Source organism: Pelobates fuscus, chromosome 5 (genome assembly GCF_036172605.1).
Source record: "Pelobates fuscus isolate aPelFus1 chromosome 5, aPelFus1.pri, whole genome shotgun sequence".
Lineage (NCBI taxonomy): Eukaryota > Metazoa > Chordata > Amphibia > Anura > Pelobatidae > Pelobates > Pelobates fuscus.
Window position 1 is genome coordinate 274,601,635 of NC_086321.1, and position 144,179 is coordinate 274,745,813.

Genomic DNA, 144,179 nt, shown 5'->3' on the forward strand with positions numbered 1-144,179 from the left:
CTAAAGATAATTGTGTGTTGGAAAAACCATTGTGTCTGTGATTATTAGTTTTGTAGTTTTGTTCTATTTTTTTGAAAAAAAAAATGTACTTTTCACATTAAGATTTTGGAGCCTTTGAAAAAATAGCCCTTCAGACATGCTTAATCTACTGCTACTTCTGACATCACCCATTGGCTTTGCATTCGGTCATGAGATACTGTATGCCCTTAAAGGGGCACTCTATCCCATAACATCCTCATGTCATTGAAGTCATCATAGGGGCTATCTGCCTTTTTCCCTTGTGTTCCCAAATGCACTGTCTCTTCTGTCTTCCACCCAGCTGCTGTACTGATCTGGAAGGTTTGTCTTTAGCAGACATTCTCAGCATATGAATGGACAACCATTATTAGTAAAAGTACGTACTGTGACTTGCAATGAGTGACCAGTGGTAGGTTTAATCCTGTAAGGTAAGAAGGTTCCCAGACGTTCTAAAAAATGTTCATAGGAGACCGCACCTAACGCCATGGGTAGGCCTTTTGAAAAGATCTTTAGATGGGTGGGCTGGGATGGAACAAAAACTGATCTATAGGGTCACCTTAGCGACCAGGTAGGCTGTAGCCAAAGCTTGGCTGCACACTGATGTTCCCCATGTCTGTCACATTATTGACAAAATTAGATAACTATTTGATGGATAAAATGACGGCGCAGGTGAGGAACACGCTAAATACCGTAAGTATGAAAAAATCTGGGAACCCTGGGCTACAAGCGACTTTATAGACTGTAGAGCAACATTCATGACGTTTTGAAGAGACAGCTTACAGAAGCCTCATTTTGTCCCCTCCCTCCCCATCTGCCCCTAATTAGGCGTGACACCTCCCGGTGATATTTTGCCCGGGTGCGGGCCCCGCCAGCAGCGACCTTTTACTTTACTATGCCGCTCTTTTCAGTCTTTTTTACTATATTTCTTTCTCAATTTTTTTTTGGAACTTTCTGTCCCTTGATATAGTCACGTACAGTACGTGTACTTTTCATTTAGATACCCAGGATGAAGTAAATATCTATCATTTTTGCATGAAGGGCATTTTCACAGAGCGCTATAATATATATTGTCAGAGTTAAGGGACTCTCTAAACCTCTAATCTTTCCTACTTCTTAAAAAACAAAAAACATTTTTCGTCATGTAAATGTTTAACACAGTGGATGAAACAGCGTACATAGAGGAATTCCTGGATAAAACTACTATGTGTATTACGCCAGAAGTTGTTATTGGTATTATGTAAAATAACCTAATCACTATTGTTAACACAAATTATTGGAATTCTGTATTTTGTACCACTTTGTTATGCTATTTCTCAACTAAAAATAAAGAATTGAAAAATAAAAAATAAAAAAATAGAAAAAATAAGGTGCCCAGAGCTCTAGCCTCTCTATGCAAACTTCACTGATATTAAATTGTTCTGGGTGCTGGAATCCTGTTGGAGAATCTCTTTACAGACAGGACTGTGCATTGTCCTGCATTGGATAACAGTATCATCGGATGGAGTCAGACTTCTTTTAAGTGTATCTTGTTTTTTATGTCAATGTGACCATAGGCTTATGGTAGTACACATGGCATGACCTCTCATTGGGACACGTTTTGATTACAGGGGGTTACGTTGGCACATCAACCACTTTACACAATACTGCAAGCAACTTTCACAAATAGGGCCTTCATCACACAGACGTGGAAACCCTATTTCAAAGCAAAATACTGCACATGCAGACTCGAAGAACCATGACAACTTAAAATTAGTGCTTGGAATAATCTTTCAAATTTGTCTTAGCTTTATTGAATCAACAATCTCCCCTAAAGACAATGTGTTTATCACATCCCCAAGTTAGTATGTCATGGTAGTGTATTCATATATTGAGTTACCTAGATTGGTATAGATTTGAGGCTTAATGTAAGATGCCTAATAGAAAATCTTGATAGTGGCAAGGGATTTGTGATGTAGGTAAAATGTGGGGGTTAAATTGAACAGACAGTAGAATGAGTTAACAAGCAATTAAGTGAGCTGAGTGAGCAGATGATGATGCTTAATGATATTAACCCTTGTTCCCAATTTAATTGCCCTGTTCGTAAGACTAAGTAGTGTTACATTATTTTCCAACACAGCCATTTCTGCCATATATCAGTCAGAGCGTATATAATTTGGGAAGTCTGTGTGTCGTTCATTATGTATGAATCTACTTCATTTTGAAGGCAACATGCTGCGTATTATTATTATTATTAATATTATTATTTATAAAACTCCATCATATGCTTTATAACAAGTACACACACCTCTGGAACAGGGGTGCCCAAAAAGTAGATCCCCAGATGTTTTTAAACTACAATTTCCATGATGCTCTGCCATTTTAAAGGCATTCCAAATGTATGCAAAGCATCATGGGAGTTGTAGTTTAAAAAAATCTGCGATCTACCTTTTGGGAACCCCTGCTAGATGAACATTTCAACATGTGTGTCTCAGAGGACTCCTTCTGTGAATGATGATTTACATGTAACTCCGGGCACATTAATATTCTTTCTATGGTAATAGCTGACATTTGATGGCTGGCAAGAGTTTAATAAAACAAAACAAAAAGCTTTCTGGTATTTTTGGCTATCGTCCAATAGAGCAAGACATTGTTATGTTATTTGTAAGGACATCTGCACCAGCATAGTATGGGCTGTCTTATGTTCTGTAATTACAGGTCGACCACTTGAGTTTTCCTCTGCCATGTGTTTGTAAAGATTAAATTGTAAACAATGTAGCTAGGGCATACATCCATACACCAACGTACTGCAAACAATAGCCATAAACAGTCTGATGGACATTTTTTAACAATGAATAACAAGACAATTACATTTTACATATGTAAAAGGCGAGTATTCTGGGATACATGTTTTTTTGTTGCATCATTACAATAACTTCATCCTAGGTGCAGTGCGGCATCTTACTTTTTCACACATTGAAATCTCACTTTAAAATGACAAAACAATAGCTTCCAGAACAAGCAGGTGTTAGTGGAATTATGGGAGCAAGTGGGAAAAGTGCTAATCTTTAACCCCTTAACGACAAGTGACGGGGGAAACCCTTAATGACGAGTGACGGACCTTGTCCGTCACCCGTTAAAATTAACCCCAGATCGCCGCAATCGCGGTGATCGCGGGGTTAATGGTGCTCCGGTCTGCCTCTGTATTAGAGGCAGACCGGGAGCACGACTTGCGCTGTCCCAGCACATGTGCCCGCTCTGACAGCATGTCAGAGCGAGCACATGTGCTCAGTATACTCACCTTCCGCCTCCCTGCACTTCTGGGTTCACTGTGAAGTGCAGGGAGACGGATCTTCACTGATCCTGCCCCCTGTCAAAAAAAAACTAAAGTTAAATTAAAATCCCACCCCCCTTTACCCAGTTTAATAAAAAAAAATAACCCCTTCCCAGCCAATTGATCACTGACTACAGTGATCAATTGGCAGGGATTACATTTTACTATGATCTGATTATTTTTTTTAACGCCTGAGGGTTAATTCTTTTTTTTTTTTTAACCCTCAGGGGTTAAATTTATTTTATTAATTAATTTAAATATTTTAAAATGATAAATTTAGCTAGCTGGGGAGGGTGGAAGTTAGTGGGGAATTGGGGGATTTAGTGTTAGGCTAACTAGGGGTTCACGTTAAAAAAGTTTTAAAATGTTAAAAAATTAAGTTAAAAAAAGTTTTAATAACGTTTAAGTAAAAAATGTAAAAAAAAAAACCCTTTACCCAGTCCAAATAAAAATTAACCCCTTCCCTGCCAGTCGATCACTGCCTACAGTGATCAAAATACAGATCACAGTATTATACTGCAATCTAATTTTTTTTAACCCCTGACGATTAACTTTTATTTATTTTTTAACCCTCAGGGGTTCAATTTATTTAATTAACTAATTTAAATATTGTATAATTAAATATTTTCCTAGCTGGGGTGGGTGGGAGTTATGGGAAAATGGGGAATTTACTGTTAGTGCTGCTTACTGCTAGTTAGGGGTTAGCGGTAAAAAAAAAGCTTAGAGTTTAGAAAGTTTTAAGAAAGTTTAGGAAACTTTAAAAAAATTAATAAGCAAAACAAAAGTTTAAAAAGTTAAAAAATACATTTCAAAACGCTCATTACTACTACACCTGGAACAAACTAGAGAAAAATTATCCCACGCCAAGGTTCAAAATATGCCTTTTGAATTACCCCAGGGTGTATTCTTCAATAAATGGTATGTGTTTGTGGGGAAGTTTCAATAACCAACCATCTAAACTACTCCAAATTGGAACATGGACACAGCGTAAAACTTCAAAGTTAGAAAAAAATTGAATGGCTGTGTCTCAAATGTGCCCCTTCAACATCCACATATACCTGGCAAAGGTACATGCGGGGGTATTGCTGTACTCAGACCACATAGCTGAGCAACATATGAAGTATTATACAGTGGTAGCACACATAAGGTTTGCAAAATATACTGTGCAAACTCACTTTGTGTGTCAAAAAGGCAGAAAAAACGCTTATTACCACTACACCTGGTACAAGCTAGCGGAAAAATGATCCCATGCTAAGGTTCAAAATATGCCTTTTGAAAAACCCTGGGATGTCTTCTTTAAGAAATGGTATGGCTTTATGGGGTATTTGGATTATATAGCCTGGTAAAATACTCTAAAATGGGACATGGGCACAGCGTAAAAATTTAAAGTTTGAAAACAAATGGAATGGCTGTGTCCCAAATGTGCCCCTCCGATGTCCACATATACCTGGCAAAGGTACATACGGGAGTATTTTTGTACTCAGCAGACATAGCTGAGCAACATATGAAGTATTATACAGTGGTAGTACACATAAGGTTTGCAAAATATACTGTGCAAACTCACTTTGTGTGTCTAAAAGGCAGAAAAAACGCTTATTACCACTACACTTGGTACAAGCTAGCGGAAAAATAATCCCACGCTAAGGTTCAAAATATGCCTTTTGAAATACCCTGGGGTGTCTACTTTAAGAAATGGTAGGCCTTTGTGGGGTAGTTTGAATTTAAAACCTGCGAAGATGCTTGGAAATTGCACATAGGCCCAGCGTCAAAATTCAAAGTTCTGTAAAAACTGATATGGCATGGTCTCCTATATGGCAATGTAGCTTCACAAAATAGTGCCAAAGACATTCATTGGGGATGTCTTTTTACTCAGAAGACTTAGCTGAGCATAATTTGGAGGTTTTGAACTTAGTTGCACATACAAAATATACAAAATGCCCAGCAAAAATGCAATCCGTATGTAAAAAAATGCCCAAAATTAGTTTTTACCACATACTTTGGCATATATTGGTGAAAAAATGGGGGCATGTTAAGGCACAATATGCACCTTATGAGATACCCTGGAGTGTCTACTTTTACAAATGGTAGGCCTTTGTGGGGGTTTTTTGAACAGTCAAACTACTATAATACCCCAAATGGAAGCATAGGCTCATTAAATCCGTCTCTCAAAATTCGACTGTAAATACTGAAAAGGACAGGTCTCCTATATGGCACTGTAGCTTCACAAAATAGTACCAAAGACATACAATGGGGGTGTCATTTTACTCAGCAGATGTAACTGAACACAAAATAAAACTTTGTACAGGAATAGCACACACCAACTTTACAAAATACACATCAGAAGTTCTTTGTTATAAGTTTGTGTGCCAAAACCCCCAAAAAACACAATTTTACTCCAATATTTAGCAGAGGTTGGCGGTGAAATGGCTATGTAGAAAGTGTCAAACAACCTTAGGTAAATAGCCTGTGGTGTCTACTATATATAAATATATACTTTTGTGTGGCAATTCTGTTTTCTTTTATGGCTATTAACCCCTTGAGGACGCAGGACGGTTCAGGACCGTCATCGGCATTTTTGCGTTGCCGACCGACGATGGTCCTGAACCGTCCTAAATTTAAAATGTACTTACCCGATCGCCGTCGTTCCCCCGGCGGCGATCGGCGGTGCTCCCGGTGTGGGGAGACTGCCTGCAGCCCAGACAGTCTCCCCATGGCGGTTTAGGACCCCTGGGGCCATGTGATCGCCCAACAGGGCGACCACATGGTCACAATAGGTGTCCAAGTATCTGCCTGCAGGGGGACTGTCTGTGCTGACAGGCAGTCTCCCTGCATGTGTAAAATCATAAAAAAAAATAAAGTTATAGTTAATAAAAAAAATATATATTATTATATATGTGTATATATATGATATATAGACATATATTATACCTATATAATATATGTCTATATATCATATATATAATGTCATGCTAAGTGTATTTTTATATTAATATGTACATATATTAATATAAAAATACACTTATAATTAATTTGCACACGTATATATATAATATATATAATAACTATATATATTGTATATATATATTATTATAAAATACGAATAATAAATAATTTAAATTAAATTAAAAAAATTAAAAATAATAAAAAATTGCAAAAAAATTATATATCTATACGAAATTTTATTCTAACTGTATTTTGATATTAATATATATATATTTATATCAAAATACACTTAGAATGAAATTGTATATATATCTATGTATATTTAAATAAATAAAAAGAATGCGAACTATTCATATGTCGATATACAAAATTACATAAATAATTATATAAATATACACGTAGACTTCAAATATATAAATATGCATATATATTTAAATTCTACGTGCATATTTAGGTAATATTTTTACATAATTAAGTTATTTTATTGATTGCAATTTAAGGGACCTGCCTGCCAACCCAGGCCGAAAGACCAGAGAATTTAATTTGCTATCACTGTATTTTACCCTGTAACGTTCTACGACACCCTAAAACATGTACATGGGGGGTACTGTTTTACTCGGGAGACTTCGCTGAACACAAATATTAGTGATTCAAAACAGTAAAACATATCACAGCGATGATATTGTCAGTGAAAGTGACTTTTTTTGCATTTTTCACACACAAACAGCACTTTTACTGATGATATAATTGTTGTGATACATTTTCCAGTTTTGAAACACTAATATTTGTGTTCAGCAAAGTCTCCTGAGTAGAACAGGACCCCCCATGTACAGGTTTTATAGCGTTTTTGAAAGTTACAGGGTCAAATATATAGGTCAAATATTTTTACATTGAAAATGGCCAGGTTGGTTACGTTGCCTTTGAGAGCGTATGGTAGCCCAGGAATGAGAATTACCCCCATGATGGCATACCATTTGCAAAAGAAGACAACCCAAGGTATTGCAAATGGGGTAAGTCCAGTCGTTTTTAGTAACCACTTAGTCACAAACACTGGCCAAAATTAGCGTTCAATTTAGTTTTTTACTTTTTTCACACACAAACAAATATGAACGCTAACTTTGGCCAGTGTTTGCGACTAAGTGGCTACTAAAAAAGTCTGGACATACCCCATATTGAATACCCTGGGTTGTCTACTTTTAAAAAAATATGTACATGTGGGGTGTTATTTAGCAATTTATGACAGATAACAGTGTTACAATGTCACTATTGATACATTTTAAAAATGTATGTTTTGAAACCGCAATATCCTACTTGTACTTATAGCCCTATAACATGCAAAAAAAAAGCAAAAAGCATGTAAACACTGGGTATTTTTGAACTCAGGACAACATTTTGAATCTATTTAGCAGTTTTTTTCATTCGCTTTTGTAGATGAGTAAAAGATTTTTCACATAAAATTCAAAAAAATTTTTCAATTTTTCATCATATTTTTTCATTTTTTTTAAATTAAATTAGATGAGGTTATATAAATAATGGTATGTAAAGAAAGCCCCTTTTGTCCTGAAAAAAACAATATATAATTTGTATGGGAACAGTAAATGAGAGAGCGGAAAATTACAGCTAAACAGAAACACCACAAAAGTGTAAAAAAATGCCTGGTCGCAAATGTACAACATCGCAAAAAAAGTCCAGTCCTTAAGGGGTTAAGCTTACAAGACAAACATACCAAATTCTAAAATCGCTCCACATTTAAAGTTTATTTTACTCCTTGTGCTTTGTGACCTGTAACTACCAAAACAAAACTTAAAATCCCAGACACATTATATATTCTGTAAATCAGAACAACTAAATTAATTTATTTTTAATTACTTTCCTTAACCTGCACTAATTGTGCACACATTATTATTGCAAAAACTGTAAAAACAAAATGAAATGTTTTCATTTTTTTTTGCATTTTTCTGTATTTTTTTATAATAAATAGGCATTTCTGTAGATATATGTTACATCAAATTAAAGCCCTTTCTGTCCTTTAAAAAAGGGTATATAATATGCGTCGGTGCAATAAATTAGTAAAATGTAAATTGCAGTTGAACGCAAACAGCAAAAAATGCCGTTGTCATTAAGTGAAAGACAATCTTCTGAAGCTCTGTCCTTAAGGGGTTAAAAGCACCAAGGCATGAGTTATGAATGGAACGTTAAGTTACATATCTTAAAGTGATACTATAATGTTTGGAATACAACCTATATTCCTTGCACTATAGTTCCCTCTGCCTTCCCCCTGCCTCGCGCCCCCGGCCAATCAAGGGTTAAACCCCTTTATTTACTTACCCGATCCCAGCGCCTATGTCAATTGGGTCAGTGTTCCACCACCTCCGAAGACGTCATCCAATGGGGAGAGGGCTAATGTGCATTAGGCCCTCCCCATAGGAAAGCATTGAATCAGTGTTTTCCTACGGGTTTTCACTGACGTTGTATGTCCTCATGCAGAGCGTGAGGATGTCCAGGGACAGTTCGGTGAGCCCCTAGAGGCTTTCTTAGCGCTACAATGTAAACAGGCTTAAGGTGAACAAGGACACTGTACCTAGACCACTTCAATGAGATGAAGTTGTCTGGGTGCCTATAGTTACATAGCTGAAAAAAAACTTGCATCCATCAAGTTCAGCCTTCCTCACATATGTTTTTGCTATTGACCCAAAAGAAGGCAAAAACCCCAGTCTGAAGCACTTCCAATTTTGCAACAAACTAGGAAAAAATTCCTTCTTGACCCCAAAATAGCAGTCAGATATGTCTGTGGATCAAGCAGCTATTACCCCAATAATTAGAAATTATATCCCTGTATGTTATGTTTTTGCAAGTATTTATACAATTACAGTTTAAACATCTGTATGGACTCTGATAAAACCATCTATTCAGGCAGAAAATTCCACATCCTTATGGCTCTTACTGTAAAAAAAAAACTTTTCTTTGTCTTATATGAAATCTCCTTTCTTCCAGCCTAAATGCATGACCTTGTGTCCTATGTATAGCCCTGTTTATGAAAAGATTTCCAGATAATGGTTTGTACTTGCCCCGAATATATTTGTATAATTTTATCATATCCCCTCTGAGGCGCTGTTTTTCCAAACTAAAGAGATTTCAATTTTTTAACCTTTTTTTCGTAATTAAAATGCTACATTCCTTTTATGAATTTTGTAGCTCGTCTCTGCACTTTTTCTAGTTCCATGATATCCTTCTTTAGAACAGGTGCCCAAAATTGCACAGCATATTCAAGGTGTGTTCTTACCAGTGATTTATAAAGAGGCAAAATTATACATTCATCCTGAGAATTTATGCCCCTATTTATAGATGACAAAACCTTACTGGCCTTAGCAACTGCAGATTGAAATTGCATATTGCTGCCTAATTTGTTGTCTATAACAATTCCCATTCCTTCTTGTGTGTGGTTATCCCTAGTTCACTACCATTTAGGGCAGTGGTAGTCAACCTTTTTCTACCTACGGCCCACTAATGCATCTTTTTGGTTGAAAATTTTTTCTTACCGCCCACCAGTTTTCGCGCAAATGCGGAATATTTTTTAGAAAGGAGGGTGTTTTAAAAAAAATAAATGTACGTACATTTATCTTTTTATTTGTACTTAATGCAGGTTTATAAGGTTTTAACTTTATAAAGTTTAATGAGAAAACAATAAAGTAAATTGAAATTACCTTTACTAGTGATTAATGAGATCCTTGAGGTTGATGCTGCGAGACTAAATATTTGATATCTGGTTTGATTTTCGTAAGGAACAAACAAAGGTTTCTTTCAGTGATATTCAGACAACTTCTCTGTTTGCTCATAATATGATTTCTCATTTGTTCGTCAGCTCATCTCCTCTCCCTCCTCAATTCCCCTCCCCACCTTTTTTTCCCTTTTTTCTATTTTTTAACCTTCCTTGTAGCAAGGCCCAGTAGGAAGGCTGAGCTAGGTAGCCCACTTACTATAGTCCACTATAACAGACAGGCACACATACAGACACACACACACACACACGACACATACAGACACACACACACATACAGACACACACATACGACACACATACATACACACACACACGGCACACATACATACACACAAGACACATACATACACACAAAGACATACAGGAACACAGACAGACACACATACACACAAGACACATACATACAGACACACATACATACATACACACACATAAGACATACATAGACACACACACACGACACATACATATACACACGACACATACACACAAAGACACATACAGGAACACAGCCAGACACAAATACACACAAGACACATACATACACACACAAGACACACATACCAACAGACAGTCACACATACATACAGACACACACATAAGACATACATAGACACACACACGACACACATATATACAGACACACACACACACACACACACAAGACATACATACAAAGACACACACACATTATATTTAAGTCACCCTCCTGTTTCCTACCTTTTAGATGCAGGAGGGTGACTTTCCCTGGGGTCTAGTGGTGGCTCAGGTGGATGGGAGTCAGAGTTCCCACTCTGACTCCCTGGTCTTCCTCCCACGCGGCTCTCAGTGTTAGCTGGGAGGAGTGACGTGCAGTCACTTCCTCCCAGCTCTGTGATGTCATCACAGGGGGCCCGGTTGCGCTGTTAAAGCGCCCAGCGCTGACCGGGCCCCCTCACAATCCACATCCATCGGGTGGCCCTGACAGCATAGGCCACCCGATGGACCCCCTCCATATGCGGCCCCGGCGGTTTGCCGCGTGGGCCGGGGCCGCAAATGGTCACGGCGGTACCCAGTCGCAGGGGTACCGCTGGCTCGCACCCACCCGCCTGGTCGTCAAAACCCGGAAATCTCTACCGCCCACCTGGAATCCTAAAACGCCCACTAGTGGGCGGTAGGGACCAGGTTGACGACCCATGATTTAGGGTGTAAGTTGCTTGTGCATTCTTTTTTTTTTTAATTCTTTATTTTTATTGTGCAGGTGTTTACAGGTTATCACATTCGCCACAACAGCGTGTTTCAAAGGTTCACAAGAGTTAGGTAGTGGCATGAGCGTTTGCACATTTTTATATTTATAACAAGTTTAGTAAACATTTGTAATCCAGAGTTAAGCATGGTGATTAATAGTTAAGCATGGTGATTAATAGTTAAGCATGGTGATTAATAGTTAAGCATGGTGTTTAATAGTTAAGCATGGTGATTAATAGTTAAGCATGGTGATTAATAGTTAAGCATGGTGTTTAATAGTTAAGCATGGTGATTAATAGTTAAGCATGGTGTTTAATAGTTAAGCATGGTGATTAATAGTTAAGCATGGTGATTAATAGTTAAGCATGGTGATTAATAGTTAAGCATGGTGTTTAATAGTTAAGCATGGTGATTAATAGTTAAGCATGGTGATTAATAGTTAAGCATGGTGATTAAGAGTTAAGCATGGTGTTTAATAGTTAAACATGCTAGGTTGCATGTGTAAATAACAAAACTAGTTGCGCTGGAGTTTAGACATATATTGCGTTACATTAATTTGCAGGACAGTTTTTACGTTTAAGTGCTGGTTGCATGTTGTTAACTTGCAGGAATAGGTTTCAGCATTTGCAATACATAGATAAGGTATGGATATACTTTGCACATTTTTAGAAGATAGAGTAAGGCATTGCCTAGTGATGTTAATTGAGCGTGGTGAGATACATGTATATGCAGATAATAGAAAACAAATGTGGTATACCTTAATCATGCATATATGTGCAGGTGGACAAATACAAATGCAAAGACAAATGCAAAGACCTGGTGAGTTTTAAACGTTAGGTGAAAGTCACTTGTATTGAAGTAGGTACTCGGCAGGCGTTGGAGCTATAGGCGCCAGGCAGGCATCCTGCCACACTGCCACAGACGAAGTCCCATGTACCTTTTCTCTGTTGCCATGCATGGGCAGAACAAGGTTTCCCGGTTGGTGGGCTCTTTATGAGGTTGGTAGGATACCTGGGTTCAGTGTGTGTTGCTGGTAAAAGGTAGCTGGCTTGGGGGCTGCTCCGTCGAGGTTGGTGCTCGGATTGCGCCGTCTGCCTGTGTCTGCACCTCGGCGGTATCACCTGAGGGACACACAGTTGGGGCTGCTCCAGGCACCGTTCTCCGGGGGGTTGGCACTGGTGGGTAGAAGCCTGTCCGCTTTATTGCCGCTTTGATCGCAGTTGCGTGTATGACTTTTCGGTCTGATGCAGGTGAGTCCGCCATGTGAGTAGGCTGTAAGTAGAGGAAGCGGGTTCAGGTCTGGCGGCCATCTTGTTTTGGGCCTCGAGCTCCCGTGTCAGCGTGGCACAGCCTCCTAGCGCTGTTGCTGTGGGGCAAGGACCGGGATATCCCCCCGGTCCAGAGGGGGGGGGGGATCAGGACCGGGACCGCGATGGTCAGCTACGTTGTTGGGCTCCGTAGGGCAGGATAGTGGAGCGGCGGCCGTCCACTCCACTCACCGCCAGGTAGGTCCCGCATGGTGCGGCGGAGATCTCTCCCCCGAGGGACTAAAACTCCGCGAGCTAGCCTCTCCCCGGCTCCAGTGGCCCGCAATCACCGAGGGTCGCAGTTGTGGGCCCCTTAAACGATCAGAAGTCCCGTTTTTTATGCTTAATTTTGCATGGTTCGCAGGAGCAGATCCTTCCTGCGACCGTTAGGCTTGGCGGCCGGCCCCGCCCCCCTGCTTGTGCATTCTTGACCCCGAAGTGCATAACTTTGCCTTTCTATGCATTAAATTTCATCTGCCATTTTAGTGCCCAGTGCCCCAATCTATCCAAATCCCTCTGCAATATCCTGCTCACATTTTATTACTTTACAGAGTTTTGTGTCATCTGCAAACACTGAAACATGACTTTCAATTTCCTTTAGTTTGAAGACTAACCTATTGTAAGGAACCATATCAAATGCCTTGGCAAAATCCAAGTAAATCACATCCACTGCAACACCCTGATCTATACTTTTACTTACTTATTCGTAGAATGCAATTAGGTTAGTTTGACACGACCTCTGTTTCATAAAACCATGCTGATTATTGCTAATAACAAAGTTCTTCCCAATGAATTCCTGAATATTATCCCTTAATAGCCCTTCAAATATTTTCCCAGTCACAGGAGTTAAGCTCACAGGTCTATAATTTCCAGGCAAGGATTTTAAGCCCTTTTTAAATATAGGAACGACATCTGCCTTCTGCCAATCCTCCGGTATAACACCTGAACCAATGAATCTTGAAAGATTAAACACAGAGGTTCACTTATTTCCCCACTTAGCTCCGTAAGTACTCGTGGGTGAATACTGCCAGTCCCTGGAGCTTTATTTACAGTAATTTTCTTTAACTGCTGTAGCACCTTGTCTCGAGTCATCCAATCACAAGCTATCTACAGGTTTTTTGCAGCAATCATTTGCATATCTCTTGCCATAGGATCCTCATTAATATATACTGAAGAAAATTGTTTTTTTTTTTTAATTTCTGCCTTTTCCTAGTCTTCATTAATGAACAGACCCATCTCTGTTTCCAGTGTACCTACACTTTCATTTTTTGTTTTTTTTAGAATTAATGTACTTGAAAAAACTTTTTGGGTTGGTTTTGCATTCTTTGGGAGGGGGGCTAAGTGACAAGCGGACAATTGGACATTTCAAGCAAAACTAAGGAATGTTTAAAATGAGGTTAGAGAAACCCTTTAAATGCTAGCATTCCAAGTTAGAAATAAACTACTTATATTTTGTGTGATCATTTTGTTTTTCTTATGTTGTCCATACATTACTGTAAGTGGCATCTGGTCTCACTAACATTTAATAAGGGCTAATAATTGCATTGCTTCTCTTGTATAACTGCACTTGTAGCTTAGTTCTACAAAGGCCATGTTATGTGACCACTGACCTCTTTGGCAGAATGTAGCTGTATTTTCATATTCAGACTTTGAACCAGTCAGTCCCTTTCTAAAATGTTCATCTAACTGGGGAAATGCATCATGATAAATGCTGTACTTACATCAGCAAATAGTAAAGTACATTTTGTTAAAAAAAATATCCAACATTTCAAACTTTGCATTTGCAAAGTTTTGAATCTATGCATTAAATTACAATGTGATGCATATAGTTACAAAAACAATTTACATGTATTGTATTTATAGAAGACATTGATTAGGAGTATTCACTTTTATTATATTTTATCAATGTCTTCTACCACTTAATCAAAAGTAGACATCTCACAAGGAATTAATACTGTAACTAGAAACTCAAAATTGGTGATGAGTTATAGTACATTTATTATCTGGTTTTGTTTATGTAAAAAAAAGTTAAAACAAGGCAAGCTTTGAAATTTAAAGTGTGACGGTAGTCACTATCACCAGGGGCTTAAGATGAACACTTCATGTGGGTCCATGGACTATTTTTATGTTTTAGTCACCTAATGCTCATTATGGGTGCAGGTTGTGTATAATGTAATTGTTTTTTTTGTGTGTGCTCTCCTGACCTGCTGAAGCTTTTAACCAACTAGGCTAGATGGATTTGGTTGTGGAGCCTGTACATTGCCCTATGTTGGTTGTAAGGATCTTAAAACCACTACCGGTATGTTCACTACCTTAATAGCAAGGCTTGTTTATTTGCATATTTGGGTAGATTTGCAATGCATATTATGAATTCTGCATTCAGGGGAAATATTTCTTGTTAGTTATTGTTTTACCATCCCCTTTATAAATATGTTACCATATGATTTGGTTATTCGTATTAGATTGAGGTTGTCACAGTAAGTTTAGTGTTATGTTATTTTTTATATAGCGGCAACAAACTCTGCAGTGCTTTACAGTGGGTGGACGAACAAACATGTAGTTGTAACCAGACAAGTTGGACACACAGGAACAGAGGGGTTGAGGGTCCTGCTCAATGAACTTACATGCTAGCGGGAGTGGGGTAAAGTGACACAACAAGTAAGGATAGTATTAGACTAATATAATGTGCAAATGGGCTAGTCCGGAGTATAAATAAAGCTGTGTACGTTAGTTCCATCTGAAACTGTGTCTCCTGGTTTGTTTATTCAGGATCCCAGTAACAGAGTCTTTGGACTTGTTGGCTGCTTCCTTGGTCACGGGACAAGTTAAAAAGTTATGCCTGAGAGACACAAATGCCTTTGTAAAGGCAGTAGGCTGGTCACAGTGCAGGCAGAGGTGTGGATTCCTACCTGGGAAAGGAGCTAAAGAGGTAAAGGCAGCAATAGCTTACAGTTAGGAGAGAGCTGCAGTCTTGTCCACGGTGGAAGAAGTTCTCAGCAACCCCAGTCCAGATCAGCGACTGGGGCTGAAGCTTTCCAGGGTCCCTGAAAGCAGCTAGGGAGCAGACCTGGTGAAGGTACTCAGTCGGAGTACACACACTTTTCTCTACTATTCTTTCTCATTTTCCTTCCCCCTTTCTCCTTCTCGGGAGTCTCTTCAGATTACTCCCACACTTGGTGTACGTCCAAAAAAAATTTAAGTGGTTCCAGCTCCTGTCAAATAAACAAGGCTAAATGGGCATGGCTAGACAGCAACAGTCTGCAAATCCACTGAGATAAGGATACAACTTTGCCTACAGGCAGACCCATTTTACACTTTAGCCTACTTATGGCTGGGTCCAAGCTATAAGGCCTGCTTTATTACTTGACTAGTTATTTACATTTGATGATATCACCACTTATTAATGTAATTGGTTTTCTCTGTTTAAAAACAACAAAAAAATACATCCAAATACCTTTCTATTGGGATACCTAATGTAACAGACGTAGGATATCACTATGGCATATGTGTGCACAGCTATAAAAAGTAAATTAAAGGAACACCCCATGAACCATAACCGCTTAGTGTAGTGGATGTGGTGCCGGGAGAGGTCACGAAAAGTAGATAAAGTGTTGAGTGTTGTATTACAGTTTGACAACTTACTTGGGTCCTGCGGGATGCCCTTGGCCACAGCCCCTGCATCTAGTCTTCTGCAGGAGAATCGGTTTAGTTATACATCGCTAAAGCAGTGCCATGCAGAACCACACTCATTGGCTGAGATTATCATCCAGGCTTTACTCCATAGTGTCATTAAGCTTCTCCTGGAGAAGACTGGATTTGGTATGGGCACTTCAGTAACCTGTTACTCATCAAACAAGAAAAGAGATTGACACTATGGAGCCACTCTGATAAGGGAGGCTACAAATCCTTCGTAATGTTTCAGAATGGAGCATAAACATCCGGGCACACATAGGCTCTATCTTTATTTGCCAGGAGCTTCGTCAGTGCTGTACTTTGGAGCGAGTGCAACAGTACATCACTGAGGTCTACAGAGGATCCTGCAAGATCCCAGGAGTCTCCATAGATCATGCCTTATGATTAACAAGATAATACCTAAATCCCACAGCCATCATTTTGGATAACTGCTGGGATTGGACTAAAGTTAATGGCAGAGCCATGCCTTTTGTCAACCTAAGGCTTGTCCATGAGACAAAATAATCCCTACTTTGTTTTATGGAATCTTTGGATTGCATTGGCATTTTTAAAGTACTTCATAAAGTAATGGAACCACTTTAAAAAGGTGACAATTCCAGGTACTTACATTGATGATTTTTGTTCAAAAGATGTAAAGAGTATATGTAATCATTGTGGTTTCTATGCAGTTGGTCATTTTAAAGTAGATATTAGTACTTTACATAACAATATTACGTACATGCTATTTTCTACTAAAACATAAAAAAATGAAGGAAACATCTGAAGCTTTTATATCTAGGCATTTTCTGAAACACTGTACAGTATATCTACTATTAACCAAATTACTGTTTTATTCCCACACAAATAGGGGCTCATCCAGAACATTTTAAAATTGGAAAATTTAAATGTATGATTGTATTTTACACAATAAATAAGTTCCGACACACAAATGTTGTTTATGACCACTTTGTTGGATTATTATAAATAATATGTATACGTCATGGAGAAACAATAAGATATTGCATACAAATTTGGTATATAAAGTAAGCCACAGTTGTTGTTATCAATTATTACCTCCTTCAAATAAGGGGCATGACTCAATTAAAAAAAAAAATTAAAAAAAAATCATTTAAAATTGGTTCAACATCTTTTTAAATAAAAGCAAAGCAAAACGATAAGAACACATGTACAATCATCTTAGACATTTAAAAAAAACAAAGGGAACATTGCTAGGCAGTACCATTTATAGCAGGTATCTCTGTTTAAAGTGTATGAAGTGAATATTTACAATTAAAACATTACAAATCTTTATCAGGGATTTCTTGAAGACTAAAATTATTTATAAAAAAAAAAATACAAATAAAAAAAACATTTTCCTTGTGATGAATTTTAAAACACCGATGGACATTATGCTATAAATGGTTCTAATTGTAGTTCCAACAGGACTATATCAGTGCAGAAATTATAATAGGGGGATTGTAGTTCAGTTTTCTTTTTTTTGGGAAACTTGCTAAAAGGGAAATTTATTTGGAAATGACACCAATAATAAAATGAAGCGCTAAATACCTATAAAGTTGTGTTAACTTTTCTATGTGATGCCTTGCTTTAATGACACATATTATAGATGTAGTAATTACATCACAATCCAGTTTGGTTCTGGCACAGGCAGGGCACATATTGCACTGAAAGAGGAGGAAGAGAAGACATTGCCTTTCATCCTACACTTGCTACTGACAAAACGTAGAGCTTCTAACAATGGAGATACTTAGTTCCTGGATAAAGATGAACACAGCAGTGTTGATTTCTAAATTTACTTTATTTTTCAGACCTTAGAAACACATGCTTGTTAAATATAGAGGATTAGTAAGCTTAATAAAAATCCTTTGAAGTTACAGGTCTTCCTTAAGAAGTGCAAGGACCAGCATCAGAACATTTTAAAGACACTGAGATTTAGCTAAATTCATTTGCATTTGGCCAAATTTATTATGAGGGTTTAGTAATTATTACGATGCTGCAAGACATACTATTTTTGATCAAGACATATGATTTGATAATACCATACAGTGTAGACAACTGTAGATGAATTGTAATATTGCTCATTTGTACGGTTACTTACCCTATTAAAAAAGCTTACACACCAAAAAACAATGTTGCTTATTTTTCTTTTAATTTACAGTTTTCTGTGTTTGAGGCCACACTATTGTTCTGTGTGTAGAATGTCTGAATTCAGTGGAGATTCTGTGGTGGTATATTTAGGTTGTATGAGGAAAAGGTTAAAAATAGAATAATTTTGAATCAATAAAGAGAACCTATCAGGCACCTACCTGACTCCCCCCGCTCCCCCTTTTGCCATGCTTTGATCTCCTAACAGATATGGGTGTTGCACCTCTAACACCCACTGCCAGTCTGCCCCCACCCTCCTCCTGCGGTGTTCACTTATTTGCCCTGCATGCGGATGCTTCATCAAGCAGGGCAAACCTCCACAATGCTGACATGGTGCCTTTCTATTCTCCAACAGCGGCGGCTAGGGAGTTACCATAACAACTACAGTGCATAAGCTAATTGTGGACAGCAAAAAGACCGCCTGTGGTAGGTCCCTTATGTTCTCTATGTATATCAATTCTTTAGCACAAGAAGAAGAATTGAATTGATGGACAGGTGGGAGAAAAATCTATTTTTAAATGAAATAGCCTTCACAGAATACAAAACTTACACATACAGACAGTGCAAAATACAGGATGCAACATTATCATTTAATTAGAATATTATCTAAATTTCTAAGGATAGGGCAGACTTCTGATTTGAAAACCAGCCAGCAACAAATGAAAATAAAATTTAAAAAAACCCTGAAACACAGTTCTTAAAAATTATTCAACCGGAGGGAACCAAAATAAGGAAAATATACCTGACCTCATAAATATTGTATGATTTAAAGGGTGTAATGTATGTAGCATTTGACATTACTGGAATCCTTTTTGCAAATACCGAAAAAAATATACATAGTGTTGCCGATGAGCCTATTTCATACAATACAGATTGATACACCAGAATCAGAGTATCAAATCACTGATATATACAAACATATTAAAACCGCAGTCACGCAAAGACTTTGCCCTCTACATGGGATATCCATTTAATTCCAGTGACTGAACCCTGAATTTTAGCCTTCTGAACTTTTGCTGGGTGATCTTTAGTCTTCTTTTCACGCTGTGAAGGTTGCTTAGGGCTTCATCAAGCCTCTTTTTCAGCACCTTAGGACTGTCTGTAATACAGTAATCATGTTCTTTTGTAACACGTTTCTCAGCTGACACTTGGATAAGGTACTGCTCTTCAGGTGTTAGCTTAGGTAGGCATTGAGGCTTCTCATCAACAGCTTCAAAATGTGATGCAGGATTGTACAATTTCCTGTCCTGGAAGTAAGATTAAGCACAATGTCGATATATATAGCACTCAAAAATGTATCACGATTTTCAAATAGTCACACGAACCCTTAATTCTGAATGGTTTGAATTTGGCCCCAACATTTTAGCTCATCTTAATACAAAACATTACACTAAATAATAATTTATTCATAGATATATATAGAAAAACAAACAAACAAAAAAACGTGAAATTTAGGTACCCATGTCAAAGGCAGCAAAGTAGATATGTAGATCTCTGCAAAAGAGTAAATGCAGAGATCTGCTGGGCTGGACATAATCACATTTCAACAAAGGAAATCACAGAGCAAGACTGGGATTTGGAGCTGTTTAAAAGGGACACACCTAACTGCCCAAATAAATAGAAATCACTGTTTAGTATAAATACCCCCAATGAAAACATTTATGCATTTTTTTCTTTGGGGGTATATATATATATATATAAAGACAACCTGCAAAAGCTGCAGTTCTCTTTTCTGAAGCCTTTGCAAGCCCTCCACTTCTAACCCCACCCAGTTTCTCTGAGGCGGTCCAATCACAGACTTACCCATGCAGCTCAATAATAAGTCTTTGCTAAACAGTTGCTCAGAGCAATTCCTAAATGGAATGATGATTTGAAAATAGATATAACTATGAAAGAATGGAATAACTCTCTTAAGACATTATATAAAACCTGCCACTGTTTAAATATAGAAAAACAAAGAAGTCCTGTAAAACAGGAACAGAGTAGTGTGTCCTGAGAATATCCAATATTAGGGGGTAACCCTATGTATATGGACTAACAAAAAAGAGAAAGAGAACCCTAGGACAAAATGTCCAGGGTACACAGGTAGGATATTACAGCAATTACAAATAAAGTTTATATTAGGAATGCCCTGGTATAGGATCTTATATAAATAGATAAAGACCTAAAGGGACCTCGACCTTCTATAAGAATATAGTAATAGAAGCCTAAAATCCCATAAAGGAACCTAGTTCAAAGAATAGCAAAGTATACATGCCAATATGCAGCTATAAAGGGAACAAGTCTCTCTGGCTCAATAGTTTTGTGAGTCAGTATGCTTTAGCTATAGTATACTATATATATATATATATATATATATATATATATATATATATATATATATATATATATATATATATATATATATATATATTATTCCCTATAGCTTTAATGTCTCAATTTTCCAAAGCTAACTAATGCTGGTCCTAGATCTTACTAGGAAATATTGGAACAGGTCCCAAGCCCTTCCTAGCTAACATAGAAAAAAATTATACAAAATTCCCCATCGAAACTCAAACACCCCAAATAAAGTGCTAAGAAATAAACAGTGAAGTGGTTTAAAAAATCATCTTAAGGCGGGGCCTGACCAGCATGGCGACTAGACGTGTTTCTGGGGAGCTCCCTGGAACACATAATACAAACTAAACTTCTGAACTAATTCAGCAACTATTCGTACGCCTGATACCCCTTCTAAGCCCTACGACATGACAGGGAGACCGGGGAACACACCCTGCAGTCCTCTCAAGCAATATGGTAGCCAAGATGCAATGGGGCCTAGCGGGCGCTTTGGAGGGGAGAGGCGGCCGCTCTCCCGGACGGACGCTTGCAGAGCCCCAAGCGTGTCACTGATGTCCTGCTGCCCCCCCCCCCCCTTTGGACCGGTGGGGGTTATCCCGGTCCCCACCTGGCAGGCTCTCGTGACCCACCAAGGAGCCACGGCAAAACCCCAGAAGCCGACATTACCGTCAAAGGTTCCCCTAAGATGGCGGACGCTGCGGTGGCCCCCACCCAAGGAGAAGTGGTGTCCACTCTCCAGCGCCTGGATGCCCTATTCGAAGCATTTTGGGAGAAGCTAAGGGCCAAGCAGCCACTACCTGAGACCGTGATGACTCCTACACGACCAGCCTGTCACACACCAAGCAGCCCGACAGCACTCACCAGAGGCCCGCTACGCCTGAGACGGCGGAGGAAGCGCCCACGTGCCGCAAAACAAGCCACTCAACGAAAGGCAATGAGCAGACAAGCAGGGAATCGTGGAGCTCCACAGCTATACAACTCCTTGAAACGACAAGCGGAGGAGAAGGAAGGAAGGCACCTACACATGCAAGATCAGCTGCTGACACCTCCAGCTTTGGATTTGCAAGCCCATGCTATGTGGGACAGTAAATTCCCTATGAGGGGGATAGGCTGACAATCAAGTCAAGCACTATGCTGCCTGTTATAACTGTAGCTGAATGTTAGTTTAACATGCTCTTTAGTAATCCCCTGTTCGGGAATACATCCAGGCTAATCACTTACACCCCACTCTGTTATACCTGTCTTTGTCCTAACCTGATTCTAATCGCAATTTTAATTTGCATTTTATGTGCCCCCTCACTGGCAACCAACCTAGAGGTTCAAAATGTACACTCAATCTCTGCATAGCCTAGTGGTCTTATTCTCTCCGCATACACTGGCATTGTTCACTAGCAAGTACACAGGGGCGAGGGCCCTTTCTTTAACCCATGTTATGCAAATAGTGATCAACCTCCAGTTTCCCCCTGTTAATCTACAAGCCAGCAGTAGCACCCAGTGAATAATTAACATAAAAATGCAGACTGTTGTGGCACCCCAAGCGTTGGTGTAACGCAATAATGCATATACCATTACTGTACTCCATCTTGTTTTACCCTATCTATGCTTTTTCTTGTTTTTTCATATTATAAAACGTGCAAGTTATTCCTGAATGCCACGATGCAAAAACGCTGCCTATAAATACCAAGCATGTTCAAGTCATAGCAGTATACCTAAGCATATTTAGACTGTTTATTCTCATAACACAATGTTCCGACTTCTAAACGACTATTTCATTAAGTGTATTTAACATGCTTGCTAATGCTATTGGGGCACGGCGAGTTATTCTGTTATGTCATACATTGCACAACAAAATAAAGAATTATAAACCCCCCCCCCAAAAAAAAAAAAAAAAAAAAAAAAATCATCTTAAGCCTAACGCGTTTCGGAACTCAAACTAGCGCCTTTCTCAAAGGCTATCAACGAGGAAACTCACCTGCGCGCGTCTTTATACCCCATAAACTGGAATCTAAAGCCAATCCAATCGTGGGTAGGGGGCGTTTACATTACACGCCCCCATCCGATTTGATTGGAAAGTGCCTACTGTCGATCATCTGCCGGACGGCCTATCAGTAGAGAATGGGCGGGGCTTAATGCCGAGACCGCAAAGACAGTGTTATTATATTGCCATCGGCAAATTCACACTATGTCAATGCGTCCTAGTACAGTATGTACAACCAGAAGGTATTGAGGACAAAAGAGCTTATAGTAAATATAGTTCTTTGTCTACGATTAGTGTGTGCATAGAAACATGTAAAAAGACACATTTATCTTACATAAAGACCCAATGTAAGCCCCTTAGTATCAGTCTTAGACTATGTTCTTAGTCAAAGGTAATTAAGAATGACTAGAAAGGCTTTACTCTGGGTAATAAATATCTTCAAGTATACAAGATAGATGAATGCCCACCTTAGACTGATTCTAGTCATTCACAAGTAGACAGATAAAGAAAGACAGAGGCTGGCAATAAAGTTCAATGTCTCTTAAATCTCATAGATATAAAGAAATAATAAATAGACCAGTATATGGGTATATTATAGAATTGGTCAGGTCCCATCATGAGTAGTTATCCTCAGGCGTTTATGACTAGGATGTAGTATTTAAAGGTATATACATGGTAACAGCATATTGCACAAGTACATACTCATAGGTTTAGAATCTAGGATTCAATAAAGGGGGTAAATGTAAAACCTTCATTTAGGCCATTTGGAGAAAGAGTATTCAGTTTGTGAATCCATAGACATTATCTTCTTTTTAGGATTAAATCCAGGTCTCCACCCCTTTTTCCCATCTGTACCTTTTCAACAACAACAAACTTAAAGCATCTTGGTGAATCGATATGATGTAGTCTAGCGTGCCTGGCAACAGGAGTATCTCTTGCAGATGTAACTGAATGGATGTGCTCCATTATGCGTCTTTTTAAGGGGCGTATTGTTTTCCCTACATATTTTAATCCGCATTTACAGGTAAGAAGGTAGACAACGCCTGTAGAATTACAGTTAAAAAACTGTTTGATAGGGAACCTCAGTGTACCAGAGGAGTCGGTTATAACTTTAGAGTCTCTGTCTATGTAGCGACATGCTACACATCGCCCGCATTGATAGGTCCCGTGCACATTAATCCAACTCTTTTTGTTAGTATTAGGTTTGGAGAAATGACTCGGCACCAGCAGGTCTTTCTTTCAAGTTTTTGCCTCTTTAAGCCGTTATAGAGACATGTGGGGGGAATACATCTCTTAAATGGCGATCTTGGGTAAGTAGTGGCCAGAATCTGGCCAAGATCTTTTTGCAGTGTCCCATCCTGCATCGTAGTTAGTTACACATCTGATTGTTTTTTTGGAGGCATACTTTCGGTTTATCCTCAAGGAGGATCTCACGTTCACTCAGAAGTGCTCTTTGATAAAACCTGTTTGAGGCATCTATTAGGGTACCCTCTGGCTTTAAATCTGGCTCTTAGTAAGGCAGCTTTCTGTACAAAGTCTTCAGAAGAGGAACAGTTCCTCTTCAATCTCAGGTACTGCCCCACTGGGATGCCTCTCTTAAGTGAAGTGGGGTGGTAGCTTCTCCAACTCAACATATTGTTGGTGGATGTGGGCTTACGGTATAAGTGGTATAGATCTGTAGTCCCTCCGTAATGGTGAATGTACAGTCAAGAAAGTTTAATGAAGATGTGCCTATCTCCATGGTCAAGCGTAGGTTCAAATCATTTACATTTATAATTTCCACAAACTCAGTAAAGAGTTCTTTTGTGCCAGTCCATATTATAAGGATATCGTCTATGAAACGTTTCCATAAAAAGACGTTATCCATGAAGTGTTTCAAATGTTCTGCATGTACAATATGGTTCTCCCACCATCCCAGGTGCAGGTTAGCGTATGATGTACCCCGCACCTGGTGGTAGAACCGATTATTAAAAATAAAAAAATTATGAGTAAGTATTAACTGTAATAGGTCAAGAACAAAGGTCGTGTGTCGTGAGTGTTGTGGGCCTCTTGTTTCGAGAAAGTAACCCACGTGTTCAATGCCATTTTGGTGAGGTATGGAAGAATACAATGCCTCAACATCAAGACTACAGAGAATGGCTCCCTGTGGAACTTTCAAGGACTTTAGACACTTCAAGGTGTCCTTAGTGTCCTTTAAATAGGAAGGTAACTTTTCTACATGAGGCCGTAGAATTATATCCACATATACACTCCCTTTGCATATGAAATTGTTTGAACCTGATACAATTGGTCTGGCTGTTAATGTCTCGTATTGTTTGTGGATTTTCGGAAGGCAATAAAAGGTTGCGATCACTGGGTTTTTAACAAAAATACTGTTGTATTCGTCCTTGGTAAGCACCCCCTGATCAAACGCGTTGTCCAGTAGAGTTTTATACTCCAACATAAACTTAGGTGCAGGGTTAGATGTAAGTACTTTATAGGTGCTTTCATCGTTCAGTATGTTTTCAGCGATTTGGACATAGTGGGGTCATTGATAATATGTTAATTTTCCCTTAGTTCACATAATGCTTTCCATTCTTTATTTGTAAGATTTTCCCTGGGTTTAACCATTAGAGTATCAACATTGAGATTCTTGATTATGTTGGTGGTAGATTCCACAAACATGTCGATGTTTTTAAAGTCACGGAAATTAGGAGTGAACTTGCTCTTTGGGTGCAGATCTGTATATGGTAGGGGAGGAGCATTGTCATTGGATTCAAGAAGCGATACCAGGGATAATGACGACTATTGATCAGGTAGAGTCTACAGACATTTTAAAAAGAACACAAGGGTAGACTCCGATTATTGCACTACATCCGAATATGAAACCTCTGACACTGACAACGAACTTCTGTGACTCAAACAAGTTATTTAAAGGACACTAAGGACACCTTGAAGTGTCTAAAGTCCTTGAAAGTTCCACAGGGAGCCATTCTCTGTAGTCTTGATGTTGAGGCATTGTATTCTTCCATACCTCACCAAAATGGCATTGAACACTTGGGTTACTTTCTCGAAACAAGAGGCCCACAACACTCACGACACACGACCTTTGTTCTTGCCCTATTACAGTTTATACTTACTCATAATTTTTTTCTTTTTTAACAATCGGTTCTACCACCAGGTGCGGGGTACATCATACGATAACCTGCACCTGGGATGGTGGGAGAACCATATTGTACATGCAGAACATTTGAAACACTTCATGGATAACGTCTTTTTATGGAAACGTTTCATAGACGATATCCTTATAATATGGACTGGCACAAAAGAACTCTTTACTGAGTTTGTGGAAATTATAAATGTAAATGATTTGAACCTACGCTTGACCATGGAGATAGGCACATCTTCATTAAACTTTCTTGACTGTACATTCACCATTACGGAGGGACTACAGATCTATACCACTCTATACCGTAAGCCCACATCCACCAACAATATGTTGAGTTGGAGAAGCTACCACCCCACTTCACTTAAGAGAGGCATCCCAGTGCGGCAGTACCTGAGATTGAAGAGGAACTGTTCCTCTTCTGAAGACTTTGTACAGAAAGCTGCCTTACTAAGAGCCAGATTTAAAGCCAGAGGGTACCCTAATAGATGCCTCAAACAGGCTTATCAAAGAGCACTTCTGAGTGAACGCGAGATCCTCCTTGAGGATAAACCGAAAGTATGCCTCCAAAAAAACAATCAGATGTGTAGCTAACTACGATGCAGGATAGGACACTGCAAAAAAGATCTTGGCCAGATTCTGGCCACTACTTACCCAAGATCGCCATTTAAGAGATGTAGTCCCCCCACATGTCTCTATAACGGCTTAAAGAGGCAAAAACTTGAAAGAAAGACCTGCTGGTGCCGAGTCATTTCTCCAAACCTAATACTAACAAAAAGAGTTGGATTAATGTGCACGGGACCTATCAATGCGGGCGATGTGTAGCATGTCGCTACATAGACAGAGACTCTAAAGTTATAACCGACTCCTCTGGTACACTGAGGTTCCCTATCAAACAGTTTTTTAACTGTAATTCTACAGGCGTTGTCTACCTTCTTACCTGTAAATGCGGATTAAAATATGTAGGGAAAACAATACGCCCCTTAAAAAGACGCATAATGGAGCACATCCATTCAGTTACATCTGCAAGAGATACTCCTGTTGCCAGGCACGCTAGACTACATCATATCGATTCACCAAGATGCTTTAAGTTTGTCGTTGTTGAAAAGGTACAGATGGGAAAAAGGGGTGGAGACCTGGATTTAATCCTAAAAAGAAGATAATGTCTATGGATTCACAAACTGAATACTCTTTCTCCAAATGGCCTAAATGAAGGTTTTACATTTACCCCCTTTATTGAATCCTAGATTCTAAACCTATGAGTATGTACTTGTGCAATATGCTGTTACCATGTATATACCTTTAAATACTACATCCTAGTCATAAACGCCTGAGGATAACTACTCATGATGGGACCTGACCAATTCTATAATATACCCATATACTGGTCTATTTATTATTTCTTTATATCTATGAGATTTAAGAGACATTGAACTTTATTGCCAGCCTCTGTCTTTCTTTATCTGTCTACTTGTGAATGACTAGAATCAGTCTAAGGTGGGCATTCATCTATCTTGTATACTTGAAGATATTTATTACCCAGAGTAAAGCCTTTCTAGTCATTCTTAATTACCTTTGACTAAGAACATAGTCTAAGACTGATACTAAGGGGCTTACATTGGGTCTTTATGTAAGATAAATGTGTCTTTTTACATGTTTCGATGCACACACTAATAGTAGACAAAGAACTATATTTACTATAAGCTCTTTTGTCCTCAATACCTTCTGGTTGTACATACTGTACTAGGACGCATTGACATAGTGTGAATTTGCCTATAGCAATATAATAAACACTGTCTTTGCGGTCTCGGCATTAAGCCCCGCCCATTCTCTACTGATAGGCCGTCCGGCAGATGATCAACAGTAGGCACTTTCCAATCAAATCGGATGGGGGCGTGCAATGTAAACGCCCCCTACCCACGATCGGATTGGCTTTAGATTCCAGTTTATGGGGTATAAAGACGCGCGCAGGTGAGTTTCCTCGTTGATAGCCTTTGAGAAAGGCGCTAGTTTGAGCGCCGAAACGCGTTAGGCTTAAGATGATTTTTTAAACCACTTTACTGTTTATTTCTTAGCACTTTATTTGGGGTGTTTGAGTTTCGATGGGGAATTTTGTATAATTTTTTTCTATGTTAGCTAGGAAGGGCTTGGGACCTGTTCCAATATTTCCTAGTAAGATCTAGGACCAGCATTAGTTAGCTTTGGCAAATTGAGACATTAAAGCTATAGGGCATACTGACTCACAAAACTATTGAGCCAGAGAGACTTGTTCCCTTTATAGCTGCATATTGGCATGTATACTTTGCTATTCTTTGAACTAGGTTCATTTATGGGATTTTAGGCTTCTATTAATATATTCTTATTTGAGGTAGATATTAGACTTGGGCATTTCAGAACTTTTCGTTTCGTACGAATGTATTCGTACGAAAAATAAAGTAGTTTAGTCAGAACCGAAATTCGTCAATTCTTTCATTCGTTTTCGTACGATATTCGTTAGTATTTTCGTTTCGGATAAACTCGTTCGTTCATTCGGCTTGTTCATTTAATTGAACCAAATGAATTCATTCATATTCATAACACTATGTTCCCTAATCCCTAAATACCGAATAGCTTCAACCGAACTCAGTAAAACCATTCGTTTCAAATGTTGAACATTTCTCTAACAACATGGCATTGAATGCTGTATTTCGTAATTTCGTTTAATTTACGCCTAAAACTCCCGAATGTTCAAATGTACGAACGCTGCCATTCGCATGAAAATGAATTGGCTCTATTAGTAAACTACCGAACACCACTTACTATAGTCATTCGCATGGCGAATGACATTGCAAATGCAATGCATTGCTTTGCTTTTGCTTAGTTTTTCTTTTCAACGTGTATTTTATTGAGATTTTCAGTAGGGGGGTACAGAAGGGAAGAAGGAGGAAAAAAGGGGAACATACATTTCTCTAACAACATGGCATTGAATGCTGTAGTGTATTTCGTAATTTCGTTTAATTTACGCCTAAAACTCCCGAATGTTCAAATGTACGAACGCTGCCATTCGCATGAAAATGAATTGGCTCTATTAGTAAACTACCGAACACCACTTACTATAGTCATTCGCATGGCGAATGACATTGCAAATGCAATGCATTGCTTTGCTTTTGCTTATTTTTTTTTTTCAACTTGTATTTTATCTAGATTTTCAGTAGGGGGGTACAGAAGGGAAGAAGGAGGAAAAAAGGGGAACATACATCAAATATATAATCCAGTACAGCATATACATCCAGTGTGATTGCGCAAGGAAACATATTCACAAAAACATAAGTTTACGGCTTTAGGTTCACAAGATCCTACCCTGTCAACTTTGTAATGGTTACAGATTATAGATTAGTTACACAACATGAGTGACTGACTACATATATATACCATGGAGGACACCATAGACATTTAGATGATCAGAGGATTATGTGGTTAGGTGGTGAGATGGGTGGACGAAGATTAGTAAAATTTTTGGAAGCGTTATGCGTTCAGGAAATAGAGACCGGTAACGGCCGGGGATGATATTCTGGTGTTTGCCGTCATCAACACTACGGCATATACTGAGTTAAGTTACTGAATTAAGCTCTACTAACTCTGTGTCGTTGGTTATATTATATTCTTTCAATATTGATTGTTAATGATTGTTAATAACCTGCATCAGTAATGCTTCATTGCTTAGCATAGGGATACCTACATCTTACTGTGTCAATAGGTCATCTAGTTCAACTATAGGGGTGTACTGTCTAGTGTCTAGGTTTTTTTTGGCTTCAGACATGAGTCATGCTTCCCTGACAGGTGGTACTGGCAACACAGTATCATTTTAGCAGAGAGTGGGAAAGTAGGAGCCAATTAAATGGGCTTTTACATACTGCCAGACAAAACTGTAAAAAATAAAAGTATCAACTTCAATGCAAAATCTATCCAGATTTTCTATAGGCCAGCCATTCAGCCATTTTGGAGCTCAGCCAGCCCACTACCCTGTGTCAGCCATTTTAGTCATTTTTATTGGGACCTTGCCAGAAGTGGTCATGTCCTCCTCCAGCTCCTCTAGTGATTCAGCTATGGATATAGTGGAGGGGGGCATTGGCCCTTCTGGCCAAGATCAAGGAGAAGCAAGTGGGAGAAGCAAGAAGAAGCAGAGAGAGCCAAGGATTTTAAAAGTAGCATGTCCTGGGAGGAAGAGTAAATATGCTCACAGCTTTGGTGCAGAGGAGAATAAAGTACTGGTAAACAAGCTTTGCCAGTACTACCAATGTATATTTGGGGGAGCAGCCAAAAATACTTCTAGAGCAAGAAAAAACAAAATGTGGAGGAAGATTGCGGCAGCGGTGAACACTGTTGGAGGGAACAACCGCACTGAATACGTGGTGAAGAAACGGTAAGTGCACTTATATTCCTAAAAATAATTTTCTTTATGCCATGTTTTTTAAAACTTTTTTTTTCCTCCATGTGCTTTTGCTACACCCCCACCCCCACCAGTGGCAGCTATGCTTTTAAGTCTTTTAAAAGTGAGGGTTGGGTCACTTAAGCACATAGAGGGAAAAAAACATGAAAATGTTAGTACTCAGTCAGTGCAGGGATAATGGGAATGGTAGTACTTAGTCAGTGCAGGGATAATGGGAATGGTAGTACTTAAGTCAGTGCAGGGATAATGAGAATGACAGCACACAAAGTACTACCATTCTCATTATCCCTGCACTGACAGTCAGACTCAGCATACATCAAACATAAACCCTTCCAAAAATCAGCCAAATCCCCCCAGTGGATCAAAAGTTAGCTGGAAGTCCTTTATGACCGACCGCAAGCACAATTTCCTGCCCAAAACAGTTCCATAGATTTGGGCTGTGCGGTCGGTCAATTTCATGCGAAAAAACGACTAAGTCCCATTTCGAACGGGACTTAGTCTCTGGAGCTGCAAGTTCCGTATGGGAGAAGGTAAGGGTCAGCGGTGTTCGGCAGAATGTGTAGCCGATTTTAGTTCCACAGAATCTTTAGCATACACCGCTGACCGCATTTGAGGAAACCAAGATGGCCGCCGCCACGTGCAATTAACCTGCAGTAACCTCACAGCCTGGGAGGTAAATTGCCTGCACACTTTAGCTTCTGGGTGGTCCGCCTGTGTGGTACTTGGTTCAGTAAGCCCTATTTACTGAACCAAGTGGGAGAAAGCCAGGGGCAAGTTATTTTACAGGTCTGGGGACATAGTCTTAAAGGGACATTGTTCAGCAAAGTCACAATATGTCCCCCAGACGGTTCTTAAAGGGCCATACACACCCAATAAAAGTCCATAAGTTTTCAGGGGCACAATCTTCCAGGGGCCATAGTCATGAGGAAGGAGGCTGGCAAATAGGCTTCTACACAATCCAGGGAAGCAGGGCAATTTATCATTTAAAGGGCCAGTTACAAATAGCAATTTGTAACAGTATGACTTAGTGCAGGGATAATGAGAATGACAGCACACAAAGTACTAACATTCTCATTATCCCTGCACTGACTGAGTACTACCATCGTCAATATCCCTGCACTGACTGAGTACTACCATCCTCATTATCCCTGCACTGACAGTCAGTGCAGGAATAAATGAGAATGACAGAACGCAGTCAGTGCAGGGATAATGAGAATGACAGCACACAAAGTACTACCATTCTCATTATCTGACTGTCAGTGCAGGGATAATGAAAATGGTAGTACTCACTCAGTCAGTGCAGGGATAATGGGAATGGTAGTACTTAGTCAGTGCAGGGATAATGAGAATTACAGCACACAAAGTACTACCATTCTCATTATCCCTGCACTGACTGCGTTCTGTCATTCTCATTTATTCCTGCACTGACTGTCAGTGCAGGGATAATGAGGATGGTAGTACTCAGTCAGTGCAGGGATAATGAGGATGGTAGTACTCAGTCAGTGCAGGGATAATGAGAATGGTAGTACTCAGTCAGTGTAGGGATAATGAGAATGGTAGTACTCAGTCAGTGTAGGGATAATGAGAATGGTAGTACTTTGTGTGCTGCCATTCTCATTATCCCTGCACTGACTAAGTACTACCATTCCCATTATCCCTGCACTGACTGAGTACTACCATTTTCATTATCCATGCACTGACTGTCAGTGCAGGGATAATGAGAATGATAGTACTTTGTGTTCCTTCATTCTCATTATCCATGCACTGACTGTCAGTGCAGGGATAATGAGAATGGTAGTACTTTGTGTGCTGTCATTCTCATTATCCCTGCACTGACTTAAGTACTACCATTCTCATTATCCCTGCACTGACTGCGTTCTGTCATTCTCATTTATTCCTGCACTGACTGTCAGTGCAGGGATAATGAGGATGGTAGTACTTAGTCAGTGCAGGGATAATGAGGATGGTAGTACTTAGTCAGTGCAGGGATAATGAGAATGGTAGTACTGACAGTCAGTGCAGGGATAATGAAAATGGTAGTACTCACTCAGTCAGTGCAGGGATAATGGGAATGGTAGTACTTAGTCAGTGCAGGGATAATGGGAATGGTAGTACTTAAGTCAGTGCAGGGATAATGAGAATGACAGCACACAAAGTACTACCATTCTCATTATCCCTGCACTGACAGTCAGACTCAGCATACATCAAACATAAACACTTCCAAAAATCAGCCAAATCCCCCCAGTGGATCAAAAGTTAGCTGGAAGTCCTTTATGACCGACCGCAAGCACAATTTCCTGCCCAAAACAGTTCCATAGATTTGGGCTGTGCGGTCGGTCAATTTCATGCGAAAAAACGACTAAGTCCCATTTCGAACGGGACTTAGTCTCTGGAGCTGCAAGTTCCGTATGGGAGAAGGTAAGGGTCAGCGGTGTTCGGCAGAATGTGTAGCCGATTTTAGTTCCACAGAATCTTTAGCATACACCGCTGACCGCATTTGAGGAAACCAAGATGGCCGCCGCCACGTGCAATTAACCTGCAGTAACCTCACAGCCTGGGAGGTAAATTGCCTGCACACTTTAGCTTCTGGGTGGTCCGCCTGTGTGGTACTTGGTTCAGTAAGCCCTATTTACTGAACCAAGTGGGAGAAAGCCAGGGGCAAGTTATTTTACAGGTCTGGGGACATAGTCTTAAAGGGACATTGTTCAGCAAAGTCACAATATGTCCCCCAGACGGTTCTTAAAGGGCCATACACACCCAATAAAAGTCCATAAGTTTTCAGGGGCACAATCTTCCAGGGGCCATAGTCATGAGGAAGGAGGCTGGCAAATAGGCTTCTACACAATCCAGGGAAGCAGGGCAATTTATCATTTAAAGGGCCAGTTACAAATAGCAATTTGTAACAGTATGACTTAGTGCAGGGATAATGAGAATGACAGCACACAAAGTACTAACATTCTCATTATCCCTGCACTGACTGAGTACTACCATCGTCAATATCCCTGCACTGACTGAGTACTACCATCCTCATTATCCCTGCACTGACAGTCAGTGCAGGAATAAATGAGAATGACAGAACGCAGTCAGTGCAGGGATAATGAGAATGACAGCACACAAAGTACTACCATTCTCATTATCTGACTGTCAGTGCAGGGATAATGAAAATGGTAGTACTCACTCAGTCAGTGCAGGGATAATGGGAATGGTAGTACTTAGTCAGTGCAGGGATAATGAGAATTACAGCACACAAAGTACTACCATTCTCATTATCCCTGCACTGACTGCGTTCTGTCATTCTCATTTATTCCTGCACTGACTGTCAGTGCAGGGATAATGAGGATGGTAGTACTCAGTCAGTGCAGGGATAATGAGGATGGTAGTACTCAGTCAGTGCAGGGATAATGAGAATGGTAGTACTCAGTCAGTGTAGGGATAATGAGAATGGTAGTACTCAGTCAGTGTAGGGATAATGAGAATGGTAGTACTTTGTGTGCTGCCATTCTCATTATCCCTGCACTGACTAAGTACTACCATTCCCATTATCCCTGCACTGACTGAGTACTACCATTTTCATTATCCATGCACTGACTGTCAGTGCAGGGATAATGAGAATGATAGTACTTTGTGTTCCTTCATTCTCATTATCCATGCACTGACTGTCAGTGCAGGGATAATGAGAATGGTAGTACTTTGTGTGCTGTCATTCTCATTATCCCTGCACTGACTTAAGTACTACCATTCTCATTATCCCTGCACTGACTGCGTTCTGTCATTCTCATTTATTCCTGCACTGACTGTCAGTGCAGGGATAATGAGGATGGTAGTACTTAGTCAGTGCAGGGATAATGAGGATGGTAGTACTTAGTCAGTGCAGGGATAATGAGAATGGTAGTACTGACAGTCAGTGCAGGGATAATGAAAATGGTAGTACTCACTCAGTCAGTGCAGGGATAATGGGAATGGTAGTACTTAGTCAGTGCAGGGATAATGGGAATGGTAGTACTTAAGTCAGTGCAGGGATAATGAGAATGACAGCACACAAAGTACTACCATTCTCATTATCCCTGCACTGACAGTCAGACTCAGCATACATCAAACATAAACACTTCCAAAAATCAGCCAAATCCCCCCAGTGGATCAAAAGTTAGCTGGAAGTCCTTTATGACCGACCGCAAGCACAATTTCCTGCCCAAAACAGTTCCATAGATTTGGGCTGTGCGGTCGGTCAATTTCATGCGAAAAAACGACTAAGTCCCATTTCGAACGGGACTTAGTCTCTGGAGCTGCAAGTTCAGTATGGGAGAAGGTAAGGGTCAGCGGTGTTCGGCAAAATGTGTAGCCGATTTCAGTTCCACAGAATCTTTAGCATACACCGCTGACCGCATTCGAGGAAACCAAGATGGCCGCCGCCACGTGCAATTAACCTGCAGTAACCTCACAGCCTGGGAGGTAAATTGCTGCACACTTTAGCTTCTGGGTGGTCTGCCTGTGTAATACTTGGTTCAGTAAGCCATATTTACTGAACCAAGTGGGGGAAAGCCAGGGGCAAGTTATTTTACAGGTCTGGGGACATAGTCTTAAAGGGACATTGTTCAGCAAAGTCACAATATGTCCCCCAGACGGTTCTTAAAGGGCCATACACACCCAATAAAAGTCCATAAGTTTTCAGGGGCACAATCTTCCAGGGGCCATAGTCATGAGGAAGGAGGCTGGCAAATAGGCTTCTACACAATCCAGGGAAGCAGGGCAATTTATCATTTAAAGGGCCAGTTACAAATAGCAATTTGTAACAGTATGACTTAGTGCAGGGATAATGAGAATGACAGCACACAAAGTACTAACATTCTCATTATCCCTGCACTGACAGTCAGTGCAGGGATAATGAAAATGGTAGTACTCACTCAGTCAGTGCAGGGATAATGGGAATGGTAGTACTTAGTCAGTGCAGGGATAATGGGAATGGTAGTACTTAGTCAGTGCAGGGATAATGGGAATGGTAGTACTTAGTCAGTGCAGGGATAATGAGAATTGCAGCACACAAAGTACTAACATTCTCATTATCCCTGCACTGACTAAGTACTACCATTATCATTATCCCTGCACTGACCAAGTACTACCATTCTCATTATCCCTGCACTGACAGTCAGTGCATGGATAATGAAAATGGTAGTACTCAGTCAGTGCAGGGATAATGAGAATGACAGCACACAAAGTACTACCATTCAGATATAGCAATCGGATGGGTGTACTGTGCATGCGCGCGACACATCCATCAGACATCCACAAGAGGTGGAGTTAACCCCTAAAGATAATTATTGCAGTTGCAATAATTGGGACACTGAACCCAGACCACTTCAATGTGCAGAATTGTTCTGGGTGCCTATAGTATCCCTTTAAACATGTCGGTATACATATATATAGAAACATATTAAAGTAATTAATCAATCACACATGTCATTGCAGTTACTACGACATCAGGCGGATGGTGAAGAGGAAGGTGAAGGCAGCAGCCGCCTCCAGGAAGACAGGAGGTGGTTCACAAGACAAAGAACCGAACCTGCTGCCCTATGAAGAGGAGCTCCTGCAGTTCCTGGGAAGAGACAACATCCTTGGGATTGAGGGGACAACTGGCACTGAAACATCTGAAGGTATGTTGTTAAAGGACCACTATAGTGCCAATAAAAGAAACTCGTTTTCCTGGCACTATAGGGTAATTAGGTCCCCCCCACTCTCGTGGTGCCCTTCCCACTTCAGCCACTTACCTTTCTCCAGCACCGGGCTCCCTCGGCGCTGGGGAACACTCCTCTCTCTGCCGACGTCAGCTCCGAATGCGCAGCAAGAGCCGTGCACGCATTCAAACCGCCCACAGGAAAGCATTACTCAATGCTATCCTATGGACTTCCAGCATCTTCTCACTGTAATTTTCACAGTGAGAATCGCAGAAACGCCTCTAGTGGCTGTCAGTGAGACAGGCACTAGAGGCTGGATTAACCCTCAGTGAAACAGCAGTTTCTCTAGAACTGCTATGTTTTCAGCTGCAGGCTTTAAACTAGAGGGACCTGGCATCCAGACCACTTCATTGAGCTGAAGTGGTCTGGGTGCCTATAGTGCTCCTTTAAATTCATATTTGTCAGTCAAAATGTACATATATCAGTTTTCTTGTGTTAACCCTCCAATTTGTGTTTTCTATGCCATCAGTGCAAGCCCCTCAATCCCCTGAAGAGGCACCAGGAACTGCAGGAGATGTGGTCTCCATGGAGAGCAGGGCAGCAGGTTCACCTCCTGTCTCCCTGGAAATGCGCCTGGCTTCACTTTCCTCTGGTAAGTATTTGCATAGCATTGTAAGATGAATGTTATATATGTGTGTGTGTGTGCGTGCATTTAAACATACACACACACGTATGATTTTACTGTATATGAAGTTAATTTATCACATACATGTATTTCAGACCATCCGCAACTTGTCGATGTTCCTTCACCACGTATGAGTGTGGTTTCCCTCCAACAGCCGGCCACTGGTGTCCAGGAACAGGGATCCACTGCTGAGCGTAAGTAAAAAATGCTTTAACTGTACACATTTTCTTTACATGCATACTAGTTTATGTAACAATCAGGGCCGGGTCGACCGCTAGGCAAACTAGCCGTCTACCTAGGGCGCACTGGCCAGGGGGCTCAATGTCTGGGTGACCAGCAGGGGTGGGGGGGCGCACATCGCTCCTCTCCTTCTGTTAACTTTATGTACTGTGGCTGAGTGTACCACGTGGATGATCTTCTGTACCATCTACTTGGCCTCTCAACGCATTTCTTTGTGCCCACCTCCCTTTCCTTCTAATCTCACTACATGTATCGTGTCCGAGTGTCCCCAGGTAGAGAATCTCCTGTTTCTTTTGCATGACAGGAAGCTGATTGTTGCACTCAACTTCCTGTCATGCAGAAGAAACAGGAGATTCTCTACCTGGGGACGCTCGGACACGATACATGTAGTGAGATTCGAAGGAAAGGGAGGTGGGCACAAAGAAATGCGTTGAGAGGCCACAAATAGACTGAAAAAGGGCTAGGGGGGACAAAGATGCATAACTATACATAGACATAATATTAAATTAATAGCATGACTGCATATATCTTATTTCCAAGTTTAAATAATATTGTTGTACAGATAATAGTAAGCATTGCAACATATGACACATGCTAACAATGTTCTTTCTCTGTTTTCCCTTATAGGTTCTGATGGTACTCTCCCCCTGCAAGAGGAGGGTACCATTACCCTAACAGCAGTGGATCCTGATTCAGAGACATCAGTGGCCGAAGAACAGTTGCCGCAACTTCCTCCAACGATGGCTGCGCTGTATGCGACGAGCCCGGCTCGTCAAGCTGAACCGGACACGTCCATACAGCAGGATAGGGAATATCTGCGAGAACTTTTGCAGAATGTGGTAACCGAGGTACGCTCCATGTCAAGCATTTTGAATGAGGGCGTTAGGCAATTTACATCAGCAATGGTTTGCTTGCAGCAAAATGGTCAGCGCTTCATGGAAATGAGGGAGGAAGAGTGCATTTTAATGCGCGCGCAAGCTGCCCATAATTTGGGCATAACCCTTGCTGATGTAGATAGCCTAGTTCGTGAACAACGTGCGCAGGGTCTTCCCAGAAGGGATGATGATGATGAATAGATATCTGCGGGAATAATGCACTCAGATGTTTATTTCTCATTATCATCCACAATGTGAACACAACTGACGCTGTTCATTATAGGTTGTTATATTCTCAATTTTCTCCTGGTTTTCCCTATCCTTCCCCTGAATATACATTGGTTATTCTCCTCTGCACTATATCCTCCCAGGACTGCTCCTAACAACCTGGGCTTTCTCTGCTTCGTTGCTTCTCCCACTTGCTTTTCTAATAAAAAAAAATATTAGATTACAACTTCTGACTCCTCTTTTCTTTAATGGTGTGTGTGTGTGGGTGTATATATATATATATATATATATATATATATACATATACATATACATATACATATACATATACATTACATATACACACACACAAACAAACTTGAACGAAAAATATACCGTATTTATCGGCATATAACACGCACTTTTTCTCCCTGAATATAGGTGGGAAATGATGTGTGCGTGTTATACGCCGATATACCATATTTAGTTACCTGTCTTGAAGCGCGGGCCGGTGTTCAGCGCGCAACGCGGTACTGGAACTTCAATTTCAGGTTCCAGTTTCCGGCGGGACTTAAAGGAAGTGTGCACATTACAATACATACAATAAACAATACACAAGATCCAGCGCACTCTCCTATCCACTAAACAGGAACTTCAATGTTGACAGATTTTATTAGTTTGTAAAAGTTTTTTTTAAAAACACCTAATCTAGGCAAATAAAAATAATGGTGGTTTAGTTACATTATATGATCATACATTGCATAAGCCTGCCACAACGTCAATGTACCCCATCTTTGGCAGGTCCTACTCTAACAGTCTAATGTCTGCTCTAATGAGATTAACAAACTAACTTGGGAAAAAATTCCATCTGAGACTCCCTGCAGTACAAGGCTAAATAGGGACATGAGATTAGGCACCTGTAACAGGGAGGGGTGCAAAACCAAGGAGTTGGCTAGACTCCCAAATATATATATATATATATATATATGAAACATGGGGGACGGTTGCACTCACCTGAACATGCTTAAATGGAGTGCTGCTGGGGGCCATATTATACAATAAACAATACACAAGATCCAGCGCACTCTCCTATCTACTAAACAGCAACTTCAATGTTGACAGATTTTATTAGTTTTTAAAAGTTTTTTTAAAAACACCTAATCTAGGCAAATAAAAATAATGGGGATTTAGTTACATTATATGATCATACATTGCATAAGCCTGCCACAACGTCAATGTACCCAATCTTTGGCAGGTCCTACTCTCACAGTCTAATGTCTGCTCTTATGAGATTAACCCATAGATATAAAATATTAATTGGGCCACAAATATCAATGTAAAAAATGTAATCATTGCCTCATCTCAAATTCCCAAGTCAGATCTTTCTCATCCCCCCTCCCCCTATCCAATACACTGCTGGCCCCCCTCCCCCTAATATACTGCTGTCACCCCCCTGCTCTAATATACTGCTGACCCCCCTCCCCTAATACATTGCTGACCCCCTTGTTCCCCTCCCCAATACATTACTGCCCCCCAATATATTACTGCCCTCCCTCCCCAATACATTACTGCCCCCTCCCCAATACATTACTGCACCCTCCCCAATACATTACTGCCCCTCCCCAAATACATAACTGCACCCTCCCCAATACATTACTGCCCCCTCCCCAATACATTACTGCCCCCCTCCCCAAATACATTACTGCCCCTCACCAAATACATTACTGCCCTCCCCAATACATTACTGCCCCCCCTCCCCAATACATTACTGCCCCCCTCCCAAAATACATTACTCCCCTCCCCAATACATTACTGCCCCCTTCCCCAAATACATTACTGCCCCCCCTCCCCAATACATTACTGCCCCCTCCCCAATACATTACTGCCCCCTTCCCCAAATACATTACTGCCCCCCCTCCCCAATACATTACTGCCCCCTCCCCAATACATTACTCCCCTCCCCAATACATTACTGCCCCCTTCCCCAAATACATTACTGCCCCCCCTCCCCAATACATTACTGCACCCTCCCCAATACATTACTGCACCCTCCCCAATACATTACTGCCCCTCCCCAAATACATAACTGCACCCTCCCCAATACATTACTGCCCCCCTCCCCAATACATTACTGCACCCTCCCCAATACATTACTGCCCCTCCCCAAATACATAACTGCACCCTCCCCAATACATTACTGCCCCCCTCCCCAATACATTACTGCCCCCCCTCCCAAAATACATTACTCCCCTCCCCAATACATTACTGCCCCCTTCCCCAAATACATTACTGCCCCCCCTCCCCAATACATTACTGCCCCCTCCCCAATACATTACTGCACCCTCCCCAATACATTACTGCACCCTCCCCAATACATTACTGCCCCTCCCCAAATACATTACTGCCCCTCCCCAAATACATAACTGCACCCTCCCCAATACATTACTGCCCCCTCCCCAATACATTACTCCCCTCCCCAATACATTACTGCCCCCTTCCCCAAATACATTACTGCCCCCCCTCCCCAATACATTACTGCACCCTCCCCAATACATTACTGCCCCTCCCCAAATACATAACTGCACCCTCCCCAATACATTACTGCCCCCCTCCCCAATACATTACTGCCCCCCTCCCCAATACATTACTGCACCCTCCCCAATACATTACTGCACCCTCCCCAATACATTACTGCCCCTCCCCAAATACATAACTGCACCCTCCCCAATACATTACTGCCCCCCTCCCCAAATACATTACTCCCCTCCCCAATACATTACTGCACCCTCCCCAATACATTACTGCCCCTCCCCAAATACATAACTGCACCCTCCCCAATACATTACTGCCCCCTCCCCAATACATTACTCCCCTCCCCAATACATTACTGCCCCCTTCCCCAAATACATTACTGCCCCCCCTCCCCAATACATTACTGCACCCTCCCCAATACATTACTGCACCCTCCCCAATACATTACTGCCCCTCCCCAAATACATAACTGCACCCTCCCCAATACATTACTGCCCCCCTCCCCAATACATTACTGCCCCCCCTCCCAAAATACATTACTCCCCTCCCCAATACATTACTGCACCCTCCCCAATACATTACTGCCCCTCCCCAAATACATAACTGCACCCTCCCCAATACATTACTGCCCCCTCCCCAATACATTACTCCCCTCCCCAATACATTACTGCCCCCTTCCCCAAATACATTACTGCCCCCCCTCCCCAATACATTACTCCCCTCCCCAATACATTACTGCCCCCTTCCCCAAATACATTACTGCCCCCCCTCCCCAATACATTACTGCACCCTCCCCAATACATTACTGCACCCTCCCCAATACATTACTGCCCCTCCCCAAATACATAACTGCACCCTCCCCAATACATTACTGCCCCCCTCCCCAATACATTACTGCCCCCCCTCCCAAAATACATTACTCCCCTCCCCAATACATTACTGCACCCTCCCCAATACATTACTGCCCCTCCCCAAATACATAACTGCACCCTCCCCAATACATTACTGCCCCCTCCCCAATACATTACTCCCCTCCCCAATACATTACTGCCCCCTTCCCCAAATACATTACTGCCCCCCCTCCCCAATACATTACTGCACCCTCCCCAATACATTACTGCACCCTCCCCAATACATTACTGCCCCTCCCCAAATACATAACTGCACCCTCCCCAATACATTACTGCCCCCCTCCCCAATACATTACTGCCCCCCCTCCCAAAATACATTACTCCCCTCCCCAATACATTACTGCCCCCTTCCCCAAATACATTACTGCCCCCCCTCCCCAATACATTACTGCCCCCTCCCCAATACATTACTGCACCCTCCCCAATACATTACTGCACCCTCCCCAATACATTACTGCCCCTCCCCAAATACATTACTGCCCCTCCCCAAATACATAACTGCACCCTCCCCAATACATTACTGCCCCCTCCCCAATACATTACTCCCCTCCCCAATACATTACTGCCCCCTTCCCCAAATACATTACTGCCCCCCCTCCCCAATACATTACTGCACCCTCCCCAATACATTACTGCCCCTCCCCAAATACATAACTGCACCCTCCCCAATACATTACTGCCCCCCTCCCCAATACATTACTGCCCCCCTCCCCAATACATTACTGCACCCTCCCCAATACATTACTGCACCCTCCCCAATACATTACTGCCCCTCCCCAAATACATAACTGCACCCTCCCCAATACATTACTGCCCCCCTCCCCAAATACATTACTCCCCTCCCCAATACATTACTGCACCCTCCCCAATACATTACTGCCCCTCCCCAAATACATAACTGCACCCTCCCCAATACATTACTGCCCCCTCCCCAATACATTACTCCCCTCCCCAATACATTACTGCCCCCTTCCCCAAATACATTACTGCCCCCCCTCCCCAATACATTACTGCACCCTCCCCAATACATTACTGCACCCTCCCCAATACATTACTGCCCCTCCCCAAATACATAACTGCACCCTCCCCAATACATTACTGCCCCCCTCCCCAATACATTACTGCCCCCCCTCCCAAAATACATTACTCCCCTCCCCAATACATTACTGCCCCCTTCCCCAAATACATTACTGCCCCCCCTCCCCAATACATTACTGCCCCCTCCCCAATACATTACTGCACCCTCCCCAATACATTACTGCACCCTCCCCAATACATTACTGCCCCTCCCCAAATACATTACTGCCCCTCCCCAAATACATAACTGCACCCTCCCCAATACATTACTGCCCCCTCCCCAATACATTACTCCCCTCCCCAATACATTACTGCCCCCTTCCCCAAATACATTACTGCCCCCCCTCCCCAATACATTACTGCACCCTCCCCAATACATTACTGCCCCTCCCCAAATACATAACTGCACCCTCCCCAATACATTACTGCCCCCCTCCCCAATACATTACTGCCCCCCTCCCCAATACATTACTGCACCCTCCCCAATACATTACTGCACCCTCCCCAATACATTACTGCCCCTCCCCAAATACATAACTGCACCCTCCCCAATACATTACTGCCCCCCTCCCCAAATACATTACTCCCCTCCCCAATACATTACTGCACCCTCCCCAATACATTACTGCCCCTCCCCAAATACATAACTGCACCCTCCCCAATACATTACTGCCCCCTTCCCCAAATACATTACTGCCCCCCCTCCCCAATACATTACTGCCCCCTTCCCCAAATACATTACTGCCCCCCCTCCCCAATACATTACTGCACCCTCCCCAATACATTACTGCACCCTCCCCAATACATTACTGCCCCCCCTCCCAAAATACATTACTCCCCTCCCCAATACATTACTGCCCCCTTCCCCAAATACATTACTGCCCCCCCTCCCCAATACATTACTGCCCCCTCCCCAATACATTACTGCCCCCTTCCCCAAATACATTACTGCCCCCCCTCCCCAATACATTACTGCCCCCTTCCCCAAATACATTACTCCCCTCCCCAATACATTACTGCCCCCCTCCCCAAATACATTACTCCCCTCCCCAATACATTACTGCCCCCCTCCCCAAATACATTACTCCCCTCCCCAATACATTACTGCCCCCTTCCCCAAATACATTACTGCCCCCCCTCCCCAATACATTACTGCACCCTCCCCAATACATTACTGCACCCTCCCCAATACATTACTGCCCCTCCCCAAATACATTACTGCCCCTCCCCAAATACATAACTGCACCCTCCCCAATACATTACTGCCCCCCTCCCCAAATACATTACTCCCCTCCCCAATACATTACTGCACCCTCCCCAATACATTACTGCCCCTCCCCAAATACATAACTGCACCCTCCCCAATACATTACTGCCCCCCTCCCCAAATACATTTCTCCCCTCCCCAATACATTACTGCCCCCTTCCCCAAATACATTACTGCCCCCCCTCCCCAATACATTACTGCCCCCTCCCCAATACATTACTGCCCCCCTCCCCAAATACATTACTCCCCTCCCCAATACATTACTGCCCCCCTCCCCAAATACATTACTCCCCTCCCCAATACATTACTGCCCCCTTCCCCAAATACATTACTGCCCCCCCTCCCCAATACATTACTGCCCCCTCCCCAATACATTACTGCCCCCCTCCCCAAATACATTACTCCCCTCCCCAATACATTACTGCCCCCTTCCCCAAATACATTACTGCCCCCCCTCCCCAATACATAACTGCACCCTCCCCAATACATTACTGCCCCCCTCCCCAAATACATTACTCCCCTCCCCAATACATTACTGCCCCCTTCCCCAAATACATTACTGCCCCCCCTCCCCAATACATTACTGCCCCCTCCCCAATACATTACTGCCCCCCTCCCCAAATACATTACTCCCCTCCCCAATACATTACTGCCCCCTTCCCCAAATACATTACTGCCCCCCCTCCCCAATACATAACTGCACCCTCCCCAATACATTACTGCCCCCCTCCCCAAATACATTACTCCCCTCCCCAATACATTACTGCCCCCTTCCCCAAATACATTACTGCCCCCCCTCCCCAATACATTACTGCACCCTCCCCAATACATTACTGCACCCTCCCCAATACATTACTGCCCCTCCCCAAATACATTACTGCCCCTCCCCAAATACATAACTGCACCCTCCCCAATACATTACTGCCCCCCTCCCCAAATACATTACTCCCCTCCCCAATACATTACTGCACCCTCCCCAATACATTACTGCCCCCCTCCCCAAATACATTACTCCCCTCCCCAATACATTACTGCCCCCCTCCCCAATACATTACTGCACCCTCCCCAATACATTACTGCACCCTCCCCAATACATTACTGCCCCTCCCCAAATACATAACTGCACCCTCCCCAATACATTACTGCCCCCCTCCCCAAATACATTACTCCCCTCCCCAATACATTACTGCACCCTCCCCAATACATTACTGCCCCTCCCCAAATACATAACTGCACCCTCCCCAATACATTACTGCCCCCCTCCCCAAATACATTACTCCCCTCCCCAATACATTACTGCACCCTCCCCAATACATTACTGCCCCCCTCCCCAAATACATTACTCCCCTCCCCAATACATTACTGCCCCCCTCCCCAAATACATTACTCCCCTCCCCAATACATTACTGCCCCCTTCCCCAAATACATTACTGCCCCCCCTCCCCAATACATTACTGCCCCCTCCCCAATACATTACTGCCCCCCTCCCCAAATACATTACTCCCCTCCCCAATACATTACTGCCCCCTTCCCCAAATACATTACTGCCCCCCTCCCCAATACATTACTGTCCCCTCCACAATACATTACTGCCCCCCTCCCCAAAAACGTTGCTCCTAGCGCTCACCAAAGGACCATCAACACCGTAGACACCATGAGTACCGCTGACTTCATGAACCGCCGCTGCTGGGCTGGAATCACTCTGTCTGCTATCCACCCTGGACTTATGACCAGGTTCTAGTGGGTGAACCTCTTCCTTCTGTAGAGGGAAGCAGGATCAGGAACAAGAGCTCAGTAGCTAAGGGAGTACGCAGAGCATGCTGGGCTCGCATAGAGCAGTGGCTGGCAGGAGGGAGAACGTGGAGGGAGTCTGCTGGGCTCCTCTTTGCTGCCCCAACTACAGGCTACAGTTAAGAGGCAAGGAGGGGGAAATACTTTTTTTTTTTTAATTATACAAATTCTACATTAAAAAAAATAATCCCAGCAGCATTTGTCACACATACAACACACACACACACACACACACACACACATCAAACAGACAAACAGCATCCACTACACAACAACACACATCATCCACTACACAACCACACACATCATCCACTACACAACCATACACATCATCCACTAAACAACCATACACATCATCCACTACACAACCATACACATCATCCACTACACAACCACACACATCATCCACTACACAACCATACACATCATCCACTACACAACCACACACATCATCCACTACACAACCATACACATCATCCACTACACAACCACACACATCACCCACTACACAACCACACACATCATCCACTACACAACCACACACACATCATCCACTACACAACCATACACATCATCCACTACACAACCATACACATCATCCACTACACAACCATATAACTAGAAAGAAATTTGAGAAACCCTAAGCTCAATTACAGTCAAAGTGTAGAGCAGGGTACCCCAATTTAGGCAGATTAAATTTAAGAAAGGCAATCTGCTCCATGAGATGAGGTGACATTTGTGAGCGCTGTGGATTCAGTATATTACCGGTTACCGAAAACACACGCTCACTTGGGACAGTGGTTGGCGGACATGAAAGCAGCTCCTGCGCAACCAATGAGAGTGCAGGCCACACACTCTTCTTCTCATCCCAATAGCTAAGAGGGTCGACATTATGGGGCAAAGGAGGTTCAGAGAGGTACGCTCTGACCATTTCTGAGGCAGTGCTCTCCTGTCTGCTGCTAGCACTCTCAGTGGGTCCAACTATATCCTCAAGCAACTCTTCCCAAAATGCAGCTGCTCCACTCAGTTGTGTGGTGGTGGTGGTAGTGCCACTGCTTCTGCAAGAAGTGGCCGACATCTCAGCCTCCTGCTGAACTACTCCCTCATACAGCATTCCCCTCTTTTGCTGCCAGTCACACACCCTCTGGATCAGTTTCTCCCTCCAATTTGTTAAGTTATTGGATCTGAGTGCAAGCTTTCCCTTAATCCTTGGATCACACAGGCAAGCTAGCATCAGTTCAGGAGAATTATCCAATCGCTCACGTAGGCGAACTTTAAGCTGATCCTTCAGCCTCCTGACCAGAGTTACTACATCAGGATGTAAAGGATCACCTTGAACAACCTCTTGGCGTTCAAGGAAGACACCCATCTTGCTCCCTAGATGGGTGAAAACAGGGATTACCTGTCCCAGATTGGCAGTGTTCAAGCTTAAATTTTCAGTGGCATCCCTGAAGGGTTTCAGGACTGCCACTAGCTGAGCAATCACTGTCCAATCGTCTCTACCTAGTGGAGAACCAATACCAATGTACTGGTCTGATGACAGACTATGGATTGCCCTCTGCTGCTCTAAAATCCTCTCCAGCATCTCTACAGTAGAGTTCCACCGTGTACTGACATCTTGTCGTAGACAGTGTGTGGGAAGACCTGCCTTCTCTTGTTCCTGCCTCAACAGTTGGCTAGCCTTCACACTGCGGTGGAAGTGCCCAGCAATCCTCCTGCACCTTTCAATCACACTGGAAACTCTGTTATTACCTTCTGGGATTGCTGACTTTACTACTAGATGGATAATGTGCGCTGCACAGCGCACACCAACAAGGTTACCATCACGCAGAGCTTTCACCATATTTGTAGCTCCATCAGTAACCACAAAGCCCACTTCTACATTGGTGCCTGCCTCCGCTCCAACCCAAAGAGACACCATCCTCCTTACTGCCTGCAGAATGTTATCTGAAGTGTGTTTTTCATCCATCACTTCAGCATGGAGAAGGAAAGAGCGATAGCCCAGCTGATCAGATACACCTCCCTTTCTGCTAGACACTGCTGCTGAAGTTGCAGCAGCAGCTTCCTGAGACACACCAGGCTCCCACCAGTGTGCTGTCAGGGAAAGGAAGGCATGCTGGCCACTTGGTGCACTCCACAAATCTGTGGTAAAATGCACAGACTGACCAGCAGCCTTCGAAAGCTCCCTTTTAACTACTCCAACACAGGACCGGTAAAGTGAAGGGACTATCCTCCTGCTGAAAGTGGAGCGTGAGGGAAGATGATATTGTGGAGCCACAGCCTCCATCAACTGTTTGAAAGGCTGCCCTTCTATCATAGAAAATGAAGCACCCCCAACAGCAATTAACTGGCCAATAAGTCGCGTAATTTTATTGGCCTGCTGTTTAGACATAGCCCTGGAGTGGAATCCCCCAAATTGTTCCAGGGTGGGCTGGACGCATTGTGATGCTCCAACCAGTCTTGGTTGTTGGCTGGCAGCACCAGTAGCTCTTGGCTCTGCAACACCTCCCATGTCACTCCTAGCTGCCATGGTACTGGACACTGTAATAGTAGAAGCTATGCTGCCTGCCCTAGTACTTTCTGCCTCTTCCCTCAATAACACAGCCTTGTGATGGCTGCGAAGGTGATGGTTCATCCCTGCACTGGTGAGATGACCCAACACTCTCCCCCTGCTAACTTCCTTCCCACAAAGTTTGCACTTTGCAAAGCGCCCATCTCCAACACTTTCAAAGTGATCCCAAACTTTGCTGCGGCGCAAAACATTGGCACTTGCCCTTCGGGATTCTGCTGCTAATGGTGGTGTAATAATTGGTGGTGGGGGTGGTGGTGGTGGTGGTGGTGGTGGTGGTGGTGGTGGTGGTCTGCTAATGGTTGAAGTAGCAGGTGCTACTATTGGAGAAAGTGGAGAGGAAGGGGAAAAATGTGCACTTGTAGCAGGAGAAAAGGTTGGACTGCTCCCTGAAGAATTCTGACTTTCCTCTACTATCTCATCCTCATTCTCAGGCTCATAGTCAAGCTCTTCATCAGCCAGACTAAATGCAATTCCTGCAAGGTTGGGGGTAAGACTGATATCACCTCCAGGAATAATAGGACTAGGAGCACTGGGTAGCATTGGCAATGGCAACAACTCCTGTGCTGAGGTGCCGCTGTCAGTGGTAGAAGCAGGCGCAGCACTGGTGGTGGTGGAAGTGGTGGTCTTGAGAGGGGGATTAGGAAACAGCCTCCGTGTACAAGAAGGACGCTTCTTAGCAGCACGACTCACAGGCCTGCTTGTGGTATTGGAAGATGCTTGGGGAAAAACACGCTTCCTCTTACTTATTGGGCTACTCCTACTACCAGTTGTGTTTTTAGTATTAGTAGCCATAGTGCTCACCCTTAAAAGCCCTGCTGGTTTCCCTTTGCCATAGAAAAGACTTGCAATTCTGGGCCTTGCTGCACTGCTGCCTGCTATTGGTGCCACTGCCTTTCCTTGACCAGACTTTGGCCTCCTAGGTGGTGAGTCTGACATAGCAGCACTCCTTGACCGCTTAGGCTGACGCATAGGCTGCGTACTCAAACTACCACTACTTGTGGTGGTGGCGGTGGTATTGGTGGTGGTGGTGGCTGACTGACCCTCCCTCACTTTACTAGTGGATGAACGTTTAAGAGGATCCATTTAGAATTTTAAAATAGTAAGAAAAGAAAAGAAAAGAAGTTGAAGAAAAGAAAAGAAAGAGATAATGTAATGTATGTACTATGTGGTGTTTTTAAACTAACGTTTATATTTTTATTAAAAAGGATTATTTGAAGTTTGGTGCTATGCTAATATACAGATCAACACAGATAAAAAAAAAAAAAAATAGAGACACTAGTACTGAGGCAGATTTCTTCACTCTAGTGCTTTCTGAGGAACTATACAAAACTGCACTGTCTGCCAACAACAAGTGCTCCCTGCTCGACTACTGCAAAAAACAGCGTATGAAAAAATTTACTAATATTAGAAAAATAAAATAATAAAAGGTTTACTACAGCTACCTTGAAGCTTAGGTTAGGACAGTCACACAGTCAATCAGAAACTAAAATGAACCAAATAAAAACAGCAACCAGTTAGCTTCACTGATTGCTGTTAAACAAACACACTAACTGAACTAATAAAAATCAGTTAATGAAAAAAGGAATTTCTTCACAACAGCAGTCAGAACAGTTAACTTCACTGCTGATGCTGATGTGAGCACAAAAAGAAAATGACACTAAAAGTGTGAAAAATGTAAAACAAAAAATAGACTGTTTGATTGACTAGTGTGTTTTCTGTTCTAACAAAGCACAAAGAGACTGTACTACAACAAATATATAGTCTAAACTGAAGATAATTCTATCAACTTAATAAAATGTTTTAATTAAAACTGAAGATAATTCTATTAACTGAATAAAAAAATATTACTTAACTTTTATACTGACTGCCTGCAAAATGACGCAGCACCTCTGTAAAATCAATTTAACAAAAATCCACTTTGCTGCTAAAAATAATTAACAGATAAACTAGATTTCTTTTCTTCTAGGCTAACAAGCTAGTCTACCCCTAGGGCAGAAGCCCTCAGGCCCACTACGCTAAAGTACTGGACTGATTCTACCTTTACTCTAAATCTAAATCAATTTAAGCTAATTAATTTTGATTAAATAAAAATAAACAGATTTAAAAAGATTTAAAAAGTAATACCTGGTTGCTGTAGGCAGTAAGCAAGCGGGGGGGAAGGCAGGCACTGGCAGTGCCAGCCAGGCACCGTGTGGCACACTGACAGCAGCACAGCTCTCAAAAAGCACTAAAATAAAATAAAAAATTCTCAGCAATAGACTCAAATTCAACAAGTGAGAACTGGTAGGCACACCAAGACTCACTCACAGAAAATCTCTAAGACAAGCAATGAGGCTAACACAGCACAGAAGCACAGTGTGTCAACAACAAAACTCAGTCAAAGAAGGGCATAGAAAGATCCACTGCCTGCTTTTATACTGCTGTTTAGTTATTTTTTAAATCCACGATAAAGCACTCACCATTGGATAAGCCCCTACAGCATCATGTCAAAGGAGTGAGCTGATTAGATAAATGAAAATCAGCTCACTCCCATACCCCTCCTTTTTGATTCATACAAGAAGGCATCCGAATGAACTAATACACGAATTGAGGCAAATCAGTTCATTCATTAGTTCATTAGTTCATTCGTTTTTCTACCATCCCCATGTAAAGCAATGAAAAAGCACGAATGGTTTGTGCGTTCGGTAGTTTGAATTCGGTAGTTTGAATTCGGTAGTATGCTCTCGTTCGGTAGTTTGCATTGCAATACATTACACAGAGGTGCTAAAATGTAAATTCACCCAGAGTATAATTCAAAAAGCCGAATGAACGAACAAACGAAAGATTTTCGGCAAACGGCTATTCGTTTGTTCGTTCTTTAGTTTGTATAGCCTTTCGTAATTCGGTATTCGGAAGAATGACCGAAAATGCATATTTTCGTACGAAAATCCATTCGTACGAATACGAATGCCCAAGTCTAGTAGATATCCCTTCAGGTCTTTATCTATTTATATAAGATCCTATACCAGGGCATTCCTAATATAAACTTTATTTGTAATTGCTGCTCATGAGCAACTAACCTTGCTTTATCCCATATCATTCTGGTGTCCCTTCCTAGTAAGATATCACATTTTTTCCCCTATTTTTGTGGGATTATGGCTGTGTGAGTTTTTTTTATTGTTTTGTTGATGTCTAAGATGTATTAATAAAATTATGTTTTTTATCAGTATTATCTCACTGTTTAAATATACATGAAATTCATTACAAGATACTAAATAGATGGTATAGAACACCCCAAAAAATAGCAAACATGTATCCTGCAACTTCCTCCAACTGTTGGAGATGCAATGAGACAATTGCAGATTTTAAACACATTTGGTGGGATTGCCCGATAATTAGACCTCTTTGGGAGATGACAAACCATTATTCATCAACTTTATTAGAAATGAAGTTAAAACTGACTCCAAATATGGCCTTACTACATATGGATATGGGGATGATCAACAGAGTCTAGATCAGTTAGTTATCTTACACATTTTAATGGCTGTTAAAACCTCAATAGCCAGAAACTTTAAGTCTTCTAGGGTGGATAGCTGGCCTAAGATTCACTCTCAAAGTATTATACAATGTAAAATGGAGCGTGCGATTACCAACTATGCCCAAATGAAGGGCCATCATCATTATAGTTTTTGGGATAGATAAATAAAATTAAACCCTGGACAGTGAATTTCCGTATTTACTCTTAATCGATCAATTCCTTTTTAAATTAGGAGATTAAGTGGATACCCCCTGCCTCGAATCCCTCATCCGTTTTTAGCTATGGTTCCGGAGCACTGCGATCAAAACAAATGTTTGTCTAGGTTAGTCTGATATTTGTATTTAATTGTTAAATGAAATTGAAGCAAGATTGGATAACTAAAACTGTGAGAAAGGAAAAGCATATATACGAAAAGAGAGAAAAAAAAAAAAAGGAAATAGAAACAAAACAAATGATGATTAGGTATTTGATATTGTTAACCCAGATGTTTGCAAAACACAAAACAAATACCATATTCTGAAGTATAGAAAAAAAAAGAAACTACTACCAATGCACAAATAGAAATCGAATCTCTTGAGATCGTCCGAGTTGGTAATTGCCCAAATAGAGCTGAATACTGTTAAGCATTTTATTTTTTGCTGATCACAATAAACCACTTAGGATAAATATACATCTTCTGGCTCTATTCTAATTAAGTCCTTATAAAAACTTAGTCGGCAGATTTAGTCCCCTTTTCAGTCTGACACTTGACTGATTTTTACAATTTCTTTTTATATTAGCCTATAATAAAGTCCATGAGTTGGGACTTTTTAAAGTGAAAATATTAGAAGTGACGTTTTAAATTATCCACACATTACTTTCTAAAGGTATTCCACTTTATTCAAATATTGTATTGCTATTACCTCCAGCTTTTCTCTCTCTCTGGTATATGTTTAAACTTTAGGGGTTATCCCCCATTAGGAGGTACTAGTGAACTAGCTGGCTCAATTTCCTCTTCTTTTTCTTTGCCCTTTTTTTTTTAGTATCTATCTCTATTATTTCTAATCAACTTATGGAGGACTAATAGAGAATTTCCCTCCTTACTTTTACGATTACCACACACGAGCTGCCTCCTCTCACAGTTCAATCTCAAATAGTTGCTTTATATCACTTGTACTAGTAGCAAATAGCTTGATACATTATTCTTATTGTTCATACCTCACATTGCTATATGAACTACCACAAGGGCACTTAGCATTGTTGATTTCCGGGTTTTACAATTTTTCTTATCTGATCTGCACTGCACTTAGATCCAGATTTTATTAATACTAATAAAGATTATATTTTAGCTTATTGGTCTATTTAGCCAGGTTCACATACATTTTTTCTTTTTTCTTTTTTAATAGAATGAAAAATAACAATACCCTTTTGAATCTTCCTCGAGGGAAATAAAAGACAGTTGGCACAGCATCTACACGCAATCGAATGGTCTGGCCAGTTCTATCAAAGCAGTACTCTTCAAAATGATCTGAGCACAGTACCGCTTTTAAGGATGGTTTAAATGTTTCACGTCTCATGTTTGCCACCCATCGTTTTAAGATGTCTGGTCGTCCATGTGGAAACCTAAAAAACAAAAACATCTTAAATGTTGTATTTATTACATTAAAATAATTCAGAGGCACTTGAGATGTTAAAGGACCACAACAGTCACCCAGGCCTCTTCATCTCAATTAAATGGCCTGGGTGCAGTGATCCTTTAGTTTTAACCCAGTATTTTATTTTATTTTTATTTCATTTTTTAACTATAATGTTTTTATTGCGGGGTTAAAGGGTTACTCCAATCACCATGACCACTTCTGCTATTTGAAAAAGTCTGGGTGGTAGTAGACTTCATGTGCAGTGTTTAAAGGGACACAATAGTCACCTGAACAACTTCAGCCTAATGAGGTTGTTCAGATGAGAACTATAGCTCCCTGCTGCCTCTCTCATGTAAACACTGTATTTTCTGAAATAATACAGTGTTTACATTGAAAGCTAGGAACACTTTCAGTTGCAGTCACTCAGAGTGAACCAGAGGGACTTTGGAGTTGATGGAGGCATAATATGCCTCCATCCACTCAGATCTGCTGTCAGCAGAGCACAGGGCAGCACTGTGCACAGCATCCTGTGATTCAGTATCTCCTCCCTCTGCATGCAGACACTGAACTTTCCTCATAGAGATTCATGGATTCAATTCATTTCTATGAGGAGATGTTGATTGGCCAGGGCTGTGTTTGAATCATGCTGGCTCTGCCCCTGAGTCAGTCTCAGCCAATCCTATGGGGAAGCACTGTGATTGGATCAGGCTACCACATGTCAGCAGACTGCTTGTTTTTCTGAGTCTAATAGCATGCAGATTTACAGCTTTAGGCTTGAATACAGTAAGATTTTTACTATATTTATTGAGGCATGAGGGGCCCGGGGGGCTAGATGGTGGTGTTAACACTATAGTGTCAGGAATACATGTTTGTGTTCCTGACCCTATAGTGATCCTTTAAGCTTCAAACACTGAGCATCCAGAGTTTGTTTTAATTGTGTGCATGGGGCAAGTTGCACCCCAGGCACATGTGACATTGACACCCCAGAATAATTATCCATGCTGCTTAATTTAATTATGTGCATACTTTACACCTGTCGTCAGTGCGCAGTGCATGCTACCAACAAGTATAACTGCTTCTCCCTGTTGGGGGAAATCTTATGATATATATCTGATTAATATGTGCTTGTTTAAGTCTGTGTGTATGGGAGATCAGGAACAAATCTAAACATATATCTTTAAAGGGAGTTTCTGTTTAGATAGTTAGAAAGATACAGCACCTGAAAGGCACAGCTACATCCTTGGGAGAATTCATGTGTAAATAAAATGACGGGATGGACAACACTTTGGTCCTTGGGAAAGTAAATCACATTTACATGTCAATTGAGCTGAGGACGTGGCTATTTACAACATGGGAACAAATTCCTTTAAAAATAGAAGATACACACATCATATATTTTTTACACACTCACCTTCCCTTTCCTCTCCCATTGCTGGCTCTGAGCCTGTTAAATGGTCCAATCAAAAGATTCTATATGAAAAGCCTTTGATTGTACCTCTGTGCAATTCCAGTGATAGACGGGGACATGCTGTGCAGTGCCATGAGCTTTGCCCGCCGCTGGATTAATGTAAGAAACTTACATAAAGAATAACCCATATAAGGCATTATTTTCATCAAATCAAAAAAGGTTGGAGAAACCCTTTAAACAAACCTCTAGAGGCTGCCTTCCTAAAACTCAGTCACGTGATACAAATCCCCATGGGTAAGCATGAATGGGCGCCCGCGCCTGACATTCCCACAAGGTCTCCAATGCTTCTCTATGATGAGCATTGCATTGGACCAATGATGGTGGAAGTCATGCATCCTTCATGACATCACGGGAGGCAGAGAGGTTAGCAGAGCCAAGGGAGCCAACGGCCTGTATTATTAATTGTACTGGCAAATATGGGATAGAGGGGAGCGCATTTTACTAAGGACAGGGACACTAAAGCATTAGGAATACAAATTTGTATTCCCAATGTTTTAGTGTTCCTTTAAACCCATATCTCAAAATAAACTTTTAACCACTCATAATTACATAAGCAAATGTAGTCATTTGTAATTATACTTATCAGAGAAGCACCAACAGTAAAGTTTTTACAAAGCCCAAGTTCCACTCACAAATTGACTTATTTTTGTGTATGAAACTGGTGCATGGGACCTGGTAAAAAAAATAATGCCTATTTTAGAAATCTCCTCTTTCTTTCCTTGGCCATACATACCGATGAAATGATTTTCCACATCCACGAGTCTGCCGGCTTGTGCAATTGATGGCGGCACACGCTGGCATTTTACAATGCCATATAGAAATATTAGCCTTAAAGAAAGGTAGAAAATTGTTAAAGCAATGAATGCAACTCCAAACACAAAGAAAATAAAACTCAGTGCATTTCTGCTAACTGACTGTAAAATATGACAGTTTAGATACCAGTGTCTAGCTCAGGGGTAGGCAACCTGTTAGCAGCACTGTGTCGGTCCTATTTTATTAAATTGAGGAGTGTATGTTGCTGTACTCTGCTTGTGTTATTTATACGGCAGTTGCTTTGTATCGTATTTGTGCGTATATGAGCTATTATATTGTATATGTTCATGAGTAGTTTGTGGTATCGTTTATGATACCTATGAATGTAGGCTGTGTATGGGTGCTGCTTGTGGAAATGTGTGTGGGGATGGATATATCACATAGTGTGTATCTGTATGGGACTGTTTGGGATATTGCATGTGAGAGGGTGCATGTGGGGTTGTGTGTATGTACGTGGATTGTTAGTGGTTTTACGTTTGTGTGGGGGCTGTTTGTATTATTTGTATGAGGGGAGGGTTATTCTGCATTTCTGTTTATATCTAGCAGTGTGGGTGGCTTCCCTGGGTTTCAGTGGGGACCAGGCTGGCCAGGTACAGGTAAAGGACAGGAGCTGCAACCTGCTCTACTCCAGTGTGGATTCACATTCACAAGTCTGAGATCACTTTCTGTACGTGCTGCAATGCATAAATTGAGGATTGTCCTTCACAACCTCTTCGTATTAGGAGATATCTGAAGATTCACTGTGACTCCTGATAGGCCAGAGCCTGTTTGGCTCTAGCAGCCTTGAGTGCCGTGCAAAGACACATTGAGTGCCGTACATGGCACACGTGCCATAGGTTGCCTACCCCTAGTCTAGCATCTCACTAATTCTGAATCGTGAAAACTAAATGTTAATGTAGAAAGCCAATTGAGGAAGCCTGGGAACAGGTGAAACACGTCTTGGAGGAAGTTTTCCAGTGATTTACTGTTTTTTCACGGATCATTCTTGATCATGATTCAAAGTCCAGGAATTCAATGATTTCTTTTACTGTATGTGCACGTGAAGCTAATTGGAGATTTCAGTTCTAAAACATCTGCCTACTTGCAAGTAAAAGTCAACCTCAAATCAAAAGGTATTAAAGGGGGGGCAGAGTCTGAGCATCTGTGACAAAAAATCCAGCAATGGTCCAGAAAGAAGACAACACTGTTCATGAGCAACATGCCACCATCATGTGGAATTACATTAGACTTCTAATGTGTAAAAAAAGAAATGTGATGTTCGATTGATTAGCCAATGGAGCAAACCGACTTGGTAATCTCAATAATGTATTAATACAATGTCTTGTTCTTTCTTGAATAGAAAGCTAATGATAGGCTAAGTCAGCTGGTGGTCTCTGCAGTTCACCAGCAACCAGTCTGAGAGTAGCCTCAAACTCCAAGGGAAGACAAGCTGACACATACACAACTTTGGGCCTATACCGTTTAACCCCTTAAAGTAAGACTGCATCCAGGACCTCCTGCTATCATAACAACTTAATTGAAATGAAATGATTTGCCCAGAGTTCTCAAGTTTTCCTTTTAAAGCATTGGTTCCCAACCTGTGGTACCCCTTTTAACCCCTTAAGGACACATGACATGTGTCATGTCATGATTCCCTTTTATTCCAGAAGTTTGGTCCTTAAGGGGTACCCAACCTGGGGTTCACAAAAAAAAATAAAAAAAAATATTTGATTATGGTGGCCCTGCCAGTGCAGTCGCACAGCATGGGCTGGAAACGGCAAGTCCATCAGTTGGCCCATGCACTTAGAGCCATCCGATAAACATGGGCAATGAGGGGCACTGCAGCACTTTAACCTGCAGGAAAGCTGGGAAGACGTTTCAGCTGGAGGGTGGCCAAAATCTTGACCTGTATGTATCTGTGTGTGTGTGTGTGTGTGTGTGTGTGTATGCGCGTGCTTCTGTGTATGTGTCAGTGTGTGTATCTGTATGTCTGTGTCAGTGTGTGCATCTATAGGTCTGTGTCTCTGTAGCAGTGTGCGTATCTGTGTAGGTGTCAATGTGTGTGTGTGTGTGTATCTGTATGTCTGTTTGTGTGTCAGTATCTGTGTATTTCTGTGTATCTGCATGTATGTCAGTGTGTGTCTGCATGCGTGGCAATGTTTGTATCTGTGTGTCTGAACATCTGTATGTGTGTCAGTGTGTGTAGATGTCAGTATGTGCATCTTTGTGCCTGTATCTGCATGTGTGTTATTGTATGTGCGTCAATGTTTCCATTTGTGTGTCTATGTATCTGCATTTGTTGCAGTGTTTGTGTCTGTGTGCCTTTAGATCTGAATGTGTGTCAGTATTTGATACACTGACCCACATACAGATGCACAGACACACATACAGTTACACATTCACACGGACACATAAGCAGATACAAACACTAACACATACACACATTAGCATACAGATGTATAACACACATATGCAAGCATGGCCACATATGCAGATACACAGTCTTACACACTGCCACACATGCAGATACATAGACACATAGATAGAATCACAGACACACATGCAGATACACATATACAGTGCGTCATTGAGTGTATCTGCATGTGTGTTAGCGAGCCTTTCTTTCTGATATATGTGTGTATATTGTAACGGATCGCCTGGCACCCCGACTTGGTACCTCCGTTAATGGATGCTCCTAGCGCTTCCTGAGGACTCCAAGCACTCTGGCAGACACCACAATCACCGAATCTGAGAAGCATATGAATGCTGTCAAGCCTCTGAATGCTGTAGACAGTTGAATAGGAACCATACGAATAGGCTTACACTCCTAGCAGTCAACTGGAACAGCATGCAATAAATCCTCCCCCAATAATGAGACGACACTTCACTTTGAGGGTAAAACAGGAACTCTGGACTGGCTCATCCAGCCTGGCTTTTATTACACTTGTACACTTACAGGCCACACCCAGGGGGAGGCATAAAATAACCAATCACATACATGGTTCAGCCCACACATCCCCTCCCCTCAGATAACAGTAAACCCAATTATACGGTACACATTTTTAACCAAGTTCTGGATGTACCCCAAAAACAGGGGGTACACCTTTAAATCCAGCATCGCTGGATAGCCCTTATTCAAGGGCACAACATATCCAAAAATCAGTTCATTCGGATAAATGGTTCGGGAGATATGGGGTTCCAAAGATTTGACCGACCGCATGGGTAAAGTATCCGAAAACAGTTCCATGCATTTTGGCCCTGCGGTCGGTCACAGACAGGGGAATGAAAACAGACGAATTGCCTGTGTTATAGAGCCTGGAGAGGGTTTGAATGAATTCCCTTGTTTGTGGGGTTCTTTCTACCGAACGGCGGGTCATTCGGTAGTTTCTATACGAATTTCTGGAAGTATGGAGGTCTCAGCGGTGTTTGCCTAGTCGAGTGTCCGATTTTAGTTCCAGACACTCGACGGCAAAACACCGCTGTTCGGTAGTTTAAGATGGCCGCCGCCACGTGTTCGTTTCCCGAATGGCGGCCACCAAGAGGACAAAGCATACATTACACTGATTGCCAATTACCCGTTTGCAACATTGTTGCAAACGGTAATTGGAGGCACACTTATTCCTGGGTGGTCTGGTTGTTCGGTAGTTTCACTCAATATACTGAATGGAGTGATTCTACCGAACAATCAGATGAATGCTGCATACATATAACCCAGGTTAACTGAACACATAAATGCATACATGATATTAAAGGACCAAAGGCAGTATTACTGTAATATGCTCCACAGTCTTAAAGGTACAGTATCCCAAAAGTCCCAATATGTCCATCGATGATTTTAAAGGGCCAGTAGCAGCAATATAAAGTACAATATGCCCCAAATACCCCAGGGGCCATAGTCAGCAGGTAGGAGGCTAGCAAACAGGCTTCTCCAGGGCCCAGTGGCGAGGTTGGTTTCGCCACACATATACATATATATATATATATATATATATATATATATATATATATATATACACACACACACACACACACACACACACACACACATATACACACTTGGGGCAAAAGAAAAGCAAGGTGAGCTGGGGGCATAGGAAGAGCAAGGAAGCCTGGGGAAGAGGAAGAGCAGGGAGGGCCTGGTTGGAAACCACTGCTTAAAATGGACACCCTTAGTACAAAAAACAACTAGAGCTTACTGGAGCAAAAAGACTGCCCCTGCAGACTCAGCAATGCAAAAACAGATTTTTGCATTCTCTTCTGGACCTGCAATCTTGGCAGGGCCGATGTTCAGTATCTTGGAGTTCATGCATCTCTAGGAGGAGATTATGGTTGGCACAGCATGGCAGTTGCTGCACATGCACAGTAGCCCCCCCCCCCCCCAAGCTTACTTGTAAGGAACTGATGTTCATGATGGAACTATGCTACATGGAAACAGGAGGGGCAAGTGAAAAAGGGGAGTAAATATTATTTATTTTAAATCATAGAGAGGGGAGACTAAATCTTATCTAAACAGATAGTAACCCTTTATAAAAATCTGTTTAGCTACTGACCTAAGCAAGGCCATGCATGACTGTGCTCATTAGCCTATGCTTATCAGTTAAGTGCTCAAAAACCCTGTATTGGTCAAACTTTGCTCTCAAAAAGTTGCTCTGTCACCACTCCTTCTAGAATGAGTATTTTATAAAGATAAAATCTTTATGAAATAATCACAATGACTGTGTTGGAATTCCACTGATCCTCCTTAGACCTCAGTGTTGTACTCTCGCACATGCGCAATAATACAACACGGGAGTGGGCTTCTGGCAGATAAAGCGGCAGAAGCTGAATAGGACCGACTAGATGAAGATGGCGGTGGCCACAATCAACAGGATTAGGTAAGTAAAACGTACCTTTCCCTGTAGCCACCTCACGTCGAGCACAGCAGTCACGATAGTTGCTTTAAAGGGATAATTCCCTCCTCTCTCCCACTTGCGCCCTCCAGTCAGTGAATCAAGGGTTAAAACCCCTTTATTTACTTATCTGATATCAGCGCCTATGTCCCTTGTCGCTGGGTCACGACTTGGCCTCATGAGACGAGTGGGCGCTAATGCACATGAGAGGCAAATGCAGCGCGTGCATTAGACCTCACTATAGGAAAGCATTGAATCAATGCTTTCATGTGGAAAAAAAAATCTGATGCTGGATGTCCTCATGCAGAGTAAGAGGAAGTCCAGTGTCAGTTACAGGACCAAACGTGCGTTAGGATCCAGGAAGTGCCACCAGTGGCTGTCTGGGAGACAGTCACTGGAGGCAGATTTAGTGCTGCAATGTAAACATCGTAGTTTCTCTGGAACTGCAATGTTTTACATTGCAGTACTAAGTGCAATAGGCACACTGTACCCAGACCATTTCAATAAGCTGAAATGGTCTGGGTGTCTATAGTGTCCCTTTAAGAAATTCAGCTCCTCCAGCAGTCGTCAGCGCATCATACTAAAACAGCTTGACAAACAAAGGTGGGAAGGCACCAAGGCCCTCCTAGTGCCATAATCACTACTTCACAATTAAAGGACCACTCTAGGCACCCAGACCACTTCAGCTTAATGAAGTGGTATGGGTGCCAGGTCCAGCTAGGGTTAACCCATGTTTTTATAAACATAGCAGTTACAGAGAAACTGCTATGTTTATAAATGGGTTAATCCAGCCTTAAATGATGCTGCCAAATTTCTTACTAAGAGATGGCCCATCAGTAAATTACCTACTAAGATCCAGAGGTTGCCTATTTTTGCTAAGAGTATAAACATTTTGTAACAATTATAACCATTAGAAAGCATGAAAAAGAGTCTTAGTGGATAAAAGCAATACAACAGACAGACTCACACCACATTATCAATTAGAAAATAGATAGTAAAAATAACCAAAACAACCCAACACATATTTACATAGTTACGTATTTCTATAGCTATTCAATGTAAGGTCTAGAGAATTTAAAGTGATTTTTAAATGTTAAGCTAAAAAAAAAAAAAAAAAACTAACCTTTAAACCTAGATGACTTGGAGAATTTTCCAATTTGGCTACTGTGACCTAACAGGTGAAAGTCACTTTGAATCCCTGACCATTCACACTTTAGTAAATAACCCTGGCTGTCATTACACATGTTGTATATTTACATGTTGTATAAATCATGTGATTTATGGGATCTCTTAGTTATGTCATCTGAATACGTACCACCTTCATACATACCTATCCTGAGTATAACTATAGCACTTTTCACCAGCCGGGGCTCCCGGTGTCGCTGCCCCTTAAAAATGACAAGTGTTTAAAATTCAGTATAAGGGTACCCCGCAACACGGTAAGGGTGTACCAAAATGGCGGCCGTGCAATAAACTCCTACCATGCAAATTAGGTGGCCGCTAGGATCTTCTTTACGCCACTAGGCTTCTATGGACAAACAGCGCAGGCCTGTCTTGGTTTCAGAGAGTTAAAAGACATCGGAGACAAAAACGATACTGAGTTGCGGAAATTTAGACGAAGGACGCCATTTTGTAGGAGTCCACTCTCTCGCATATTATCAATAGTGAAGGATGCAGCAGTGGAGTCGAGTGGATGCAAATCTCTTTTGTTCAGACCTCTAACTAGGTTTGCGTTACAGAAAAAGGCTTTTTTTTTTCTTTTTTTTTTCAACAGCCTTTATTTATTCTTTGATATCTGAACATAGTGATTGGTAATGTTGTCATTGATGATGTAACCACATGTGAATGGAAGCGAGGCTGCAGTAGCAGTGGGCAGAGTAGAGGTTAGTGAGTATTCTGTAAAATGGATACATTATGTTTATCTGTATTTCACACCTGTACTCCAGTCCTGTATACCTGTCATGTAATATAGTGCAGTAAGAGCTATGTAAATACAGACTGCATACCTTCAAGGTAAACATTACCAGCAATGTGCGATATTTAAATCCTCAATACTAGTGAATGTTTCATTTATTTCATGTTACACATGTATGTGTACATCCTGTTTTACCTGGCTCAACAAGGTGAACATGAAATGAATGAAATATATTATTTTGTCCAGTCTGATGCTGCACATTGGTTGGTATAAAGTGGTATTGAATTATTTGCTTGGGTTTAAAAAAATAAAAATATTTTTTTTTTTAAATTGTTTATTTTTGTAGTGCAGGTAAGTACAATAAAATGTGTAATAATATTTACGGCAACATTCCCATTGGATTTGTCAAAATAACATGTTGTACTTTTTTTTTATAATAGTAAGTTAACATGTGAGGCTGCTATGTCTATACAGGACTATATGTTCCCTATATATATATTCCCCATACTTTAACCCTTTGTGTCACTATACCCCACTCCCTCTAGCATGTAAGCTCATTGAGCAGGGCCCTCAACCCCCTCTGTTCCTGTACGTCCAGTGGTCTGATCTCAATTATGTGTCTGTTAGTCCACCCATTGTACAGCGCTACGGAACTTGTTGGCGCTATATAAATAATAAAATAATATGTGTGCTTTAAAGGACCACTCTAGGCACCCAGACCACTTCAGCTTAATGAAGTGGTCTGGGTGCCAGGTCCAGCTAGCTTTTACCCTTTTTTTTTTATAAACATAGCAGTTTCAGAGAAACTGCTATGTTTATACTGAGGGTTAAGCCAGCCTCCAGAGCCTCTAGTGGCTGTCTCATTGACAGCCGCTAGAGGCGCTTGCGTGCTTCTCACTGTGAAAATCACAGTGAGAGCACGCAAGCGTCCATAGGAAAGCATTATGAATGCTTTCCTATGCGACCGGCTGAATGCGAGCGCGGCTCCTGCCGCGCATGCGCATTCAGCCGATGACGTCGCGAGGAAGAAGAGGAGGAGGAGGAAAGCTCCCCGCCCGGCGCTGGAGAAAGAGGTAAGTTTAACCCCTTCCTCCCCCCAGAGCCCGGCGGGAGTGGGTCCCTGAGGGTGGGGGCACCCTCAGGGCACTCTAGTGCCAGGAAAACAAGTATGTTTTCCTGGCACTAGAGTGGTCCTTTAAAGCAGAAAGCTTCATACAGGCAAAACTAGTGAAAGTATAAAGATAGATCTTGTCGATTTTAGCATCAGACATATTTGCTGTTTTTTTTTTAACAAGACATGAAAAATATGCAAAACTGCAGATTTCTAAGTTTTGGATTTTTTTTTTTTTTTTTTTTTATAGCTTCCCTTCCTGTTAGCATTAGTGCCTCTGTATTATGTTTTGCACAACTTTATGAACACACTTTAATTTTGCTGCATGCCGTTTTAATGCACTACAATGTGTACGGGTCTGATAACATACCTGAGTGCTATTATACGCAGTTTTGGAAGATATAGACTGTAAGCTCGTTTTATCAGAGTCCTCTTCAACCTATTGTTCCTGTAAGTTTTTGTAATTGTTTCATTTATTGTTAAATTTCCCTCTCTTTTAAAATTGTAAAGCGTTACAGAATATGTTGGCGCTATATAAATGCCAATAATATTAATATATTATGGATTAAACCGCTTTTTGCAATGCAACAGTGAGCAGGGCAAGACAATTTTTTATAGAGGGCTCCAGTGCCAAAGGTTAAAGGGTCATTCCACAGATTACAACCACATTATCATAGTAGTTATGGTACAAGAATGCAAATGGAGTATGTGGAGTCTCATATTAGTGACAGTTTATAAAATTGCTCATTTATAATTGGAGGCCGAAACCTGACCTGGCTGTCTCTCAGACAGCCAAGGAAGTTTCCTCTCTCTTCCAATAGCCCCACAGAGCTAATGGAAGCAGCATGCACGCTGTCTTCCCTCTCCCTCTTGGACGTATTGTTTAAAATTTATATTTTTTGCACGAGTGTAAATAATAATAGTAATATTTAGAGATGGTTTTTATCCAAATTTGAGTTTCTGAACGGTTTTAAAGGAACACTATAGTTTCTGGAATACAAACCTTATAAAATAACAGTTTAGGTCCTGGCCCCTCTTACCTCCGGTTAAAAAGGTTGAGTTTACTTTTACTCTTTTTCCAGCACTGTGTGGGTCCATTGTGGCTGGCTTTGCCCACGCTCCTCCTCCAGCTGATTGAGAAGCATAGGAAAGCTGTGATTGGAATTACACCCGGTCTCATTTCAAGCTGGACAGAGGTGGCAAATGGTGTCCCTCAGGGTTCTGTTCTGGGACCCCTTCTATTTAACATGTTTATAAATGATTTTTATAAAAAGCATTGAAAGTCATCTTTCAGTGTTTGCAGATGACACAAAACTCTGCAAAGTAATACAATGTAAGCAAGATATTACTTTGCTGCAGAGGGATTTAGGTAGACTGGGGGACTGGACACTCAAATGGCAGATGAAATTTAATGTTGAAAAATACAAAGTTACGCACTTCGACATTAAGAATGCACAAGCAACCTATACCTTTAATGGAAGCGAATTAGGGATAACAATACACGATAAGGACTTGACAAAAGAAAACATGCAGAAAAATATACATTTTAAATGAAGTGTTCCTTTTAAAAAAGATTTATGCAGCAGTTGACACAGCCCGTCCAATGCTGTGCATCTGGGCACTAGATGCAAAGATTTGTGATGAAGTTGTTACAGTGCCCTGAGTGTCTCTTTAACCCCTTAACGCCGTTACGGCGTTCTATGCCGTCGCGGCTTTAAAGGGCTTTAAAGCCGTTGCGGCGGCATAGAACGCCGTAACGGCTTGCAGCCCCAGGAGCAGAGGTGTACTCACCTCCGCCGCGATCCTCTTCTGGGGGGCTGTCTGAGAGCCCAGGCAGCCCCCCTCCGGCAATTGAGGCCCCCGGGGGCCATGTGATCGCTCTCAAAGAGCGATCACATGGCCCCCTATAGCTGGCTATGGATCTGCCAGCAGGGGGACTGTCTAAAATATTAGACAGTCCCCCTGCTGGTAGGAAGAGTAAAAAAAAATATTAAAATGTTATAAAATAAATTAAATGCCTTTATATATATATATATATATATATATATATATATATTCAAATGGAAAGAGTGCACTCAAAGGTCTTCTTAAGGATATAAACAATTTATTTTGCCAAAATTTCAAAAGACATACAAGTCGACGTTTCAGTCCTCGTGGGACTTTTTTCAAGACAATGAAAGGCAGGAAAACAGTGATTTAAATATGCATTACAGGTGATTTGATTGGAGAGTGAATTATATGAAAGAGAGGCTGTGCAAACGTGGAAAAGATTGTTCAACTTTGAAAGTAGGGATTAACCCCTTGAGTGCCTAAAGTAAAAAAAGCCTGACTGTGATTGTGGTTACGGCCAAGCATCTAATAATCTGCACTCGCAGACATATTTTAAAATTCAAGGATAAGAACTAAGAAATACTGCGGCCACCTTAATTTGACTAAGAGTTTAAGGATCTTTTTGAGTTTTTTAACAAATTTTGTTAAACTATGTTAGACAATATTTTGCATTTGCTACATTTTTAGCGCTAACATACGGTGGCTGTATATAAATTGGAATTCCCAATATAAACCGAAACATTTTAACAAAACTTCAAAGTATGTTTGAATGCCCCGCCAGGGTACTATATATATACCTAATTATATTACAGTATTACGGCCATACAGTCTATAGAGTCTAACAGAAGTAACCATCAACCAACATATTCTAGAGAAGATTAACATATTCTAGAAAAAATAATATGGATAGTGTATAGTTGAAAAAAGTCTCATAGATAAATCGCCCATTTTTCTTTAACCTTTAGTACAAATATATCGATATATCAATTGCTATGCTCTTCTTTATCTTTTCGGGGTGAAGCAGTTGAGTGGGTTAATTTCATTAAGACCCCCCGGGGACAAAGTTCCCAATGTAAAGATCCAGAAGGCTTCTCTTTGAAGAAGTAAGACATCTCTGTCACCTCCCCTGTTCGGGGCCGGAACATGTTCAATGCCCATGAATTTCAATGTGGGCAGTGTGTGTCCTGCTTCCAAAAAGTGTTTGGCTATGGGGGTGGTTGCTATGCCACTTGATAACGCAGTCCTTATAGTAGATCTGTGTCCCCTCATGCGCTCCCTAAGGTCATTTGACGTTTTACCGATATACATGAGTCCACATGGACAGATGATACGATAAATTACATGTGTAGTGGTACACATGATCCTTTGCCTTATCTTGTATTCTTTGCCTGATCGAGGGTGGTAAAACACTTTACCCGGGGTCATACTATTACAAGCCATGTATTTCAGACAACGATAGCAGCCTGGGTTTTGAACAGATTGTTGTGCCATAGATATATCTGTATGAACCAGGTAGTCTCTTAGGTTCCTATTTCTCCTATAACTAATCATAGGAGTGTTTTGAAATATCGTCGGTAGTGTTTTATCTTTTTTAAGAACCTCCCAATTGTGTCTTATTTTCTGGGACAGCACCGAGGCAAGCACAAGACCGGTACATTGAGTGCGGGACATTTGCAGTTTATATATATATATATATATATATATATATATATATATATATATATATATATATATACACATACATACATACATACATACATACATACATACATACATATACACACACACACACACAGATGAAAAGAGTGCACTCGGAAGGTCTTCTTAAAGATATAAACAATTTATTGTGCCAAACTTCAAAGACATACAAGTCGACGTTTCAGTCCTCGTGGGACTTTTTTCAAGGTCTTGAAAAAAGTCCCACGAGGACTGAAACGTCGACTTGTATGTCTTTGAAGTTTGGCACAATAAATTGTTTATATCTTTAAGAAGACCTTCCGAGTGCACTCTTTTCATCTGTATATATTGAAGGCTGAGGCAGCACCGAGGCAAGCACAAGACCGGTACATTGAGTGCGGGACATTTGCAGTTTATTTATATATATATATATATATATATATATATATATATATATTATATATATATATATATATAATATATATGTAACGTCATACGTAATGTATTTTAATATTAATATTAGTATATATATTAAAATACACTTAGAATGACGTTACATATATAATATGTATATATATTATATATATAATAGATCTACATATATATATATATATATATATATATATATATATATATATATGCATAATTACAATAATAAATATATAAAATAATTAAATAAATAAAATATTGAAACAAAATATAAAATAAATTATATATTCATATGTAATTTCATTCTAACTGTATTTTGTTATTAATATATATATATTGGAAACAGAATACACTTAGAATGACATTCTATATATATATATCTATATATATATATAAAATACAAATAACCGCAAATATATATATATATATATATATATATAGAGATAAATACATATAATTACATAAAAGATTACATTAGTATACACGTAGAATTTATATACCTATAAATGCATATATATTAAAATTCTACGTGTATATTTAAGTAATTTTTTAACATAATTATGTCATTTGATTAATTAAAATTTTATTGACATGCCTGACAACACAGGGAGAAAGTGCAGAGAATTTAATTCGCAAGCACTATATTAAACCCTGTAACTCTCCAAGACACCATAAAACCTGTACATAGGGGGTACTGTTTTACTCGGGAGACTTCGCTGAACTCAAATATTAGTGTTTAAAACTGGTAAATTGTATTACAACGATGATATTTTAAGTAAAAGTGACGTTTTTTGCATTTTTTACAAACAAACTGCACTTTTATGGACTATATTATTGTTGTAATATGTTTTACTGTTTTAAAACACTAATATTTGTGTTTAGTGAAATCTCCCGAGAATAACAGTACCCCACATGTACAGGTTTTATGGTGTTTTGGAAAGTTAGAGAGTCACATATAAGGCTTGCATTTCATTTTTTTGACATTGAAATTTGCCAGATTAGTTATGTTGCCTTTGAGACCGTATGGTAGCCCAGGAATAAGAATTACCCCCATGATGGCATACCATTTGCAAAAGTAGACAACCCAAGGTATTGCAAATGGGGTATGTCCAGTCATTTTTAGTAGCCACTTAGTCACAAACACTGGCCAAATATTAGTTTTTTGCTTTTTTCACACAAAAACAAATATGAACGCTAACTTTGGCCAGTGTTTGTGACTAAGTGGCTACTAAAAAAAACTAAACATACCCCACGTTCAATACCTTGGGTTGTCTACTTTTTCAAATGGTATGCCATTATGGGGGTAATTCTCATTCCTGGGCTACCACACCGTCTCAAAGGTAACATTACTTATCTGGCAAATTTCAATTTGAAAATGGAACGTTCTATATTTGACCCTGTAACTTTCCAAAACACCATAAAACCTGTTAATGGGGGGTACTGTTGTACTCGTGAGACATCGCTGATTACAAATATGTGCATTTTGTTGCCGTAAAACCTAACAGTATTATGACATTTACAGCTAAAATGTGAGGCGGAACTACAAATTTAAAAAAAAAATTAAAATTTCACAGTTTTTTTTAATTTTATTCATAATAAATTGTTTCAAATACAAATATTTTATATGAAATGAAAGCCCTGTTTCTCCTGAACAAAATGATATATAATAAGTGTGGGTGCATTTAATATGAAAGAGGGGAACTACGGGTGAACAGACATATAGCGCAAATTCCAGTTTTTGTTTACGTTTTGTTTTGATCAGAACGTGTACTATTGACTCCGTCCTGAAGGGGTTAACTTGCTCTTTTGATATTTTATTATTTAGGTGTGTGCATGCACATATAAATTGTTAATTATAGTATCTGAGGTCAGATTGCAAACTGGTGATTTTACTTTGCATTCACTACAAATGGTTTTGCTGGTTAGAACATTCTATTGTATGCTCAACTTTGACATAGTGTGTATATGAACTTGCAAGTGATGTGACCTATTTCCTGTGTAATTTCTGTCACTTGAATTAACATTTCCAATCTAGCTCTCTAATATCTTTGCTTTCATTTGTACAGGAATCAGGATGGATCCAATTTCTCCTGAAGCCCATGGATGGTCTATTCTTCAGAAGCTGAATGAACAAAAATCCATGGGGCTTTTTTGTGATGTCTCGTTAATGGTGGAAGGTAAAATATTTCTTGCCCACAAAAATGTCCTTTCTGCATGCAGTGAATACTTTTATGCAGCACTGAGCAGGAATGAGCAGCAGCAATTCCTGGTTCTTGACAATGTTTGCTTAGAAGGCTTTAGTCATCTTCTGGACTTCATATACTCGTACAAAATCCCCTCATGTCATGTACAAGACTTTATGCAGGCTGCCCAAGTCCTTCAAGTTAGCTTGCCACTCACAATAGAAGTTGTCAATGTTTCCAGCAGCCCGCACACTAATGCTCCAAAGGAGGAAATTTGCATTCCAGACGAGGATTACGATGTTCCTGACCAAAACGTAGAGATAAGAGAAATTGAGAGCCAGCCATTAAAAAGAAATCGTGATGATAACATTTCTGGTGTCAACAGTTCAATCTACAGTGAAGAGAGAAGAAGATTTGAGACCGTATCCCAGCTGAAAGACAAAGCCAAAATGTTCAAAAGACCTGCATTTTATAAAGATTCCTTTGCCATCAGAAACCCAAACTACTTTATCAGCAAACAAGTTGGCAAAAGTGCAAGGATGGGAAGAGGAAACCCTGAAGAACCGAGAGAAAGCTCCTTCCACAACCCTGCTTTTGCTAGGCAGTTGCCTATTACAATTCACAATGATGGATCTTCAGAGGAAGCAGATGATGAGGCAGCTGACATTTGCATTAATTTATGTGATGAGCAAGATACCCCTGATATTTTGGAGTCTCACACCATTAATGATATGAGAATGCAGAAAGAAACTGTTAAGCCTAAAATTTATTCAACAATTGTTGGTTTGCAGGGTGGTGGAGTATTGGAACGAGTGGACAGTGAAGAAAGACATTCAGAAGTGGTACACAAATGTGATAGGTGTGATCTTCTACTTACCTACTCAGAGTACCTCAATCACCAAGATGATCCAGGAGTGAACTTGCTTCATTGTAACTACTGTGAAAAGCAGTTCAATTACAGGTAATAATTACTCTATAACTAAACACTTAAATGGACACTTCATATCCCTAAAGTTCTTCAGCTTGTGCTGAAGTGCTTTTGTCTGAAGTGTGTGTTTTTCAATTCCACACGAAGGGCAGAGTCCTATGGAAATTGGAACTTTTATAAATACACACACACTCTTTATCTCAGCAAATGCCCAGAGCACTTGTGTTGCATTGATTTTTCATTGAGCTGCATTGGGAAGTCTGTGATTGAACAGCTACAGAATGTCTGTTCAGGGTTAGGAGGGGAGGGTTTTCAAATAATTCATACAAGGGAACTGTAGCTTTTGCAAGCTGTTTTAGAAGTACCCCCCAATAAAAAAACAAAAACCACAAAAACATAATTAAATGCATGCAGGTTTTCATTGGCGCTATATCCACTAAACATTTTTATTTTTAATTATGTATTTGGGCAGTGGAGTATCTCTTTAAAGCCAAATGTAATTGCAGCCTGTAATATTGATGCAAATTAGACTAATGTCCAACAACATTGGGAGGTATGAGATCAGGATGTGAGTGGGAAGACCCAATCAGGCATGTTTGGGTGGGCCTTGCCTTGGAAATGTCCTGTCATGTAGATAGTGCTGCTGAAGAACTTTTGCATGTTGTGTTGGTGTTTGATTGTATGCATATGCACTGCTGCATACTTACATGTTTACACACACACACACGCATGCACATACCTTGACACAGATACATACTGATAGATACACTTTGACACACACACTCTCATACATACACACACACATACATACATACATACATACACACACACACACACACACACACACACACACACACAAAATCTGACATACTCATAAACATACATGTTATCATTTCAAAAGCGTCCAAAAGCACTGGCTGCACCTAGCTGATGGCGCTATTTCATGCTGACTCTTGGCCATTTGACTTTTATTTGTTGGGTTACTAGCTATGTGCTGGATATCCATTCCAATTGTAAAGCGGCACTGTCACCCCCTGCCACTCTCATGGGGAAAAAAATTGTATTTCATAAAGATAGAATCTTTATGAAATACTCCTATTGTTGGATTTTCGCTGAAGGGAATTGGCTTTGTCTATGGAGGATCTTGCAGGATCCTCTATAGACCTCAGGGCTGTACTCTCGTGCATGTGCAAGAGATCACATAGGTTGTAGACCTTTAACACTAGCATTGGAGTGTGGAGCTGCACTCAGAAGACCCCTTTGCTGCTTGATTAGAAATAACCATTTTATATTACTGGATTACAATAACTGGTGCCCATTACACATTACAATACTCCAGCATTATAATATGTATTTATTCATAAAGCTGGAGTTTTCCTTTAACATTGGCTGTTAAACAAAGTAGAGTGTTACTACCTTTTGAGCGGTTTTGTTACAAAGCGTATTTCTTTATTCTACTCCTCATTTAGTTGCCAGCTTGCTCTGCACCAGTCCAGCCACCTTGACAAGAAGTTCTACCAGTGTGAGCAATGTGGGAAGGAGCTAAGTACCCTCAAGAAATTGCATGATCACATTGCGTACCACTCGGATGCCAGACCCCACAAATGCCGACTTTGTGATAAAGCCTACAAGGTGAAAAGTAAGTACTCTGATAACTTGCTACAGTAGTTTATGTTCGCCTTATGTTTGTCTACATGTTTAAAACTGCATAAATATTGTCGGGAAGTGTGGGGGGATAATTTTAGAGACTTTTCAATTTGGTTCCTTGTGCAAAAAAAATAATTCCATTAAAGGACCACTATAGGCACCCAGACCACTTCAGCTCAATGAAGTGGTCTGGGTGCCAGGTCCATCTAGTGTTAACCCTGCAGCTGTAAACATAGCAGTTTCAGTGAAACTGCTATGTTTACATATGGGTTAATCCAGCCTCTAGTGGCTGTCTCACTGACTCTATTATGGGTCTTTCCCTACACTTATCGTATACATTCGTGCATTAAATCTCTGGCCTGACCACTGCCCAAATCCACTCTGTTATATTTCTTTCGTTTTTTTTTGTCTCTTCTGTCTGTTTTCTTTAGTGCATAACTATTTAATATATATTTATGAATTAAGAAAATGCTTTGTATAGTCTTGTTATGTGAAAACCATGTAATTAAAAATAAAGAAGTCATAGAAAAAAACAAAAACAGTCCTTTCCCCCTCTTCTCAGTCAGTTCAGGTAAGAAGCTGTACATGTTTGTTACTCTCCTCTTGGCGTCTCTCCTGCTTGCAATTCGCCTAAAGGAAAGCAATGTCTGCAAGAAAAATAAGGATGTAGGGCCAGGCTGTTTGTGAGAGCAGCACTAGTAGCATCACAGAGGAGATAATCAGCCAGAATAATTTATTGCAGCAGCTCTGGACAGGCAATCTGAGAATGGGGAAAGAGAAAATGTTTTATTTAAACCAAGTCGAAGACTTTAAATTTGTTTCAGGAAGCTAGTCTGAGCTTCCAAAACATTGGTATGCAATAGAGGTGTGTCTTACAGCAAGTGTATCACCCACTGAAAACAAGATTAATACTTTCATCTAATAACATGGTAATGGAGATACATAAAAAAATAGGTTTTTAATGGTATCAAGGAAGAAACACTTAATTGTATAATATGATGAAACTGCAAACCTATATCTGTCATGATAGACTTAGTTTAACAGTTTAATCCCTTGAGGTAAACTGGCCCCCACGACCTCCTCACACAAGGAGCTTGGTTGCTTCTTCTAAGTGTTGCTTCTAAGTGTCTGTGGTTGGAGATATTCTGGAGAGTTTTACAGAAGCTTCAACTGTCTAAGAGTTGTGCTAAGAGTTTTCTTTTTTACTGTTACAGGTAAGATTCGTCTGTAGGAAAAGGTTACTGATGGAACAAGGTTTGATTTCCTGTTGGTAATTATAAGGCATTTGATTGGATTAGGTAGCTGCTTGCTATTGATTGCTGTGTAAATTAGCTATTGTTTGCTAATAAGCAGAGGCCTACCCAGGTGTTAAACATTCCTAGTGGGAGGTGATTTTAGGAGTATATAAGGGCTGTTGTCATTAGCTTGGCTAATAGAGCTTGGTTGCTTCTTCTAAGTGTTGCTTCTAAGTGTCTGTGGTTGGAGATATTCTGGAGAGTGTTGCTTCTAAGTGTCTGTGGTTGGAGATATTCTGGAGAGTGTTGCTTCTAAGTGTCTGTGGTTGGAGATATTCTGGAGAGTGTTGCTTCTAAGTGTCTGTGGTTGGAGATATTCTGGAGAGTGTTGCTTCTAAGTGTCTGTGGTTGGAGATATTCTGGAGAGTGTTGCTTCTAAGTGTCTGTGGTTGGAGATATTCTGGAGATAAACTGGAGGCAGGGGCGGACTGAGAACCCTCAGGGCCCCCGGGCAAAATAAATCAAGGGCCCCCTTACAGGCCCCACCCATACTCCGCAGCAAGCGCCACCCATGTCCCGCCTCCATGCACCGCCTCCAGCCACACCCTACACAATCTTTAGACACAAGGAACAAAAGTGCAATAATCCCTTCAAGGCCCCAGTAGAGACTACAATTGAGGGCTAATGGGCCATGGAGGGGGGTCTTTCTAGCAGAGGCTATCTCAGTGTCCTTTAGAGAGTGTGTTAGAAAGAATCCCCTCCAGGCCCTATTAGAGACTACAATGGAGTCTAACAGGCTTGGAAGGGGGTCTTTCTAACAGAGGCCATCTCAGTGTCCCTGATGGAAACAGTCGCCTCCAGGCCCCAGTAGAGACTACAATTGAGGGCTAATGGGCCATGGAGGGGGTGAGCATTCTAGCAGAGGCTATCTCAGTGTCCTTTAGAGAGTGTGTTAGAAAGAATTTCCTCCAGGTCCCATTAGAGACTACAATGGAGTCTAATGGGGCCTGGAGGGGGGTCTCTCCAACACTCTGGTTCCTATTCACAATATAGCAACACAACATAGCTGATACCTAGGCCAAGTTGGCTCCTCTTACCTTAATTACTGTTGCTGGCTGGCAGTCTGTGGGCTTGCTGGAAGGCTGTGGGCTTACTGGCTGCGGCTGGCAGGCTGTGGGCTTGCTGGCAGGCTGTGGGCTTGCTGGCTACTGCCGGCAGGCTGTGGGCTTGCTGGCTGCGGCTGGCAGGTTGTGGGCTTGCTGGAAGGCTGTGGGCTTACTGGCTGCGGCTGGCAGGCTGTGGGCTTGCTGGCAGGCTGTGGGCTTACTGGCTACTGCCGGCAGGCTGTGGGCTTGCTGGCTGCGGCTGTCAGGCTGTGGGCTTGCTGGCTGCGGCTGGCAGGCTGTGGCTTGCTGGCTGGCAGGCTGTGGCTTGCTGGCTGCGGTTGGCAGGCTGTGGGGTTGCTGGCTTTAAGCCTAACTGGTGGCCTGTAGGCTGGCTGGCTGTCTACTGGCCAGCCTGTGGGCTGGCTGGCCTGTGGGTTGGCTGGCTTGCTGGCTACTGGGGCACTCGTAGATTATTTAAAGAAATAATCCATGCACAATAACCACTACTACTCTGTGTAGTCGTTATGGTGCCAGGAGGGCCGGGCCCCCCTCCCAGAGTAAGTAGTCAAACCGTTTAAGAACAGTTTGACAACTTACCTGGGGTCTGCTGGGATATGAGGCTGTAGTAGGGTATAGGAGCAGTGGTGCAATGTGTAAGGGGTGCAGTCTGTGTGAAAGGTTCAGTGTGTGTGAGGGGGTGTAGTGTGTGAATGTGTAGGGTGTGTGGGGCAATGTGTGTACGAGGGGGCTGTGTATGTGTGTGGCAATGTTAGTATGGGGGGCTGTGTGTGTATGGGTGGGCAGTGTATGTGTGTGTGTGTGAGGCAATGTGTGTAAATGTGTATGGTGTGTGTGGGGGCAGTGTGTGTGTATGGGGGGCAGTGTGTGAATGTGTATGGTGTGGGGGCAGTGTGTTTATGGGGCTAGAGTTCACTCTCACCACTGCGACCACCAGGAATCCCTGGTGGTCACAGTGTTGAGAGTGAACTCTAGCCCGTAGCTCCAGGGCTAGAGTTTACTCTTGCAAGAGCCGTAACGTTGCCGTGGTAACCACGGCAACGATCTGTGCTCGCGCAAGAAGGACCCAGAGGAGCTGCAGGCTGAGCTCCCGGGTCCTCTCTTCCTCCCTCCCCTGCCGGCTGCCCGCACGGTGCCTGCGGACAGGGGAGGGGGCAATTGCCCTCCTCTTACTTCCCCCTCCCCCTCTTCTTACCCCCCCTCCCCCTCTTCTTACCCCCTTCTTACTCCCACTCTCTTCTTACCCCCATTCTTACTCTCCCCTCTTCTTACTCCCCCCTCCCCCTCTCCTTACTCCCCCTTCTTACTCTCCCCTCTTCTTACTCCCCCCTCCCCCTCTCCTTACTCCCCCTTCTTACTCTCCCCATCTTCTTACTCCCCCTCCCCCTCTTCTTACTCCCACCTCTTCTTACTCCTCCCTCTTCTTACCCCCTCCCCCCTCTTCTTACCCCCTCCCCGCTCTTCTTACCCCCCTCCCCCCTCTTCTTACTCCCCCTTCCTCTTTTTACTCCCCCCTCCCCTCTTCTTACCCCCTTTACTCCCCCCTCTCTTCTTAATCTCCCCTCTTCTTACCCCCTCCCCCCTCTTCTTACTCTCCCCTCCCCCTCTTCTTACTCCCCCCTCCCTTCTTACCCCCTCTCTCTCTTCTTACCCCCTCCCTCTACTTACCCCCCCCTCCCTCTTCTTACCCCCTCCCTCTCTCTTCTTACCCCCTCCCTCTCTCTTTTTACCCCCCCTACGCCCCTCTCTCTTTTTACCCCCCTCCCTCTCTTTTAACCTCCCCTCCCTCTCTCTTTTAACCCCCCTCCCTCTCTCTTTTAACCCCCCTCCCTCTTTTAAACCCCCCTCCCTCTCTCTTTTAACCCCCCCTCCCTCTCTCTTTTAACCCCCCTCCCTCTCTCTTTTTTACCCCCCTCCCTCTCTCTTTTTTACCCCCCTCCCTCTCTCTTTTTACCCCCCTCCCTCTCTCTTTTTACCCCCCTCCCCTCTCTATTTTTACCCCCCCTCCTTCTCTTAACCCCCCCTCCCTCTCTCTTTTAACCCCCCCTCCCTCTCTCTTTTAACACCCCCTCCCTCTCTCTTTTAACACCCCCTCCCTCTCTCTTTTAACCCCCCCTCCCTCGCTCTTTTAACCCCCTCCTTCTCCCCTCCCTCCCTCTCTCTTTTTACCCCCTCGTAGCGTGGCCGAGAGGCTCTGCGTCCGCGGTGCCGACCGGATTGATAGGAAGGTGCACACACACTGAGTGTGCACCTTCCTGTCAGTCCGGCCGGGTACAGGAAACAGAAACTCCTGTTCCGCGCGGAACAGGAGTTTCTGTTTCCTGTACCCGGCCGGACTGACAGGAAGGTGCACACTCAGTGTGTGTGCACCTTCCTATAACTCCGGCCGGCACCGCGGACGCAGAGCAGCTCGGCCACCCTACGGGGAGGGGAGGTGAGAAGCTGCAGCCGCCTGAGCGCTCTTAAGAGAGCGCTCAGGCGTCTGCAGCATTTAAAGGGGCGGCCGGGCCCCCTGATGGCGGGCCCCCCTCCCGGCCGGGCCCTCGGACCATGTCCGAAGTGCCCGACCGGTCAGTCCGCCCCTGACTGGAGGTAATCTGAGGTATTCAGGAGGATAAATACAAAGTTAAGGTTTGTTTGATTTAAATTTTTATTCACCTCATTGGAATGGCAGACTTAGTTCAGTGTAATAGTTGCTTTGCATTTGTTTCACGTTCCACTTTTTGGAGGTTTGGTTGTTGTCTAATCTGTAGATAGTTCTCTATCTTGCGGCAGGAGATTGTATTTTTGAAGTCTGAGATTTGTAAATTATCTGGTAAACAACCTCAGACTGGAACTGCTGCAAAGCCACTGCCACAGAGACATACCAGGAATGGCAGATGGATTACTGTAGGATCTGGTAGACTTGGAGTTGTGGATAAAAGGCATATTGCACAGTCTGTTGCTCTACATAATTCATTTTCTGTACTTTCAGAGTGTAGTGGTGTTGTGCAGAGAGGCACTGAGGCTAGTGGTGTTGTGCAGAGAGGCACTGAGGCTAGTGGTGTTGTGCAGAGAGGCACTGAGGCTAGTGGTGTTGTGCAGATAGGCACTGAGGCTAGTGGTGTTGTGCAGAGAGGCACTGAGGCTAGTGGTGTTGTGCAGAGAGGCACTGAGGCTAGTGGTGTTGTGCAGAGAGGCACTGAGGCTAGTGGTGTTGTGCAGAGAGGCACTGAGGCTAGTGGTGTTGTGCAGAGAGGCACTGAGGCTAGTGGTGTTGTGCAGAGAGGCACTGAGGCTAGTGGTGTTGTGAAGAGAGGCACTGAGGCTAGTGGTGTTGTGAAGAGAGGCACTGAGGCTAGTGGTGTTGTGAAGAGAGGCACTGAGGCTAGTGGTGTTGTGAAGAGAGGCACTGAGGCTAGTGGTGTTGTGAAGAGAGGCACTGAGGCTAGTGGTGTTGTGAAGAGAAAATGGTAACAAGAAAACCGTGCTATAGAGGCGCTCAAACAATGATAAAATGAAGAATCTTAGTATGACTAAGCAGCTCAACACACGTGAAGGTACCTCCAAACCTTAACACAATAACATGCAAAACAGTGGGGTGATGAGAGTGGAAAGGTCACAACAAACAGGACCCAGTGGAGCGCTAAAAAATATATCAACTCACCCTTTTATAAAGGGATGTAATTGTAGAAAAATCTAAAGGGAATGAGATATAATGGAAATAATGGTGTAGTATATCTGGACTAGGTGGATAAGGAGAGCAGAATCGTATGATAACAAACTCACATGGTACAGAGCCTGAAAGAGATAGGCTCAAATCATAGGCGCAGGGGTATTTTAAAGCAAATACCAGGCTTCTTCAATGGCTGTATATCAATCCTCAGAGAAAGGGAGAAAGAAGGACAATGGACCAAAGTCCTAGTGTATTATCCTCAACACAAAAAGTGGATCTGAACAAATACAGAAACTTGCTCACCTTTAAATGAGCCAATCCGAACTGGGCTCTCAGTTAAATGGACAATGTGCCTTTAAGAGGGCACTGCTCTTCTTGTTAGCAGGAAAAGTGGATGCAGGTCAAGGACTCAAATTTAAAAAATAAATTTATTGTAAAACACTTACATAAAAATCAAATAAAAAGCTCCCATAAATAAATGGTGCAGAAATGAGTCCTCTCCCGAGACGCGTTTTACCTTGTACAAAAGGCTTTTTCAATCGGTGTCCTGCTTGAGTTTCCTGCTGGTTTAAATACCCAAAGAGTCCTTTTCAATTGGTTAATGATGTCTTCCGGTTTTCCGAACACAACGAGGGATATTACCATCAGCTGTTGTGTAAGTTCGTGATACCGGAAGTGACGTATCGCGTTTACCGCAACGTCACTTCCGTTTAGATCGTGGCCGCCATATTAGTCATTGGCAAGCCACGAACTCACTCATTGTATCAGTGTATTCGGCATAGCATAGATGAACATAAAGAAAAGGAAAAAAGGAGATCAGTTTGCATCTTGACTCCATGTATATACTCAATAAGACAATGACACAAAATGAATGAATGTGCAAAGGGAATATAGTGGATTCCCCTCAGTTAAACAGCAACATCTCTTTGCTGTGTGGATTGATTACCATGGTAACCTATTGCATCAGATGTTAGGTGTGCAAGTAACTGCCCAACATCACTCCCACTTTAAAGGGATATACACTCAATTCCTTGCCATTGAAATATACGTGTATAGATAATGAAAAAATTACACACTCTTCAGATAATCAAGTAGATAGTCGTATATATACATTATTTACAAAAAATATTCAGTAGTGTCATTGTCCTAAAGAGATACAATAGTAGTTATGCATCTTACAACAGTAAATATAGTTACAATAAATTTATTTTTTAAATTTGAGTCCTTGACCTGCATCCACTTTTCCTGCTAACAAGAAGAGCAGTGCCCTCTTAAAGGCACATTGTCCATTTAACTGAGAGCCCAGTTCGGATTGGCTCATTTAAAGGTGAGCAAGTTTCTGTATTTGTTCAGATCCACTTTTTGTGTTGAGGATAATACACTAGGACTTTGGTCCATTGTCCTTCTTTCTCCCTTTCTCTGAGGATTGATATACAGCCATTGAAGAAGCCTGGTATTTGCTTTAAAATACCCCTGCGCCTATGATTTGAGCCTATCTCTTTCAGGCTCTGTACCATGTGAGTTTGTTATCATACGATTCTGCTCTCCTTATCCACCTAGTCCAGATATACTACACCATTATTTCCATTATATCTCATTCCCTTTAGATTTTTCTACAATTACATCCCTTTATAAAAGGGTGAGTTGATATATTTTTTAGCGCTCCACTGGGTCCTGTTTGTTGTGACCTTTCCACTCTCATCACCCCACTGTTTTGCGTGTTGTGAAGAGAGGCACTGAGGCTAGTGGTGTTGTGGAGAGAGGCACTGAGGCTAGTGGTGTTGTGCAGAGAGGCACTGAGGCTAGTGGTGTTGTGCAGAGAGGCACTGAGGCTAGTGGTGTTGTGCAGAGAGGAACTGAGGCTAGTGGTGTTGTGCAGAGAGGCACCGAGGCTAGTGGTGTTGTGCAGAGAGGCACCGAGGCTAGTGGTGTTGTGCAGAGAGGCACCGAGGCTAGTGGTGTTGTGCAGAGAGGCACCGAGGCTAGTGGTGTTGTGCAGAGAGGCACTGAGGCTAGTGGTGTTGTGCAGAGAGGCTTGAAGACTATGGTGAGGCCTAATAGAAAGCAGTTGTTGTTGGGGGATTCCATCATAAGAGGTGTGGAGATGGACAATGGTGGTCTTGTGAGGTGTCTTCCTGGAGCTACAGCTCACAGAGACAGGAGACGTATCTGTAATATTGTTAAGCAAGCAAAGCAGGAAGGGGAATTGGATGTACTTGTCCATTTAGGGACAAATGACTTGGCTTGCAATGAGGTTTCAGAGGTTAAGGAAGTTTTTAGTGTTTTTGCCAATGATATACGGCAGGTTGCTTCCACACTGTCATTCTCTGAAGTTCTGCCTGTGCATAACACTCAGAACGACAGGCGGCTGCGTATTAGGGACTTTAACTTGTGGCTTGGTGAATGGTGTCGGGAGCAAGGATTTGGCTTTATTGCTCATGGTAGCTCTGTTTGGAATGGAAATAAACTGTACAAAAAAGATGGTTTGCATCTTTCTCAAAAGGGAACAAATGTTCTCAGTGAGCAGTTCAGAGGTTTTGCTAGGATATATTTAAACTAGGAGGGGGGGGCAAAAGGGTGATAAAACATCAATCCAATTGTCCCCCAAAACAAGGACAGAAGGTGCCTGTAGCAAGTGTGTTAAAAAATTATAAGCTTAGAGTCATGTCTACAAATGCTCGCAGTTTAGGGAATAAGATCCATGAACTTGTGGCAATAATGGCAACTGATAGTGTAGATCTAGTCGCTGTTACTGAGACATGGTATAATGAGAAAAATGACTGGGACATAGCAATACCAGGGTACTCTTTATATAGAAAAGACAGGGAAGGCAAGAAAGGGGGAGGGGTGGCCCTGTATGTAAAGGATAGCATAAAATCTAGCCTAATAAAGGTTAGTGAGGCGAACATAGAGTCCGTTTGGGTTACGTTAGAATTTGGTAATCACACAGTAACTCGTGTAGGTGTGATTTATAGGCCCCCAGGACAAATTGAAGAGTTAGATAATCTACTAGTTGATGAAATAGCTAAAATGACAATGAAGGGGGAAGTTATCATCATGGGTGACTTTAATCTTCCTGATGTGAATTGGAAAACAAAAATAGCTACTTGTGCCAGGAGATTTGGTATCAGATATTACTGTAGGTGAAAGTTTAGGATCCAGTGATCATCAGTCAGTGTGGTTTAATATAAGAACAGTGACTGAGTCACACCACACACAAACACAAGTTTTAGACTTTAGAAAAACAGACTTTTCTAAAATTAGAATATGTGTAAAGGAGTCATTATCAGACTGGAGCAATTTAAATGGAGTCCAAAAGAAATGGGATTACTTAAAAGTTGCACTACTGAAGGCAACAGAAAATTGCATTAGGCTTGTCAGTAAAAGCAAAAAATTCAAGAAACCACTGTGGTACTCCGCAGATGTGGCCAAAATAGTAAAAAACAAAAAGTTAGCATTTAGTAATTATAAAAAAAACCAGAGTGAGGAAGACAGAATGACCTATAAGATTAGGCAGAAAGAGGCTAAACAAGTTATAAGAGCTTCCAAATCACACACAGAAGAGAAAATAGCACAGTCAGTAAAAAAGGGGGACAAAACTTTTTTTAGATATATAAATGAGAAAAGAAAAGTAAAACAAGGATTAGTCAGATTAAAAACAAAAGAAGGAAGGTATGTAGATGAGGATAAAGGTCTAGCTGACTGCCTCAATGAATATTTTTGTTCGGTATTTACAGATGAAAATGAAGGAAAGGGACCTCAGTTAAGAAAAAGGATAAATGAGTCATTTATTACACGTGGGTTTACAGAGGAAGAGGTTCTATTTCAACTGTCAAAAGTAAAGACAAATAAGTCAATGGGACCTGATGGAATACACCCAAAGCTATTAAAAGAGCTTAGTGGTGTACTAGCAAAACCATTAACAGATTTATTTAACCAATCATTGATAACAGGAGTAGTCCCAGAAGATTGGAAGTTAGCGAATGTTGTGCCCATTCACAAGAAAGGTAATAGGGAGGAGTCGGGCAACTATAGGCCAGTAAGCCTTACTTCAGTAGTGGGGAAAGTGATGGAAACTATGTTAAAGGATAGGATTGTTGAACATCTAAAAACACATGGATTTCAAAATCAGAGACAACATGGGTTTACTTCAGGGAGATCATGCCAAACTAATCTTATTGATTTTTTTGATTGGGTAACTAAATTATAGATCAGGGTGGTGCAGTAGACATTGCTTACCTAGATTTCAGTAAGGCTTTTGACACTGTTGCACATAGAAGGCTTATCAATAAACTACAATCTTTGAGTTTGGATTCCAATATTGTTGAATGGGTAAGGCAGTGGCTGAGTGACAGGCAACAGAAGGTTCTAGTCAATGGAGTATATTCGAAGCTTGGGCTTGTCACCAGTGGGGTACCTCAGGGATCTGTACTTGGACCCATTCTCTTTAATATTTTTATTAGTGATATTGCAGAAGGTCTTGATGGTAAGGTGTGTCTTTTTGCGGATGATACTAAGATATGTAACAGGGTTGATGTTCCAGGAGGGATAAGCCAAATGGAAAATGATTTAGGTAAACTAGAAAAATGGTCAGAGTCGTGGCAACTGACATTTAATGTGGATAAGTGCAAGATAATGCATCTTGGACGTAAAAACCCCAGGGCAGAGTACAGAATATTTGATAGAGTCCTAACCTCAACATCTGAGGAAAGGGATTTAGGGGTGATTATTTCTGATGACTTAAAGGTAGGCAGACAATGTAATAGAGCAGCAGGAAATGCTAGCAGAATGCTTGGTTGTATAGGGAGAGGTATTAGCAGTAGAAAGAGGGAAGTGCTCATGCCATTGTACAGAACACTGGTGAGACCTCACTTGGAGTACTGTACACAGTACTGGAGACCCTATCTTCAAAAGGATATTGATACCTTAGAGAGAGTTCAAAGAAGGGCTACTAAACTGGTTCATGGATTGCAGGATAAAACTTACCAGGAAAGGTTAAAGGATCTTAACATGTATAGCTTGGAGGAAAGACGAGACAGGGGGGATATGATAGAAACATTTAAATACATAAAGGGAATCAACACAGTAAAGGAGGAGACTATATTTAAAAGAAGAAAAACTACCACAAACTACCTGCATTATGTTTAATAAAAGTTATCTGATAATGATCAAAATCTAAATAATAAGCTTAGGGAGGGGCCTGACCTAGACTCCAGCGCGGATGATCGCATGAAAGCTGAGCTCCGCAAGTAACTGAATGTAAACGGCAAAACCCGGCAGAAATAACAGAGACAATGGCATCAAAAACGCAGCGCAATACAGCGGGAACACCTGCCACTACCTCTGCTTCTTCTAATTAATTCCTACGGAGATTTTTTTCTGAGCAAGCGGAGTCGGTGCAGAGCTGCAAAATGGCGCCTCAGGCCGGTACACGTGGCAGCCGACCGACAAGCCTGTTGACCTCATAGTGCTCCATTGAGGATACTGACCTCCGGGCACTCATCACACAACTCCCAGACATTTCTGCCATGTTTCAGAGATTGGAAGACAGCGTTGGGAAAAACACCTGGGTGACAGAGTGCAGGCCCTGGAGGATGTTGGTGAAGCTGCAGAACAGCAATGGTCTGAATGCTACACCACTCCGAATCTACACTTGGAGGCTATTTTATATTTACAAAGGAGGCTGGAGGATGTAGACAACAGAGAGCGGCGGAACAATCTGCGGGTGAGGGGCATCCCGGAAAGCACAAAAGGAACCACAGAGGAACCCATGCAGGTACTAACAACCCTCTTTAACAAGATCCTCTCTAGGCCCCTGGACACAGCCATTAAGTTTGACAGAGCCCACAGAGCAACCAGGCCTCGAAACCTGCCGCAAGATAAGCCTCGCGACCTTATATGTCATATCCATAACTTCCCACTGAAGGAAGAGATCTACCGGAGGGGCCCGTCAAACCAGTGAATTACAACATGAGGGCCACAGAGTGGCCATTTACCAGGACCTCTCCCCAGCAACGCTTCTAGCAAGGAGAGCACGCTGGCCTATCCCCCAAATTCTGATGGCCAAACATATAAAATTCAGCTGGACTTTCCCTTTCGCCTTGGTGGTGACACAGCAAGGCAAAACCTACTCTATCAGCAAACCAATGAAGGTACCGGACTTCCTGCAGGCCTTGGGCCTTCCACCCACCAAGGTGGAGGATTGGACCGGACTTTCTGGACAGTCTCTCAAACAACTACCTTAAAGTTACAGGTGGCAAAGAACACCGAAGAAACGCAGAAGACAAGTCCCACATGGACTAGAGCTAAGGTTTCATGAAGACTCTCTTAAGGGTGGAAGCATATATCCTTTGCGCTAAGTTAACTTGCGAAATGGGGTACCCTCAGGTCCCCACTGTTTTAATATGTGATGCCTTTGGTTTCTTACCCCATTTTAGTATAATTGCTTGCGCCAAAGTAAATGTTGATAATATTTTAATCTGAAAAATGTAAGGTTTTCAGGGGCCTACACTCCGGGTACAGTTCATGCGGTATGGATCGCGCTCATGCCGTTGGTATTCGCAATGTGTCAGAAGCAACCATTCAGTTCCCCTTATGGTAACTAGGCCCCCAACTACTTGTGGATACAACCACGTCTCCTACAGGTTTGGCACCATTCTCTCTGTCAGTATGAATAATTTAGATCATACTTATGTGTATAGTTTTTGTTCTTCGTCTGCCTTCAATTTTGTACTATTCTCCCTAACTACTACTCTGCCACACGACACTTCTCATGGTGTTCGATGTGGGGCCATCAATACAGCGATAACTCTATCCCCAACCCAATATGGCCCAAGTTAAAGGGACACTCCAGGCACCCAGACCACTTCTGCCCATTGGAGTGGTCTGGGTGCCAACTCCCTCTACCCTTAACCCTGCAAGTGTAATTATTGCAGTTTTTTTTATAAACTGCAATAATTACTTTGCAGGGTTAACTCCACCTCTAGTGGCTGTCTAATAGGCAGCCACTAGAGGGCACTTCCTTGTCCATAGCACAGAAAAGCTGTGCTAGAGCATCGCTGGACGTCCTCACGCTGTGTGAGGACCTCCAGCGTCACTCAATTCCCCGTAGGAAAGCATTGAAAAGCATTTTCAATACTTATCTATGGAGAGCTCTAATGCGCATGTGATCAGCCTCGCCCACTGGCCGATGTAATGACTGGGAGGAGCGGCGCTAACCCGAAACCACCGCCGAGGGACATCGGCGGGGGTCTCAGGTAAGTGACTTAAGGGGTTTTCACCCCTTCAGCAACCGGGGATTTGGAGGTGGGAGGGAGAGGGGACCTGCAGTGCCAGGAAAACGGATTGTTTTCCTGGCACTGGAGAGTCCCTTTTAACCTACTGTCATTACATGTAAGAGGCCTCAATACCCCAGAACAGTGAACCATGATGACACAAGAATTAGACAGACAAAAAGCAGATATAACGTTTATCCAAGAGACCCATTATAAGGGAGATTTTCAACCTCGACTCAGATCTAAATATATATTAAAAAGACATACAATAGCAACTACAGCAAGGGGAAATCTAGGGGAGTAGCCATACTGATGTTGTCATGCATTGCCTTCACAGAGCTTGACACCAGGGGAGGATGTTGTTTGTCAAGGGGAAGGTAAATAACTAGCTAATTACCGTGGCGAATGTATATGCTCCAAATATGGATCAAGTGGCCTTTGCTTGTTCATGCCTGAAAACTGGAAAGGTGTTCAGAGGCGATTCTTATAGTGGGGGGTGATTGAAATATGGTACTTGACCATGCAGTAGACAGCTCATCCAAGGCCAAAGACAACAAGTCCACCACAGATCGTCGTTTCACGACACACTACACTCACCACAACTAATGGACTGCTTTAGACTGCTACACCCACAGGACAGGGATTACACATTCTATTCCATCGCAGCGGGCAGTTACTCCAGAATAGATCTGTTCCTCATTGGCTATAGACACCTCCATTTGGTACAGGGAGCATCCATAGGTTATATCACCTGGACCGACCTTGCCCCTATATTTCTGACTATAAACACACAAGGTGACGCTAGACCCAACACCAACTGGTGCCTGAACAAGACTCTCCTGGATGACCCTCGGGTAATGGATGATCTCCACACAACATTGAATAGGTACTTTGAAAAGAATAATACACCTGACACTACAGTCCCTTGGGTATGGGATGCACATAAGGGAGTCATTAGGGGAATCCTGATTAAATGGGGATCGAGGCTTAAAAGAGAACGCACATCCAAGATCCAATCCCTCATTACAACCATTAACGATTTGGAGACACCGCATAAACAGACCCCAACACGAGATAACTTTCAATGCCTAACAGCGCACAGGGGGGGCACTACGGTCCCTATTAGCCATAAAAGCACACAGAGCAATCCACCTGACAAGAAGCTCCTTCTATGCACATGGTAATAATAGTGGGAAGCTACTGGCAAGGGCCCTGAAGTCGAAACTCCAAAAGCCTTTTATAGCCAAGATATTAAATAGCAAGGGTCAGCAGTGCAACACCACAGAGGTCATAGCCTCCACATTTAGGGACTTCTACCATAACCTTTACAATCTTCCACCCCCGACCTGTAACCCCCTGGACCTACGGGAATACATTACCTCAAACCTCCCACTCACAGTCCCTAGCGTAACACCATTCTCTATAGAAGAAATCTCCGTAGCAGTTAAAACCATGCCCAAGGGCAAAAGCCCAGGACCTGATGGTCTGACGACATGTTACTACCAAACCTTCCAGTCTACCTTGGCACCACACCTCCTTAAGACTATAAATTGTCTGACCCCTGACTCCCTGCTCCCCCCACCAATGCTGAGAGCCTCAATCACTATCCTCCTCAAACCAGGGAAGGACCCCATGGCGTGCGGTAGCTACAGACCGATATCCCTCATTAACCTAGTTCTCAAGCTGATAGCCAAACTTATAGCCAATAGGCTCAAGCCCCTTCTGCCTGGACTGATCCACCCTGACCAAGCTGGGTTTGTGCCGGGCCGCAAAGCCAGGGACAACACCACCAAAATCATGAGCGTACTCCATGGGGCGACTACCACCAAAACACCAACGCTGCTCCTGGCGATTGATGCCGAGAAGGCGTTTGACAGGGTGGATTGGTCCTATTTCTTTACCACACTGGAGGCATTAGGGCTTTGGCCGAAGTAGCGAAACTGGATCCAGGCACTATATAGAGGGCCTGCGGCCAGTGTTGGTGTTAATGGACAACAGTCCAGCCCTTTCATAATCCACAACGGCCCAAACCAGGGTTGCCCCCTTTCCCCTCTTCTGTTTGTTCTCGCCATGGAACCTTTCCTCACAGCACTTTGAAACAATAACAAGATCCGGGGATGCAAGTACCCGGGGGGAGGTTAAAGTCTCAGCCTTCGCGGATGATGTCTTGCTCACAATCTCCGATTCACTGCGCACCCTACCGCCAGTCCAAATGGAATTAGAGAAATTCGGACACCTGTCAAATTTGAAAATCAATGCAGACAAATGCAAAATCTTAGGGGTTTCAGTACCGTCGAAAGGGCGACCACTCATCCAAGAAACCTATAAATTTAAGTGGAAGCACACCGGCCTCCCCTATCTGGGAATCCGCCTAGCAACAACCCCCTCAGACCAATATAAGCTAAACTACTCTCCTCTCATGGAGGAAATTTAAAAATACCAAAAAAAATGGGATTTACCCCATTTCTCTCCCATGGGAAGGGTCAACATCTTGAAAATGATGATCCTCCCTAGGGTGCTGTATTTGTTCCAGGCCCTCCCGATCCCCCTACCCTCCATATTCTTCAGCACCATGCGAAATAGCATTCATATCCTACATATGGGGCAACAAAACTACACGTTTAGCCTTTACCATGCTGACCTCTACTATAGACAGAGGAGGTCTTGGCCTCCCGCATCTCTACAGATACTATGTGGCGGTCCTACTCACGCGAATAAAGGAATGGACAGCCACAGACAAGAAAAAACCTTGGTACGCCCTCGAACAGAGTTATGCAAAGGACCCTCTACACTTGCTCCCATGGCAAAGATACAATTTTCAGGCCCTCAACCCCATCTCACACCATATAATAGCACACTCATTACATATATGGAGAAGGCACAAAACCACATGGAATTTGGCACCAGGGATATCCCCTCTTTTTTCCCCTGGCAAACAACCCTGACTTCCACAATGGACATGGTAGCACAATACTATCCCAACTGATGGGGGAACCAAACCCAGACATAACCCAGGTAATAACAGACGGAGACCCACCCAGGCTAAATGATTTCCACAGACCGAATAATGGGGGTAGCCCAACTGAGAAACTTTTTACATAAATCAGTCCTGCCATTCTGGCAGCCTAGAAACAAAACTCCCATTGAGCTTTTTTTGTGGCACAGGGCAGGACCACAGGCGTACCCTGTCAAAAATCTGTCGTATGCTCCAAACAAGCTCTGTAGAACAGCAAGAGATCCCATTCCAGCAAAAATGGATGAGCGGTCTACACATCCATATGTCCAACCAAGACTGGACACACCTACTTGAGTCAGGGATCAAAGCCCCGGTCAATATTTCCAGGAAAGAGGCCTTCTATAAGAGGGTCACCAGATAGTATAGAACCCCTGTACAGCTTCATACTTACTGGCCCGCAGTGAGTGATAAATGTTGGAGATGCAGTGGGGAATAGGGAGATATGGAACACATCTGGTGGCAGTGCCAGGATATTACCCCTTCTGGCAGCAGGTATTAGCAGATATTACAATGATCATCCCCTTGAAAGCCTGCCTAACACCATCCCAAGTCTTCCTAGGTTGGCCTAACTCCACTAGCGAGAAACCCAAACAACAACTACTGAACATAATGTTGGGGGAAGCAAATGCCCTCATCCCGGTATACTGGCGAAAGACATGTATTCCCAATAGAGAACAGTGGGTGCAGAGGGTGGAGAGAGTGAGGGAGCTGGAGGAAATTCACTGGTCAACATTAGGGTAAAGGGATAAATACTTAGGCGCATGGTCACCCTGGATATGACATTGGAAAGACACGCCTTAGAGACTCCAAGTTGGTAACGAAGGGGGCCTCAATCCTGAGAAGATACGTAACCACACCATTACTAACACAGATCAAAGATGGAATAGCAGAGATCCTACCCAGTAGCAGACTTAGACAGACCCACCTCCCCCCCATCCTAATCCATCCAGCAGGAGTCACACAAGTTAGGTATAGAGGCATTGTAAGACATATGACTTTGAACAAAGACCAGAGATTGAAGAAGACCCAACCTAACCAGGGGCGGTATAGCTAAACTTAGGAGTACCCCACCAGTTGCATATAGGAGGGAGAGCATCCAACAGAGAGGGGAGATGGATAGTCGAACGCTCTTAAGAACTTTCATTGAACAAAATAACTGCTGACTGTGAAATGCTGCAAGATATGATAGATGGTTGGTCATGTATCCAATTTACCTTTGTGTTAAGACCTGAATAGAATGTAAAAGCCTTATGATGTTTTACTGTTAAAATGACAACCTGCTACCTCCCCTATTTTCTTCTGTATCCCGTTTACCTGTTGATTCTTAAAACAATAAAAACTCATTTTAAATTAAAAATAATAATAAGCTTAGGGAGTTTGAAAGATGAAAGATAAGATGAATACAATATTTAAAATAAACACTAAAAAATGAATAACCATTTTGTTCACTGTCTTTGTCTATAATAATTTCTGCACAGCTAGTGCAACAAAAAAAATAACTCTAAATATATTCACTTATTAGTTGTAAACGTTAAATATCCCATATTTCAGTAAATTGTTGACAGTTTTAGGACAAATATTTCAAATAATGTATTCCAGTTTTAAAGCTTAAAGGGACACACCTGTCCATGTAGGCTTTTTACTGTAAACACTGCATTTTCAGGAAAAATAAACTTTAAATCATAGTAAATAATATAAACTCAAAGGCTAGCACAGGCCACATAAACAAGGTTTAAGTTCATGTGGGCCGCAAAAACAAACAAACCTTAAATATTCATAGAAACGTAGGTTTGTTTTAAAAAGTACAGTATAAAAAAAAAGCAGCATCCCCCTCTACTAAACCCCAGTCCCCTCCCTCTGTACTAATTCAAAGTCCCCCCCCCCCTTCTGTACTAAATCACAGCACCCCCCTCTAGTAAACACCAGCCCTTGTTTAAAAAAAACCCACAATATTAGCCAACAAGCAGACTCCACTGACATTGCCACTGCCAGCATGCGACTCTGGAGTCCAGCCTCTGGTATACCCCCAATAGCGCCGTCCACATCCTGTGCCAAACGGATCATCCTGCTACTCCTTGAAAACCTGTAAAGATGGAGCATGTTAACGTCACGTCAGAATGTGGCGTTGCGTGCCCCGCCAGGTTCTCCACTGTCCAGGTGTGGCCATCGCAACACTGACACACACAGTGACAGACACACAGTGACAAACACACTGACAGTCACTGGTGTGGGACCTCTCTCTGATCTTCTCTTGTGAGCTCAGTCTTCTTGCTCCTGCGCGCGCAGTTTAGTGATGACATATTCCAGCGCCCAGCTTCACTTCAGACGGAGCGCGCGAGGGAGCAGTGAGGAGCAAGAAGACTGAGCTCCCTCGCTGCCGCCAGAGACCTCTCCCCTGGCCGGGTAAATGAGCAGAGTAGGCACCTGCAATGTGGGGAGAGCAGGTGCCTACTCTGCTTTAGTAAGCATGTCAAGCTTGCAGGACGCAAAAATATTCATTGTGGGCCGCATGTGGCCCGCGAGTTTGACATGCTTGATATAAATGAAAAAGATGAAAATTGCAATAGAACACACAAAAAGGGAAAATGACAAAATTGCCATCTTAATCCGGCAGGTCCTCTTCGCAGCCGATGTCATTATGCGCAAGAGTACTGTATTGAGGTCCACGGAGGAACCTGCTAGACCACGGGATCTTCCATAGACACAGCCAATTTCCTGTCGGCATTGTCACTTGGAATCCGCCCTGAGTCTAAGAAAGTCAGGTGGAGGAGAAATACAGACATAGTAGTCCATACTTTGTCTCTTTATATCTCTTGACTGCAGGGCCGGACTGGGATAAAAATTCGGCCCGGGCATTTTTTTATCACAGCGGCCCACTAAGAAGGGGCGGGGCAGAGAGGGTGTGTTTTGTCGTCACTAACGACAAACACGCCCCCTTCTCAAAGTGCAGGCCAGGGCAGACCATGCGCAGAGCTCTGCTAAAGAGCTCTAGCATGAGAAAAAAGCCCTGTATTTGTTCTGCACAGTGCAAGCAAATTTAATAACATGCTTGCACTGTGTTTCCTTGCAACTTGTCTCTGGTGTCTCTATAAATGGATACCAGGAGACAAAAATGCCAGGAAAGAGTATTGTGCTGTGTTTGGAGCCTGCTTGTGGGATTGTGTGTGTGTATAGAGTGAGCTGATTGTGGTGTGGTATTGTGTAATAAGGTCGGTTTTAGTCGTATTGTGTTTGTGGTGTAATGCATATGTGGCTAGGGGCTGTAGAGAATGTGTGTATAGGGGATGTAGCAAGTGTGTGCATACAGGCTATAGTGTGTATATATGTGATGTAGTGTTTGTAGAGAGTGTGTGTTTAGGGGTGTAGTATGTGTTTGCTAACAAGGAATCTAGTGTGTGTATAGGGGATCCAGAGTGTGTATGTCAGGAATGTAGTGTGTGTGTGCGTATATATATATATAATATGTGTGTGTTTGGAAGTATTGTGTATGTGTGTGGTGCAGTGTGTTGGGGAGGTTCTGTGTGTATGTGAGGGGTGCAGTATGTGTGTGTGAGGGTGCTGTGTGTGAGGGTGCTGTGTGTGAGGGTGCTGTGTGTGAGGGTGCTGTGTGTGAGGGTGCTGTGTGTGAGGGTGCTGTGTATGATGTGTGTGAGAGTGCTGTGTATGATATGTTTTGTGATAATGCTGAGTGTGATGTGTGTGAGTCCTGAGTGTGATGTGTGTGAGAGTGCTGAGTGTAATAGTGCTGTGGATGATGTGTGTGTGTGAGAGTGCCGAGTGTGAGAGTGCTGTGGATGATGTGTGAGAGTGCTGTGTGTGTGATGTGTTTTGTGATAGTGCTGAGTGTGATGTGTGATGTGTGTGAAAGTGCTGAGTGTGATAGTGCTGTGGATGATGTGAGTGAGAGTGCTGTGTATGATGTGTTTTGTGATAGTGCTGATTGTTGTGTGTGAGAGTGCTGGGTGTGAGAGTGCTGGGTGTGAGAGTGCTGGGTGTGAGAGTGCTGGGTGTGAGAGTGCTGGGTGTGAGAGTGCTGGGTGTGAGAGTGATGGGTGTGAGAGTGCTGGGTGTGATGGGAGTGAGAGTGCTGGGTGTGATGGGAGTGAGAGTGCTGGGAGTGATGGGAGTGAGAGTGCTGGGTGTGATGGGAGTGAGTGATGGGTGTGAGAGTGCTGGGTGTGATGGGAGTGAGAGTGCTGGGTGTGATGGGAGTGAGTGCTGTGTGTGCATGTTAGAAGGGATTGAGTGTGAAATAAAATAAAAAAGTAGGGGGGTAAAATAAAATAAAAAAGTAGGCTTTATGTCCCCCCTTCTTACCTTTAGCCTGGGAGGTGGGGGGGACCGGCACGCTGGTGAGTGAGAGCCCGGCACGCTGGTATCTTCCCTGGTGGTCCAGTGGGTGAGTGAACTCTAGCCTGCAGGCTAGAGTTCACTCTCGCGAGATCCGGTCGTTGCCATGGCAACGCGCCGGATCTCGCGAGAGGAACCCGGCGGAGCTGCAAGATAGAGCTCCGCCGGGTCCTCTCCCTCCCCAGCCGCAGGTCTCTCCAAGGGGGGGCCGGTGAGGGAGATCCCTCACTGGCGCTTCATTGAAAACAGCGGGGCCGGCGCTCGGATAGTGCCGGCCCTGCATAGACCGGCAGGGGAGATCCTGGGACCTTCCCCTGCCGGCCACGGCCCATGGCCACCGCGGCCCACCGGGCATTTGCCCGGTGTGCCCGATGGCCAGTCCGGGCCTGCTTGACTGAGTTGGTATTTCAGTTAAATTCAAACACAGTCAATATAAGTATTTTATAAAGATTCTATTTTTATGAAATACTCATTTTTCAGCGGATGGAGAGTGGGGCATGACAGTGCCACTTTAAAGGACCACTATAGGCACCCAGACCACTTCAGCTTAATGAAGTGGTCTGGGTGCCTGGTCCAGCTAGGGTTAACCCTTTTTTTCTATAAACATAGCAGTTTTAGAGAAACTGCTATGTTTATAATAGGGTTAATCCAGCCTCTAGCGGCTGTCTCATTGACAGCCGCTAGAGGCACTTCCGCACATCTCACTGTGATTTTCACAGTGAGAAGACGCCAGTGTCCATAGGAAAGCATTGTGAATGCTTTCCTATGAGACCGGCTGTTGCCGCGCATGAGCATTCAGCCTAGGAGGAGGAGAGGAGGCGGAGTAGAGTCCCCCGCCCGGCGCTGGAGAAAGAGGTAAGTTTAACCCCTTCCACCCCCTAGAGCCCTGAGGGTGTTTTCCTGGCACTATAGTGGTCCTTTAATGCAAGCTTTGCCTTTTGCCAACAACAGGAAAAAGGTAAATTTGAGGTGACAAAGCAACTTAAAGGCAAGCTTGGTTTTGTGTATTTTTACATACACAGGCTGGTTGTTTTCGTGTTTGTTTTTCTTAATAAGATGGCATATGGCAACTTTGAAATTATTAATCAGGAGCTTGAACCATACAAAACTGTTCACAAATGCCCGTATGGCTATAATTTAACATTACCCAGACCAAAAAAGTCGGACTGGGTGGAGTCATGTCATATGTGTTATGTGTGTAATGTTTGATGCACCACAGTATTTTAATTTGCACAATTATTTAATTTATTTTTCTGTAACTGATGCCAATTTTTGGCATGCAGCCATATATTTCAAATCTTTGCTTTACACATTTATTTATTATTCATGAGATATTGCCACTTTCCTGACAAAATGTGACATTTAATAACTTGCCTTTGAATCCGGTTCCTACAAATTCACATCCCTGTTTTCACCCTGATAATATTTTTATAACCTGGTTGGAGTTTTTGCATTGTTATCCCCTGCTGAAAATGGGAAAACCAGCATGATCATCCCATGTTGAAAAATAACGCAGAATGCATTTCATCATTTAAGTGCTACAAGCAGATAACCGAACTCTAATCAAAATGGTATTTACCATAATGTAATTTTTCTTTGCACAGTCAAACTTTAAATCCAACAGCTGCGCACGTGTGCGTGTGTGTATAAAATGTATTGCGGAATTATAGAAAAGATTTCAGAGAGGCAAATTTCTATTATAGTTGCTTCAGCTCACACTAAAAATGTGACATGGCTGCCTGTGTAGGGAGAAATAATTTGGACAAAATACTTCAAATACAAGTTCCATGTGTCTGGGTGTCACATTCTGTACAGCTTCCAAACTGTAGCTTAACATATAATGCAATCGATTTACAACTTGAAAGAGAAAAGGCAGATAGAGGATGATAGAATCCTTTCAATACAGAAAGGGATTAAAGGATCACTATAGTGTTAAAACCACCATCTACCCACCTGGCCCCTCATGCCTCCATAAATATAGCAAAATCTTACTGTATTCAAGCCTGAAGCTGTGACTCTGCATGCTGTTTGACTCAGAAAAACAAGCAGTCTGCTGACATCATCAGAAGTGGTAGCTGTAACGAACCCTGAAGTGGTAGCTATGGGTTCGTATGATTTGAGCTGAATGGCTGAGAGCTAGGGTGATTATAGCTCGCCATTCGGTTCTTCTGGTCGGTAGTTAAAGTCCAAAGAAACGAAATCCTCTAGTACAGCTTTCCCCAAGTAGTAATCAGGTACCCAAACACCAGCCAAAACATGATGAAGGGTGTAACAAGACTGATGTTTATTGAGACCACACAGGCTTTTATGGAGGTCCCCTTGCATGAGGACCTCCCACAGTACACAAACCAAATAGCCAATCATAAGGTACAGTTACACTTAAACACTCCCTGTCTCCGCCTGTGAGATAATGAGATAAGTTAAGGAATAACCCAATTATCTCCAGGCGAAGTGCACACATTTTCCCCAAAACTCCAAACACCCCTTTATGCTTAAGGTATCCCCACAAATGTCACATCCCCTGATAGCCCCGATCTGGGGGAACAACATATTCAAATTTCACCCAGATCAGTTCAGGGTTTTTTAAAAAGTGTGGAAGTCTTAAGTTACCGACCGCACACGAAGCTCTTACCCAAAATAGTTCCACGAATTCAGCGTGTGCGGTCGGTCAATTCTGAAAATGTCAAATAACTCCATAATCCACGAACGGAGCATCCTGGCTCATAGGAGCGACTGTTCCCCGCATACGACTACATCAAAGTACCAAAAAGCGCTCTCCTAGCTGTTCGGGAAATACAGTTCCATCGTTCGTATGTTTGAGACCGGTGTTCGGAAAGTCGAGTGTCCGATTTTAGTACCAGACACTTGACGACCAAGCCTGCTGCCTTTGTCCCGAACAAACAAGATGGCCGCCATTTTCTCCGCCACATGGCATTCGGATATACGAATGGCGGCCACCCTGAGAGAGAGCCTAATTGACGGGCTCCTTTGAAGTCAATGAGCCAGGAGGGTGGTCGGTGTTCGGTAGTTTCAATCTACCGAACCAATGAGGCATAAACTAACCGAATACTAAACAGATGAATGTTCAGAGAAAACCCCGAACTCCCGGTGGGTTTTCTCACAGTAGCCTGATCCAATCACAATGCTTCCCCATAGGATTGGCTGAGACTGACAAAGAGGCAGATCAGGGGCAGAGCCAGCATGATTCAAACACAGCCCTGGCCAATCAGCGTCTCCTCATATAGATTAATTGAATCAATTAATCTCTATGAGGAAATTTCAGTGTCTGCATGCAGAGGGTGGAGATACTGAATGTTTGGATGCATTTTAGGCAGCCATGACCCAGGAAGGATCTCCAACAGCTATCCGAGGAGTGGCCAGTGAAGTTATCACTAGGCTGTATTGTAAACACTGCATTTTCTCTGAAAATACAGTGTTTACAGCAAAAAGCCTGAAGGTAATGATTCTACACACCAGAACAAATTCAATAAGCTGTAGTTCTATAGTGTCCCTTTAAAAAAAAGCGATGGAGAAATTGTACTCAATAACAAGAGATACTAGTGCAAAGGAGTGTAATTTGAACTTCAAATAGATAGACTATGGTAATGTGTGAAAATAGCCTTGTCTGTGCACACTAATATGTGCACCTTGCTTGGCGACACAGGAATCTACCTTTGTTATTGGGTAATCAGCAAATATATGGACACGATCCTTAACTCAGTCAACCTTAGGAAGTTCCACATTTAATAATTTTTTGAGGTTATACTCTTCCTCAGGAGTGATAAACCTGTTTCTATTGGGTTTTACAGTGTTTATTTGTTGTTATTCTCACACTGTCCAAAGTAATGATTTTTATCCTTTGTATTTGAAGGGACACTCCATGCAGCTAAACAAGTTAAGCTTAAATTAAAGCTAATAAGCTCAAAAAACACGTGGTTGGTTTATTTTCTTTCAAAGCTGTGTAGTTTTCCTGGACTGCTGAAAAAGGTTTTACTGTTTTCAGCAGTGTAACTCCGCCTCATTAGCCACCCCTCTCTCAAATTTCCACATGCCCCTGATTCTCAGTCTCTGAAAGAAACGTACATTTTGCAGCCAATGAAAATAGGCATATCTTATCTAGTGTAAGGAATGCTCACATCACAGACTGCACTGCAGCTAGAGCCCGTTTGTGCTTCTCTCCCACCCTCCCCATAATGCAAGTAATAAATTCTTCTCGAGCCCCTGCCAGCCAACCTCCCTACCCACAGTCAACCCCTTCCCTGCTAGTCAGCCAACCTCCCTACCCACTGTTAACCGCCTTTCCTGCGAGTCCCAGTCAGCCAACTTGCCTACCCACTGTTAACCCCCTTCCCTGCCATTGGTGCACAGTATGGCTGAAATATAGGAAGCAGGGAGATATGACATTAAATCAGAGGAGGGGCAGAGAATCTGATGAAAGTAAAGATTAAAACCGGTACTTCTGAAGCTCATTCTTACACTATGTACGGGGAAAAGGCATTTAGTTAGGTTTCCTTTAAATGAATACACAAACAAAGCTCAGAATGCCTCTCTCTCTTATCTTTCTATACATCTATATATATTCTGAGCTTTGTTTGTGTAGCTGTTTAAGCATAAAAATCATTACATTGAACACTATATATACGTTGAAGTAGCCAGGAATGATAGTGGGTGCAGAGTGGTGACTGGAGCATTCCTAATGTGCACCTCCCAGGAAAAGGTAGGAATTTAAGGGAAGATCTACCGTTTATACATATGGCTTTCTTTGATTCTGAGATTTGCGCTATAATCTCCTCTCTACTTGCATTTTATGAGCTACAGTCACGATTAGGAATGAATACTAGTGATGTTACTCTATTATGATATGTATATTGGCTTTATCTGGTCTATCACCTATTTGCTGTATATACTTTGCAGTGGATAGTTGGTGCCGCTGCTATTGCCGTTGTTTTTAAAAGTGTTGAGCAATGATTTTGTAAATGTCCATTTGGTGCAGGAATTTGCTCTTGTGAAAGCACAAGCAGAATAAAAAGCCATTAAAGGGAAACAATTACCTTATTTTTAATGCATTACAAAGATATAATGAAATAAAAAGATTAAAATAGATACTGTCACAGTCACCACTACTCTACTACTAGTGTAACTGCGACTTGCTTCAGTGGGTGAAAGGTTTAAAAATCAATATTTGTCGACACTAGATCCAAAATAATGATAGAAAACACCACCCATGCTTCTCTCTAGTATCAAAACTGCCACTGCCTTAGGTAACCCCACCAAAGTGAGATTTAAAAACCTCACAAAAGACAATTTAGAAAAATATGTATGCAATCAAAAAGAGGACACAATATTCAGACATAAAGAACTTCAGCAAACTAAAGTGTGTTAGGTGTGTGGAGGTTTTCTTTAAGATACGCTGGTCCTGTTTCGATTTCCTGTCTAGGGAATACCCTCAGCATTCAGAATATGTATAACAGGAGGCATGATTATTTATCTCTGCATTCATATTAATGTTATTTTGATATGACTCTTAGCAGAGGAATTGTCTCCTGACTGTAATTGTTAGTTCTCATGTCAAAAGGGCCCATGGTTTGCTGAGGAGAGCTACAAGAGGTGTGCACCTATCTTGGGTGCAAGGTCTCACCCCTGGCCAGAAAAATGCAGGAGGGAACTCCATCAACCCATTTCCTATGACCAGGAAAATTGTACAGTTTACTGTAGCAGGCAAATTTACCATTCCAGTGGTGTAATGAGTTATACCACTCCTATTAGGTAACTATTTCATGTATCCATTACACCCATCACATTTAGTAACAATATTTCTATAGTGCATCAATCAATCATTCTCACTGTGTATGACACTTGAAAGTTTCCAAGTTCCCTGCCTGGAGAAAATCTCAGAAGCCTCATGTTGGTTCGACGGAGTCTGTTCTTATTTCATAAACCTATGTCCATCAGGATTATTGGATAGGCAGTAGAAAGGTTCCACTTATCACTAAGAATGACCAGAACTTCTCTGTAAACTGCTATCCAGTTCACTATTTAGTGAACAGTGCTATGTACACTGATCATCTGTCCCTGTTGTGCATGTGCCCTGTGAACTCTACACAACTTTGGAAAACTGAGATAATGAGCCTTGAGAATAGAGCATATGAAAACGGAAGTCTTGTCCCCTATGAAGATGCAGGGCCGTCTTTAAAATTGATTTGGCCCTGGGCAAGAATTTGATGGGGGCCCCCTGACCCCCACTCCCTGACATGCGATCACGCTCTCCACTTCCCAACGCAGTAGCGCAACCATTTCCCCATGCTTGCAGAGTCGTATTTAGCACGGAGTTGTGTTTGAATGGAAGCATGTTTGTGTATGGAGTATGTTTGTGTAAATGTAGGGGTGTGTTTGTATGTGGTGTTGGTGTTTGAATGCAAGCATGCATCTATGTTTTTTTTAAATGCTGGGGTGTGTTTATATATATTTTTGGTGTTTATATATTGTTGACGTTTCAATGCAGGACTGTGTTTGTATGTAGTGTTGAAGGTTGAATGCAGGGTGTGTAGTGTTGGCGATTTGAATGATGAGATGTATGCACATGTACACATAGACTGCCACACACACACACACTGTGATACACACACACACACAGAAACACATGCAGATACACAGACATAAACACTGACACTCACACTAACACACATGCAGATACAGACTGACACAGATACACACACTAACACATACAGACACACAGATACACAACCTGACATACATACACATACATAGACATCTATACAAACACTGACACATATGGATACTCAGACACACTGATGAATATACTGACACCCATGCATACACAGATAAAAACACTGACTATATACAGATGCACACACAGATATACACATGCAGGTACACACACTGACAACATACAAATACATACAATAACATACAGATACACACACTGATACACAACCTGACACACATGCAGATACACACACACCACATAGAGAAACATAGATATACTAAATACAGATACACAGATATACATACTGACAACAGAGATAAACCCTGACAGACATACTCACATACATACACAGACCTACTGACACACACAAATACTGACACACTCATACGTACTGACACACATGCAAATTTTTAATTTTTACACACTGACAGACATACTGACAGACAAACTGACACACACACTGATGGACATACTGACACACGCACAGACATACTGACACACGCACAGACATACTGACACACGCACAGACATACTGACACACGCACAGACATACTCACACACATACTGACACACACAGACACCCTGACAGACATACTGACACACACACACACACAGAAATGGTGACATACACACACAGAAACCCTGACAGACATACTCACACACATATACACATAGTAAGACACACACAGACATACTGACTCACACACATACATGTAAAGTTTACATTTATAAAGCCACCCTCTAGCCTACCTTATGGGTTCCCTGGGGTCTAGTGGCAGGCTGAGGTCGTTGGGAGTGTGAGGCTCCTGCACTCCAGCTCCCTCCTGACGGCCTTCTCCTCCATCCCGCATGGCTTCATTCTATCTGGGAGGAAGTGACTCACGGCAGTCACTTCCTCCCAGCCTGCTGTGGTAAAACAAGGGGGCCCGGTTGCGCTGTTAAAGGGCCACAGCGCCCGACCGTGCCCTCTTAGTGTGTGGGCTCCCGGTGCAGCCGCAGCACCGGCGGGCCCAGGGGGCAAAAAAAAAATTGGGCGGACAGTGGGGCCCACAGGGTAGCTGCCTTGGGCCCCCCAGGAGTAAGTGGGCCCGGGGCAGCTGCCCCGTTTGCCCCGCTTTAAAGACGGCCGTGTGCAGTAGTTTAAGTACTACAAGTAATCCTTCAAATTTGACTCTTCCTTAATATTGGAAAAGCAAAACAGACAAATAAAGGACACATAGCTCTTATATTAATGCCTGACATCACATTTAGAGGTATATTCAGTAAACCAGGGTTCATGGAGAATGTAAAATTGGAGTGTTCACTTGAGATGTGTTATTCAAACACCTGAAGCAGTATAGCTAGATAAAAAGCTTTGTGTGAAGAGTGTGCGTGCTCTTTCATTTTACAAAAAGTGCAGAATTCAATAGAAATTGCCACTTTTATAAATTAACCTGGTTACACCCCTGGCTGTCAATCCGGTAACCGGTCCTGTTACTTCATTAGAGCTAAATTCAAAAGGAAGGCAATTGCACAGAGCACCTGCCTTGCAAAGACTTCTCATTGAGAAGCATTGGAACGTCTGTGATTGGACAGCCACAGAAAGTCTGGGCGGGGTTAGAAGGGGAGAGCTTTCAAAGGCTGCACACTGCAGATCTGCAGCTTTTGCAAGCTGTCTTTAGATACAACCCAAATGAAATATGTATAATTAAAAGTCATGTAGTGTCCCTTTAAGCCAAAATGATCAAACTTGGGGGGAAAATAACTGAATAGTTGTCATTTAACAGTCCATCTATTTTTGTTTAAAATGTTCAGTTCCTTTGTTAATGCGCCATTGTTCTTGGTATCAACCCCTTATGACCGGCTGGCAATGATTCATGCACTAATATTAGTTTTACACTGCTCAATCTCCAGCATTACAGTATATAGTAGTTATCTGTCAAGCTTTTAAACTCTCCTTTCCTAGACATGACTTGAAGTTAAATGAATGAACATTTGTGATAAATTCACTCCTATTTTGATTTAACGTCTCAGCACTCGTTCTCTGTTTAAAAATTCCCAGAATGCAGAATTCTAATGGTTTCACACAAACACACACAAAGAAAAAGCCTGTTTCATTACTCTGAAAAAAAAAAAAAAAAGCAGCTCGACTTTACATGGCAAAGGGCAATTAGACACAGTCAAATATTGCCCAGGTTAAAGACTATTTATTTTCCCACATCTGTCACAATGTAATCTATTTTTTCCTTGCCTATTTAAACAATAATTCATTGTTCTAAGCAGTCTGCTTTTTGCTATATTTAAGAATTAAATTTGCTTTGGTAATGAACTGAGAAGTTAATAATCATTTTGCATTGCAAAAAAAGGCAATTACAGGCTGTCAAGATGTTTAGTGTCAGAGTTCATCTGAGTACTGCAGATGTCTTAGAAGAACATTTGGTAGGTGAAAGGGTGAATTTTAATTAGAACTAAAAAAGAGGTTTTGCTACAGACATCATTTAGTCACGAAGACAAAGGAAGCACTTTCCCCTCCCCGATTCATTTATCAATTGCATGGGATATTCTCTGCTGGTGAATGCCAGTCTTTTAATGCGCTTTAAAGGAAAATCTTGTTAGACATAGTAAGGCACCTTACTTATCTGTGAAATTCTCTGTGAATTGTTAGAGGAAATACTTTTTGTATTTATTTTATGTAAATTATTTTCCTTTTCTGCTCACATTGCACTCCCGTGGTAGTTATGTTACAACCCCTTCCCATATTCTAAATTAAGGTATATTGAGCATCCCTTGAAGTACAGACATGTAGTGTACAACTAAGTCAAATGACACAACAAAAAGATGTCTGCAACGGCCCAGAAATGGCTACTTTCTAAATTAGTTCCATTGTTGTGTGGGTGTTATTGTCTTTTAAACTACACCGATGTGTGAGATTTTCAATTTTTTTCCCCTCATTTGCAGATGACCTCACCCAGCATGTCCGAGTGAAACACATAGAAGCAGCCAATGGAAAACCGCCATTGCTTCAACTCTGTGAATTTTGTGGCCAGGCTGTGAAACATTACAAGAGCCACAAAATTTTTTGCAGGTACCTCTAGACGCCTGATTTGTCATGGTTTATTTTATGTAGAAAAAAAAGCAAGAACACTAGAATAATTTTTTTCAATGATTTAAATGTAAAACAAATATTGATTCTGGACCTCTAAATGTCTTTTGTGTTGATTTGGTATCTGAAAGGGTTACAAGAAGGACCATAACGACTTATGCTCGAAGAATGTTCCTTTAAGTTTGCAAGGTTCTACTCAGTGAGAACACAAAAAGATGACCATCAGCACTAATAGCTTGCAATTCCTATAATTTTCCGTGAGCCTACAATAGTGAGGAAGATTGTTGTTTGGAAACCACTGATGGACTTATTGCATATGTGAGTGGATAGGCAATGGCTTCCTCTTGAGTTTAGTTACACTGAGCTAACCAAACCACAAAGTAACAAGACCAATTTGCACTTTTATAAAATAACCTGGTTACACCCCCTGGCTGTCAATCAGTCAACTGGTCCTGTTACTTCCTGGTTTGGGTAGCTCAGTGGACCTAAACTCAAGAAGCAGGCAATTGTTCGTTCAAAACACCTGGCTTGCCAAAACCTCTCATTGAGCTGGGAAGTCTGATTGGACAGCCACATAAAGTCTGTGCTTGGTTAGAAGGGGTGGGCTTGGAAAGGCGTCAGTGAAGGGAAATGCAACTTGCAAACTGTATTTAAATATACCTCCAATGAAAAAAAAAATCATAATTAAGGGACACTAAAGTCACCAAAACAACTTTAGCTTAATAAAGCAGTGTTGGTGTACAGATAACGCCCCTTCAGTCTCACTGCTCAATTCTCTGCCATTTAAGAGTAAAATCACTTTGTTCTTAAACACTTCCTCTAAAGAGTCATCTAATCTTTATGCTTCTTTTTTAATTCTGCTTAATTTAGAATTTCCTATAACCAGCACTGTTAATACTTTGCTATAACTTGCAGGAGTCTCCTGTGTGTGAATGAAGTTTAATTTGCAGAGCAGGAAATAAAAACGTTTAAAGTAAGTTAATATTTGAATGAAAATGATTTTCATGCAGGGTGTGGCAAGGTCTGCATAAACCAAAAGAAAAGTGCTTTAACTCTTAAATGGCAGATAATTGAGCAGTGATACTTCAGATGCATGACCTATACACAAAAACTGCTTCATCAAGCTAAAGTTGTTTTTGTGACTACAGTGTCCCTTTAAAGGTATCCATGTTTTCACTGGGGGTATATCTAGTAAATACTGATTTTTGTAGTTAAGCCGTGGAGTGTCCCTTTGGAGAAAGTAGCAGGAAATCTGTATCTACCATAAAAAAAAAAAAACAATAGAATAAAATATAGCAAAGGTTAACATTTAACTGAACTGATACCTAATGCTATTCTTTAAACTTGAGTTAGAAACAAATCACAAACGTTTGGAGATTATTATTTACAATGGGCTCTGTCAAAATGAAATGCTTTATTCATTGAAAGTTTTGTTGATGCATAACTTGAGAAACATGATTGGTAAAAAAAAACAAAAAAAATACCCAACAAACTGTTGCTTTGCATTTACCCTGAGTTGCACTCTTAGAACTCATTCCATCCGAGTTCTTGCTGGCCCTTGTAACTTAAGACCTCTTGGAGGAACTGAAGAATAGTGATAGCACCACTTCTCTTTTAAGTAGCAAATTATCTGGGTTACCCAGGACTTAGTGAGTAGTGCCCTGAGTCATAAATAGACACTTCCTAGGTATGTAGTTTTAATAAGTATAAGGCTACAACAATCATTTATAGAGAGAATGAAGATTCTGTGCAGAGATTGCAGATTATTAACTTATAATAAAATAAGTTTGATGTACCAGTCTATGAACTCAAACCTCCCTCAGTATCGGACACTGTAAATGACAGTCTATGCATCAAAACAAATTTAATTATGCAGTTTTTTTTGGGGGGGGGGGGGGGGGGTGGAGAGAGAATGTTCCCCGCCTACTCTGACCCACCTCCTCTATTTTAAAAATACTTCTATGTGCTGGTTACCCTGGGTGTTGCTAGGGTCAACTTCCAGAATGATTTAGTATTGATAATTTCAGCCAATCCAATGCTTTCCCATAGAGACCATCTAACGGGTGCAGCACAGTGATATCTAATGTGCATGTGCACTAGCCTCCCAATGTTTTCCTATGAGACCATCTGATTGAAATTGTTTCATTCATTTTTTTCTTTTCAGAAGAGCCTCTATTGACTGTCATTATGACAGCCATTAGTCATTTAAACCATGAAGAATTGCTATGTTTTCAGCTGCAAGGTTAAATTGAGAGGGACATGGCACCCAGACCACTTCATTTAGATTTTTAGCTTTGTTTCTACCCCTCTCCATGAAACAATCTCTAATAAGCTGTACATGCACCCTGCACCCAATGAGCTGCAGTGATCTGGGTGCCTATATTGTTATTTATGTCTTTTTATTAAATGCTTGCCATTATGGTCCGTTAGAAATGGAATCAATTTCAGCCTGGTTTGTCTCTTTATAACTAGTTATTTACTGTCTATCTGCACACAAAGAATTCATACATATTAATATTTTCACTCTTTCTTTCCTTTTAAATAGCGGAGTGAAGAAATTTAAGTGTGACTTTTGTGTACAGTCATTTCACCGTATCTCTGAATTAAAGAGGCACACATGGACCCATACTGGGGAACTACCATATCGGTGTAAAGTGAGTACCAACAATTTTCTAAAAGGGTGAACTTGAAACATTTAAAATGGTTATTGCCAAAGCAATTGCATTTTACCTTGTATAATTTATAACCTTTTTATTGATTTGTTTTATTTATTTTTTCCCATAGATCTGTGGTAAAGGCTGCAGACACCCCAGTAACATGAAGAAACACATTCGTACTGTGCATAAAGCAGACATGCGTGTGCAGATAAACCGTGAACATGCGTCTCCAAGATTCTGCAAGAATAGGAGGAATCCTGCAAAATATCCTGGACAGATTCTGCAGCAGCCATTGCCTAGCAACCACTCCATGATGCAGTCAATCCCTGTTGCTGCTACTGAACCAGTTATTCAGACTGACTCATCTGTGTCTCCTGTGTCTTTGGCCTACCTATCCATGACTGCCACTGCTGATCATTCAACCAATGATTTTGCCACATATGAATCTCAGAACACTTCCCCTGAGATAAACAGGCCCCGGTAACACGGAGTTTAGTTTTTATTATTCAATTTCTCACATATGATGTATTTAAACAATATTTAAAATGTCTGAACCTACTGGTACAATTGGTTACTCCCTTTGGAACTTTCCAAGATTATTGTGGCAAATAATTACAATGACAGGTTTTGGGTGTGTTTCCAATTAGTTTTGAGAATCTCAAGATATAAAATCATGTATTTTTCTTCAAAGATGTAAAATGTAATTATAATTAACTGTTTAAAAAGCAAAGAGCCAAAGAGGTTTGAACTGAAGGTGGGTTTACTGAGAAAACCAGCACAGACATTTTCAGTCGTTGTTTGCTCTTGTGTTCCTTGTAGCCTTCATTGCCAAGTTCAAAAACTGTAAACAGTATTTTGTAAAATTAGTCCACTACTACACCCATTTTTTAAGGCACTTTTTCTGTGAATGTATGTACTTGTGGAATATCAGACTATTGTCAATTTCTTTTGTGAAAGATATTGTATGGTGCTACATGCAAAACAAAAGTTACATTTCTATGCTTTGTAGAAGTTTGTTTTCAGTGGGTTGAAAAATTTCAGCCAAAACTGTTGTATGCTCCCCCACCCCTTCTCTTCTTGTCATTGTGACATTACGAGTTTTTAATTGTTGGCAGCTCTTCACACAAAGCTCATTGGGTAGTTTAGAAACATTTTTGGTCCAGATCACTTTTGTACTAATCTTCCATTATTCAATAATACTGAAATGTTTGAAATTATAGTAATTACATCCACTGATAGGGCCATATCAATTAGATGCTGCTATGCAGAAAATTAACACAGTTGTCTACAGAGATTATTTCACTTGGTAAATATATGTTTTTAAATGTGAAGAGAAGGGACTAGAAGGTGGTGACTTAGACCCGCCCCCTAATATACCTAGTATCCTTGAAGGGAGGGTAGCTCTTAGAGTAACTGGACAAGTGCCTAATTATAGAGCAAAAAAAGAGAGAACTATTTAAACTTTAATGGTCCCTCAAAAGGAACAAAAATAAAAGTGAAAAAAATGTGTACTAACTAAATAGATAATAACTAACAAGACTTAAAAGAGACCAAACGTATTTACATTGTTATAGATCCGATATATCCAATGTCTAGCTCTACATAGTATGTTGCAAAGTGTTACAAAAAAGTAGAGAGTCTAAATAAATCATTGGTGGGATCTTAGAGGGGTATATAAATCGGCTACATTAGAGTGAGGAGATTTAGCTGTTATTAACCCTCAAGGGTATACAGAGACAGTGTTAGGTGAACGGCTATTTGTGGCAATATGTGGTAATAGTCCCTGAATTCTATCGAGAATATTAGAGCGAAGACCTGTAAGCCACAATTAAAATACCCGGTAAAATAGTAAGTAGATATACCAGTCTGAAAGAGGGTAGAGGGTCAGTAAATGAACCACTGCAAATATGAGCGCATAGTGACCCAGTTGGTAGCCGAGGTGATTGCCTTAGGGTGTAGTTACTTAGTAGCCCCAAAGTCTCTACTTGGGACCGAGATAATGTCTGAGGATCTCGGAATAGAAGTAAGTACAACCATAGATTAGATCACCCCAATTCCACCATTAAATAGCTGGTATTCGTCTAGAGGCAGGTACACCTCAAGCGGACAAGTTGCAAAATTATAATTTAGTAGGCGAAAGCTGCTAAAAGTATATGGACTTTGTAGCCAACGAATCCTACTTAGGACCGAGACATATATCTAAGTGTCTCGGATAGTAAAGCGGTACATGCAGCCAAAAAAACCCAAATCCCACCATACAGAAGCCAATGTACGTCTAGAGACGGGTATAACTAAGTGGAAAGTGGCTTAAAACCTTCATAAATAGCTCCCTGTAATACTGTGAGGGATGTCCCTAACCGCAGAGTAAAGACTAGCACTGGCATTGCAGCCAACGAATCCTGCTTAAGATCGAGACTTATATCTGAACGTCTCGGATTATGAGGCAGTATGTACAGCTAAACCCTAGAGCACCCAAATCCCACCATATAGATGCCAATATGCATCCAGAGACAGGTATGAATAATACTATAAGGAATTAGGGGGAAGGGTGTCCCTAACGGAAGGTAGCAGAGAGAAGGCTAACACTGTCTAAATCCTTATGGAGATCCTATCAAATAGAGAGAGAGGAGAGACTCTAATGGTCTAAATTTAAAGTAATAATAATCCGCAGTACGGGAAGAACTGGCTCAACGCACGTTTCGGCGAACCATATCGCCTTTGTCAAGAGCTGACTGCAGGCTTACACGCTCCTCTTTTTAAACCCACAATGGGGTACGCCCATCAGGAGTGACGTCATGTGGCGCCCGTGAATCAAATTGATGAGGGGGCGTGTTCACTAATGGAACGGAGGGCATGATAGAAAATAGTGTGTTAACTCCTAAGTCACCAGATTGGAACTATATTCTGTTTGGATATCCTCATAGAGGAGTAGACTTTAGTAGGAGTTGAATACTAAGTAAGCACTAAGTAAACCTTCACAGTTTGCCAAACATATTGGCAAGAGAATACCCTTCAAAGGTTATTAGAAGGGGTATAAATATAGTGTGAAAGTATAGGATAATGAAAGGAGAATTAAAGGACATGTGTTCTCAAAATTGTTATGACAAATAACTTTCATGCATAGTAATGAGAACAGTATGGACCTTAACCCCTTAAGGACACATGACATGTGTGACATGTCATGATTCCCTTTTATTCCAAAAGTTTGGTCCTTAAGGGGTTAAAGGAACACTATAGTCACCTAAATTACTTTAGCTAAATAAAGCAGTTTTAGTGTATAGATCATTTCCCTGCAATTTCACTGCTCAATTCACTGTCATTTAGGAGTTAAATCACTTTGTTTCTGTTTATGCAGCCCTAGCCACACCTCCCCTAGCTATGATTGACAGAGCCTGCATGAAAAAAAAACTAGTTTCACTTTCAAACAGATGTAATTTACCTTAAATAATTGTATCTCAATCTCTAAATTAAACTTTAATCACATACAGGAGGCTCTTGCAGGGTCTAGCAAGCTATTAACATAGCAGGGGATAAGAAAATCTTAAACAGAACTTGCAATAAAGAAAGCCTAAATAGGGCTCTCTTTACAGGAAGTGTTAATGGAAGGCTGTGAAAGTCACATGCAGGGAGGTGTGACTAGGGTTCATAAACAAAGGGATTTAACTCCTAAATGGCAGAGGATTGAGCAGTGAGGCTGCAGGGGCATGTTCTATACACCAAAACTGCTTCATTAAGCTAAAGTTGATCAGGTGACTATAGTGTCCCTTTAACTTGTCCTCAGAGAGTATCAATTTAATTTAAGGAGTTTAACTGGAAAGTTAGTTCAATAGAGAATGTGTTTCAAGTTACTATAAACATAGATATGTAAATGACAGTTATAAGATAGTGTAGAGAAAGGTTAGAGGTTAGTGTAGTGTAGAGATGACCTAAAGAAATGTGGATCAGTCCAGAGATTATGATATGTAGTCCCGTGCTCATGTGATGGAGATACGGAAATAGGTCAATGTAGATAACCCTATTCAGAAAATTGGACATAGTAAGACAAATACAGATAATGATGGAGCGCCTTTAGGGTGGCTCGAGGAATGAAAGAATCAATTAGATGAATGGTGCAAATAAAAACCCTTCATTTAGACCTTTAGGTTGAAGGGTTTTGAGTTGATAGATCCAGAGACTTTCCCTTTGTCTCAGGAATCTATCGTAGTTTCCCCTTCGTTTGTCTTTCCTTACGAGTTCAAGCCCACAAAATCGAAGTCCTTGTGAGTTACCTGAATGGTGTTCTTTTAGATGGCGGCCAATGGGAGTGTCAGTGGTCAGTTTGGGTGACCTAACATGTTCCTTAATACGTTCCTTAAATGCTCTGAAGGTTTTGCCTACATATTGTAACTTACAGTCACATGTAAGTACTTACTTAGACAATTCCGGACGTTTTACAGTTAAAGAATGACTTAATGTTGAAACACTGTTTACCGTCGCTATCCATGACTGCTTTAGAGTCTTGTTTTATATATTTACATGCGACACAGTGCCCACATTGGTAGGATCCTATGACTGGGATATTCAGCCAAGTGTGTCTAGTTGGGTGTTGGACTTGAAAGTGGCTTGGGACTAGGAGGTCCCTGAGATTTTTTCCCCTCCGTGCAGTAATCTCTACTTTTGGACCAAGGATCCGTTTAAGATGAATGTCTTCCAGTAGTAGGGGCCAACATTTTTGTATGCCATTCCCAACTTTCTCCCACCCAGCATCATATGTGGCTATCATGCGTGGTGGGGCAAAAGAAGTCAACTAAAGGTAATAGGAATGTCTATATGTGTTAACCCCTGGTAGATCTATCCTACAGCAAGCCAAAACTCTGTTTATCTATACCAGCATTTACCAATATTTGAAGCAGGAGCCGATCTAGCAGTAAAAGACCAGGACAAATTGGTCATTTGGATACTTTGATTAAGACTTTCTGGATACACTAAAGACTATATTGGACACTTTGTTATTTTTAGTCCTGCTTTGCTATTTCAGGTTGCAGCTCTTTTTCAAACAGAGAGTAAATTGATGTTGTATTCGTATTGATGTTTTTATGGATATTATTTCAATTTGATTTAATAAAGCTATTTTGTTTTTATATATACTATCCACTTTGTGCAATTTAGTCAGCCTGCCCATCTTTCCTTTTTTTTTTTTTCTTTCTAAGTCTTTGTTTTTGTCTTGAACAAGTGCCCCTGGTATTTTTTCAGACTAACTTCTTTATGGTTAAGCGTATTTATTATCTTAATTTCCATGGCCGATCTGAAATCAAAGAGAGAGATTCTGACACATGAAGCATCACATCTATGTCCTACCACAGCATATGTTGTGGTTTTAGGATGTGTTCGGCTGCAAAATTTTACACAGGGTCTGGAACCCTTATGCTGCTTCCCCTTATCTTTGCTTGAAATTCTGCTCGCAGGGAACACTCAATGCACGCCAGTCAGTTATGGAGTTAAAAGAAGTGTTTTTTTAATTTTTAAATTTTAATGCGTTTACATCGTCTATATGAAACACAATTTTCTTAGAGGTGTATACAACAAAAGACAAAATCAATTGAGATTCAGTGAATTATTCATATAACATTACGTATTCCAGTTAGTCTACTGCGCATGTATAGCACGTCTTATCTGAAATATGCAATGGTCATCTTGACCTGGGGGAAAAGGGGAGTTTGTGCTTGCAACAGATCGCAGCCAGGAGAGAAAATCCTTGCTTTTAACCCCTGCAGACGTGGAAAGACTTAACTAAGACAAAGGCCTTTCTTAACCCTTTATTTACATGTAAATTGCCATTTGTGGGACTGCAGGAGAGAATATGAGGCAAGATGTATCCGGGTGTACTAATTACACCTGTGGGACTTTAATTCTTCATCTCTATTCCCTTTGCCCTCTTCCACCCACAAAACAATCAAATATTTGTAGATACAGGATAATATATGTTATTAAATCCAAGTCTCATTATGCAATACATCCATACATCCATAGGTTCATGTATATATTTATTTATAGCTCTGTATGTCTAGGGGAATATTCACTAAGCATTGCATAGGTAAAACAATTCATTTCCCATCAACCCCTCCTGTTGTCCACAATACCCATGTAACAAATTGTGAACACATGAAACCCATTGGGAATAATATCTATCCCTCCTCTGTCAATCAGGGTATAGGATTACCATGTAAGCCTGGTGATCTGGGCCAGGAAAAACTCACATTGGAGAAAACCTGACCGTACAGACACGTCATTCCCAGCGCTTGTTAGGGTATAGCTTAATGATGTTGTGGTCTGACGCCTTAAGGGGGTAACCTGTGCCCAAAACTCCAGCTACCTAAATGCACATACCTTGAAATAGGGCAGGGCCAAAACAGGGAGCCCTGGAAGCCAGGGTACCAAAGTCAAATGTTAGTACAAGTCTAAAGGTTGCAGTTAATGCTGAACTACTATTAGTTACAAATACAATGAACACAGAGGAAAATACCAAATATGTAGCAACTTATTGGTTATATTACTTAGCTACATATTACTTAACTATATTGCTTAACTGAATATTAATGCGGAAGGATTTTTTTTCTAGTATGATTAAATGTACCCTCCATTTAGGAACTACTAACGGATTATTTCCACTCTTGGGTGTATTTCAGGGACCCTTTGATTAAGCTCTAGGTATTCCCTATGAGGGGTAGCGTTATTTTTACACTTCTTGGAGGTTAATGTTAGAGATCTTATTAGTAGCGATTTGCATGATGCATTTGAGTAAAGCAAACATAAGGTACAAGCATATTATTAAAAAATACAGCAACTATCAGACCCATTAATATTGCCCAATTCCCCTTACCAGCCACCCAATCCGAATGTCCAATCAACATTCCCAAGTAACCCAGGGTCTTGTTGTCTCATTCTAGTCTGGACTTCACTAAGAACTTTCAAATCATGGTGTATGGCCCCACTCTCATCAGTTATGTAAGTACAACATATGTCTCCAACTACCTGGCAAACCCCTCCTTGCGCAGCCAATAAGTAGTCAAGGGCCATACGGTTCTGAAGGGCAATGATCCTAATTTGTTCCTGTTCTGCTAATCTTTTCATTGCATCACCTGTGACATTAAAGGCTACATCGAGATAATCAGCTAAATTATTATCATTATTTTCATATGTTAGGGATCCCCACAAACCAAAATAGACCACCACCAATGGCTGTTTATAAGTTATTTGAACGTTCATATTAGTTAAATCAGGAATTTCCATATATCTTTTAACTCTTCCTTCTGGTAAATTACTTGTGATATACATAGAGGATGTAATGGTCCCAAAGAAACAGGGTTCCATATAAGTACAGGGTATAATTTTAGTGGCCCACCTACCACATAACCATTAATAACCCAAAGCAAGTAGGATGTAAGGTGGGCATTTAGGGGCTACTGGACTAAGAGAAGGTGGTAATATTATATATGGCCTCTTTGCAGGGGCTTTATTGCCATTCACAGTTAGGTGGAGGGCTGAAAAAGTGGTTTTACCAGTTAACCCCATTGATGCCATCAGGGATTTGTTCTGCTGAAGGAACCAACGATATATCACACCCATATCAGTTCTCTTTTCACTCCTTCCTGTGGATGTGTTATCCCCTAAGTTAGGGTTAAAACAAATGGCATGAGAGAAGGCCCGGAGTTTTTTGTGTTGTCATCCAAAGCAATCTTGTTGAGCCAAAATATTACCCTGGCTTCGGGGGCAGTGGCGTCTCAAGGATTCATTTTTAGGGGGGGCACAGGGTGGGCCAGGGACAAAAGTAGGGGGGCACATTCAACCCCGCCCTCGCCGCAGTTTGACCCCGCCCCTGCCGCATGTTAAGTTCCGCCCCCGCCAAAATGTTTTTTTGTTTTTTTTTATAATCCCTGGTGGACGATTCATTATTTTCCACCAGGGATTATTAAAAAACCAAACACATTTCCTTTGATACAGTGCCATAGTTGCCAACATTTTAAAAAAAATTCCAAGGACATTTTGCAGCACAGCTATCAATTACTGTCTGTGTATAATATCCCTGGACAGTCAGTGCTCTCTGTATAATACAGGGTTGTGTGTATAATAAATTGGGACAGTCAGTGCTCCCTGTATAGTGCTGCTCTCTGTATAATACATGGCTGTGTGTATAATATCCCTGGACAGTCAGTGCTCCCTGTATAGTGCTGCTCTCTGTATAATACAGACTGTGTGTATAATATCCCAGGACAGTCAGTGCTCCCTGTATAGTGCTGCTCTCTGTATAATACAGGGTTGTGTGTATAATATCCTGGGACAGTCAGTGCTCCCTGTATAGTGCTGCTCTCTGTATAATACATGGCTGTGTGTATAATATCCCAGGACAGTCAGTGCTCCCTGTATAGTGCTGCTCTCTGTATAATACAGGTCTGTTTGTGTATAATATCCCAAGACAGAGAGCAGCACTATAAAGGAACACTGACTATCCCGGGATATTATACACACACAGACCTGTATTATACAGAGAACAGCACTATAGTATTATACAGATAGCTGATCATATACCCAATGTCCCAATCTCTAGACTACTAGTACCTGTCAACAGCAGCTCCCAGACGCGTGTAACAGGGCTAAAGTGTGCGGCAGCTCACACAGATGATTCAGCTGTAAAGCGCACTCGCTGGCAGAGCCAAACTGAGAATCCAAAGCAGCCCTGGAAAAAAATGTATGCCATTCCTACAAGTCAATATGTATATATTGTACAGTAAGCACACAAGCTCACTGACATGCGCAAATAGGCTTACTGACAGACAAAACTCTCTGACTCACACACAAGCTTACTACAGACAAACTCACTTGTATAAGCACAAGGCTCACTACCAGGGGCGGACTGAGAACCCTCAGGGCCCCCGGGCAAAATAAATCAAGGGCCCCCTTACAGGCCCCACCCATACTCCGCAGCAAGCGCCACCCATGTCCCGCCTCCATGCACCGCCTCCAGCCACACCCTACACAATCTTTAGACACAAGTAACAAAAGTGCAATAATCCCTTCAAGGCCCCAGTAGATACTACAATTGAGGGCTAATGGGCCATGGAGGGGGGTCTTTCTAGCAGAGGCTATCTCAGTGTCCTTTAGAGAGTGTGTTAAAAATAATCCCCTCCAGGCCCTATTAGAGACTACAATGGAGTCTAATAGGCTTGGAAGGGGGTCTTTCTAACAGAGGCCATCTCAGTGTCCCTGCTGGAAACAGTCGCCTCCAGGCCCCAGTAGAGACTACAATTGAGGGCTAATGAGCCATGGAGGGGGGGAGTATTCTAGCAGAGGCTATCTCAGTGTCCTTTAGAGAGTGTGTTAGAAAGAATTTCCTCCAGGTCCCATTAGAGACTACAATGGAGTCTAATGGGGCCTGGAGGGGGGTCTCTCCAACACTCTGGTTCCTATTCACAATATAGCAACACAACATAGCTCGCTGATACCTAGGCCAAGTTGGCTCCTCTTACCTTAATTACTGTTGTTGGCTGGCAGTCTGTTGGCTTGCTGGAAGGCTGTGGGCTTACTGGCTGCGGCTGGCAGGCTGTGGGCTTGCTGTCAGGCTGTGGGCTTGCTGGTCCCCTCTGATGAGTTGTGGCGAAACGCGCGCGTCAGGGGCCATCGGAGATTCACAGTAACAGCTGTAGTGTGGAGTCTGACCTGTATCTCCACACTCCTCCATGAATCCCGAGCAGTTTTTCTGTTAGCTAGTGAGCAGACGTTTTGAACTAGCCTCCACCCTCCTTATTTTCCAGAGATGGGTGGCTATTCACTGTTTCCGATTAGCAGCTGCATTAGTTTCATATCTATTATCATAGGTTAGTTCTGACAGTCTAGCTCCTGCTTTTTCTAACAGATTGAGTGATTCAGCTCGAGCTATCTCAGCTCTACAGTGTGATCAGCAGTATTAGCTACTTTCACCAAGCATGAACCGTAACATTATTTTGTGGCAATGAATATACATCTGAGCTATTTAAGCTCTATATTGTGATCTAGCATCATTAGCTACTGTTATCAAGCATTTATTGCAACATTGTTTTGTTGCAATTAGCATGTGTCAGAGGCATTCTGAAAACTTTTGAACAGATCCTCTGTGTGTTTCATCTATTATGCATTTATATGTTTGATCCATTGGCATGTTTTAACTGAACCTTTATATGTAGTATTTCACTACAATTATGTTCGGTTTATAACTTTAGCTATCTTTATGTGCTAGGTTTGAGACACTATGCCGTCCTAGACACATTTTGTGTCTAAATTTGCTGATCAATCTTTATACACCAAATATCTGTTACTTGATCCTTAGGTGCTAGGATTGAGGCACTACGCTATCCTAGACACACGGGGTTACTAATTGCTGATGAATTTTTACACATTCAATATGTTATTACTTTATTGACGTTTAAACACTTTTCAGTCACTTTTTATTATCGTATGAATAAAAGTTACATTTTAATTAATTTCTTAAGGGCACTCCAGTTTCTCCTCTTGTCTGTTACTACTTTGGTAGTTTACTGTGGGTTAACCCCATCTATTGAGTGTTTCCCTTTAGCTTCCAGTCTCTCTTTGTTTTCTCTATTCACAATATAGCAACACAACATAGCTCGCTGATACCTAGGCCAAGTTGGCTCCTCTTACCTTAATTACTGTTGTTGGCTGGCAGTCTGTGGGCTTGCTGGAAGGCTGTGGGCTTGCTGGCTGCGGTTGGCAGGCTGTGGGCTTGCTGGCTGTAAGCCTAACTGGTGGCCTGTGGGCTGGCTGGCTACTGGCCAGTGGCCAGCCTGTGGGCTGGCTGGCTGGCCTGTGGGCTGGCTGGCTTGCTGGCTGCTGGGGCACTTGGACATTATTTAAAGAAATAATCCATGCACAATAACCACTACTGCTCTGTGTAGTCGTTATGGTGCAAGGAGGGCCGGGCCCCCCTCCCAGAGTAAGTAGTCAAACCGTTTAAGAACAGTTTGACAACTTACCTGGGGTCTGCTGGGATATGAGGCTGTAGTAGGGTATAGGAGCAGTGGTGCAATGTGTAAGGGGTGCAGTGTGTGTGAAAGGTTCAGTGTGTGTGAGGGGGTGTAGTGTGTGAATGTGTAGGGTGTGTGGGGCAATGTGTGTATGAGGGGGCTGTGTATGTGTGTGGCAATGTTAGTATGGGGGGCTGTGTGTGTATGGGTGGGCAGTGTATGTGTGTGTGTGTGAGGCAATGTGTGTAAATGTGTATGGTGTGTGTGGGGGCAGTGTGTGTGTATGGGGCTAGAGTTCACTCTCACCACTGCAACCACCAGGAATCCCTGGTGGTCACAGTGTTGAGAGTGAACTCTAGCCCGTAGCTCCAGGGCTAGAGTTTACTTTCGCCAGAGCCGTAACGTTGCCGTGGTAACCGCGGCAACGATCTGTGCTGGCGCAAGAAGGACCCAGAGGAGCTGCAGGCTGAGCTCCCGGGTCCTCTCTTCCTCCCTCCCCTGCCGGCTGCCCGCACGGTGCCTGCGGACAGGGGAGGGGGCAATTGCCCTCCTCTTACTCCCCCTACCCCTCTTCTTACCCCCCTCTCCCTCTTCTTACCCCCTTCTTACTCCCCCCCCTCTTCTTACCCCCTCCCCCCTTCTTACCCCCCTCCCCCTTCTTACTCTTCCCTCCCCCTTCTTACTCTTCCCTCCCCCTCTTCTTACCCCCTTCTTACTCCCCCCTCCCCTCTTCTTACCCCCTTCTTACTCCCCCCTCCCCTCTTCTTATTCTCTCCTCCCTCTCTTCTTACCCCCCTATCTCTCTTCTTACCCCCCTATCTCTCTTCTTACCCCCCTCCCTCTCCTTACCCCCCTCCCCTTACCCCGCTCTCTCTTTTTACCCCATTTTCTTTTAACCCCCTCCCCTCCCTTTCTCTTTTTGCCCCCCTCCCCTCCCTTTCTCTTTTTGCCCCCCTCCCCTCCCTTTCTCTTTTTGCCCCCCTCCCCTCCCTTTCTCTTTTTGCCCCCCTCCCCTCCCTTTCTCTTTTTGCCCCCCCTCCCCTCCCTTTCTCTTTTTGCCCCCCTCCCCTCCTTTTCTCTTTTTGCCCCCTCCCCTCCCTTTCTCTTTTTGCCCCCTCCTTTTCCCTTTTTGCCCACCCCTCCCCTCCTTTTCTCTTTTTGCCCCCCTCCCCTCCCTTTCTCTTTTTGCCCCCCTCCCCTCCCTTTCTCTTTTTGCCCCCCTCCCCTCCCTTTCTCTTTTTGCCCACCCCTCCCCTCCCTTTCTCTTTTTGCCCCCCTCCCCTCCTTTTCTTTTTGCCCCCCCTCCTTTTCTTTTTGCCCCCCTCCCCTCCTTTTCTCCCCCTTCCCTCCCCTCCCCTCCCTTTTTGCCCCCCTCCCCTCCTTTTCTCTTTTTGCCCCCCTCCCCTCCCTTTCTCTTTTTGCCCACCCTCCCCTCCCTTTCTCTTTTTGCCCACCCCTCCCCTCCCTTTCTCTTTTTGCCCACCCCTCCCCTCCCTTTCTCTTTTTGCCCACCCCTACCCTCCTTTTCTCTTTTTGCCCACCCCTCCCCTCCCTTTCTCTTTTTGCCCCCCTCCCCTCCTTTTCTCTTTTTGCCCACCCCTCCCCTCCCTTTCTCTTTTTGCCCCCTCCTCCCCTCATTTTCTCTTTTTGCCCACCCCTCCCCTCCCTTTCTCTTTTTGCCCCCCCTCCCCTCCTTTTCTCTTTTTGCCCCCTCCTCCCCTCCTTTTCTCTTTTTGCCCACCCCTCCCCTCCCTTTCTCTTTTTGCCCCCCCCTCCCCTCCTTTTCTCTTTTTGCCCACCCCTCCCCTCCCTTTCTCTTTTTGCCCCCCCTCCCCTCCTTTTCTCTTTTTGCCCCCCCTCCCCTCCTTTTCTCTTTTTGCCCCCCCTCCCCTCCTTTTCTCTTTTTGCCCCCCCCTCCCCTCCTTTTCTCTTTTTTGCCCCCCCACCCCCCCACCTGTAGCGTGACCGAGCTGCACTCCGGTCCGCGGTGCCCGGCCGGAGTGATAGGAAGGTGCACACTGAGTGTGCACCTTCCTGTCAGTCCGGCCGGGTACAGGAAACAGAAACTCCTGTTCCACGCGGAACAGGAGTTTCTGTTTCCTGTACCCGGCCGGACTGACAGGAAGGTGCACAGTGTTTGTGCACCTTCCTATCACTCCGGCCGGGCACCGCGGACCGGAGTGCAGCTCGGTCACGCTACAGGGGAGGTGAGAAGCTGCAGCCGCCTGAGGCTCTTAAGAGAGCGCTCAGGCGGCTGCAGCCTTTAAAGGGGCGGCCGGGCCCCCTGATTGCGGGCCCCCCTCCCGGCCGGGCCCTCGGACCATGTCCGAAGTGCCCGACCGGTCAGTCCGCCCCTGCTCACTACAAAGAAGTTCAGGGACACACACAAGCTCACTAAAGACTAGCTCACTGACACACACATGCTCACTAAATAGAAGCTCACTGACACACACAAGCAGTACCATCTTAACAGCGTTAAGGGCCCCGGGCAAAGCAGTGCACTGGGGCCCTTCCTACACAAAAACTCACAGGAATAACATTTTTAATTATTGATAGACTGCTGAGTACATACACACAGTACACTGAATACATATACACACACACACACACAGATTTCTGAATGCACACAGACTGCTGAGTCCACACACACACACACACACAGACATAGACTGCTGAGTCCATACACACACACAGACACACACACACACACAGACTGCTAAGTCTATACACACACACACACACACACAGACTGCTGAGTCCATACACACACGCAGACTGCTGAATCCACACACACACACACATACAGACTGCAGAGTCCATACACACACACAGACTGCTGGGTCCATATACACACACACACACACACACACACAGACTGCTGAGTCCATACACACACGCAGACTGCTGAATCCATACACACACACACACAGACTGCTGAGTCCATACACACATACAGACTGCTGAGTCCATACACACATACAGACTGCTGAGTCCATACACACACACACATACTGCTGATTCCATACACAAACACAGATTGCTGAGTCCATACACACACACACACACACAGACTGCTGAGTCCATACGCACACATAGACTGCTGAGTCCACACACACACATACACACTGCTGAGTCCATACACACACACACACACAGACTGCTGAGTCCATACACCCACAGACTGCTGCGTCCATACACACTCACAGACTGCTGAGTCCATACACACACACACACACACAGACTGCTGAGTCCATACATAGACACAGTCACACACACAGACTGCTGAGTCCTTACACACACACAAACTGCGCAGGGCTGCCATCAGAAATTTTAGGGCCCCTGACACAGCTCAAGATCTGGGCCCCCGGGGCCAGCCCCGAGTCCGCCCACAAGGATGAAGTGTGTGTGTGTGTGTGTATAGTTGATGCCTTATGTGTGTCATGGATGCAGTGTGTATAGTGGATGTAGAATGTATATAGTGGATGCGGTATGTGTGTCATGGATGCAGTGTGTATAGTGGATGCAGATTGTACGTTTTGTGTAATGTTTGTATGCATGCATTAGATGCAGAGTGTGTGTGTAGTGAATGTAGGTGTGTGTTTTTGTAGTGGATGTAGTGTGTATAGTGAATGTAGTGTGTTTGTAGTGAGTGCCAAGCGTGTTTAGTGAATGTAGTGCCGTGCGTGTTTAGTAAATGTAGTGTGTAGTGAGTGAAACGTGTGTAGAGTGAATGTAGTGTGTGTGTGTGTGTGTGTGTAGTGCAAAGTGTGTTTAGTGAATGTAGTGCAAAGTGTGTTTAGTGAATGTAGTGTGTGTGTAGTGCAGATAGTGTATAGTGAATGTAGTGTGTGTGTAGTGCAGAGTGTGTTTAGTGAATGTAGTGTGTGTGTAGTGCAGATAGTGTATAGTGAATGTAGTGTATGTGTAGTGCAGAGTGTGTTTAGTAAATGTAGTGTGTGTGTGTAGTGCAAAATGTGTATAGTGAATGTAGTGTGTGTGTCTGTAGTGCAGAGTGTGTTCAGTAAATGTAGTGTTTGTAGTGAGTGCAGAGTGTGTTTAGTGAATGTAGTGTATGTGTAGTGCAGAGTGTGTTTAGTGAATGCAGTGCAGAGTGTGTTTAGTGAATGTAGTGTGTGTGTGTGTGTAGTGCAGAGTGTGTTTAGTGAATGTAGTGTGTGTGTGTGTAGTGCAGAGTGTGCGTGTAAGGATTCAGTGTGTGTGTAAAATAGGGGGGAGGGGAGTATTTATTTATTTATTTATTTGTGTATATTTCAATTTTATTCCCCCCTCCCTGGTTCTTATCGGAGGGAGCCAGCCGCGGTACATTGAAGAGGGGGCCCAGCAGCACACATTGTCTTCCTTTCCAGCTCCTCTCTGACTAAATCTCACGAGACAGGCCTGCGTGCTGTGCGACGCTCTGGCGGCCGCAGGGTGCAGGAAAGTTAGAGCAGCTGGAAAGGAGGACAGAGTGTGCTGCTGGGCCCCCTCTTCATTGTACAGGTAGCAGGGGGCCCGCTGTGCACATATATATAGAGAAAATCGCTATATATATATATATATATGTGCACATAATGAATGTGGGGCTCGGGGCCCCCCCAGGACCGCCGGGCCCATGACAACCGTTATGGTTGTCATGCCCTGATGGCGGCCCTTCTGCTGAGTCCATACACACACCCACACACACACACAGACTGCTGAGTCCATACACACACACTCACATACAGACTGCTGAGTCCAGACACACACACACATACAGACTGCTGAGTCCAGACACACAGACTGCGGAGTCCATACACACACACGCACACACAGATTGCTGAGTCCATACACACACACACACAGACTGCTGAGTCCATACACACACACACACACACACACACAGACTGCGGAGTCCATACACACACACATACAGACTGCTGAGTCCAGACGTCCAGACACACACACACACACAGCTGAGTCCAGACACACACACACACACAGACTGCTGAGTCCATACACACACACACACAGACTGCTGAGTCCATACACACACACAGACTGCAGAATCCATACACACACACACACACACAGACTGCTGAGTCCAGACACACACACACACACTGCTGAGTCCAGACACACACACACACACAGACTGCTGAGTCCATACACACACACACAGACTGCTGAGTCCAGACACACACACACAGACTGCTGAGTCCAGACACACACACACACACACAGACTGCTGAATCCATACACACACACACACACACACAGACTGCTGAGTCCAGACACACACACACACAGATTGCTGAATCCATACATACACACACAGACTGCTGAGTCCATACACACACACACACACATACAGACTGCTGAGTCCAGACACACACACACACACACATACAGACTGCTGAGTCCAGACACACAGACTGCGGAGTCCATACACACACACACACACACACAGACTGCTGAGTCCATACACACACACACACACACACTCACAGACTGCTGAGTCCAGACACACAGACTGTGGAGTCCATACACACACACACAGACTGCTGAGTCCATACACACACACACACATACAGACTGCTGAGTCCAGACGTCCAGACACACACACACAGCTGAGTCCAGACACACACACACACACACACACACAGACTGCTGAGTCCATACACACACACACACACACACACACACACACACAGAGACTGCTGAGTCCATACACACACACAGACTGCTGAGTCCATACACACACACTGCTGAGTCCAGACACACACACACACACACACACACACACACACACTGCTGAGTCCAGATACACACACACACACACAGACTGCTGAGTCCATACACACACACACAGACTGCTGAGTCCATACACACACACACAGACTGCTGAGTCCATACACACACACTGCTGAGTCCAGACACACACACACACACACACACACACACACACTGCTGAGTCCAGATACACACACACACACAGACTGCTGAGTCCATACACACACACACAGACTGCTGAGTCCATACACACACACACAGACTGCTGAGTCCAGACACACACACACACACAGACTGTTGAATCCATACACACACACACACACACAGACTGCTGAGTCCAGACACACACACACACAGACTGCTGAGTGCATACACACACACACACACACACACAGAGACTGCTGAGTCCATACACACACACAGACTGCTGAGTCCATACACACACACACACAGACTGCTGAGTCCATACACACACACACACAGACTGCTGAGTCCATACACACACACACACACACACATACAGACTGCTGAGTCCAGACACACACACACACACATACAGACTGCTGAGTCCAGACACACAGACTGCGGAGTCCATACACACACACACACACACACACACACAGACTGCTGAGTCCATACACACACACAGACTGCTGAGTCCAGACACACACACACACACACACACAGACTGCGAAGTCCATACACACACACACAGACTGCTGAGTCCATACACACACACACATACAGACTGCTGAGTCCAGACGTCCAGACACACACACACACACACAGCTGAGTCCAGACACACACACACACACACACACACACACACACACACAGACTGCTAAGTCCATACACACACACACAGAGAGAGAGACTGCTGAGTCCATACACACACACAGACTGCTGAGTCCATACACACACACACACACACAGACTGCTGAGTCCAGACACACACACACACACACTGCTGAGTCCAGACACACACACACACACACACACACACACACAGACTGCTGAGTCCATACACACACACACAGACTGCCGAGTCCAGACACACACACAGATTGCTGAATCCATACATACACACACACACACACACACACAGACTGCTGAGTGCATACACACACACACAGATTGCTGAGTCCCTACAGACACACAGACTGCTGAGTCCATACACACACACACACACACACACACAGACTGCTGAGTCCATACACACACACACACACACACACACACACACTGCTGAGTCCAGACACACACACACACACACACAGACTGCTGAGTCCAGACACACACACACACAGACAGACTGCTGAGTCCATACACACACACACACACACATCAAGCCTACCTGTTGCTGGGGGTCAGCCATCTTCTGGCCTTTGCAGCAGCAGCATGGGCTGCTGCTTAACGGCGGGGCTTATGTGTGGGAGGCGGGGCTTCGTTTGGGGGCGGGGCCTATGCCGGGGAGCCTGTCAGTGCTCTCTCCGGCCACAGACAGCCCCCAGCCTTCAGCTAAACTGCACTGTCCTGCATTCCCTCGGGCTGTGACTGTCACAGACTGTCACAGCCCGAGGGAATATAATCTAAACACATGGCCAGCAGGTGAGCTGGCATTTGGGGGGGCACAACATGATGTAGGCGGGGCCATGGCCCCCTCTGCCCCCCCCTAGCGCCGCCACTTTTCGGGGTGGAATCTACTAAATCTATTGGAGCCATTGGGGTAACTTTCATCAGCATTATGAAAGTACATTATGGCTCCGGTGTCCCCACTTGTTTCCAAATGATGTTTCCAAGAGATGTGCATGGGCAAAATATTCGGTTCGGTTCGGCACTTCCGAAATTCGGGACTTATGATTTTTTTTTGCAGACGCTTAGTAGATAACTCCCTAATTCCCACGGTGCCCTGAGTGGCGGTAGGGGTTTATAAATTTTTTTGGGGAGAGGGTGACTAGGGGTTTGGGGACCCCTAGTCACCTGGGGGGGTAACATTTTTATTTAGGGCCCCCACGCACCACTGGTGCGGTGGGGGCCGAGGGGCGAGGACAATAGGTCCCCCCCCTTTATTCTACTTTAGGGCCCCCATCCGCCGCTCAGGGGTGGGGGCCCGGGGGAGGACAATAGGTCCGTATCTGCCCTTATTCTACTTTAGGGCCCCCACCTGCCGCTCAGGGGTGGGGGCCGGGGGTGAGGACAATAGATTCCCCCCCCTTATTCTACTTTAGGGCCCCCACCCACCGATCAGGGGTGGGGACCGGGGGGAGGACAATAGGTCCCTCCCTTATTTTACTTTAGGGCCCACACCCGCCGCTCAGGGGTGGGGGCCAAGGGGAGGACAATAGGTCCGTCCCCACCCTTATTCTACTTTAGGGCCTTCACCCGCCGCTCAGGGGTGGGTGCTGGGGGAGGAGGACAATAGGTCCCCAGGGCCGGCGCCACCTGTAAGGCGACCTAGGCAGCCACCTAGGGCGCAACTTAACAGGGGGCGCCGGATCCCTGTGCACGGTGTGGCTCCTCATGCTGCGCCGTCTGAGCGCTTTAACAAGCTCCAGGCGGCGCAGCACTGCTGTGTGAGGGCGGCTGGGTTTGAGTGACCGGCAGGAGGGAAGCGCAGAGCGCTCCCTCCTGCCGGTCTCTCCATGTAGCGTGGCCGGGCGGCGCGGAACGCGGGACAGGAACCTCTGTTTCCTGTACCCGGCCGCCGGCGGAATGACAGGAAGTGCTCACTCAGTGAGCACTTCCCTTCAGTCCGCCGGCGGCTGGGTACAGGAAACAGAGGTTCCTGTCCCACGTTCCGCGCCGCCCGGCCACGCTACATGGGCAGGAGGGGAGGGTAAGGACCACTAGGGGAGGGAGGGGGGGTTAAGGTCCACTAGGGGAGGGAGGGAAAGGCGGGGGGTTAAGGACCACTAGGGGAAGGAGGGAGAGGGGGGGTATAAGGACCACTAGGGGAGGGAGGGAGGGAGAGGGGGGTAAAAGGACCACTAGGGGAGGGAGGGAGAGGGGGGGTAAAAGGACCACTAGGGGAGGGAGGGAGGGAGGGAGGGAGGGAGAGGGGGGGTAAAAGGACCACTAGGGGAGGGAGGGAGGGAGAGGGGGGGTATAAGGACCACTAGGGGAGGGAGGGAGAGGGGGGTATAAGGACCACTAAGGGAGGGAGGGAGAGGGGGGTATAAGGACCACTAGGGGAGGGAGGGAGAGGGGGGTATAAGGACCACTAGGGGAGGGAGGGAGAGAGAGGGGAGTATAAGGACCACTAGGGGAGGGAGGGAGGGAGAGGGGGGTATAAGGACCACTAGGGGAGGGAGGGAGGGAAAGGGGGGGTATAAGGACCACTAGGGGAGGGAGGGAGAGGGGGGGTATAAGGACCACTAGGAGGGAGAGGGGGGTATAAGACCACTAGGGGAGGGAGGGAGGAAGGGAGAGGGGGGGTATAAGGACCATTAGGGGAGGAGGGAGGGGGGTATAAGGACCACTAGGGGAGGGAGGGAGAGTGGGGATTAGGACCACTAGGGGAGGGAGGGAGGGGGGATAAGGACCACTAGGGGAGGGAGGGAGGGAGATGGGGGGATAAGGACCACTAGGGGAGGGAGGGAGAGGGGGGGATAAGGACCACTAGGGGAGGGAGGGGGGATAAGGACCACTAGGGGGGATAAGGACCACTGGGGGTGGGTAAGGACCAGGGGGGTAAGGACCACTAGGGGGGGGGGGGAGGTAAGGACCACGAGGGGGGGTAAGGACGACTAGGGGAGGGGAGGGTAAGGACCACTAGGGGAGGGGGGAGGAAGGACCTGTTCCCCTCTCAGTCCCTATCCTACCCCACAAACCCTCTCTTTTACACTACACACATACACAATGCATCCCCCCCCCACACACACAGAAACATACAATGCATTCCTACTCACACACAGACAGACCCGAAACACACAATGCATCCCTTACGTTCTCTTACATAATTAATGCCCCCTTACAGACACACACTGCATTCAATTACATACACAGAAACAAACCTTGCACCCCTTACACACACACACACACACACACAGAAACATACAATGCATTCCTTACACACAAACACACACTACATCCCCTATAAACACACTACATCCCTTACACAAATTGCACACATAAAACATCCTCAACTCATGGATGGGCCATGTAGGTGGATTTATGGGTGGGCATTGTAGGCGTATGCCCCCTGGGGGCCCAGACCTTGAGCTGTGTAAGGGGCCCTAAAAAATGGAGCTGCTTCCTGTTCGTTAATTGTTGTGAGCACTGTTAAAAACAGTCTCCAGAGAGCCTCTTCTACACCAGACCTGTGGAGCCAGACTGAGCCCATCATCAGCCTCTTGTCCTCATCTGGTGGTAAGTAGGCAATCCAATATATTATTAGTGGCACTAATTTCTAATTTACCTCACATTAAATGGATACTTTAGTCACCAGAAGCACTACAGCATAATGTAGTGGTTCTGGTGTCTATAGCCTGTGCCTGTAGGCTTTTTAATGTAAACACAGTCTTTTCAGATAAAAGACCCTTTGTGAAGACTGGCGTTGGCCTATATGGCAGAGCATATGGGCGGGGCATTGTGAAGTTGTGGTGGAATCTCGGTAAAAATACATTTAGTAGGCCGAGATTACCACGTGGCATGTGTACGTGCATATACTGGTGTATCGGTCGGTTGGTTGCACGTGGCAAAGATACAATCAGTAGTGTACGGAGCAGGGGCGGACTGACAACTTATAGGGCCCTCGGTCAATAGGAGATCAAGGGCCCCCCTCCCGGTGCAAGGTCTTTGTGCAGCTATCATACAGATATGTGCGCGCTACCCAGCATGGCTGTGTGAGTCATGGCGTCCCCCAAACAGGGCCAGATATACTTTAAAGGGTTAATCCAACCAAAAACAGTGTTTTAATAAAACATTGTTTTTGAGTGGAGTACCCCTTAATAGCTTGCCTTACGCTCCCCCCATTAAAATAAAGACATAAAGCAAATTTAATTAAACACTTCCTCTGTGTTTGTTGGTGACATCACAAGCAGCATCCCCCACATGTTCAACCATACAATACAAGCAGCCTCCAAACACATGTGTTTGGAGGCTACTTGTGTGGTTGCATGTGTGGGATGCTGCTTGTGTTCCTGTATGTCAACATGTTGAATTAGAATTAATTGTTTGACTTGTTTTACCTATTGTACTGCGCTGCAGAATATGTTGGTGCTATATAAGTAATTGTAATAATTGCGTTTGTATGTATAAGGAGGCTGTATGCAGTATTGCCATGCTGGGGATGCCTCTTGTGATGTGTGTGTGTGTGTGTGTATAAGGAGGCTGTATGCAGGATTGCCATGCTGAGGATGCCTGTTGTGATGTTTGTGTAGGGAGGCTGCATGTGGTATTGAATGTGTGGGAATGCTGTTTGTGGGAATACGTGCATACAGTGAGGTTCCTTGTGGGTTTGTGTGTGTCTATGGAGCTGTTTGCAGTGTCGTATGTTAGTGGAGAGGGCTGGTTGTGTTGCAGAGAGTGTGTGGATAGGGGCTGTTGTGTGTGTGTGGGATAGGGGGTTTAGTAGGCAGCTGGCGGATACTGGGACTGTAGTGTATGTTTGTATGATACTAGAGGCTCTACTGTGTGGGGGAGATACAGAGGCTGCAGTATGTGTGTGGATAGTGACTGCAGTGCATGAAGGGGGATATGGGCTATAGTAGGTGCAGGGGACATACGGACGGTGGGGGATAGCGGCTGCAGTGGGAGCAGTGAGGGATAGGGGCTGTAGTGAGTGCAGGGAGGGATAGGGATGAGAGTGATGAGGACTGTAGTGGGTGCAGGAAGGCATAGGGGTGAGGTGGGTACAGGGAGAGAGAGAGGCTGAGGAGTGTACAAGAAGGCAAAGAGGCTGTGGTGGGTACAGGGAAGGATAGGAATGAGAGTGATAGGGCTGTAGTGGGTGAAGGGGGAGTGGGATCTGGGATGGTAAAGGGGCATAGGGGCTGTGGTGGGTAAAGGGGCATAGGGGCTCAGATGGATAAAGAGGGCAGAGGGGCTGTGAAAGGGGGCTCAGGTGGATAAAGGGGCATAGTGACTGGGATGGGTGAAGGGGGCACAGGTGGTGTTATGGGTGAAGGGGGCACAGTGACTAGGATGGGTGAAGGGGGCACAGGTGGTGTTATGGGTGAAGGGGGCACAGGGCCTGGGATGGGTAAAGGGGGCACAGGGCCTGGGATAGGAAAAGGTGGGTACAGGGGCTGGGATGGATAAAGGAGTACAGGGGCTGGGATGGATAAAGGAGTACAGGGGCTGGGATGGATAAAGGGGGCACAGGGGCTGGGATGGGTGAAGGGGGCACAGGGGCTGGGATGGGAGAAAGGGTATAGGGCCTGGGATGGGTGAAGGGGTACAGGGCCTGGGATGGGTGAAGGGGTACAGGGCTGGGATAGGTAAAGGGAGCACAGGTACTGGGCTGGGTGAAGGGGCACAGGTACTGGGCTGGGTGAAGGGGCACAGGTACTGGGCTGGGTGAAGGGGCACATGTAATGGGATGGGTGAAGCGGCACAGGTACTGGGATGCATGAAGGGGGGCACTGGAGCTGAGATGGGTGAAGGGGGCACTGAGATGGGTGAAGGGGCACTGGGGCTGGGATGGGTGAAAGGGGCACAGGGGCTGGGTGAAAGGGGCACAGGGATTGGGATGGGTAAAGGGAGCACAAGGGCTGGTATGGATGAAGGGGGGCACAGGTGCTGGGCTGGATGGGGGTGGCACTGGGGCTGGGATGGCTAAAGGGGCACATGGGCTGGGAAGGGTAAAGGGGGCACATGGGCTGGGATGGTGAAATAGGGCACAGGGGCTGGGATGGGTAAAAGGGGGCACTGGAGCTGAGATGGGTGAAAGGGGGCACAGGGTCTGGGCTGGGTGAAAGGGGGCACAGGGTCTGGGATGGGTGAAGGGGGCGCTGGGGTGGGTTAAGGGGGTACAGGTGCTGGGATGGGTGAAGGGGGCACAGGGCTGGGATAGGTGAAAGGGGCACTGGGGCTGAGATGGGTAAAAGAGGGCACTGGGGCTGAGATGGTTGAAGGGGGCACTGGGGCTGAGATGGGTGAAGGGGGCACTGGGGCTGGGATGGGTGAAGGGGGGCACTGGGGCTGGGATGGGTGAAGGGGGGCACTGGGGCTTGGAAGGGTGGGGTGGCACTGGGGCTGGGATGGCTAAAGGGGCACATGGACTCGGAAGGGTAAAGGGGGCACATGGGCTGGGATGGGTGAAAGGGGGCACTGGAGCTGAGATGGGTGAAAGGGGGCACAGGGTCTGGGATGGGTGAAAGGGGGCACAGGGTCTGGGATGGGTGAAGTGGGCGCTGGGGTGGGTTAAGGGGGTACAGGTGCTGGGATGGGTGAAGGGGGCACAGGGCTGGGATAGGTGAAAGGGTGCACTGGGGCTGAGATGGGTGAAGGGGGCACTGGGGTGGGTGAAGGGGGCACAGGGGCTGGGATGGGTGAAGGGGGCACTGGGGCTGAGATGGGTGAAGGGGGCACTGGGTGGGTGAAAGGGGATATTAGCTTTAAAAAAAGTAATATTTACTTACCTGCTGTCTGCCAGGGTTCAGCAGATTCTGCAGGACAGGAAGTGATGTAACTTCCCCTCTTTCGGCCCCGCCTCTTCCCCCTCACACGGAGCTCCGCAGTCATTGCATGGAGGAGACCTGGCAGGAGCAGCAGGATCACTAGGATCACTGCCAGGTCTCAGAAGGTGGGATTGGAGGGGGGAAACAGAAAGCAGGAGCAACCTATCCCTAGAATATTTGTAATTCTGTTTGTTTCTGGCTGGGGAGATCTGTGATCTGATCTCCCCAGCCAGAGCATGTTAGTGCAGCCTGCCGGGCCCCTAACTGCCTCGGGCCCTCGGTCCATGACCGATCTGCCCGAGTGGTCAGTCCGCCCCTGGTACGGAGCATGTGCGAGAATACCGAATGTAGTATTCCCCTCCTCCATTGTGCTGGGCAAGCCATGTGGTCAAACAGGAAGTTAGTTCTTGTTCGATTGATTGGGTAAGAGTATGTGTGGGTGGAGCTAATTATGGGTGGAGTTACATGCCTATATAAGGAGCCTACACTATTGTCCGGGGCTCAGAACTTGTTGTATTTTGGTGACAATAGTCCCTCTGAGTCCCGTTCGGTGAATCGAATAAAGAATCTCTTCCTTCCTGAAGAAACCTGTGTCCATCTCTCTGTGCTTCGCTTCCGTCAGTTTCTTCGGTATCAATGTCACATGGTGGGCAGGACATATGGGGGGGGGGGGGGGGGGCGGCAAATGTCTTTTTGCCTAGGGCGGCAAAAATCCTTGCACCGGCCCTGTAGGTCCCCCCTTAATCTGAGTTAGGACCCCCACCTGCCGCCTCAGGGGTGGGAGGACAATAGGTCCCCTCCCCTTATTCTACTTTAGGGCCCCCACCAATCGCTCAGGGATGGGGGCTGGGGGGAGGACAATAGGTCCCCCCCTTTGAAGTAATTTAGGGCCCCCACCCACCAATCAGGGGTCAGGGCCGTGGGGGGGGGGAGTACAATAGGCCCCCCCATTTTTCTGATTTAGGGCCCCCACCTGCTGCTCAGAGCTGGGGGCCAAGGGGGAGGACAATAGGTCCCCCCTTATTCTGATTTAGGGCCCCCACCCGCCGCTCAGGCATGGGGGCCGGGGGGGACACGATAAGTTCTCCCCATTATCATCCAGGGCCCCCAACCAACGCTTAGGAATGGGAGCCAGGGGTGCAATAGGTCCCCCATCAGTTTAAAAGCCCCCACTCGCGCGGCACGGGTGAGGGCTCAGGAGGGGGGACACTTGTTTTTTTTTTTTTTAATCAGTGAGCAGCCTGTGGCCCCTACTCGCAGTAGGGGCAGAATTTACTTAGTATTAGTAAATTTGTCTGAAAGACCAATGTAGGTCTTTGAGCCTTTTGGTAGATAGCTTGCTAATGCCGTGGGAATTAGGGAGTTATCTACTTACTTACTTATTGCCATCCATTGACTGTCTAAGTAACTTACATTTTATATGAACATGTTACTTGATTGTTGTAAGTGTTGCAAATGCTTACAGCTGAATCCTGGCTATGTGTGTATACTTTTTATTTAAACTGGTATACAGTGTAACATTCTTCCACTGGGTATATTAGTACTTTGTCAATTCTGTGCTTTGGCTATTCGGCAAATCTGAAATTCTGCACTTTGGCTGTTCGGCGCTTAGGAACTGCGGCAGTTTGGTTCGGCATTACGAAATTCGGCACTTCGCCAATTCAGCTATTCGGACATTCAGAAGTATCCGAAATTTTCCCGAATTGACATTCAGAACGAAACTAATTGCACAGGTCTACCAGATGAACCCTACCAGGCTCCTTGGTAGGAATGCTATTGGTAAAGTCCCATAATTTACCCTGTTTGCACAGTGCTGCCAATCCTGTTCCATTGAGGGAGATCCTGGTAAAAGAGTACCCATGTGTTAAACTATGAGGTGTATGTTCACATGCACAGCAAGGGGCTTGTGTGTCATTATTACCTTTGAAGATTATTTTGGCAGCCTGTACTAAACATATTATCCTTTTCCAATAAAGACATGCAAAATTTTCCCTTTTTTTTTCCTCTCCCTTAAGAGCTCGTGTTAGCCTGAGTTCTCTCTGCGGTTAATACTCCTTGGTGGGTAATGCGGACTTTATGTGGTTGGCTAACTTAACTGCACTAATCTCCCAGTAGAGATTAGACATGACATATGGAATGTTTGTTTGCATTGGGGAAACGAAAGTTAGCAAAATAGCAAATAAAAGCAACAAGTAAGATCAATGTAGCGGGAAAGACAACCACTAAGAGGAATGGGTTTCTAGCATCCCATTGTTCTTTAAATCTTGTTTTTTCTTGTCTCTGATGATAAGAATGCTTCCGTCTCCATCTTGGTCTGCTCTTCTTGGCCTGAATGACCAGGCACTTTCTTTACTCTACTCTGCTCGCATGGATCCATACTGGACTTTGGTCGGTAAGGACAGCCGTCCTCGTAACAGCGACATCAACAGATGGTGGATTGAAGGGCGAGTCAGTGGCTCTGAGCTTTCTTAACTTCTGTATCAGGACTTGGTCTCCTGGCTTGAATAGATGTGTGGGTTGTGTATCTGGAAGTGGGAGAGACTGAGAAACATCACCACAGATGCCATTAAACTTATTGTCACGTTCACAGTAAATGATGTGGAACACAACTGCAGATTTCTTAGGACTTTGATCTTTTATTAAGACACTTAGATGGAACTGAGACTAAGTTACAGGTACTGTTTCTTTAAATAGTAAAACGGTTGGTTTCATTTAGAAATGACAAGGTTCAGAATTCATTAAAGTCCGTAATTCTTGTTAACAGTTCAATTATAATAAATTGTATACATTGGAATTATCAGTAGCAAGACTGGTGCAGAAAAACTTAAATAATACTTGTTTGAGGGATGCTGTAGCAGGATTGCTGGACAACTTGATAGCAGACTTTAGTATGAAGAAATAAGATTATCTGTAGCAAGACAGGTACAGCTGAACTTGAATAATACTTGATTTGAGGCAAGCTGTAGCAGGCTTGCTGGACAACTTGATAGCAGACTTTAGTAAGTTGAAATAAAGCTTTAGCATTGTTAGCTCTTATCTCAGAGACTGTAAGTTACTTAACTTTTAGAAGTAGAGGGAATGTGTCCCCAGCTCTCCTCTGAGGCGTTTGCTTCAGTGAATGGTTGTAGAGAGAGCAGGCACCTGTCGGTGATGAGGAGAGATCTTGGGGACTTGGATATTCCTCCAGTCCGGTCCAGTAGTAAGTGGTCGACTTTAGCGAGGTATCTGAGCCGGTGAATTTAGTGCGGTACGCGTTTCAATAATCCAGCGTCTATCAGCTGGTGCGGTCGCATTAAATAGCAGACCGCGGCAATGGGGGTGTGGCTAAGCTCCGTCAAACCCGGAAGCATGAGGAGACATCGGGAGGCTTAAGGCCTGACAGTACCCCCACCTTAATGAGCAACCTCAGGGTGCTATCTCAACATGGTTTAGAAGGGTAGCGTCTATGAAAAGCAGAAATCAATTTGTCAGCATGGATTCCAGAGGAGTTTTCCCAAGTATCTTCATCAATTCCATATCCCTTCCATCTAATGAGGTATTGTAAAGAGCCACGATGAATCCTTGAATCAAGAATTTTCTGAATCTCGTATTCTTCTTCACCCTGGACTAAAACAGGATCAGGAGGAGTAGTTACATCTCTACGGAAGGGGTCAGGATGATGAGGTTTAAGCAAGGACACATGAAAAACAGGATGAAGTTTCAAAGTAGGTGGAAGTTTCAATTTAACAACATTACGGTTGATAACTGATAATATTGGAAAAGGACCAAGAAAAAGGGAACTTAACTTTTTTGATGGTCGGTTTGTAGAAATGTTTTTCGAGGAAAGCCAGACAAGATCACCAATCTTATAGGTGGGAGGAGGTTGTCTTTTAGCATCAAAAAACTTCTTTTGATTGGATGAGGCCAATTCTAGATTTTCATGTAACTTTTTAAATAGAGAGGATATGTGAGAGATTTGATTCGAAACGGAGGGGTTAGACGTAGGAATCGTCTGAGCAGGAAACGAGGAGGGATGAAATCCATAGTTAGAGAAAAATTGAGTCATTTTGCTACTAGCATGATAGGAGTTGTTATATGCGAATTCTGCCATGGGTAACCATGTTATCCAATCATCTTGTAAATGGGAACAATAACATCGTAGATATTGCTCTAAGCATTGATTGACTCTTTCAGTTTGTCCATCAGTTTGGGGATGATATGCGGATGACAGTTTACGTTGGATATGAAGAGAAGCGCATAATGCGTTCCAGAATTTGGAGGTAAACTGAGTCCCTCGGTCCGAAATGATCTCATCAGGCAGTCCATGAAGTTTTACAATATTGTTAAGAAATAATTTTGAAAGTTCAGAGGATGAAGGTAATTTCTTTAAAGGGATATAATGGGACATTTTCGTGAAACGGTCCACTACCACCAAAATGGTGGTATGATGTTGAGAAGGGGGAAGTTCCACCAAGAAATCCATAGAAATGGATTGCCAAGGCCTTTCAGGAATCGGCAGGTTCAATAACTGACCAAATGGTTGATGATGTTCATATTTGGATCTTTGGCAAGTTGAACAAGTTTTAACATATGATTCTATGGTTTTGTCTTGGCGAGGCCACCAATAATACCTCTTGGACAATTCAAGGGTCTTTTTTATACCTGGATGACCTGCCACAGGGGAATCATGAATAAATTTGAGTATTTTATTTCTGAAAGCGGGAGGTACGTAAATTCGGTCCTTGAAATAGTAAAGACCGTCTTTCTTTAATAGTTTAACTGATGTAGGAAGTTCAAGGGCATCTTCACTGAGGTCTTTTATGTCGTCTAGAAGGGAAGATAGGATTCCAACGACTGTAAGAGGAGGAGGTTCCAATTCAGTGTCTGAATGGATTCTGGAAAGGGCATCTGCCTTTTTATTCCTAGACCCAGGTACAGTGTCATTACACACAAGGTCACTCACTGACACATTCACAAACTCACTCACAGACACACAAGCTCACTACAGACCGCTTGTGGTGACATTCTGTCATCAAACTAATATGGTGACCAGGGGTCATGTGACCAAGCTCATGTATGCCTTTCTCACAGTGGGATAAGCTTTACCCTTTGATATGGTAATTGGGTAATTCAATACCTTTACAGGTCAGGAAAGAGATAACCACTTCCCCCTATCCCCATTCCTTCCTGTTCCTTCTTGGCTGTGCTACTGAGCAGACCCTCAAGCAGACATGGGCTAATTTTTTATCATAGTGAACTGTGAGTGGGATCTGGTGATTTTATAAGATATAGTTGTTATTGTTAGTTAGGTTGTTGCTGCTGTTGTTGTTGTTGTTGGTGGTGGTATAGTTAGTTAGATTGTGTGTCATTATTTGTATGTTGTTGTTGTTTTGTCTCTGAATAAATATTTGTTAAAGTAGACAGACCAGAGTTTATATATGTATGCGTACATCATAATTTATAGAGTTTGGTAACACACCACATTTGGCGACCATGAATTTTAGACTTCTACAACAAATGTTTGTGAGGCGCAATAACTACCATATTGATACATAATCTAAGAGCAAGAGACTTTATAGCATAGGATTCATTGTTGAAACAAATATACATATGTGTTTTGTTGACTGTTTTGAATTTGTGTATTGTGACTGACAGAACATATTTTGTTGCAAATTGTAGCATTTATAGGTTTAACTTTGTTTCTGTACAGTTTTAAAGTATTGGTGATAAAAAGGGAAAATTTAATAGTTTCACTGCATTGGAACCTTTGATGTTTTGGCCATTTTTAATAGCCCATGTGCTGTATTGTCTCTCTCTTGTTGCAACTAACTAGAATGAAACTTAATCTATTTTAATTGTTTTCTTAGATGTTACATTTTGAGGCTTCCCTGCATTCTAAGTTTAAATAGCAAACGTTTTTTGTTGTTGTTATCTTTTGTCTGTTTGAATAATTGAATTCAGGATAGGAGCATAATGTTTGTGCATTATGACTGACAGAACGCATTTTGTTGCAAATTGTAGTATTTATAGTTTAATTTTGTTTCTGCACAGTTTTAAATTATTGGTGATTAAAGGGGAAGATTGAATAGTTGCACTGCATTGGTATTATTGATGTTTCGGCCATTTTTAATAGCCCATGTGCTGTATTGTCTCTCTCCTGTTGCAACTAACTAGAACTAAACTGAATATATTGTAATTGTTTTTAGATGTTACATTTTGTGGCTTCACTGCATTCTAAGTTTAAATAGCAAACTGTTTTTTTGGTTCTCTTTTGTCTGTTTGAACCATTGAATTCTGGGCAGGAGCATTGTGTTTACATGATAAAGGTATTGGGGCTAATACAGTGTGGTGGCTATTGTTTAGCCAGGTTACCATTTCCATTTTTACACTGGAGTGTGTTTAATAGAAAATGAACAGTTTGTAAGTTTGTAGATGTTAGATTGTTATATGGTTGGGAATTATCATTGTGCTGAAGTTACAGTCAGGTATTTTCCAGTTCCCATATCTTCCTTTAAATCATTCTGTTTATTTGTAACACCTCCCCCCCCCCCCCCCCCCCCCACTGCACTTAAAAGCAGAAGGGTGGTTTTGTGTTTTGCTATCTGTGGGCATTTGTTGTATTGAGACTGTGAAGTTTTTTTCTTAAAAGACAAGAGTTTGTTTGAATAGGTTAATGTAATTAAGTTTCTCAAATGGTTCAATCTCTTTGGAGCCAGTTTCAGTTTTTTTTTTAATTAATCCCATTGTTAAAAGCTTGTTGTTTTTTTACTTAGTCTGCTGGTCTATTTCGATTAAAGACTCAGGGAGAGCTCAGTTTTAAAATGTCCTTTCTAGGTACTAAGTATTTTTCTGTAGAAGTACTAGAGTACTTCAAGAATGACATTGACAAACATGATAGACCATATGAGCTTCCAGAACCAGCAGGCCCCAATTGTGGAAAATATGAAGGTTTCATGGATGTTTTGACACAGATTGTTACTAATAAAAAGTGCCATATTAAGAAAAGGAAAAGCTTGGTGGCACAAGCGGTTGTTGCTGCAATAAGGGGTTTGGCAAGCATGGTACTCGAATGGCAGCAAGCTAAGTTAGTAACCACTAATAAAATGGAAGATGCTCTTGATGAAAGAGATTGTTTTAAAATAGCTGCCCTAAGAACAAACAAAATGATCGAGGGGTTGGAGAAGGAATTAAAGGAAATAGAACAACAGAGAGATGCATATAGTGCTAAGATCACTGAACTCCAAGACCTAGTCATGGAATATAAAATGAAAATTAAAGAAAACACAAAAAAATGGGACAAGGAGATTCCTAGAGTATGCCCAGGCCAGTCTGATTTTATATCTGAAAGTAAAGAACCAGTGCTGGGAACAAAACACAAGGGAAATGTGCCAATTGTAAATTGTGTCCCACAAGCCCCTATAATAATAACTGAACATTTTAATGTAAGAGAAATGCCTACTAGCTTCTCTAGACAGACAAGGACGATGGCAATCACAGACAAAGATAATTTCCAGAAATGGTGGGGAAGTATGCCAACTGACGACTTTAACACCTTTACACATTGGTTTATGAGGGGAGCAAATAGAGCAAACAAAGGAGGTCTTAACTTAGAAGAATGGACAGAACTGTTAGAATATGCTATGGGTCCTTTGGCTAGCAGACTATTTGGATTTAATAACAGTGTGTCTGATCAGGCAGGAAGAATTGCTGCAACAAATTTCTATCTACTCAGCATAGAGAAAGAAATAGCTAATATTATGATGAGGCCAGCAGATGGTCCTAGAGAGGTAGCTCAAAGGATATTGTTCTGGTATACGCTACGCCAACCTCAACAGCCTCTGGTCTTGGGCTCACCAGAACACATTGCTAAAGTAATGGAAGCCCTTCCCTGGGAGTGTCAGGAATTTGTCAGGCTTTTTGATCCAACACCAGCAGACTTAGAAATTGTACTAACTAGAGCTGACAATTGGTGGATTAAGCATCCTTCCTCAGAACAGGCCTTCTCTGTTTCAGCCATAAGAACATTCAAGGTTGACTCTGGTAGAGATTTAGATGGTAAATGGAGAAGCCAGAGGTGGGATGTACCCCAGAACAAGAGGGATAATGAGAACTGGAGACCAAAACAGGACTTTGACAAAAGATGGAGAAATCCACAGAGGGACCATAGGAATAGGGACAGTGCTAAAAGAAGCAATGTAATGGGAGAGAATTGGAAAAATAGATGGGAGGGGCCTAAGGTAATCAATAATAATTGGAATAATAATACATGGGAGAGGATAAAAAGGAGAGAGACTAACTGCAAAAATCACAGTTGGCAAGAAAAACAGAGAAACTACAGGAACAGTTATTGGGAGAATAATTGGAGAAGGAACCATAGATGGGATGAGCATCAGACCAATAGACGGAATTGGGATAATTGGAGGAATAAAGAAGGGAATCAAGACTACTGGGATCTAAAGAGACAGACTGAGAGATTGGAGGCAGACGTGAAAGCGCTTAGGGAACAGATGAGGGAGGGAAATACTGATCAATTGGGGGTCCCCAGTAATTAATAACTCCCATAATGTTTGTTGTCCTCTACATCTGTATGTATGTATGTTTTTCTTTTATTTCTATATTTTATCTGTCTCACCATTATCTCGTAACACTCCAGTTTAAAGAGGACCTTAGTATGTATTGTTATATATTTTTTTTTTTTCTCATATTAAGGATAAGCCTCTAAATTCATTAATTACAGTCAGGTGGGCCAAATTCCAAATATTTTTTGTTTTTATTAGTTTAGCACGCCTGCACTGCCAGCTATGTTTTATTTATTTTTTTGATGCTGGATTAATAATTACAAATTTATAGTTTAAGTGAATTGTGGCCAACGTGAGGCTTATATTTGATCACACTGGAGAGATGTGATAGTGTAACTTTCTGTTGGTTTACAACAGTAAAAACATTAAAAGCATTTTTTTTTTTAGGGGGAATTTCTTTCCCAGATATACAGAAACTTTATCTGAACAATATGTCAGCACACTTGATTAAGTGTGATAACTTTACAATGTCAAGGCCAAATTGGTTAGATATCGAAAAATCAGATCTCTGTAATATTGAACCCTTATTCCTCTGGTGGTGCGACAGTGAATTTTTAAAAAATATAAGGTCTAGCAACCCGATGAATAATACAATGATTTATATTGTCAAGCATTTGAAAAAAAAATATGGAACAAAATATATATCAAGAAACGCCCCATTAGCATGTTTAAAACTTTACATAAAGGATATAAATATTCAGGAATGGGAAAACTGCGGAATCGCAAGAATCGCGGAACTCCTAAATGATAACAAAATAATGTCATTTCCAATGTTACAGTCGAAATATAACCTCCCTTCGAAGGAATTATTTAATTACCTAAGAATAAAATCTTTTACTATGGGAAAGGTCCTTTCGGAAACTTCTCCAATAGACCAGTTCGTAGCATCCCATCACAAAAAAAAAATTGCATCTAAATTTAATCAATTCCTAAGAAGCCAAAGGCAAATAGATAAAGCGCCAGCAATGAACAAATGGGAGCAAGAACTCCATTTTTCATCTTCGGCTGAGGATTGGGTTTCGGGCCTACAAGCAGTAAAAAGATACATACATGGGGTGAATATTCAGGAAGTGTACTTTAAAGTTGTATACCGTTGGTACTTGGTACCTACTCGTCTTCACAGATTTCAACCCACACTCCTACCAGATTGTTGGAGATGCGGTAGGGAGTTAGGTTCATTCTCCCACATCTGGTGGGACTGCGAGGAGTTGAAGCCTGTGAAAATAATCTTATCAGAACTGGTAGCCTTTATTTTTGAGATTCAGACTGTGATTACGCCTCAAATGTTTTTGTTTCATTTGGATCTGCCAAAAAGCAATATAAAATTAAAAATTCTCATGATTCATATTTGTATGGCAATAAAAATAGTTATGGCCAGAAATTGGAGAAATATGGGTGCGCTAAACTGGCACGATATATGTTCACAGATAGAATTTCAACGTAGTATGGAAGCTGGGATAGCTCAAAATAAGATATCCAAAGAGAAATACAATGATGTCTGGGCCCCTTGGGTTAGATACTTTAACTATAAAACTCAAACCCCCCGCTCCCCTATAGATCGCCACTCCTAGGTAGCAGAGAACTGTGTATGGATAAGATGAATAGTAGGTAACGTATGACTGTATGATTGTAGATACAGCAGAAAGAGTACATATTACCATTCGAAACACGGTCCTATTATTATTATTATTTTTATTATTATTTTATTATTTATATAGCGCCAACAAATTCCGTAGCGCTATTAAATATGCATAATATCCTACTGTAATGCAACCTACTGTACTGTGTTCCAAGTCTATATTTGAAAAGTCGTATGTGAATGAATTTTTTTTTTAATTGAAAATAAAGATTTATATATATAAAAAAAAAAAAAAGCATTTTTTTTATTTGGTTCCCAACAAATATAGCCTCAAGTTGATTGTTGAATAGCAAAAGACAGTTTTCTATAGATTGCACGCTGCCAAACTGTGTCATGGTAGCATTCAGTCTATTTTTTTTCCTTCTCTCTCTCCATCTTTGATGCTTTGTTTTTTTTTTGTTTTTTTTTTGCTTTTTGTCATTAAGAATATAGGGAAATTAGATTGCCTTGAGTGAAGATGGCATAAATAATAAAGTGACAATGTATGCTATTTGTTCTATTTGGCTATACGCAGGGGATTAAATAGTTGTGGGTATGAGAATTTGCACCTACGTTCAATTGCGAATACATTTTTCACCCTTACATCTTTCCCACTCACATTCATGTATAATAATTTTCGGTTAAAACTATGTACATTTTGTGATTATTGCATGCATTCATCAGTAAATTATAAAATAACTAATATAGTTTTGTGTTCAACTCTCCATCAGGTGTGGAGTAAATGTCTAAATTAATCAAAATTTCAGGAGACATTTGTGGGTCTTTTACCAACATCTAAAATGTAAACATAGCCTTAAGACACCACAACCAAATAGATTTTATTAGACAAAACTAGTTAAGCCTTTGACACAAGACAATACGCTGATTACTGTTGTACATTTTTCATTGTCTGTGTTTGATTCAAAGAACATTTTAATTGGAAGGCCCAGAGAGGCGAAGGTAACTGACATGTCCTGTCACAGTTTACTATACAGATGAAGAAGTGCTGGGATTACCAAGACAAACTATTATCCTGAAAATGATTACTATTCAGATGAAGAGGTACTGGGATTACACGTCAAACTATTATCCTGAAAATGGATACTATACAGATGAAGAAGTGCTGAGATTGCCAAGTCAAACTATTAACACAGCCCAGAATGAGGATAAAGTAACAGCAAGAAGCAGGAATTTGTGTCATTTCAAGGTGGTCACAGAATGAGTTTCCCCTACACTCATGAACTTGCATGTGTCATTAAACAAACAAACCTCAAGCTTTGTAATGGATTGGCTAAGACAATATTCAAGGAGAGTTCATTCTAAAATCACAGCTATCAAACACACAGACCAGTCACAGTCTTCAGATTCCAGTCCCAGGCTAAACTAAACATCATATTGTGTCATAAACTAGTGATAATTACTGTATGTGGTTGATTGTGTCTGGATTTTACTTTACTTCACATGAACACATTACCATATAATATTAATGAACAACTACCAAGGTTCTTACCAACCCACTAGGGCAGTAGTTAATTTAAAAACGGAACAACTGAAAACAATAGAAATTGGGGGAATGTGGGGTGATGCAACCCCTGTTTGACTATTTCTTTCGCTCACTTTTAAATGTGCTCAACATAAGAGAAAAAAAAGTGAGGGAATGTGGTGGCATTCTGTCATCAAACTAATATGGTCACCAGGGGTCATGTGACCAAGCTCATGTATGCCTTTCTCACAGTGGGATAAGCTTTACCCTTTGATATGGTAATTGGGTAATTCAATACCTTTACAGGTCATGAAAGAGATAACCACTTCCCCCTATCCCCATTCCTTCCTGTTCCTTCTTGGCTGTGCTACTGAGCAGACCCTCAAGCAGACATGGGCTAATTTTTTATCATAGTGAACTGTGAGTGGGATCTGGTGATTTTATAAGATATAGTTGTTATTGTTAGTTAGGTTGTTGTTGCTGTTGTTGTTGTTGTTGGTGGTGGTATAGTTAGTTAGATTGTGTCATTATTTGTATGTTGTTGTTGTTTTGTCTCTGAATAAATATTTGTTAAAGTAGACGGACCAGAGTTTATATATGTATGCGTACATAATAATTTATAGAGTTTGGTAATACACCACACCGCTCACTACAGAAAAATCACTACACAGATCACTACAGAAAGCTCACTACACACACAAGCTCACTATAGAAAAATCACTAGACACTGCTCACTATACACACATACCGACTCATTACAGAGAGCTCTTTGACATATACAAGCTCACTACAAACAGTTAACTACACACTAACTCACACACAGTCTCATTACACACAAGCTCACTGACATACACACACACAAGATCAGAAGCTCACTACAGCCAGCTCACTGATATGCACATAATGTCACTACACACAAGCTCACCGACACCTTCACAAGCTCACCCACAGACACACAAGCTAACTACAGAAAAATCACTACACACAGTTCACTGCAGCTTTTGGACAGTGACAAGCTCACTACAAACAGCTCAGACCACACAAGCTCACACAGCTTACTGACACACACTCAAGCTCACTACACACACACACACACACACACACACACAGAAGATCACTAGCACACAGAACACACAAGCTGTCACTCACCCCTTGCTGTAATTGGAGAGCTGCAAGTTGACCCATGTTTCCCAAGCTGTTCCTGTCAGCATGGCCACAACATTAAAGCTGGGGGCTGAACTTAGCTGCTGCTGGCTTTGGCCACTGCAGCTTGTTCAAGGGGTGCTGCTCATCAAAGAAGAAGACAGGGGGCTGTAGGGGTTTAACCCCACTGTGGTTTATGTTCATAGAAGGAATGGGCTCAGGGAGGAGGAAATTTGGACAGCAGATTCCCAAGACTTTCTGATGGCACTTGCTTTGGCGCCCCCCTGGCTCAGCCCCTGATGTAAGGTATGTTTGTATGTGTAAATCCTGGTGTTTGTATAAAGACTAGATTTGTATGGCATTTCAGAGTGTGTGTGAGAGATTATGAATAGGGGTGTTTTTGTGCAGTGTGTCAGTTTGTGTGCAAGCATGATTGTATTTGTGTGAAAGTTTGGTGAGTGTTTGGTAAGTCTACTCATCTTTTAGTCACTATTTGTGTCTCTCACCATGCCCCCGATTCCTTAATATTATCCACCTCCTGTGGTGCTTACACCGTTATCTCTGTCCCAGCTTACCTTGCATTTCAGTCTGTTCAGGCTGACTCTCCACATCCTCCCCTGAGCAGCATGTCGCTGTTACCATCACAGCTGCTCCTCCCCCTTCACACATGCGTTGGGCGCTCTGTATTTGTGTAAGAGAGGAGGGGATGTGATGTCACTCCGTATCCCCTCCTCTTTTCCAACACAGAGCGCTCCCGCTGGGGAACTGGTTTCACTAACTTTGCAAACTTTGCTGCCTTGTTTGTTGCTGGGACGGTTTGGGAGATCCTCTGATCTCCCCAGGCTGGCCATAGCTGATCCGGGCCCTTGACTGCCACGGGCCCTCGGTCCATGACGTTAATAATACATGAATATTAATATACATGTCATATATATATATATATATATATATATATATACATATACATATACATATACATAATACTCTCAAAAAGTAAAGTTTAAATTGTTTAGTTTAAACTGTAATTTGTTTAATATAAGTAAACCTTGTCCTTGCTTTCAAGGCACTGCTAGCACCATGCTGTAGTGGTTATGGTGCTTGGAGTTTTTCTTTTATATCATTTTTACAAATATACTGTAATTTTGACCATGTTAGAACTAAATAGGGCTCTCTTTAAAGGAAGTGTTTATGAAAGGCTGTGCAAGTCACATGCAGGGAGGTGTGACTAGGGTTCATAAACATTGAGCAGTGAGGCTGTAGGGGCATGTTCTATACACCAAAACTGCTTCATTAAGCTAAAGTTGTTCAGGTGACTATAGTGTCCCTTTAAGGTTTGACTCGTTATTTCTCTAACAAAATAATTGTGCAATTATGACGCAGTCTACTGTTTGCAAAAAAGGAACCACACTTAATTAACTTAGGACAGGGTGCTTTGCTGAACCAAGTTCTAGCACAAGCACAGAAGATAAATACCAGTATTAGAAAAAGGGTCCAGGCACTCCAATGTCTTCAGACACCTTTATTTATGGTAGATTTATGATGCTCAAAGTTCATATGGCATCATATTTAAAATAGATATAAAATCTTAAGAAATGCACTTTTGCCTAAAAATATTATCCAATATAATTTTTGTCCTGGAATTCTCTGATAATTATTGTGATCTTTGTGGGCGAGCAGTATCTATTGCCAAGAACGTCTTGTTTGTCAGCATCCCACTTAAATCGAGCACATTTC

The 144,179-nt window shown here is 42.8% G+C and overlaps 2 protein-coding genes across 4 annotated transcripts; one reads left to right on the forward strand and one right to left on the reverse strand.

The window, feature by feature from the left end:
* Positions 1-18,055: 18,055 nt before the first annotated feature.
* LOC134611444 (THAP domain-containing protein 1-like) lies at positions 18,056-62,128 on the reverse strand. Of its 3 annotated transcripts, XM_063455331.1 has the most exons (5): positions 61,900-62,128; positions 61,749-61,806; positions 55,471-55,565; positions 53,057-53,255; positions 18,056-19,668 (listed from the first exon to the last, which is right to left on the reverse strand). In XM_063455331.1, exons 3-5 carry the CDS (start codon positions 55,536-55,538, stop codon positions 19,375-19,377), a joined length of 561 nt encoding a protein of 186 aa, XP_063311401.1. In that variant the 5' UTR covers positions 55,539-55,565; positions 61,749-61,806; positions 61,900-62,128; the 3' UTR covers positions 18,056-19,374. The 3 variants fall into 3 exon arrangements, with proteins under 3 accessions (XP_063311401.1, XP_063311399.1, XP_063311400.1); XM_063455329.1 differs by lacking the exon at positions 61,749-61,806; XM_063455330.1 differs by having other exon boundaries at positions 61,749-62,128.
* A 112-nt stretch (positions 62,129-62,240) lies between these two features.
* Positions 62,241-108,116, forward strand: LOC134612821 (zinc finger and BTB domain-containing protein 49-like). The gene is made up of 6 exons (XM_063457266.1): positions 62,241-62,301; positions 69,447-70,524; positions 71,961-72,130; positions 102,457-102,583; positions 105,147-105,255; positions 105,386-108,116. The coding sequence occupies exons 2-6, from the start codon at positions 69,455-69,457 to the stop codon at positions 105,740-105,742; spliced, it is 1,833 nt and encodes a 610-aa protein (XP_063313336.1). The 5' UTR covers positions 62,241-62,301; positions 69,447-69,454; the 3' UTR covers positions 105,743-108,116.
* Positions 108,117-144,179: the final 36,063 nt, after the last annotated feature.

Coding starts and splice junctions, on each gene's coding strand:
- LOC134612821 (XM_063457266.1), top strand. CDS start 69,455: ATGGATCCAATTTCTCCTGAAGCCCATGGATGGTCTATTCTTCAGAAG. Junction 72,131..102,456: donor TAAAGCCTACAAGGTGAAAA/GTAAGTACTCTG, acceptor CCTCATTTGCAG/ATGACCTCACCCAGCATGTC. Junction 102,584..105,146: donor AGCCACAAAATTTTTTGCAG/GTACCTCTAGAC, acceptor CCTTTTAAATAG/CGGAGTGAAGAAATTTAAGT.
- LOC134611444 (XM_063455329.1), bottom strand. Junction 53,256..55,470: donor TGTGGAAAATCATTTCATCG/GTATGTATGGCC, acceptor TTTGTTTTTTAG/GTTTCCACATGGACGACCAG. Junction 19,669..53,056: donor CTCGAGGAAGATTCAAAAGG/GTATTGTTATTT, acceptor TCTTACTTCCAG/GACAGGAAATTGTACAATCC.